Source organism: Lepidochelys kempii, chromosome 24, assembly GCF_965140285.1.
Source record: "Lepidochelys kempii isolate rLepKem1 chromosome 24, rLepKem1.hap1, whole genome shotgun sequence".
Classification (NCBI taxonomy): domain Eukaryota; kingdom Metazoa; phylum Chordata; order Testudines; family Cheloniidae; genus Lepidochelys; species Lepidochelys kempii.
In genome coordinates, this window is record NC_136403.1 from 6,785,286 (window position 1) to 6,906,834 (window position 121,549).

General features: G+C 45.6%; 8 protein-coding genes, 1 long non-coding RNA gene and 1 pseudogene across 9 annotated transcripts; all 10 read left to right on the forward strand.

Moving 5' to 3' along the window:
• The first annotated feature begins 22,279 nt into the window (after nucleotides 1–22,279).
• Nucleotides 22,280–26,035, forward strand: LOC140902612 (immunoglobulin alpha-2 heavy chain-like). Its single transcript, XM_073322872.1, has 6 exons — nucleotides 22,280–22,316; nucleotides 22,566–22,898; nucleotides 23,440–23,751; nucleotides 24,723–24,833; nucleotides 25,246–25,292; nucleotides 25,970–26,035. Exons 1-6 carry the CDS (start codon nucleotides 22,280–22,282, stop codon nucleotides 26,033–26,035), a joined length of 906 nt encoding a protein of 301 aa, XP_073178973.1.
• Nucleotides 26,036–30,289: 4,254 nt separating this feature from the next.
• LOC140902611 (uncharacterized) lies at nucleotides 30,290–35,594 on the forward strand. The gene is made up of 6 exons (XM_073322871.2): nucleotides 30,290–30,326; nucleotides 30,584–30,910; nucleotides 31,716–32,027; nucleotides 32,844–32,966; nucleotides 33,380–33,426; nucleotides 35,499–35,594. The coding sequence occupies exons 1-6, from the start codon at nucleotides 30,290–30,292 to the stop codon at nucleotides 35,592–35,594; spliced, it is 942 nt and encodes a 313-aa protein (XP_073178972.2).
• A 3,823-nt stretch (nucleotides 35,595–39,417) lies between these two features.
• On the forward strand, nucleotides 39,418–41,683 carry LOC140902903 (immunoglobulin kappa light chain-like). The gene is made up of 3 exons (XM_073323494.2): nucleotides 39,418–39,460; nucleotides 39,733–40,062; nucleotides 41,364–41,683. The coding sequence occupies exons 1-3, from the start codon at nucleotides 39,418–39,420 to the stop codon at nucleotides 41,681–41,683; spliced, it is 693 nt and encodes a 230-aa protein (XP_073179595.2).
• A 274-nt stretch (nucleotides 41,684–41,957) lies between these two features.
• Nucleotides 41,958–42,961, forward strand: LOC140902774 (uncharacterized). Its single transcript, XR_013634987.1, has 2 exons — nucleotides 41,958–42,170; nucleotides 42,446–42,961. It is a non-coding gene; the product is annotated as an uncharacterized LOC140902774 (long non-coding RNA).
• An 11,539-nt stretch (nucleotides 42,962–54,500) lies between these two features.
• LOC140902745 (uncharacterized) lies at nucleotides 54,501–58,635 on the forward strand. The gene is made up of 6 exons (XM_073323123.2): nucleotides 54,501–54,537; nucleotides 54,770–55,099; nucleotides 55,654–55,965; nucleotides 56,612–56,722; nucleotides 57,131–57,177; nucleotides 58,040–58,635. Exons 1-6 carry the CDS (start codon nucleotides 54,501–54,503, stop codon nucleotides 58,133–58,135), a joined length of 933 nt encoding a protein of 310 aa, XP_073179224.1. The 3' UTR covers nucleotides 58,136–58,635.
• Nucleotides 58,636–61,959: 3,324 nt separating this feature from the next.
• On the forward strand, nucleotides 61,960–66,106 carry LOC140902744 (immunoglobulin kappa light chain). Its single transcript, XM_078850511.1, has 6 exons — nucleotides 61,960–62,047; nucleotides 62,287–62,619; nucleotides 63,357–63,668; nucleotides 64,266–64,388; nucleotides 64,800–64,846; nucleotides 65,722–66,106. Exons 1-6 carry the CDS (start codon nucleotides 62,005–62,007, stop codon nucleotides 65,815–65,817), a joined length of 954 nt encoding a protein of 317 aa, XP_078706637.1. The 5' UTR covers nucleotides 61,960–62,004; the 3' UTR covers nucleotides 65,818–66,106.
• Nucleotides 66,107–76,574: 10,468 nt separating this feature from the next.
• LOC140902538 (immunoglobulin kappa light chain-like) lies at nucleotides 76,575–80,243 on the forward strand (annotated as a pseudogene).
• A 13,140-nt stretch (nucleotides 80,244–93,383) lies between these two features.
• Nucleotides 93,384–98,590, forward strand: LOC140902685 (immunoglobulin kappa light chain). Its single transcript, XM_073323023.2, has 6 exons — nucleotides 93,384–94,177; nucleotides 94,454–94,783; nucleotides 95,365–95,676; nucleotides 96,284–96,394; nucleotides 96,792–96,838; nucleotides 97,551–98,590. Exons 1-6 carry the CDS (start codon nucleotides 94,135–94,137, stop codon nucleotides 97,644–97,646), a joined length of 939 nt encoding a protein of 312 aa, XP_073179124.1. The 5' UTR covers nucleotides 93,384–94,134; the 3' UTR covers nucleotides 97,647–98,590.
• A 2,533-nt stretch (nucleotides 98,591–101,123) lies between these two features.
• LOC140902907 (immunoglobulin kappa light chain) lies at nucleotides 101,124–106,426 on the forward strand. The gene is made up of 6 exons (XM_073323495.2): nucleotides 101,124–101,189; nucleotides 101,466–101,795; nucleotides 102,605–102,916; nucleotides 105,051–105,161; nucleotides 105,575–105,621; nucleotides 106,331–106,426. Exons 1-6 carry the CDS (start codon nucleotides 101,147–101,149, stop codon nucleotides 106,424–106,426), a joined length of 939 nt encoding a protein of 312 aa, XP_073179596.1. The 5' UTR covers nucleotides 101,124–101,146.
• Nucleotides 106,427–110,899: 4,473 nt separating this feature from the next.
• Nucleotides 110,900–115,275, forward strand: LOC140902908 (immunoglobulin kappa light chain). Its single transcript, XM_073323496.1, has 7 exons — nucleotides 110,900–110,934; nucleotides 111,301–111,362; nucleotides 111,635–111,964; nucleotides 112,782–113,093; nucleotides 113,883–113,993; nucleotides 114,384–114,430; nucleotides 115,180–115,275. The coding sequence occupies exons 1-7, from the start codon at nucleotides 110,900–110,902 to the stop codon at nucleotides 115,273–115,275; spliced, it is 993 nt and encodes a 330-aa protein (XP_073179597.1).
• The last annotated feature ends 6,274 nt before the right edge of the window (nucleotides 115,276–121,549 follow it).

Here is a 121,549-nt window from a genome sequence, read left to right on the forward strand (position 1 = left end):
GGGGGAACTATTTCCCCATGTTTATTCGCCCCCTCCATCCCCCATTGTTCCTCAGACGTTCTTGTCAACTGCTTTGCATAATGACAGGTTTCAGAGTAACAGCCAAGTTAGTCTGTATTTGCAAAAAGAAAAGGAGTACTTGTGGGACCTTAGAGACTAACCAATTTATTTGAGCATGAGCTTTCGTGAGCTACAGCTCACTTCATCAGATGCATTCAGTGGAAAGAGTAGAAGATCTTTTTATATACACTCAGGCATTGGCACCCTGACAGCAGGATTGTCTGGCTATGTAGACTCCTTCCTCAGGCCCTATGCTACCAGCTCTCCCAGCTACCTTCGAGACACCACTGACTTCCTGAGGAAACTACAATCCATCGGTGATGTTCCTGATAACACCATCCTGGCCGCTAAGGATGTAGAAGCCCTCTACACCAACATTCCACACAAAGATGGACTACAAGCCGTCAAGAACACTATCCCCGATAATGTCACGGCTAACCTGGTGGCTGAACTTTGTGACTTTGTCCTTACCCATAACTATTTTACATTTGGGGACAATGTATACCTTCAAATCAGCGGCACTGCTATGGGTACCCGCATGGCCCCACAGTATGCCAACATTTTTATGGCTGATTTAGAACAACGCTTCTTCAGCTCTCGTCCCCTAACGCCCCTACTCAACTTGCGCTATATTGATGACCTCTTCATCATCTGGATCCATGGAAAAGAAGCCCTTGAGGAATTCCACCATGATTTCAACAATTTCCATCCCACCATCAACCTCAGCCTGGTCCAGTCCACACAAGAGATCCACTTCCTAGACACTACAGTGCTAATAAACGATGGTCACATAAACACCACCCTATACCGGAAACCTACTGACCGCTATTCCTACTTACATGCTTCCAGCTTTCACCCTGATCACACCACACGATCCATTCTCTACAGCCAGGCTCTGCGATACAAGCGCATTTGCTCCAACCCCTCAGACAGAGACAAACACCTACAAGATCTCTGTCAAGCATTCTTACAACTACAATACCCGCCTGCGGAAGTGAAGAAACAGATTGACAGAGCCAGAAGAGTTCCCAGAAGTCACCTACGACAGGACAGGCCCAACAAAGAAAATAACGGAACGCCACTAGCCATCACCTTCAGCCCCCAACTAAAACCCCTCCAATGCATAATCAAGGATCTACAACCTGTCCTGAAGAATGACCCAACACTCTCACAAATCTTGGGAGACAGGCCAGTCCTTGCCTACAGACAGCCCCCCAACCTGAAGCAAATACTCACCAGCAACCACATACCACACAACAGAACCACTAACCCAGGAACCTATCCTTGCAACAAAGCCCGTTGCCAACTGTGCCCACATATCTATTCAGGGGACACCATCACAGGGCCTAATCACATCAGCCACACGATCAGAGGCTCGTTCACCTGCACATCCACCAATGTGATATATGCCATCATGTGCCAGCAATGCCCCTCTGCCATGTACATTGATCAAAGTGGACAGTCTCTACGTAAAAGAATAAATGGACACAAATCAGATGTCAAGAATTATAACATTCATAAACCAGTCGGAGAACACTCAATCTCTCTGGTCACATGATTACAGACATGAAAGTTGCTATATTACAACAAAAAAACTTCAAATCCAGACTCCAGCGAGAAACTGTTGAATTGGAATTCATTTGCAAATTGGATACAATTAACTTAGGCTTGAATAGAGACTGGGAGTGGCTAAGTCATTAAGCAAGGTAACCTATTTCCCCTTGTTTTTTCCTACCCCCCCCCCCCAGACGTTCTTGTTAAACCCTGGATTTGTGCTGGAAATGGCCCACCTTGATTATCATACACATTGTAAGGAGAGTGATCACTTTAGATAAGCTATTACCAGCAGGAGAGTGGGGTGGGAGGAGGTATTTTTTCATGCTTTGTGTGTATATAAAAAGATCTTCTACACTTTCCACACTGAGCATCCGATGAAGTGAGCTGTAGCTCACGAAAGCTCATGCTCAAATAAATGGGTTAGTCTCTAAGGTGCCGCAAGTCCTCCTGTTCTTTTTGCGAACACAGACTAACACGGCTGCTCCTCTGAAACCATTGAATGATGTGCAGTTCATACTGTGCTGCTTGAGACATTGAATGGTCCCCTGTATGAACACAGGAATGGAGTCATTTAATGAAGGTTGGTGGATGCCTGGAAAAGAACTTGAGTAATATTAAAGTCGTATAAGGTTAGCAGGACAGGTGAAACATACCCCACACCCTAGACTCAGGCAGTTGCAGTAGGAAACATCAGAAAGTGTGACTAGCTAATCTGATTCCTAATGTAACATCCCAACTAGAAGGCAGGGAAATAATAACACCTAGCACAGACACGGTGCTTTTCATGCATCGATCTCAAAGTGCTTTCACACAGGACGGTCATTATCCCCATTATAGAGATGAGGAATATGAGATGCACAGAAATTAAAGGCCAGATTTTCCAAACTATTCCAAATTTTCAAAAGCTGATTTTTGGTTGGAGCATTTTAAAAATGCGGCCATTTATTTATGCACCTAAATGGGAGCTGTTGGCTCCTGGGGCCTTCTGAAAATTTTACCCTAAGTGCCCAGTGATTCAGTAACAGAGCCCAGCTCTCCTAATTTCCTACCCCATGTCCCCTAATTCCCTACCGCATGTCCTGGGTTACTGCCTGAACTGTGCTGCCTTTTTCCACAATACACAAGTCTTAACACTGAAATGGTGATCAGTTACAACCTTGCAAAAAAAAAGGATGAGTTTTTCACAGCACCTGCTATCATTGCGATATCATTATTTTGACCCATTGGAAACTCACCTGTGACAATTAGTCTGGTCCCATTCCCAAAGTTGGGCTGTACATACACAGAAGCAGAGAGGCCGCAGTAATAAACCCCCGAGTCATTTCTTTGTACATTATTGATATTAAGAGAGAACTTATTTGCCGTCATGTCCACTTTACTCGAGTATTTTCCATTTGAAGTTGCAAACTGAGAACTCTGGTAAATCCATTGTAAACTTCCACTCTGCTGTTCTTTGTACCACATAACGCTCCATTCTTTTTTTGAAGGGTTACAGTCCAGCTGTGCAGTCTGTCCAGGGGTCAGCCTCTCCTGTGCTGGGCTTTGCAGAATTTGTATCTCTTCTTCTGAGGCAGTCACTATACAGGGGAAGAAAGGAGTGTGTTAATACAGTGAGCACTGGAAAAGGTTCGGCTTTTGCAACACACTATACAGAGCAGGTGATCGAAGAATAACAAAATGTACTTTGTTAAAGATTCGTTATAATTTTTCTCTATTTCTAGACAATTTTTTTGTTAGGATTCATGTAGCCTGTGCGGGAGTTAATGTAATGTAAGAACAACATCAGAGTTTAGAACCAAGAGGTACAGACTTCTAGTTCCCTGTCCTAATTACCAGGCTACACATTCCCACTCGAGTTTACCCAAATCAATGGTAGCAAACTTTTTACTAAATTGTACATGGGAGAGTCTTTTATTAACTTACCTGTTATTGCTCAATCTCGGGTTGAAAAGCGGCTGAACGCCACTTGTCCCTCTAAGAAGTTAGCAACTTGTATGTCAAATTCTTTTTGATCTACAGAAAAATACATCAGCCCCTACGTAATGCATCAGCATGAAGGAAAAGTAGATTTTGAACCTTAATTCAGAATACTAACCAGAAACTATTTTCAAGGTGTTTGTCTCTGGCATTCAGGTTGTTTTAATATAAAATATTTCATCACCTCTCTTAAGATTTCAATTGATGGACAAAAAGAGGTGAATTTTTCTCTCACCAGGTTGATATTAGCACCTTTTGGAATTGCAGAAGGTCCTTCTACAGAAAGTTAATTGTTTTTAACATGTTGGAAAATAAGAACGAAATTAATCAAGCTAAAATACTTACTATGCAGACAGACTAGAATCACCCCAACTATCTGGTGGGACATCTTGTGCCTTTCTTCAGTAATGAATAGATGATGCAGTGTGAGAGACAGACGCCTGTCAGCTAATGGATCTCTTGATAAAAGACTTTATCACGTGGGGAGGAAAATGTTCTGTTTCCTCTTAAAGATCGTGGGGGAACATGCATGACAAAAGAAGAGGGCCAAAAGATATCGATAACCCTACTCAAAACCTTACTCTTAGTGCCAGCAGAGCAAAGCTGAGGGGAAAAAATTCCTTTGCCTCTAAAAGGCTCAGACTGGGTAATAGCATGTTGTGTCTCACAGATGGAATATTTGTGTTATAATTGGATGCCCATAACAAGACATTCTTTTGACTGCAATTCAGGTGGAACATTTTCTACACTTCAGAGATTTATAAGGTCAGATGGTATTAGCATTAATAAAATGGCAATAAACTCTCATTGTGGTTTATGAAAACTGTGTTAAAATTGTGATTTATCACTTTAATTTTCAGGGTTTTTTCCTGGTCCTGCTTGCTGTCCTTAGGGAAGCGTTCAATCTGGGCCTAGCAGCAGTCAGTCTGGAAAGAGCCAGCCTAGAACAAGGTGGGGTGAGTTGTGTGTCGCTCTATTAAGGAGCAGCCTGCTTTGTCTCTCTCTGGTTTTTGTTACTTTTTGTTATCGTTCATGGTTCTAAGAATACAAGTTGTGTTAGGTTCCAACCTTGCAGCAAGAGTATCTAAGTTTTTTGCTTAACTTCTCTATTTGTATGCTGTGACCGTAACAGTCCCCAAGAGGTATATCACACGATTTAAGCAAAGGATGGAGGTTCATTGGGCACCATGGAAGTCATGAAATTAGCAAATATACAACTTAGCTTCTATAAAAATGTGGGGAAAAACCTACTTTTACAATACATATTTCAGATATGTGCTTAATGCATGTTCCTCAGTGTAATGTACAAAAAGTTTACAGAGAGAACATGCCCACTAAGATTCTAAATCCATCCCTTCTAAACAGTTGTCACTCACGCAGTCTGGAATACGGTCATCTCTGAGGATGGTCTTTGCTTGAACATCAAGGCTGAGATTTGCAAAGTTCCGTCAGGGATTTGGCTGCCCAGATCAACTGGCATCCAAATTGTCCTTTCACAACCTTAGCCTGGAGGCTGCTCTAATCTGCATCAGCTGGTTATGATGCCCAAGGATCAGTTTGCCATCTGGGGATACCCCAAGTGCAGCATGCTTCAGCCACATCACATGACAAGGGCTGTTGGCTGCAAGGGCTGGATCTGCTGCCTTTACACCCACTGGCATGTGCAGCCAGTCCCTGCTCCCTTTGTGTCAAGAGGGCAGCAAAAGGAACCAGAGTGGAGGCCAGGGTCTAACCCTTCTCTCATAGATACCTAGCTGCAGGGAAAGTTGAATGTGGTACAAACACCTCAAATGACCTAATTAGTCCACTGGGAATTAAGCACATACTTAAAGAGAGGAAGGACGGTGCGGTTGTCAAGGTGCTAGCTAGACAGTCGGGGTCCTCCATTCAAACCCCTGCTCTGCCACAGGCTCCATGTGTGACCTAGGGCTGGTCAGTTACATCCCAATGACTTTCAAGCCTTAGTCCCCGTTGAAAGTGAGACTTTGCCTCTCAAGACACTTAAGACGCTTTTGAACTTGTCACCCCAAGTCTCTCTGGGCCTCCATTCCCCAGCTGAAAAATGGGGCAAATTCCTCCCTACTTTGCAGCGGGGTAGTGAGCATATATAAATACAGAGCTAGATTAACAGAGCTTTGGGTCAGATCGCAATGCCCTGAGCCAGGCTCAGCCTCGCAGCACTGCAGGATAGTCTCGATCTCCAACCCCCACCTCCGACCCCGCATACCCTGCTCCCTCCCTTTCTTATGGTGATTGTCCTGTACCTCTGCCTAAAATTTATTAACAATTGCCATGATAAAATTGTAGTCCTAGCTATAACAGATATGTAGCCACATTGGGGCACAAGTACCTAAATTATTTAGGAGTCTAAGCCTCATTTTCAAAAGTGATTGAGGTATGGACAGGTGTAGACAGTGCTTTGTCAGGGGGAGACGCTCTCCCGCCCACAAAGCTACACTGCCTCGTTTGGGGGGGTCATATTTTGTCGGCAGGAGAGTAGACTGTAAGGTGTGCAGTAAGGGCACTGACTTTCAATGGTATCTAGGCTCAGAAGAACTAGATTTCAAGGTATTTAGTTGCTTAAAGATGCAGCTAGGTGCCTAGGGATCTTCTGAAAATCAATGGGAGTTAGGCACCTAAGTCACTTGGGCATATATGAAAGACTGTTTCCCCCCGTCACACTTAAGTGATACAGATTCTTTTTACCCTTCCTCTTCCCCTGTAAACGTCTATTAAAAGCCAAGACAAAGACAAAGTTACTGTGATAGTTTTGATTGATTTCATTTCTACATTATGTTTTATGAAAACAAATTGAAACCGGTCTTAAAAAACAACAGGCTGCAGGACAAAGAGCCGTGTTTGCTGCAAAGGGCCAGTCGTTTTAAAATAGATCAGAACTGGCTCCTCGGAAAGTTGCACTTGCTGCTGTGGTCAGTTTCAGCCCACTTATTTTGACACTTTTGTTTTGTTTGTTCAGCTAGCACAGTGCTTGGGCTGTTTGCTTTTTCAGTTCTCTCGTCCTGCTTTTGGTTACTAAGGAAGTGTAAATTGCTCCCCGCGATTCATCTGTAGCCAGTGGCTGCTTAGAGTAAAACTGAAGCAGAAGAATCCATGAAATAACTGCAGAAACTGGAATTTACTGTTCAGCAATGTGAAACAAACTAAACGTTGTGGCACAAACCAGAGACATTGAGAAATTGTATCAGTTACTAAATATCCATTATGCAGCGTGGCTTAGTAGATAGAGCACTGGTTGGTGACTTGGGTTCTAGTCTCAGCTCAGCTGCTGGGTAATCTTGGGTAATTCATTGTGCCTCTCCGTGCCTCAGTTTCCCCATCTGTAAAATGGGGATAGCATTACTCACCTCCTTTGTAAAGCACATGGGGATCTTCTCATGATGAGTTTAGAATTATTATTAGGAATAAGGAGCTAAACAACATGCACAGGTATCAAAGCCACACCAATCAGGGGATTAATCATGGTATATTGTGCTGCATGAAGTATTTGCAGTACCCCCAGGATGGCCCTTACTGCCCCTCAAACTCTGGGCTAACAAGACCAGATCCTGTGTTCCTTGTGCATCCAGCACTATTCCACTTGAATCAATGGGAAGTTGGGGTGTGCTAGAATGCTGGATCAGAAACAGTACAGTTTGGAGGCAGGTGACAAAGGTTGAGCCATTCTGGACTCTGGAAATCCAGCCACAGGGATTTCCTGGTCTCATTTCTCAAGTGAGTCATACTGTGAGCATTCAGGATTCCTTTAAAGACCTCTGAGGGCCAGATTCTCAAGTAGCGTAAATCAGCGTCAGTTCATTGGCTTCAGTGGAGCTGAGAATCTGGTCCCAAATTACTGCTCACTATCATGTTGTCAACAAGTAAGGTGCAGTGGTGGATAAATTACTGAGGCAACAGGGAGATAAATTACCCCCTAAAAGCCATTTCTCAAGTGTTCATCACCCCTGGTTTGGGCCACACTTTCAGAAGAGCCCAGCTCCCATTTAAGGCATTTCTACATTGCAACGGGGAGAGTAGCTGACCAAGCTAGCGCACTGAAAGACAGCAGTGTGGCCACAGTAGCTACCCTCCTGAATGCAATTATAGGACTCCTCGTTGGTTTTGCTGACCTCCTGGACACGTTCTTGCACAGCTGGCCTGAGCCACCAAGCTTGCTGCTGTGGCCACTCTGCTATTTTCACCACACTAGTTCGAGCAGAGCTAGCGCATGCCTGTCTACCCGGGCTGGGAACTACCCTTAACCGCCTAAATAAGGGCCAGGTGTTTACAAGTTCTTGGAGCATTAGATGCTCATTGGATGCTGATCTCCTGTGAATCCATCTGGGTGCTGAGCCCTGTTGAAAATTGTGCCATTAGTTAGATGTCTAAGTAGGAGCTGGGCTCTTTAAAAATCTGGCCCCAGTTGTGGGGGCTGATCCCTTGAGAAAATCATTTGCAATAGGCAGCAGGTACAATGCTATAAATTGCCCCTTTAACCCGAGTTGCATGCAGTAGTCTCAAAACTAGGTTGACTGGGCAACAAAATGGCAGATGAAATTCAATGTTGATAAATGCAAAATAATGCACATTGGAAAACATAATCCCAAATGAACATATAAAATGATGGGATCTAAATTAGCTGTTAGCACTCCAGAAAGAGATCTTGGAATCATTGTAGATAACTCTCTGAAAAATATCCACTCCAGATGCAGCAGCAGTCAAAAAGCCAACAGAATGTTGGACATCATTAAGAAAGGGATAGATAAGACAGAAAATATCATATTGCCTCGATATAAATCCCATGATATGCGCACATCTTGAATACTGTGTGCAGATGTGGTCACCCCCTCTCAGAAAAGATATATATGAATTGGAAAAGGTTCAGAAAAAGGCAACAAAAATTATTAGGGGTATGGAATGGCTTCTGTATGAGAAGAGATTAATAAGACTGGGACTTTTCAGCTTGAAAAAATGGTGACTAAGTGGGGGGGATATGATTGAGGTCTATAAAATCATGACTGGTTCAGAGAAAGTAAACAAGGAAGTGTTATTTACTCCTTCTCACAACACAAGAACTAGGGGGTACCAAATGAAATTAAGAGACAGTAGGTTTAAAACAAACAAAAGGAAGTATTTCTTCACACAACGCACAGTCAACCTGTGGAACCCCTTGCCAGAGGATGTTGTGAAGGCCAAGACTATAACAGGGTTCAAAAAAGAACTAGATAAGTTCACGGAGGATAGGTCCATCAATGGCTATTAGTCAGGATGGGCAGGGATGGTGTCCCTAACCTGTTTGCCAGAAGCTGGGAATGGGCGACAGGGAAATGATCACTTGATGATTACCTATTCTGTTCATTCCCTCTGGGGTACCTGGCATTGGTCACTGTCAGAAGACAGGATACTGGGCTAGATGGACCTTTGGTCTGACGAAGTATGGCTGTTCTTATGTTCTTACTTCAGAAAGTCCAGCTACCTGCTGTCTCTTCACTAGGCGTTGTTCTGTGTTGAACTATCTCTTTCATATTCTACATTGTGCTACGTCCTGGTGGTTTTTTTGTTATTCTGAATCGTTACACTATATCCTAGCAGCAGCCCTATTAATAGTTGGGCTCATTTCTCACAAAATCACAAAAACTGAAAACAGCTCTACCAGTTCCTTCTCTCTGTCCCTATTGAACATTTATTCCTTCCCACATAACGCAGCAGCTCTTCCATAGAGAAGAGTGCTGTATTCAGCCAGGCTCAGTGCTTGGAACTGCTGTTGCCTCTGATGGCTGAACACACTATCTCTATCACTCATCATTTGCGTTATCGCACAGGGCAAACTTCTGCCTCAAATAAGCAGATGAAACTCCCCTGGGAATCTCTGGGCAAATTCCGCTGGGATGTAACCAGTGATGTAAATGACACGGCAGAGGCCTGGGTAGCCCATCAGTTGTAAACGCACAACTCTCATTGAAGTGGTAGGATAATCTGGCTCTGGGTATAAATAAATTGGTGAGAAAACGGCTGTAAGTGGTGACAAAAAACTTTAATTTAATTCTCTGGGTCTTCAAAACCAGTGACTTTAGGATGCAGGCAGTTCCGATGCCCCTGTAGTTCTGCCAAGGCTGGATTTGCCCTTTTCTGTCTGTTCTGGAAATTGAGTAAAAGAGTAAAAGCAGCTGACTCAGAGGAGTCAGTGGGTGCATTTAAAAACTGTCTGAGTTCTAAGCTCATTTTTTCAGCAAGGTCCTGAACTTTTAAAGCAAGATTCCCAATTTGGTGTCTGTGCTAATGATGTGCGCTGTTTGCACAGAGGGACTGTAAATAAAGCTTAACTATCTGTTTGAAAATGAACCTGACAGTTCTGTCCAGCTCTATCAAAGTCTGGCTATTTGACCTGGCATGGAAGCATCTGATGTTACTCAATTTTGTCTAACCATTTGTGCCCTACCTGCCTTGTTCTAAAATCCCTTTAGATTGCCACCTTCACATCGGGTCAGTGTTTGGATGGGAAACTTCCTCTAGTACAGGATGTAGTGTCATCTGCTATGTCCTATCACCCTGCATCAGCCCCAAATGCCCATCCTGGTGAGGATATGGGGCGTTCACAACTTCTAGGCTAGTGGGGGGAATGAGGTTGAGAAGGGGCCAGTTAAGAGGATAGGCCACAGCTGAGGGGAATTAGGTGGCCTAAGTAACCTGAGAAGGATGCTGGAGCCCAGCTGAGCAGGAGCACACGGGGCTGGTATAAAGCCAGGAAGCTAGCAGCAGAGAAGCAGTGTAGTGAGGAAGGCTGTAGTCATTCTCTGGGTATTAGAGGGGGAAAGGAGGAAACCCAGTGGCAGAGAAGCCCTGGGCATCCAAACCCTGAAGCAAGGGTCCACCAAGGAGGGTGGTGCAGCAACAGAGACAAAGATGGAAAAGGCTAAGGGAAGACCCTAACAAATTTGGAGGTTGCAGGTTTTGCCTGCTGATTTGAGGGTCCCTGAGTTGGAACCAGGAGTAGAGGACTGGCCCGGGTTCCCCTACCGGCCACAGGGGAAGTGTCACAGTCAGGGCAGTGGGCTTGGAGACTCCCTGAGACAATTTGTCCTGTGGGACTTTGATACCCTGGCAGGGGGAAAACACCCAGTGACCTGGCCAAGGCCTGAAGAGGGAGCAGCCAAGCCAAGAAGAGGAAAGGGGCAGAGTCCCAGAGAGCGAGTGGGGCTGTGGCAAGAATGAGATGACAGAAGGGGGCATCGGAGCCGGAAGTAGGTTATCCCACGAGCAGCCAGGAGGAGGAACCCTAGGGGTGAGTGAACCCTGTGACAAGGTGGGGGAAGTGACATGTTTGAGATGAGATGTAAACCCAGTGCCCCACGAACCTGCAGGCACATCGCTAATGACCCCATGTGGCTTTTTTGCAAGAATGGAGATGTCAGCCCAGAATATGGGCTCAGAGAAGTGAGCATGGAAATGGTTGTATTTCAAGGAAACTCACATCACATCATAGCACATTACAGACATGAGACTTTCTGTATTTCTCTGTTTCTCTTTTCATTCTTTTCTCTTGTTTTACAAAATATAAACCACTTTTGTGAGACTACATCAGTCACCGAGCAGCGTTTCTGTTGTTGTACGGCAGAGTCGCATATTCCGTCTGAAATAGAACAAGGAAAAAGCCAATATAATTAGTAATTCTTTGCATTAGAGCAGCACTTAGAAGCCCCAGTGGAGACTGAGGACCTGTTGTGCTGGGCTTTCTGCACACATGCAAAGAGATAATCCCTACCCTGAAGGGTTTATTGTCAAGATACACAAGGACACAAAGTGGGGGAGGGGAGACAGAAGCACCATGAGCTAAAGTGACTTGGCGACGGTTGCCCAGCAGGTCAGTGGCTGGACCAGGAAAAAAAAATCCTGACTCCCAGTCCAGTATCCTCTGCTAGCCCACACTGCCGCCCATACGGTAATATGCCTAATGAGAATCTACCATCTCATGCATTTAATTAACTGTCCTTCCAGAATGCCATAGCCAGACAAGATGGGTGAGTTGTTCCTTTCCAATAATAAGAAAGGAACAATAAATAAAGAGAAAGAAAGAAATAATAAGTTGTTCCTTTCCAGCAGTTGTTCCTTTCCAATAAACCTACACAACACTTCCACTAGCAGGGTAGAGAGGAATAAATTCAAATAAGACTTCAGGAGGCAATGTGTAGATACTGGGGTAGGAAATTGGCCAGGGCGCTGTCTCTAGCCACCTGTTGTTAATACTGTACCTTTCTGATGTGCCAAAAGCTAAAAAAAGCTGTGTACCTGTGGGATCTGCCTCATAGGTGTTGGATTCCCTCTTTGCACAGCTCTCCCTGGTGGATGAAACAGACAAAGGGACAGTTATAAGGATGTGTGATGAGTGGTTGCTTTTCTGCAGACAGAATTATGACTGAGTTACCTCTGATGGAGCATTTTCTCCGGAGCAGGATCAACAGCTGGATCAGGAGAAGGATGAAAATACAGGGCAGCCCAGTGTAGAACACAATCCTACAGTCTCCAGTGTCTTGTCTCTCTGCAAAGTATAGAAAACTCCCATCAAAACAAATGGGCCCTGATCTGTACCTCCCACATAACATCATGGGCAAAGGGAGGTCCTTTCCCCAAAGCTCCACACACATTACTCTGTGCTCTGTAGCATTTTGCCCTTCTGTATGTGCAAAGGACAGGGTAAAGAGGCTGTGCAAAATTATGTGCCATGGGTATTCTGTTTCTCCTCTCTCCCTTCCTCCCTCAATAATTCCTCTAATGGGTGGCTCTTTGAGCTTCCTGGTCAGATTCCAGGTGGTTCCTTTTTTCCCCAGCACAGGTTTGTGGCACATACCGAGGCAATTAGGAAATTAAATGGCCATTCAGCAGGCTGGGCACACCCGTCTGTGTCACCTGGAATTTGTTTGGTGGTTGAAGGGCTCGACTACACTTAAAAACTTTGCCACTGGAACATTTCTGGCATAACTCCTCCTGGCTCAGGAACAGAAATAAGCTGTGCTGGTGTAAGGCACCTTTATCTCGGTATAACTGCGTCCACACTAAGGCTTTTACTGGCATAGCCGTGTTGGCATGGGTGCCCTCTAGCTCCCCCTTGGCCGCTCCAGGATAGTTCCCTACGTTCTATTCACTAGTGCTTTGTCCAGTCCTATTTATGGGGGCTTCCTCCCCTGCCTCTGGGCATCTGTTCCATTACTGGTTAGATTTCGCTGTCAGGAAGCTATTCCTGACATTCATCCTGCTGTTCCCTTTGTTGATTTCCTTCCTGCTGCTCCTAATTATTCTCCTTTGGCTCACCCCAAGTGACCCTTCTGTATCCTTGCTGTGATCACATGGAGCGGGAGGTTCAAGCTGCTTCACCAGAGGGATGTTGATTAATCACAGTTTACTCACACGATTAACTCAAAACAATTGTGATTAAAAAAATTAATCGCAATTAATTGCAGTTTTAATTGCACTGTTAAACAATAGAATACCAATGGAAATTTATTAAATATTTTATATATTTTTCTACATTTTCAAATATACTGATTTCAATTACAACACAATACAAGGTGTGCAGTACTCACTCATATAATTTTTATTATAAATAGTTGCACTGTAAAAATGATGAGACACTATTTTTCAATTAATGTCATACAAGTACTGTAGTGTAATCTCTTTATTGTGAAAGTGCAACTTACAAATATAGGGTTTTTTTTGTTACATAACTGCACTCAAAACCAAAACAATGTAAAACTTTAGAGCCTACAAGTCCACTCAGTCCTACTTCTTGTTTAGCTAATCGCTAAGACAAACAAGTTATTTTACATTTACAGGAGATACTGCTGCCCGCTTCTTATTTACAACATCACCTGAAAGTGAGAACGCATTCGCATGGCACTGTTGTAGCCAGCATTGCAAGGTATTTATGTGCCAGATATGCTAAAGAGTCGTATGCCCCTTCATGCTTCAGACACTATTCCAGAGGACATGCTTTCATGCTGATGATGCTCGTTAAAAAAATAATGCATTAATTAAATTTGTGTCTCATATCCTTGTCGGGGGAGGGAGAATTGTATGTCTCCTGCTCTGTTTTACCCGCATTCTGCCATATATTTCCTGTAGTAGCAGTCTCGGATGATGACCCAGCACACATTGTTCATTTTAAGAACACTTTCACTGCAGATTTGAGAAAACAAAAGAAGGTACCAATGTGAGATTTCTAAAGATAGCTACAGCACTCGACCCAAGGTTTAAGAATCTGAAGTGCCTTCCAACATCTGAGAGGGATGAGGTGTAGAGCATCCTTTCAGAAGTCTTAAAAAAAGTAACACTCTGATGTGGAAACTACAGAACCCGAACTACCAAAAAAGAAAGTCAACCTTGTGCTGGTGGCATCTGACTCAGATGATGAAAATGAACATGTGTTGGTCCACACTGCTTTGGATTGTTATCGAGTAGAACCCATCATCAGCATGGACGCATGTCCTCTGGAATGGTGGTTGAAGCATGAAGGGACATCTGAATCTCTAGTGGATTTGGGACATAAATATCTGCAACAGCAGCTACAGCAGCGCCATGCGAACGCCTGTTCTCACTTTCAGGTGACATTGTAAACAAAAAACAGGAAGCATTATCTCCTGTAAATGTAAACAAACTTGTTTGTCTGGACGATTGACTGAACAAGAAGTAGGGCTGAGTGGGCTTGTAGGCTCTAAAGTTTTACATTGTTTGGTTGTTGAATGCAGTTATTTTTGTACATAATTCTACCGTTGTAAGTTCAACTTTCATGATAAAGAGATTGCACTAGAGTACTTGTATGAGGGGAATTGAAAAATACTATTTCTTTTGGGGTTTTTACAGTGCAAATATTTGTAATAAAAAATAAATATGAAGTGAGCACTGTACACTTTGCATTCTGTGCTGCAACTGAAATCAATATATTTGAAAATGTAGAAAACATCCACAAATATTTAAATAATTGGTGTTCTATTATTGTTTAGCAACACGATTATTTGTGATTAATTTTTTTAATCGCTTGACAGCTAAACCAGAAACCCATTTCTTACCACCGAGCATCAAAAAAAAAAAAGGCTTTCAGAAGGGCTGGGGGTGGGAAAGGTGGGTGATGGGGGAAGTGACTGTAACTGCCCCACAACTCAAGCACCCTCTCAATGCTTACCAAAACCTCTCCTCACTCCCATTAGATATCATTCACCTGAGCCACCCCATCTGATTCTCTCTATTCCTCCAGCCTGCAGTCGATGTCACTGACCCACGGTGAGGGATGTAGCATAAATGCCCAGGTAGGTAGGTTAGAGTGGATGATACAATACTGGACCTGTTTCCATGGAGACTGTAGCATTGATGCTTCTCCCCGTGCTGCTCTCCTTGGCTGTACAAGTGCAGATCGTCTCCTGGTTCCACGTCTCAGAAGGGATTCTCATTAGGCTCCAAACACTAAAGACCCCATTCCTGTCTATGGCTCCAGCATCCATCTGACCTTCAGACACCTCCTCACCCATGCCCCAGAGAACTGCACTCCAGGGAGGAGTGAAATCAGAGAGCAGGCAAAGCAGAGGAATGACAGGGGGGAGCTCAGCATCCTCCGGGGCTGAGGGCACCAGAATGGAAAGTCTTGGCTCGGAGGCATCTAAAAGAGAGTTGAGTCACCGAAAATAGAGATTTGGAAAGATCTGTTAGTGGTAGCTCAGCTAGTCCATACCCAGCTCCTGCTCCTGCCCCTACCCCAGTCAGTGCAGATGTTTTAAATATCTAATGCTTTGTCTATTCCACTTTTCAATGTCTTATACTCCAGGGCATCCACCTTGAGAGACTCCACTGATCTATCGCTGCTCAGAAGTTTGTCCTAATATGATCTTTGTGGATTATTTACCGAGTGCCGACAGCATGTTCGGTTCAGTATGAAATTCAAAGGAAGAGCTGGTCAGTCTGGTGGTGAGGACACCAGACTGGGAGTCAGGAGGCCTGAGATCCATTCCCAGCTCCGTCTCTGACTTGCTGTGTGACCTCAGAGATGAGTTCACTTCCCGACTCAATGCCTCAGTTTCCCCAACTGTAAACTTAGTGAAATGATACATAGTCACCTTTGCAAGCTGTTTTGAGATCTAGCTGTGAAAATCCTGATAGAGGAACCATTCTTACTTACACTTAATTGTCAGGCTAAATTTTCCTATTACGTTCATCCTATTAGTGTAAGTTACAGCCTCTATTAGTGCCTGTAATAATTCCTTGCCTTCCTTTTTATTTTGCACTCTTTGGTCTATTTGCACATAGTGTGGATCAAAACTATATAGATATTATTCGTTATAATTGAATTATTCTGTGCAATTCATGCTGAGCTGCTGGAGACAATGAATAGTTCCCTGTATGAACAGGTGGGCGCAATCATTTAATAAAGCTTGGTGGATGCCTGGAAAAGACCTTGAGTAAAATTAAAGTCGTATAAGGTTAGGGGGGCAGCTGAAACATACCCCGTGTTCTAGGCTCAGGCAGTTTCTGCAGGAATCATCACAAGTATGAATATCAAATCTGAATACTAATGTAACATCCCACCCCAGAAGGCAGGGAAATAACACCTTGCACTGATATGGTGCTTTTTATCCATAGATCTCAAAGTGCTTTTACACAGGAGAGTCATTATCCCCATTACACAGATGAGGAATCTGAGATGCAGAGAAATTAAAGGACATTTTCCAAAATGTCCCTGATTTTCAAAAGCTAGGTTTTAACTGGAGCATTTTAAAAATCTGGTAATTTCTTTGGTCACTGAAACGGGAACTGTTGGGTGCTGACTTCTTTTGAAAATCTTGCCTCGGTGCCCAGTGATTAAGGAACAGAGCCCAGGTCTCCTGATTTCCACCCCAATGCCCTGGCTTACTGCCTGGACCATATTGCCTCTTTGCACAAATACCAATAGCTTAGAGCTGAAATAGGGAAGATTGGTCACAATCTTGCTAAAAAAGAGGATGATTTTTTCACATCTCCTAGCATTGGGATATCATTGTTCTGGGCCATTAGAAACTCACCTGTGACAATTAGTCTGGTCCCATTCCCGAAGTTGGGCTGTAGATACATAAAGGAAACGAGGCCACAGTAATAAACCCCTGAGTCATCTCTTTGTACATTACGGATAATTAGAGAAAACGTGTTTGCCGCAGTGTTCACTTCACTTGAGTATTTTCCATCTGACGATGCAAACTCAGAACTCCGGTAAATCCACTGGAAACTTCCACTCTGTTCCTTGTACCACATTACACTCACTTCATCTTCTAATGTTTTACAGTGCAGCTGTGCAGCGTCCCCAGATTTCAGCCAAACCTGGGCTGGGCTTTGCAGGATTTGTATCTCTTTTTCCGAGACAGTCACTATACAGGGGAAGAAAGACATGTGTTAATACAGTGAGCACTGGACAAGCCTGGGCTTTTGCAATATGCTATATAGAGCAGAGGGTCCAAGAATAACAAAAAGCACATATTTGTTAAAGATTTATTTAAATTTTTCTCTATTTCTAGCCATGTATTTTGTTAGGATTCATGTAGCCTGTGTGGGAATTAATGCAACGTAACAACAGAAATCAACCTCAGAGTTCAGACTTCCAGTGCCCTGCCCTAAACCCCAGACTACAAATGCCCACTCATGCTTACCCAAATCAATGATAAAAGACCTTCCTTTGACTAAATTTTACATGGGAGAGTCATTTATTAACTTAGCCATTTGTGTTTCAAATTCTATTTTTGATCATTCTGCAGAAAAATACGTCAGCCTGTGTGTAATACATCAGCATAGGAAAAAAAAATAGATCCAGGACATTATCCAGAACCAGAAACTATTTTCAAGGGGTTTGTGCCTGGTATTCTGATTGTTTTAAAACAGAATATTTCCTCACCTCTCAAGATTCCAGTTGATGAACTGAAAGATGTGAATATCTCTCTCCCAAGTTGATGTTAGCATCTCTTGGAATTGCAGAAGATCCTTGTGCAGAAAGTTAATTGTTTTTAATGTGGTAGAAAACAAGCGTGAAATAAATCAGGCTAAAATACTTACTTTGCAGGTAGATTAGAATCATCCCAACTGTCTGGTGGGACATCTTGTGCCTTTCTTCAGTAATGAATAGGTGATGCTGTGAGACAGACAGATGCCTGCTAGATAATGGATCTCTTGATGAAAGACTCTGTCACGTGGAGAGGAAAATGTTCTATTTCCTTTTGTAGATCTGTGGGGCAACATGCATGACAGAAAAGGAGCGCCAGGACGTACTGAGAACCCCGTTCAAAATCTTACTCTGAGAGCCAGCAGAGCAAACCGGGGGAAGAATGTTCCTTTGCTTCCAAAATCTACTAAAGAAGAAATTCAAGTTTAGACTGGGTAACAGCATGGTATGTGTGTCTAGTGGGCAATCTGCTGTGTTCTGATTGGATGTCCATAACAAGACTCTCTTCTGACTGCAATTCTGTGTTTCACGGGTGATTAAGGTCAGATGGGATTAGCATCAATATCACAATGGTGTATGAAAATTGTGATTTATCCCTTTAAATTTCAGGGGGTTTCCTGGTCCTGCTCCCTATCTGTAGGGAAGCACGCAATTGGGGCCTAGCAACTCTCAGTCTGGAAAGAACCAGCCTAGAAAAAGATGAGGTGAGTTTTGCTTCTCTGCCTAACAGAGCAGCCTGCTTTGTCTCTCTCTGGTTTTGGTTACTGTATGTTATCGTTCAGGCTTCTAAGAATAAAAGTCATGTTAAGCTGCAACCCTCTAGCAAGAGTATTTCATGTTTATTTAACATCTCTGTTTGTTATGTCCACATCATACAATCGCCAAGAGGCATATCACATGGAGGTCAAAGTTTCCCAAAGATTTTAGCAAAGGATGGAAGAAACCAGCAAACAGGCTCATTGGGCACCATGGAAGTGGGAAAATTAGCAAAAACTTTGTATGGGAGTTTAGTTATAACTATAGATAAAGGAAAGGGCTGGGAATGGGGCCCATTGGGAAAGCAATGGATGGAGCTAGAATATGGAAGTGTGGTGAAGTGACACCATGTAGGACAATTCGGGGCAAAAAGTGTTTTAGGACACTTATATCTGAGATACACAGAATGCATGTTCCTTAGCGTAATGTGCAAAATTGTTTACCAAGGGAGAAAAGTGAAATGCTCACTAGGAAATTCCAAATCCATCCCCTCTAAACAGTTTTCACCAACCAACGAACCAAATTTGGTGGTGAATCCTGGTCTCGTGCCACCTGAGGCACATTGCACATGTGCTAAGAAAACCCCACGCAGGCTGGAATATGACCATCTCTGCGGATCGGCTGCACTTGGACATTAAGGCTGAGATCTGCAAAGCCCCATCAAGGGATTTGATTGCCAAATTCACATTAACTGAACGTCCAAATTGCCCTTTCAAACCTCAGCCTCAATAAAACCCTACTGCAAATCAGGGCCAGATCCTCAGCTAAAACCACTCTCCTGTTATCCCAGGTTGATCTTCCAGCCATATATAAGCTGGCCCAGCCTGGAGGCTGCTCTAAACTACACCAGGCAGTAATGACTCCCAAGGATCCATTTACCAGCTGCGGGTTCTACAAGTGCAGCATGCTCCGGCCACACCCCACATACCAAGGGCTGTTGGGCTGCAAGGGCTGGCTCTGCTGTCTTTACACCCCCGGCACATGCAGCCAGTTCCTGCTCCCTTCGTGTCACGGGACCACCACAAAGGGACCAAAGTGGGGGTCAGAATCTGACCTGTGTCTCATTGAGACCTAGGTCCAGGGGAAGTTGAATGTGGTCCAAACACCTCTCCTGGCCTAACTATTTCACTGGGACTTCAGCACATGCTTGAAGAGAGGAAGGACGGTACAGTTGTCAAAGTGCTAACTAGGCATTCAGGGGTCCTCCGTTTAAATCCCTGCCCTGCCACAGGCTCTGTGTGTGATCTAGGGCTGGTCACTTACATCCCAGTGACTTTCAAAGGATTTAAGAGCTTTAGTCCCTGTTGAAAGTGGGGCTTTGCCTCCCAAGTCACTTGAGGCTTTTGAACATGTTACCCCAAGTCTCTTTGGGCCTCCACTCCCCAGCTGTAAAATGGGGACAATTCCTCCCTTCTCTGCAGCAGGGTGGTGAGGATAAATAAGCACAAAGCTAGATTAAAAGAGCTTTGCTGAACTGGGGGGGGCCTAGTGCCATAGATGTGCATGGTGCAGGTACATTGTCGTTATGCCCTGTGTAAAGGTCCTGTATATCAGGGCAATCAACTCAGCTAGAATTCAGGCTATGATTTCGGCATGGTATTCATGGGATCCACAAATCTGAGGAAACTCCATGACCCCGTGCAGTGGCGGCTCCTGGCCAGCAAGACTGGGCCAGGCTCCTACCAATGGACATTGTGACCTGGCTGGCCCACATGGTCTCAGCCTCACTCAGCTTTGGCATATCTGCCCCTCGGTTTTCTTCTAAAAAGCAGGGGACGCACCAAACCTGAGTGGCACTGTGAGCATATGGGCCAGGTCGCAATGCTCGGAGCTGGACCCAGCCCCCCGGGACAGGAGGTGCCCCTGCAGGGTGAGTGTAGGGTGGTCTCGCTCTCCAACCCCCGCATCTTTCCCCTGCTCCCTCTCTTTCTTATGGCTGTTTTCCTGTATTTATGACAAATTTTCACGATAAAACCATAGCCTTAACTGTAATTGTTAAAGAAATTTAGCCAAATTGTGATGGAAGCACCTAAATCACTTAGGAGCCTAAGTCTTATTTTCAAAAGTGGTTTAGGTACTTGGAAGACTAAGTACCATTGATTTATTTTTCAGCGGTATCTAGGGCTCTCAGAACTACATTTTCAAAGGTATTTAGGTGCTTAAAGATCCAGGTAGGCGACTAGCAGGGTTTTCAGAATCAGTGGGAGTTAGATGCCTAAGTCATTTAGGCATGTTTGAAAATTTATCCTAAAGACTATTGCCCCCAGTCACACACAATGGATATACATTCATTTTGCATTTAATCTTCTCCAGTGCAAGTCTATTAAAATCCAAGACAAAGAAAAAGCTGTCTAATTGTTTTGATTGATATTTATTTCTACATTGTTTTAGAAGAAAGCAAATTGAAACTGGTCTTAAAAAAACCACAGACTACAGGACAAAGAGCCGTGTTTGCTGCAAAGGAGCAATGGTTTAAAAAAAGATCAAAACCTGTTTGCGCAGATAATTAAACTTGCTTTTGTGGTCAGTTTCTACCCACTTATTTTGACGCTTTTGTTTTGTTTGTTCACTGAGCAAAGAGCTGGGGCGGATTTCTTCTTTTCAGTTCTATCCCCCTGCTTTTGGTTACCAAGGAAGTGTAAACTGCTCCCCCCCACCCCAATTCCTCTGTAGCCAGTGGATGGTTAGAGCAAAAGTGAAGCAGAGCAGTCGAACTAACCACAAAAACTGAAATTTACCTTTCAGCAGTGTGAAACAAATGAAATGTCATGGCACAAACCAGAGACGTTGAGAAAATATGTCAGTCAATAATTATCAACAAGACAATGTTAATAATTAGCTCTATCCAGTAGGCAGTTTTGGACTGAGACTCGGGAGAGTTGTCTCTGCTGTGGGTGATTCTGGGCAAGTCAATGGCCCTCTCTGTTTCCCCATCTGTACAATGGGGATGATGATATTAACCTCCTTTGTAAAGCAAGTTGGATCTACTCATGATAAGATCGGAATTATTATGATTATAAATGAGGAGTGGAACAACTTGCTGCATGAAGCGTTTGCAGTGCACCCATAATGCCCCTTAGAGCCCCACAGACTCTGGGCTGACAAGGCCAGATCCCGCGTTCCTGGTGCACCCAGCACTATCTCACCCAAATCAATGGGAGTTTGGGGTGGGCAAAAATGCAGGATCTGAACTGCACAGTTTGGAGGAAGGTGACAAAGCTTGAGTTGTTCTGGAGTCTGGAAATCCAGCCACAGGGATTTCCTGGTCTCGTTTCTCGAGTGATCCACATTGTGAGCGTTCAGGATTCACTTCAAGTCCTCCAAGGGCCAGATCCCCAACTAGTGTAAATCAGCATCAGTTCATTAGCTTCAGTGGAGCGATGCTGATTTACACCAGCTGAGAATCTGGTCCCAAATTACCGTTCAGTATCACGTTGTCAAGCAATAAGGCACAGCGATGGGTAAAATACTGAGGCAGCAGGGAGAAGCCCGTTTCTCAGCTGTTCATCACCCACGGCTGGGGCCACACTTCCCAGCTCCCATTTAGGGGACATCTACACTGCAGCTGGGAGGGTAGCGGCTCAATGTAGTGCACTGAAAGGTTGCGGTTTGGCCACAGCGGCCCAGGTGGCAACTAGGGTTACCCTCTCAAATGCAATCGTGCCCGACCTTCTGGACACACATGGCTAGCCTGAGCCAGCACCCATGCCGCTGTAACCACACTGCTATTATTTCTTGCATATTCTACATTGTGCCACGTCCTGGTGGTTATTTCTTTATTCTGAATCATTATAATATATCCATGTTTGATTCAAATGCAGCAACGGCCGACAAGAAGCCCCTGTGAAAAGCATCTGTCACCACAGCACTTCCCCCGGGAGGCGTTCCTCAGCAGAACGGACCAGGATGTTGGAGCCTTTGCACTTGAGCAGCGTACCAGACGGGTGCTTTGAAATTTCATCTTTCAGAATATTGTTTGTAACAATCATGCTGTTCTCCAAATATCTGCTTTTGTCTTTCCTGGGTAAAGCTATTGCATTAGTCATACCGTTAAGCTTGAAATTGAGAAAGGAGTCTTTTCAATTGGACATTGGCTTTCATGATATCTGGTAGCTTAGGACAGTTCTGCTGCAGTTTAGATGCTCTTCCATTTACTTTTGCACAATGTAATCTCATTGCATTTGGTTTAATTCTGAATTATCCTGATTATTTAAGGCAGACCGTGACCTGCTGAAAATTGACTCTAATAACACATCCTCTTTTATTCCTACAGTGATACGAGTGCAGTTATTTTTGCACCAACTTCAGCAGTTCCTGTTTGTGAACATTAATGATACAGCGAAGATCCAGTGCTCTTCCAAAGAAAAATTTGTAGCAGGAGGTATAACAGCTGAGTGGTACAGGAGACGGGAAGGTGAGGCCCCCATGTTAATTAAGAGATGCTCAGATATTAAAAATGCAAGTAAAGTTGCTTGCATATCGGAAGGACACAACTTGACCCTGGTAATCTACAATGCCCAAAGGAATGACTCTGGGGTTTATTACTGTACCGATTCATACATGAGCTTCTTGACATTCGGCAACGGATCCACACTGATTGTAGGAGGTAAGGAAACAATTGGATGATTAGGAAAGAAATGGAATGACAATGCTGACATATTTCATGTGCATGTTAAAATATAAAAAGATGGTTTGACTGCTTATCAAAGATTCCATTGTTAAAAGACAGACTGTTTGGAACCAAAAAAGAGCAAGTAAACAGTAATTGCTGAAAGAAGAGAAAAAAAATATATTTTGCGCAATTAAAACTAGAAAAATAGTGAAAATGATCTCTTGAAAATGTTCTGACATTCCTGGTCAGGGCACACGCTAGGAATATTTGTAATCTAAGAGTCATGTTTAAATGAAAGAACGTCTTGAAATTAGGAAATGTTCTTAGACTGCATCAGTTTTTAGATAGCACAGAATTTCTAAGTGCAAATATCTGTTTAGTTTGGGCGCGATTTGATTTTTCAGATTCTTCGTATTTTCTTATTTATACAACGTATTTTTCCTTTGAGCTACTTTCATCTTGTACGTTTAACCCCCTGAATCAAACGGCAGCTCAGCTGAACCTCACATTGAACTCTGTGCTTTCTCCTGCTCAGACAGTTACACCAGCAGCAGTTGGGTGCTGACTCTGGCTCCATCTCCCCATGGCCTCCTCTCCCCCGGGACGGCTGATCTGGCTTGCGTGGTCCATGGAGTTTCCAACCCAGTCCAAATTTCCTGGAGTTTTTCTGGGGATCTGCAGGAACATGGGCTGATGCATTCACTGAAAGCAAAGGATGGCTCCTTCGTGTTCATAAATCACATTAGCGTCCCGGTGGACACCTGGACCAGTGGGAAGATTTTCACCTGTGATGTTAAATTCAACTCTTCTGGAAAGAGTGTTAAGAAAATTGCCAGATATATTGAAGGTGAGTCATTTTATATTCGCTTCTGGGGTAGAGGGGAGTCAGATCAATAGCTCAGTGAGGGCCTGGTCCATGACTGGGACTCCAAGGCGCTATGATGATTAGGATGGTAATTAGACATGCAAAGTGTCCATGGTCAGAGCTACTTTAATGCAATTTGCAATTAGAGAAAGTTGTGAAATGCTGGATAATGTGTAGGAGCAGGCAGATCTGCAGAGAACTTTGGGAAAGGAGGAAAGGGGAATTGCACTGCTCGCAGACAGTGATTTTCAATAGAAACTGTCATGCCAACTGTACCTGCAAAGCACCCTAAATGAGGACCAGTGTCAGAGGGAGAAGGGAACAGAGGCACTTGAGGGTGGAGAGAGCTGTTTCCTGATGAGATGTGGAGAGGTGATGAGGTGAGGAGAGACCTACAGGGAGGATTTTGTAGATGGCAGAAGGTGCAGAGAAGATTCTGATTCCTGGAGAAATCATCAGCCTAATGAAATGGGCACAACAGAGGGTGAAAGGTGCTGAAGGCTCCTGTATCCTCACTTCTCAGGGGTTAAGGCCCGTGGTGAAATGGGGATCAGGAGAGAAGAGCTGGATGTGGTGGCATCAGAACCAGAGGCGGATTAAGATTTCATGGGGCCCTGGACCAGAGCAAGTGGGGGGGCCCCTCCCCATCTCTTCTGCCTGCAGTCGTGCCCCATCTGCCTGTGACCCCGGCCACAGCCCCACCCCCCATTCTTCCTCTTCCACTGCAGCCCACCCAATTCCACCCACAGTCTGTCCCACCCAGCCTGGTGCTACTGATTGGGAGGAGGGTTGGGGCATGGGGACTTGCCCCACCCCACCCACCTGCCCAGCGCTCCCACCAGGGCATGGGGAGCCCATTTTTCTGGGAGCCCCCAATTGGCCCCCACTGGGCAACTTGACCCTTTTTACATGAGTCAGCTACTTATGTCTGGTTTTTTTTGCTTCCTCCACAGCCCCTGCCAGCAAGTGCTCACATTACATTGTGCCCCTTGCGGCTGGAGCTGGTCTGCTGCTGCTGGTGGTGTCTCTGAGCCTTGTCCGGACCCTCTGCCCTTCCACACTAGGTAATAAACACAGCCCAGCCCAGACGCTCTCCCACGGAGAGAAATCCTGCTCCCCTGCTTGCTACTGGGGTCTGCAACTGTCCCGTCCAACACACGAACACGCTGCAAATGTCACAACTGCCGGCACTGATCTCCGAAAGTTTGTTTTCCGAAACTTGAATGTCCTGTGTTGGGAGAACGGCTTTGTTCTCCATGACAAAGGGAGCGATGTAGAAAGGCTTCTACTGCCCCTGGCCCAGGCACCTTGTCTATAGTTCACAAAGAGCACTAGCCTTTCTGTTGAGCCTCTATCCATGTGCCATCATGGAGGTGCCCTGCGCACCCGCAGCTCAGATGCACCATTAGTCAATGAACTGCAGCTGGGGGGTGACCGTGGAAGAGGAACTTTGACTGTTGTTTTTGTTTGTTCCAGGACTCAAGCCCAGGATCTCAGCACCCCCAGCTTCCGAGGAGCCCCAGGTACGGCTCTTTGCAAACTGTCTCTGTGTAAATCAATGTGTCTGCCTTCAACTTCATGTATTCATATATTTGGCACTTAAACTGATCATTCTGGAAGGAGAAGGTGAAAGTGAGGTTTAGCTCTTGGAGTAGCAGAAGAGGACCAAAGAGTCTTATTGTTAGCTTTGCTGCTAATTAACTATGGGATAGTAGGTAAAGCACTTACTGCTCTGTGACTGTTTCCCCGTATGTAAAAAGTGGATAACAAAACTTACTGTACAAGGATGATGGGAAGTTTGATGTTTCATTGGTTCTGACCTTGCCTGTTACAGGGTTTCTGTGTAGCTGGGAACATTTTTGCCACTTAAAAGATAAAGAGCTATGAAAAATTATATTTGTAAAGCACATGAAGATTTTCCTGTGAAAGGTGTTAGGGACCTGATCCAAAGCTCACTGATTGTCCGTTTATATGGGGTTTGGATCTGACAAAATATTGTCAGTAGCTGAGTTCTTAAATTCAAAATCCAGCGCGGGTTTCCATTCTGATAACACGCACAGTTAATAGGACAAGCAGGAGAATAAGAGATGAGAGGGAATATTTCATCAGGCTAAACTCACTTGGATGTTCAGTGCTGTCTCAGCTTGTATCTCTTCATTTCAAAAGGAGGGGGCTAATTTTACTAATTGTCACCAAACAGGGTGGAATCTTATACACTCATCTGGATTTTGATTTGCGGAGTCGTGACAGGAGCACGATGCAGTGATCGGCCAGAGGGAAAAGCATAAAACCCTGAATTGTCTAGTCCAGGGGAATCTGCAAGCGGTAACTGATGTCTGCTTCTCTGCTGATCTGACGTAGCAGCTGGAAGAAGGCTCTGTCTGTCTCAGTCACCTTTTTTACTTATTTTCTCTCCTTCTCTGTTTAGAAATAAAAAGTCAGAAGACCCCCACAGAGTCCAGCCTCATCAGGTGGGAAATCTCCTTTTGGGATATAAAGACATCGTGGTGTAGATGACTTTACACGTCACTTGTGTATTAGATTGGAAGCTCTTTGGGGCAGGGACTCTCTCTTTGTTCTGAGTTTGTGCAGCGCCTAGCACAACGAGGCCTGGTCCATAACTGGGGCTCCTGCGTGTTATGGTAACACAATAATTGTCATCATCATCCTCCCCCATGTGCAGAGGGACCCGGACACAGCTGAACGGCTCCAGCTTACCTGCATAGAGTGAGACCGGAGGGCAGGAGCCTGCAGAGGGGATGTGCAGTCCCAGCATACATCAGAGCTCCCAGCTTCCCTAATCTCCTTCCCCAGCGGGCACATGGTCCCTTTGCAGTAACACTACATGGACGTGCCGTGGGATTGGGAAGGGGAAGGATGGATGCGGGAGGAGCTGGGATGGAAGAGAATCTCTCCCCAGGCCAGGGCTGGAGCTGCTACCCCAGTGCTGCCTTTGCAGGCTGCTGCTTCCCCCTGGGAGCAAGTTCCACAGCCCCTCTGCGCCACCTAACAATAACAACACGTTATCGGAGACTGGAGCTCTCCTGGTGCCTGAACCTGCACGCGCTGCCTGTTTGCATCACAAGATGCTGTTCAAGCTGTCGTTCGAACTGTCTCTCATTAAAAAGAGACGGCAACCCCATTGGTGATGTTTACGTTGCCTTTTTTACCTGTTCAATGCATCAAGTTCAGCTCATTGTGTAATAAGAAAAGGTGACCTCTTAAATCTTTTGGGCCAGATTCTGCTCTGTTTTCCAGTAGTGTAAATCTGGAGGAACTCTGTTGCAGTCAGTGGAGTTACTCCAGTTTTACACCAGTATCTCTGAGAGCAGAATCTGGCCCTTTCTAGCCCATTTCGTATCTGTTTCTTTTGAAGGATGATACAACCAATGTGTTACACACCCCTTGTTACACACAAAGCCCTTCACATATGGTAAGGGCTGTTTCAAAGAGGATGGTGATCAATTGTTCTCCATGTCTGCTAAAGGCAGGTCAAGAAGTTATGGGCTTAATCTGTAGCAAGGGAGATTTAGGTTAAATGTTAGGAAAATCTTTCCAACTCTAAGGGGAGTTCAGCTCTGGAACAGGCTTCCAAGGGAGGCTGTGAAATCCCCGTCACTGGAGGTTTTTAAGAACAGGCTGGATAAACACCTGTTGGGGATGATCTAGGTTTACTTAGTCCCGCCTCAGCACTGGGGGCTGGACTTGATGACTTTTCGAGGTCCCTTCTAGCCTGACGTTTCTGTGAATGCAAATAAAAATGAATGAATAAGGGCCTGAATCTGGTCCCATGCATACCCGGAGTAACCTGACCTCTCTGAAGTCAATGGGGCTGCAAAGGGGTCCGTATTTCAGTTGAAACTTAAACCTGAGGGCTGGACTGAATGGTGACTTGAACTCCCTGGCAATCCCATGAATCTTTCTGAAAGATGAGAGCAGCTGGCTCTAGTGACCTGGCCACCTTCCCATTTGGGTAATTTCAAGGGTTGGTTGGCTAGAAAATGATTTTTGGTTCAATAAAATGTTTGAGATTTTGACTTTTCGTCCCAGTTTGACACAGGAAAATTTTTCAATATCTTGAAAATTTGTGTGGAAAATCCATTTTCTGCCCCAGCCCTGGTAATTACATGAGTGTAAAATTGCATCTGTAGCTGCAGTTGGCTACATGGCTCCTTTTCACTTCCTGCCCCAAGCCACTGCGCAGGGCTGTGGGGCTGTCAAAACACCACAGTGGATGAAGAGATTTCCATACACAGCATAAGGGCCCAATCCTGCATGGTGCTGACTCTGCTGAGGCACTTCCTGTGACATGCCGGGCACCCGCAACACTGAGCAAAGTCCAGAGGAGTGGTGGGTGCTCAGCTGCTTTTAGGATCAGCTCCTGCCTTCAGTTCCTTAAAGCACTGCACATTATGAAGGTCGCTATCTTAAAACAAAAAAACTTCAAATCCAGACTCCAGCGAGAAACTGCTGAATTGGAATTCATTTGCAAATTGGATACTATTAATTTAGGCTTAAATAGAGACTGGGAGTGGCTAAGTCATTATGCAAGGTAGCCTATTTCCCCTTGTTTTTTCCTAAACCCCACCCCCCCCGGACGTTCTGGTTAAACTTGGATTTAAACTTGGAGAGTGGTCAGTTTGGATGAGCTATTGCCAGCAGGAGAGTGAGTTTGTGTGTGTATGGGGGTGGGGGGGTGAGAAAACCTGGATTTGTGCTGGAAATGGCCCACCTTGATTATCATGCACATTGTAGGGAGAGTGGTCACTTTGGATGAGCTTTTACCAGCAGGAGAGTGAGTTTGTGTGTGTGTTTTTTGGAGGGGGGTGAGGGGGTGAGAGAACCTGGATTTGTGCAGGAAATGGCCCACCTTGATTATCATGCACATTGTGTAGAGAGTTGTCACTTTGGATGGGCTATCACCAGCAGGAGAGTGAGTTTGTGTGTGGGGGGGTGGAGGGTGAGAAAACCTGGATTTGTGCTGGAAATGGCCCAACTTGATGATCACTTTAGATAAGCTATTACCAGCAGGACAGTGGGGTGGGAGGAGGTATTGTTTCATGATCTCTGTGTGTATATAAAGTCTGCTGCAGTTTCCACGGTATGCATCCGATGAAGTGAGCTGTAGCTCACGAAAGCTCGTGCTCAAATAAATTGGTTAGTCTCTAAGGTGCCACAAGTACTCCTTTTCTTATTATGACACATTGTCACTGGGATCCTTATGGCAGTAAATAGGGCTTTGTGCCATTGTCAATCAGTGTTATTCGGAGGGTTGTACTTACAAGAACCGGGCTGGGGAGACATTGTGCTTGAATAGCGTTATGGTTTCTATTGGTTTTATCTGTACTACCTCTGACAACATTCAGCACCTTAACAGTGAGCCTGGGGACCTGATTCTCATAGGCACTAAGCCCCTTTCCACCATGGTAACACACAGGGGCCTGGAAGTGGGTGTGAGTGTAATTTCTGCTCCTCTAAACTCCTCCTTACATTGGTGCAAAGGGGAAGCTGTGTAACTGTGAGTAATGCCCTTTGGCTAGAAATCAGGCAGAATTTTGGCCAGTCCAGTCATCCTTCGTCAAGCCAAATTCCTGCTTCCACTTAACATTGCCTCAGACAGGGACTGCAGGATTTAGTCCGGGTCACTCCCCAACCATGTGGGGGAGGAAGGCAGGGGAGGGTAGAAGGGAAGGAAGGAAGGACGATGGTCCCCAGCTTTAGAGAGCTGCCTGGAAGGAGTTTGTGACAGATGGATCCAGGGGAGCTGCAGCCATTCAGTACAGCCTCAGAAGTGGGGTGTGGTCTAAGGAGATGTGGCCAAGTCACCTAGAGAATCTGTTCTTTTTTGAGCCAGTCACTCTGATCACTACCCCAGGTTGCCCTCTATTATCAGCTGTTTCACAAGGGACACTGACAGATGCACTTTACTTCTTTCTCCCCTCTTTGTGCAGCCAGACGCAGCTTTCTAACCAGCCCCATTCAGTTCATTTTTAGCCAGTTCATTGCTAGCTCCAAGATGAGGCCCTTCACTTCAGTAGGATTGAGGCTCCTAACCCTGTTAGCCGTGTTTGAAAATCCCAGTAGGTGCCTCTCTGCATCTATAAGCACCCAAATACTTCTGAAAATCTGGCCCTAAGTCTCTTGAAAAAGGGACTTGGGCACTTTTGAAAATTGTATCCTTCATTGTCTCATTTCTCACACATGCCAGAGCTTCAGTTTGATGATTTAAAATGCAATTAAAGTCTTCCAAGACAAGACTCCAAATGATTGTTTCAGGCCAGCATTGTACCACCAAGAAATATGGGATAATTATGGACTAATCTTGAATGCAGAGAAATTCTGTACCTTCTGTAGATTCTTTAACCCACCCCTCTAGTATCTATCACCACAGCACATCTGCTCAGAGGCATTCCTCACCGGAAATGACCAAGACACTGTACCCAGTCACTGCAGCAGTGCGCTAGAGATCAGCCTTTGGGCTAGCGAGTCGGGATTTTCTTTTCCTTTTTTTTTTACAAAAATGATCTTTGCCAAGTACCTGGTTTTATCTTCTTTAGGTAAAACATCCGCATTAAGCTTTGGAATTGGGAAAACAGCCTCTTCAGTGGGACATCAGTGTTGAATATCTGATATGTTTGGAAACTTCTGCTGGATATAAATTGCATTTCCATTTAGTTGTACATAGTTATAGCAAGTTTATTTAGCAGAGCATAAATATTATCAGACTAAGTATATGCTGTTCCTGAACTAGCCAGTTTATCTATGGCAGTTGGAGACTTGATGGAAACTGACTAAAAATATTTTATTTCTCCAGTGCTAGGAGTGCAGTTATTTCTGTACCAGACTCAGCAGATCCAGTTTGTTGAAGTTAATGGCAGTGCAGAGATCCACTGTTCTTCCAAAGAAAAAATGGAAGGAGACGACATGTTTTGGTATTTGAGAAGAGAAGGAGAGAAACCCATATGCATTAAGTACTGTTTGGATAATCTAAATGTAAGTAAATTTGCTTGCAAACATGAGAGACACAGCTCGACACTGGAAATCAACAACATCCAAAAGAATGAGACTGGCGTTTACTACTGTGCATTTATATACACTAGCTACCTGATTTTTGGAAATGGATCCACACTGATTGTTGGAGGTAAGATACCATAGCTTGTTTAAGGAGACTAATGATTGCTTGACAAAACATATTTCATGTTCCTATTAAAATGTAACAAGATACCATAGCTACTGAGGAACAGTTAAAAGAAAAGCTGACTTTAGACCATAAAGATCAGCTGAACATTAAATGCTATGGACAGAGAAGGAGCATATTAGGCGTATATTTCATAACTAGAAAACTTCACATTTGAAAAAGTTGAAAATAAACCTTCGCAGTTTCTCTGTGACTATTCAAGGCACTTAGGTTGGCAATATTTCTAGCCTAAGAGCCATGACTGCATGAAACAATATTTGGAGTTAATGAAATGGTCTTAAGAGTGCATCTCTTTATAAAATTGCACATAATTTTCTTTTAGCAGGTGTGGATATTTATTGCGCTATTTCCTAGTTGGTGTTGGCATGGTGATTTAATACTTCCTTCTTCAACAGATTTTTTTAAAATTAATGTCTTAGTGAAAGATTTATCCACTCATCTTGTAGCTGTGTTGGTCCTAAGATATATAATAGAGACAAGGTGGGTGAGATAAAATATTTTATTGGACAAGCTTTTGAACTTACACAGAGCTCTCCTGTAGATCTGGGAAATTACACTGTGAATGTATTTCCCAGACCTGAAGAAGAGCTCTGTGGAAGCTTGAAAGCTTGTCTCTCTCACCAACAGAAGTTGGTCCCATGAAAGATTTTACATCACGCACCTTGTGTCTGAGTGAAAGGTTAACATCTTTAATCAGACTGCAGTTCATCTGACTATCACACTGAATTCGCCACCTTCTTTTGCTCAGACAGTTATACAAACAGCAGCTGGGTGATGCTTCTGGTCCCATTTCCACATGGTAGTCAAGTCACTGGGACAGCAAATCTGGCCTGTGTGATCCATGGAGTGTCCAACCCAGTCCATGTTTCCTGGAGTGTTTCTGGGGAGCTGCAGGAACAGGGGCTGATGCGCTCATTGAAAGCAAAGGATGGATTGTTAACACTCATAAATCACATCAGTGTCCCCATGGACACCTGGACCAGTGGGAAGATTTTCATGTGTGAAGTCAAATTCAACTCTTCTGGCAAGAGTGTGAAGAAAAGCACCAGGTATCCTGCAGGTGAGTGATATTATATTTGAGGCAAAGGGAGACTCAGATGTGAAATAGGTGTCAAGTGGCCATACTCAGAGCAACTTCTACATGACTTTCCATTACAGAAAGCTGGAATAGTCTATGTCCTATTAGTTAGAATTTCTCTAGAGAATTTGGGGAAAGGAAACGAGACATTACAGGGATCACAAGACAATTTAGTTGTGACCTTTAGGGCAGCTTTCACCCAGATTGTAGTTATGAATCCCTGTAAAGAGTTAAATAATAAATGAAGGGGAATTAAGAGACATTTGAGAAGACATGCTCTCCAATGAGATATGCAAAGTGATGGAGAGGAAATGAGATGAGGAGAGACCTATAGAGAGGATTTTGTAGACATGCAGAGAATTTTGGGAAAGGAGATGAGGAATTGCATTGTTCAGAAGACAGTAACTTCCTATGGAAACTTTCACACCAACAGTACCTGTAAAGCACCCTACCGAGTTAAACAATGACCAATATCAGAGGGAGAAGGGTACAGAGGTACTTGAGGGTGCAGAGAGCTGTTTTCTGGTGGGATGTGGAGAGGCGATGAGGTGAGGCGAGATCTACAGGGAGGATTTTGTAGATGGCAGAAGGTGCAGAGAAGATTCTGATTACAGGAGAAATCATCGGCCTAATGAAAAGGGCACAACAGACAGAGGCTGAAAGGTGCTGAAGGCTCCTGTATCCTCACTCCTTGGGGGTTAAGGTCTATGGTGAAATGGGGATCAGGAGAGAAGAGCTGGATGTGGGGGCATCACGGACCCTCTTTGCTGAAGTCATACACGTGTGTCTCTTTTTTAGCTTCCTCCACAACCCCTGCCAGGGAGTGCTCACATTACATTGCGCCCCTTGCGGCTGGAGCTGGTCTGCTGCTGCTGGTGGTGTCTCTGAGCCTCATCTGGACCCTCTGCCCTTCCACGCTAGGTAATAAACACAGCCCAGCCCAGACACTCTCCCACGGAGAGAAATCCTGCTCCCCTGCTTGCTACTGGGGACTGCAACTGTCCCGTCCAACACACGAACACGCTGCAAATGTCACAACTGCCAGCACTGATCTCCGAATGTTTGTTTTCTGCATCTTGAATGTCCTGTGTCGGGAGAACGGCTTTGTTCTCCGTGACAAAGGGAGCGATGTGGAAAGGCTTCTACTGCCCCTGGCCCTGGCAGCTTGTTTATAGCTCACAAAGAGCACTAGCCTTTCTGACGAGCCTCGCTCCATTTGCCATGCATGGAGGTGCCCTGCGCACCCACAGCTCGGATGCACCACTCATCAGTGAACTGCAGCTGGGGGGTGACCGTGGAAGAGGAACTTTGACTGTTGTCTTTGTTTGTTCCAGGATTCCAGCCCAGGGTCTCAGCACCCCCAGCTTCCGAGGAGCCCCAGGTAAGGCTCTTTACAGACTGTCTCTGTCTAAATCAACGTGTCTGTCTCAGGCATTTCTAGTGCATATATTTGGCACTTAAATTGATTGTTCTGGAAGGAGAAGATGAAAGTGAGATCTAGCTATCGAAAAAAGAACAGGAGGACTTGTGGCACCTCAGAGACTAACCAATTTATTTGAGCATAAGCTTTCGTGAGCTACAGCTCACTTCATCGGATGCATACTGTGGAAAGTGTAGAAGATCTTTTTATATACACACAAAGCATGAAAAAATACCTCCTCCCACCCCACTCTCCTGCTGGTAATAGCTTATCTAAAGTGATCACTCTCCTCACAATGTGTATGATAATCAAGATGGGCCATTTCCAGCACAAATCCAGGTTTTCTTATCCCCCCCCGCCCACACACACACAAACCCACTCTCCTGCTGGTAATAGCTTATCTAAAGTGACCACTCTTCTTACAATGTGTATGATAATCAAGGTGGGCCATTTCCAGCACAAATCCAGGGTTTAACAAGAACGTTTGAGGACGGTGGTGGGGGGGAGGTAGGCAAAAACAAGGAGAAATAGGTTACCTTGCTTAATGACTTAGCCACTCCCAGTCTCTATTCAAGCCTAAGTTAATTGTATCCAATTTGCAAATGAATTCCAATTCAACAGTTTCTCGCTGGAGTCTGGATTTGAAGTTTTTTTGTTGTAATATAGCAACTTTCATGTCTGTAATCGCGTGACCAGAGAGATTGAAGTGTTCTCCAACTGGTTTATGAATGTTATAATTCTTGACATCTGATTTGTGTCCATTTATTCTTTTACGTAGAGACTGTCCACTTTGACCAATGTACATGGCAGAGGGGCATTGCTGGCACATGATGGCATGTATCACATTGGTGGATGTGCAGGTGAACGAGCCTCTGGTAGTGTGGCTGATGTGATTAGGCCCTGTGATGGTGTCCCCTGAACAGATATGTGGGCACAGTTGGCAACGGGCTTTGTTGCAAGGATAGGTTCCTGGGTAAGTGGTTCTGTTGTGTGAGAAACTGTCGAATTGGAATTCATTTGCAAATTGGATACAATTAACTTAGGCTTGAATAGAGACTGGGAGTGGCTAAGTCATTAAGCAAGGTAACCTATTTCCCCTTGTTTTTTCCTCCCCCCCCCCCCCCCGATGTTCTTGTTAAACCCTGGATTTGTGCTGGAAATGGCCCAACTTGATTATCATGCACATTGTGAGGAGAGTGATCACTTTAGATAAGCTATTACCAGCAGGAAAGTGGGGTAGGGGGAGGTATTTTTTCATGCTTTGTGTGTATAAAAAGATCTTCTACACTTTCCACAGTATGCATCCGATGAAGTGAGCTGTAGCTCACGAAAGCTTATGCTCAAATAAATTGGTTAGTTTCTAAGGTGCCACAAGTACTCCTCTTCTTTTTGCGAATACAGACTAACATGGCTGTTACTCTGAAACCTAGCTATTGAAGTAGCTGAAGGAGAGCACGGAGTCTTACAGTATGTTAGTAGCAAAGTTATCTGTGGGAAAGTGGGCAAGTCACTTAGTGCTCTGTGACTCAGTTTCCCCCTACATAAATAGTGGATAACAAGACTTATGATATCAGAGTGGTAGCCATGTTAGTCTGAATCTGTAAAGGCAGCAGAGTCCTGTGGCACCTAAAAGACTAACAGATGTATTGGAGGGTTTTTGTGTGTAGCTGGGAACATTTTTGGCACTTGGAATTTCTTACATCACTTTATCTTATATTTGTAAGGCACATGAAGATTTTCCAGTGACAGGTGCTGTGGGCCTGATCCAAAGCTCAGTGACCTCAATAGGACACTGTCCATTGACATGGGGTTTGGATCTGGCAGAATGTTGTCAGTAGCTCAGTTCTTAAAGTCAGAATCCAACGCTGGTTTCCATTCTGATAACATGCACCATTTACAGGACAAGCAGGAGAATCAGAGATGAGAGGGAATTTTTCATCAGGCTAAACTCACATGGATGTCTGGTTCTGTCTCAGCTTGTGTCCCTTCATTTTACAAGGTGGGGGCTAATTTTACTAACTGTCACCAAACAGGGTGGAATCTTATACGCTCATCTGGATTTCGATTCACGGAATCGCGACGGGCGCAGGATGCAGCCATCAGCCAGAGGAAAAGGTGTAAAACCCTGAACTGTCTCGTGCAGGGGAATCTGCACGTGGGAACTGATGGCTGGTTCTCTGCTGATTGGACGTAGACAGAGCCTTCTTCCAGCTGGCTATCTCAGTCTATTTTCTTTTTTATTTTCTCCACTTATGTTTCAAATATAAAGGTCAGAAGATCCCCAAAGAGAATCTCCTTTTGGGATATAAAGGCACATGGTGTAGATGATTTTACACGTCACTTATGTATTAGATTGGAAGCTCTTTGGGGCAAGGACTGTCTTTTTGTTCTGTGTTTGTGCAGCGCCGAGCACCAGGGGGCCTGATCCATAACTGGGGCTCCTGGGTGGTATGATAATACAATCATTATCATCATCATCATCCTCCTCCCCTCATCTGCAGAGAGACCCGGACACAGCTGAACGGCTGCAGCTTCCTGGCACAAAGAGTGAGGCTGGACGGCAGGAGGCTGCAGAGGGGACATGCAGCCCCTGTATACGCCGCAGCTCCCAGCTGATCCTCAGCAGGCTCGTGCTCACGTTACCTGGACATGCAATGGGATTCTGAAGGGGAATGATGGATGCGGGAGAAGCTCTGAGTGATGGGAATCTCTCCCCAGGCCAGTGCTGGAGCTGCTAACACAGTGTCCCTTCTAGAGACTGCTGCTTTTCCCCATGGGCGAGATCCACAGGCCCCCATGTGCCAGCCCTTCTGCACCATCTAACAAAGACAACACCTTTGCAATGACTAGAGCTCTCCTGGTGCCTGAACCTGCACATCACAGCTTCTTGTTCTTCAAGCTGTCGTTCTGTCACTCATTGAAAAGGGCCGGCAACCCCACTTGTGATGTTTGTGTTGCCTCTTTTACCTGTTCAATGCATCAATCTCAGCATATTGTGTAATAAGGAAGGTGATCTCTTAAATCCTTTGGGCCCAATTCTGCTCTGGTTTGCAGCAGTGTAAATCTGGAGGAGACCCGTTGCAGTCAGTGAGTTACTCTGGATTTACACCTGTACCTTTGAGAGCAGAATCCAGCACTTTCTATCCCACTTAGCATCTGTGTTTCTTTTAAAGGATGATACAACCAATGTGCTACACACCACTTGTTACACACACTTCACATATGCTAAGGGCTGTTTCAAAGAGGACGGTGATCAATAGTTCTCCATGCCCATCAGAGGAAGGACAAAAAGCAATGGGCTTAATCTGCAGCAAGGGAAATTTAGGTGAGATACTAGGAAAATCTTTCTAACTCCAAGGTTAGTTCAGCTAGGGATCAGGTGTCCAAGGGAGGTCGTGGAATCCCTGTCATTGGAGGTTTTTAAGAACAGGTTTGACAAACACCTGTCAAGGGTGGTCCAGGTTTACTTGGCCCTGCCTTAGCATAGGGGGCTGGACTTGAAGGTTTTTTGAGGTCCCTTCCAACCTGACATTTCTATGATTCTATGAGTGCCAATAAAAAATGAATGACTCACGGTCTGAATCTGGTCCTATATTACCCTGAGTACTGAACCCACCGGGGCTGCAGGAGGGCCCAGATTTCCATTGAAACTTAAACCTGAGGGCTGGACTGAATGGTGACTTGAACTCCCTGGCAATCCCATAATGCTTTCTGCAAGACGAGAGCAACTGGCTCTGGTGCCTTGGTTCCCTTCCCAGGTAGGTAATTACTAGGCCTGCTTGGCAGTTTTTAGAAGAAACATTTCTATAGCAGAAAATTCTAATTCAATGAAATGGGAAATTTTTGTGGGAAAAGGGTTGGTTTTGATAAAGATATTTTACTTGGAAAAAAGGTTTTTCAAAATTGTTGAAATGTTTCATTTTGATATTTTACAGAATGAAAAATTCCAGTTTTCCCAGTTCCCAATGACTTCTTGCTTCGAAATTTAAGCTAATTATAGTTGAAATTTTATAAATCATTTCATATACTCAAATATGAAAGGATTCATTTCATAACTGTGAAAAGAAAATGCCCCCATTCATCCAAACCAAAAATTATTTTTGGATATTTGGTTCAAGAAAATTGAGATTTTGACTTTTCATCCCAATTTGAGATGGGAACATTTTTCGGTATCTTAAAATTTGTGTGGGGTGGGAAATCCATTTTCTGCCCAGCCCTGGTAATTACAAGAGTGTAAAATTGCTCCTGTCGCTGCAGTTGGCTACATTGCGCCTTTCCACTTCCTGCCCTAAGCCACTGCGCAGGGCTGCTGTGGGGCTGTCAAACAGCTGCCCCGCTTCACCCCCACCGTGCATGAAGAGATTTCTATACACAGCATAAGGGCCCAATCCTGCTGAGGCACCTACTGTGACGTGCTGGGCACCTGCCACACTCTGCAGAGTCAAGGGGAGAGGTGGGTGCTCAGCTGCTTTTATGCTCAGCACCTACGTTCAGCTCCTTAAAGCACTGTACGTTGTAAAGCATTGCACTGGGATCCCTAGAGCAGTAAATAGGGCTTTGTACCGTTGTCAGTCAGTGTTACTGGGAGGGTGATAACAGGCCCTTACAGGACCTGGGCTGGGCAGACATTGTGCTCGAATAGCGTTATGATTTCCATGGTCTTATCTGTATGACCACTGACAACATGCAGACTATTAACAGCGACCCTGGGGACCGGATTCTCATTTGCACTAAGCCCCTTTCCACCATGATAACGCACAGGGGCCTGGAAGTGGGTGTGAGTGTAATTTCTGCTCCCCTAAACTCTTCCTTACGTTGGTGCAAAGGGGAACCTGTGTAATTGTGAATAATGCCCTTGGGCTAGAAATCAGGCAGAATCTTGGCCAGTCCAGCCATCCTTTGTCAGCCAAACTCCTGCTTCCACTTCACACTGCCTCAGTCAGGGACTGCAGGATTTAGCCCAGGTCGCTCCCCAGCCATGGGCGGGAGGAAGGCAGGGGAGGGTAGAAGGCAAGGAAGGAAGGACGATGGTCCCCAGCTTTAGAGAGCTGCCTGGAAGGAGTTTGTGACAGATGGATCCAGGGGAGCTGCAGCCATTCAGTGCAGCCTCAGAAGTGGGGTGTGGTCTAAGGAGATGCTATCAAAGCACCTAGGGAAATCTGGTCTTTTCTGAACAAATGGCTCTATTCGCTAGCCCATGTTGCCCTCTATTGCCCACTGTTTCAGAAGGGTCACTGACAGATACGCTTTAATTCTTTCTGCATACTCTGTAAAGCCAGATGCAGCTCTCTAACCAGCCTCGTTCTGTTCATTTTTAGCCAATCCATTGCTAGATCCAAAGGGAGGCATGTGAGGTGTTTAGCTTCCATTGACTTCTGAAGCAGTGAGGCCCCTGACCCGCTTAGCTATGTTTGTAAATCCCACTAGGTGCCTCTCTGTTTCTCAAACATGTCGGAGCTTTTAGTTTGATGATTAAAGGTGTAATTTAAGTCCGCCAAGATGAGACTCCAAAAGTTCATTACAGGTCAGTGTTGTAGCACCAAGAAATATGATACAATAATGGACCAAACGTGGAAGGCTGGGGAGAGACTTAGGTTGGGGCTGTCAAAAGAACTAAGTGATTGAGGAGCATTCTCCTTTGAAAGTCAATGGGACTTGTGCTCCAAAATCATGTGGGTTTGTTTACATAGATCATCCATGTTCTGGATGTTAAAATTATTCTAAATCATTATAGTACACCTCTGTGCCATTGGAATGCACAGAAATTCTACAAGAAATGTTGTACTCTCTATAGATTCTTTAACCCACCCCTCTAGTATCTATCAGCACAGCACATCCTCCTTGGAGGCGTTCCTCACTGGAAATGACCAAGACACTGTACCCAGTCACCGCAGCAGTGCACTAGGCATCAGCCTTTGGGCCTATGAGTCAGGATTTTATTTTAATTTTTTTATGAAAATGATCTTTGCCGAATATCTTGTTTTATCTTCCCTAGGTAAAATGTTTGTATTAAAATTTGGAATTGAGAAAACAGCCTTCTTTAATAGGACATCAGTGTTGAATATATATGATAGTTTGGAGACTTTTGCTGGATTTTAATTGTATTTCCATTCACTTGTACAAAGTTATACCTGGGTTTTTTAGCATTTAGGCTGCAGAGCATAGATATTATCAGATTTAGTAAATTCTATTGCTGAGCTATCCATTCCATCTGTGGCAGTTGGAGACCTGATGGAAACTGACTATGACGATATTTTATTTCTCCAGTGCTAGGAGTGCAGTTATTTCTGCACCAGACTCAGCGGATCCAGTTTGTTGAAGTTAGTGACACCGCAAAGATCCACTGTTCTTCCACAGAAAACTTGGAAGGAGGAAGTAGCATATTATGGTATTTGAGAAGAGAAGGCGAGACACCCACCTGCATTAAGAGCTGTTTGGATGATCAAAATGTAAGTAAATTTGCTTGCAAACATGAGACACACAGCTCGACACTGGAAATCAGCAACGTCCAAAAGACTGAGTCTGGCATTTACTACTGTGCATATAGATACAGCAGCTACCTGATTTTTGGGAATGGATCCACGCTGATTGTTGGAGGTAAGGAACCATAGCTTGTTTAAGGAAATTAATAACTGATTGACAAAGCATATTTCATGTTCCCAGAGCTGGATTTAGGGGGCAGGTGATCCAAGTGATCCCTTGAGATGCTGGGCTCGGAGGGCGTATGGCTCAGGGTGCTGTTTTTGCAGTTTGCGAGGGCAAAGGCGAGAAAAGTGACCTTTTGCACAGAAGGACGAGGGTTAACATTCTTAGGCTGTCACCTACTGTGACACTAATTAATAGTGGTCACCCAGTGTTGGTGCACAGTTCAATTTCTTGATGTAAGTACATTTGTTATTTTTAAAATTAAAAAGATTCTAGAAGCTCAGAGGAAACGTATTTTTTTTATTTGCTTATATAGGGCATGAATCAATACAGATTTACGGATCCTAGCATGCAAATTTATCGGCTTATATGACAGGGATAAATCATGCATGCAAAGTTGTGAAATGGGCTACAAATGCAATAAAAAAATAAGGTATTCAAAAGTTTAAAAAATGGAGAGGTGGGGCACTCCTCGCCTCGGGGGCCCATTGGTCTAGGGCTAGCCTTGCATGTTTTCAGTAAAATGTAATTATATACCATAGCTATTGATGAAGGGCTAAAGGGAAAGCATACTTTAAAACAAAAAGATCAGCTAAACATTAAATGCTATGAGTACAGAAGGAATATCATACACATATATTTTATATCCAAAAGGTAAAAACTTGAAAGTGCCGGAAAAAAACTATTGAAGTTACTCTGTGACTGTTCAGGGCACCTAGGAGGGGAATATTTCCAACCTAAGAGCCATGACTGCATGAAATTATATTTCAATTTAATGAAAAGTTCTCAAGAGTGCATTTCTTGATAAAAGAGCACACAATTTCCATTCTGGCTAATGTAAGTATATATTATGCTATATTCCAGTTTAATCTTGGCATGGTGATTTCATATTTCCTTCTTCTTCAAGAGATTTTTTTCTTTGAATTAATGTCTTAGTGAAAGATTAACATCTTTAGTCAGACTGCAGCTTCTTTGATTATCATACTGAATTCTCCTGTTGGTATGAGAGACAAGCTTTTGAACTTACACAGAGCTCTCCTGCAGATCTGGGAAATTACACTCTGAATTTATTTCCCAGACCTGAAGAAGAGCTCTGTGGAAGCTTGAAAGCTTGTCTCTCTCACCAACAGAAGTTGGTCCAATGAAAGATTTTACCTCACGCACCTTGTGTCTGAGTGAAAGGTTAACATTTTTAATCAGACTGCAGCTCATCTGACTATCACACTGAATTTGCCACACCTCCTTTTGCTCAGACAGTTATACAAACAGCAGCTGGGTGATGCTTCTGGTCCCATTTCCACATGGCAGTCAAGTCACTGGGACAGCGAATCTGGCCTGTGTGATCCATGGAGTGTCCAGCCCGGTCCATGTTTCCTGGAGTGTTTCTGGGGAGCTGCGGGAACAGGGGCTGACACGCTCATTGAGAGCAAAGGATGGATCTTTAACCCTCATAAATCACATCAGCGTCCCCATGGACACCTGGACCAGTGGGAAGAATTTCACCTGTGAAGTCAAATTCAACTCTTCTGGCAGTAGTGTGAAGAAAAGTACCAAATATTCTGCAGCTGAGTGATATGATATTTGAGGCAAAGGGAGACTCTGATGTTAAATCGGTGTCAAGTGGGCACAATCTGAGTTGCTTCTACGTAACTTTCCATCCCAGAAAGCTGGAATATTTTATGTCAGAATTAAAAGTAAGCAGATGTGCAGATTATTTGGGGAAAGCTAAACTGAGACATTAAAAAGACCCCAAGACATTATAGCTCAGATTTCTAGAGCAGCTTTCACACAGATTGTACCTATAGAGCACTGTAAAGAATTAAGTAAGAACTACTGGGGAGAGGTGAATACAGAGCCGGGATTGGAAGTTAAAACCAGAGGGTTTAATGAAAAAGTTCAAAAAAGATTCTCACCTCCTGACCGTCCACTGGTGTCAGCTTCCTCCACAGCCCATCCCAGCGGGTGTGCGTCACAGACGGTGCGCTATGCCGTGGCCATGTTCCTGGGGGTGTTGCTGGTGTCCCTGAGCCTGGCCTGGAGTCACTGCTGTTCTAATCCAGGTAATCAGCACACTACAGTCCGTCCCAGGTGTGGAGACGTAGCAGCAGCCCTATTAATAGTGGGGCTGATTTCCCACAAAATAATTGAAAACAGTTCTCTCAGCTCCTTCTGTTTGTCCCCATTGAGCATTTATTCCTTCCTACATTAATGTAATGCAGCAACGCTTCTGTAGCGACGAGTGCTGTATTCAGCCAGGCGCGGTGCTTGGAACCGCCTGTGCATCTGATGCCTGAATATTCTATTTCTATCACTCATCATTTGCTTTATCACACAGGGCAAACTTCTGCCTGAAATAAGCAGGTTTAACTCCCATGGCTGGGCAAATTCTGTTTGGATGGAACCAGTGACGTAAATTACACAGCAGAGGCCTGGTTAGCCCATCAGTTATAAATGGACAACTCCCATTGAAGTGGCAGGATAATCTGGGCCTGGGTTTAAATTGATCAGAAAACAGCTGTAAGGGGTGAAGAAAAATTTTAATTTCCTCTAATGAGCCATTGACTGGGTCTTCAAAACGAATGAATTTAGGATGCAGATGGTTCCAATGCCCTAGTAATTCTGCTAAACCTGGATTTGGCCTTTTCTGACTCATATGGAAATTCAGCAAAAGAACGAAAGCCACAGACTCAGAGGATGAATTGGGTACATGAAAAACCGTCTCAATCCTAAACTCCTTTTTCAACCAACTGCTGGACTTTTAAAGGAAGATTCCCACGATCGTTTCAGTGCTAATGATGTGCACTGTTTGAAAAGTGGAATTTTAAATAAAGCTTAACAATCTGTTTTTAAATGTAACTGATTGTTATGTCCAACTGCATCAAAGTTTGGCTAATTAACCTTGCGTGGAGGTGTCTAATGTTGCTAAATGTTGTCAAACCAGGGTCAACCGCTTATGCCCAACTGGAGTTTGATTCAAGGAATCACAACCAAAGCACGGAGCAGTGACCAGTGAAAGGGAAAAGGGGGAAATCGTAGCCCAGATGGGGATCCAAGCTGGACACTCACAGCTGTTTCACTGCTCATCTCAATGACAGGACCGTCCTGTAAGGTGTTGATTTTCTGTAAAAGCTGTTAGTTTGTTTTTACTGCTTCTTACTGCTCTTCACTGCTGCTGCATGTGGCTCCGTTCCACACTATATCTGAAGATTAACTCACTTGCCCACCTGGCCTATACGGAGCAGGAAGTCACAAAAAGAACCAGACCCTTGAAGGTGGGAGATTTCCTAGTGTGATATGAAGGACATTGTCCTGCAGATATCATGGCAACATTTTGGTGTGTTTCTGGACAAATTCCACCCCTCTGTGGGTGCAGAGGGTCCCAGACCGCAGGAGCAGTGCGGTGTCACTTCATAAAGGGGGGCGGGATTGCAGGAGCCTGCGTGTAACTTACGCGCTCCCTGTACGCCCCAGAGATTGGCTCTCTGCTCAGTGTGGCCCACGGGAGAGGGATGGGGTTAGCAGGGAGTGAATCCACCACTACACCAACCCTCTAGACAACAGCCCCTGTGGAGCTGGGGCACAAGGGCCACAGAGTCCCTGCTCCAGCCCTGCTGTTGGGGTAGCAGCCGTGGAGTGGCTCCACCACCGTTCTGGGACCTGTGAAGGAGACGATTCTTCCCCTCTTCCGCCCTAGAGATCCCAAACTCAGTTCCACAGGCTGGGCACTGGTAAGAGGAGGTGGGGCTCAGGGCCTGCCTTACTCACACAGGCAGTCGCCGTGAACTCAGCTACTCTCATGTCTAAGCCGAGCCCTTGGTGATTTTGAAAGGGGAGGTGGGAGGTTGATACCCACGAGAAATTGAATCTCCCCCCGACTGGGCTTGGGACTCAGGTGTGTTACCGGTCACAAAAGCTGGACCAGAAAAACCCAGATGCAGAACCAGCCTTGGCCCCCTGGCATGCACAGCAGGTGGAAGGGGCAGAACCAGACAGAAGTGACACTTTCCAGCTGGGTGGAGGCTGCTTTTGGATAAAAGCGCTAAATAAAAAAAACCTTAATAATAATTAACGTTTTTTGTTCTACAAATAAAAGCACACAACTCATATTTTAATATCAGTAGTCTTACCTTTCTAATGTGATGGATGTGCCCTCTCTCCCTCGATCCACCAGCCCCCGAGCTGGGACTGGGAAGGGGGGGGGTCTCTCCCCGGCAGCTGCAGCCCTGGAGCTGGGGAAAGTCACCTCTTTCTCTGGCCGCTGCAGCCCTGCACGTCCCAAATTCCCCCACCCCCTCTTCTCACCCCACTGCCCCCTCCCATCTACCCCCTAATCCCCCCAAGGCCACCACCTCACCTTACATGTGCGTCTTCTCCAGGGTCCAGGCACCTAATTAGTGGAGCCTCGCCTGCGCGGCTGCACTAATTAGGTGGGTGGCCCTTCATTTTTGTGTGCGGCTGCCCAGGCCTGCACCTTGGAAGGAACTATCCGCGGACCACCTGAATGGAGCTCGCGGTCCACTGATGGTCTGCGAACCACAGTTTGAGAACCTCTGCTCTACTCCATACTCATTCTTACAGTCTTTGGGCCAGATTCTGCTCTCCCTGACCCTGGTGTACACCCAGGAGAACACTGCTGAAGGCAGTGGAGTTACTCTGGGTTTACAGGGGGTCACTGAGAGTAGTACGTGGCCCTTTGTATTTCATTTGGGGCCAGGCAATGAACCTCTCACTCCCCCTGGGGAGCCGTTATTCACAGCAGGGGTCCCACTGAAGTTCCAGGGACTGCTCACATCTGTAACTTCTCACCCGTGTGGGCACAGGTGTTACAGTCTGACCCTTACTATCTATATTCTGTTATTGGAGGTCTAACCAGCCCTGTGGCTCACCACGAGGGACAGTAAAAATGTGAAAACACTGGCCTGATTGTGATCTAAGTACTGACCCCAAAGCCGCAGCAAAGCCGCCGAGGGTCAGTGCTTGGATGGGAAACCTCCTCCAGTGCAGGACGTGGCTTAACAAACTGAGCAGGTGACTCTGTCGCCCTCAATCAGCAGCAAATGCCCATCCTGCGGAAAGGGAGCGTGAGGGGGTGTTCACCCCCACTAGACCAGAAGGAGTTAATGAGGCTGAGAAGGGGCCACTTAAAGGGATAGGCTCCAGCTGAGGGGAACTAGGTGGCCTAAATGAGCCCTGAATGATGATGAGCAGGAGCAGGCAGGGCTGGTATAAAGCCAGGAACCTGGCAGCAGAGAAGGGCTGCAGTGAGGAAGGCTACAGTCACTCTCTGGGCATGAGAGAGGGAAAGGAGGAAGCCCAGGGCAGAGGAGAAACCCTGGGGACCCAGGCCCCGAAGGAAGGATTTACCTCGGAGGGTGGTGGAGCAAAAGCCTGAGAGAGGCGGAGTAGGAAAGGAATCGGGGAAGCCCCAGCAAGGCGGGACGTTGCAGACCTTAGCTGCTGACTCAAGAGTCCCTGAACTGGAACCAGGAGCAGAGGACAGGCCGAGGTTCTCCTCCCAGCCACTGGGGAAGTGGAACTGTCAGGGCAGTGGGTTTGGTGATTCCCTGGGACAGTTTGTCCTGTGGCCCTTTGATCCCCTGGCAGGGGGGAAACACCCAGTGACTTGGCCAGAGGGCCAAGGCCTGAAGAGGGAGCAGTCAAGCCAGAAAGAGGAAAGTGCAGAGTCCAGAAGAGCGAGTAGGGCTGCGGCAAGAATGAGATGACAGAAGAGGTATTGGAGCCAGAAGGAGCTAATCCCATGAGCAGCCAGGAGGAGGCGCCCTTCCTGGAATACCTAAGGAAACTGCTTTTCTGACTTCTTGTTAGCTAGTGTGGTGAAACAGAAGTTTTGTTGCTTGTTTGGTATATCTTATGGGAGAATAGCCACCAGTTTTGGGGGGTGTATCTGCCCTATTTCTCAGTAGTTTGTCCTGTATTTGGTATTCTCAGTTGTGGCCCATTGAGGCACGGTTACATATACATTGCAATATTACACCATCCCTAACCTGCAGCCACCTCTGGTGTAGAACCCAGCAGTTCTTTTTTATATCAACAACCCTACGCAACACTTCCGCTAGAAGAGCAGAGAAGAATAAATTTACATGAAACCTCAGAAAATTCAGGAGGCAAAGTGTAGGGTTGGACATTGGCCAGGACACTGGCTCTAGTCCCCTGTTGTTAATACAATTTACCTGTGGGATCTGCCTGATAGGTATTTGATTCCCTCTTTGCACAGCTCTCCCTGTTGGATGAAACAAAGGGATAGTTATAGGGCTGTGTGATGAGTGGCTGTGTTCATAGCAGTCAGAGTTATGACTGAATTACGTCTGATGGGGCACTTTCTCCAGAGCAAAATCAACAGCTGGATGAGGAGAAGGATGAAAATACAGGGCAGCTCAGCATGGAACACAATCCTACAATCTCCTGCAGAGAGAAGAGATGCTGAGTATAGAAAACACCTATCAAAACATGGGCTTCTGATCTCTGCATCCCATGCAACTGCATTGGCAAAGGGAGATGTTCCCTGACGCTCCGCACCTGTTGTTCCATGCTCTGTGGAGGTGGTTCTCAACCAGGGGTACGCAAACCTCTGGGGGTACGCAGAGGTCTTCCGGGGGTACATCAACTCCTCTAGATATTTGCCTAGTTTTACAACAGACTACATAAAAAGCACTACCGAAGTCTAACAATCTAACAAGCACTACAAACTAAAATTTCAGACAGACCATGACTTGTTCATACTGCTTTCTATACAATACACTGAAATATAAGTACAATATTTATAATTTATCATTCTATGGTAAAAGTGAGCAAGTCAGCAATTGTTCAGTAATAGTGAGCTGTGACACTTTTCTATATTTGTCTGATTGTGTAAGCAAGTAGCTTTTAAGTGAGGTGCAACTTGGGGGGAACACGAGACAAATCAGGTTCCTGAGAGGGGTACAGTGGTCTGGAAAGGTTGAGAGCTGCTGCCCTGCTGTATATGGAGGGAGAGGGAAGTGCGAAGACAGGGAAGAGGGATGATTTAGTTGGGGTTGGTCCCACTTTGAGCAGGGGGGGACTAGATGACCTCCTGAGGTCTCTTCCAACCCTAATCTTCTATGATTCTATGACCTTGCAAAATGATCTCTCATTGTTATTCTATCTCTCTCCTTTCCCTCCCCCCCCCCCAATAACTCCACTAATGAGTGGATCATTGAGTTTCGTGGTCAGATTCTAGCTGGTTCCCTTTTTCCCAGAACAGGTTTGCTGCAAATGTCCAGGCAATTTAAGAAATTAAAAGGCCTTTCGGAAGGCTGGACACACCCGTCTGTGCCACCTGGAATTCGCTTTGTTCTTAAAGGGTTTGTCTATACAAAATTTTGGCCCTGTAATATTTCCGGCACAGCTTCTCCTGATTCATGAACTGAAATAACCGGTGCTGGTGTAAGGCCCCTTTACACAGTATAACTACATCCACGCGGAGGCTTTTACTGGCATAGCCATGTTAGCAACAATTCACACCACGGCTCAACAGAGTTACCTGATAAGAGTGTAGACCAGCCCTAATCCTTCCGGCCTGCACTGGACATTGTTGCATGGAGCCATTTCAGCCTGAGACCTCCTGCTCCCGTGATGGCTGCAATAGAATCAGGTTATTTAAAGGGGGTGGCACAGAATCCTAGAAATCAGAGATGGAGACGACCCTGTTACACTGGGTGCCCCCTAGCTCCCCCCGGCCCCTGCAGGATTGTTCCCTATGTTATAATCACGAGTACTTTGTCCAGACCCCTTGATAGGGGCTTCTAACCCTGCCCCTCAGCATCTCTTCCACTATTTGTTAGATCTCGCTGTCAGGAAGCTATTCCTGCCATTCATCCTGCTGTTCCCTCTGTTGATTTCCTTCCCGATGCTCCTAGTTCTTCCCCTTTGGCTCACCCCAAGTGACCCTTTTGTATCCTTGCTGTGCTCGCATGGAGGGGAAGGTTCAGGCTGCTTGACCAGAAAGCCATTTCTCACCACTGGGAGGGTTGAAAAATGAAGGTTTTCAGGAGGGCTGGGGGTGGGAAAGGTGGGTGACGGGGGAGTGACTGTATTTGTCTGCCCCACAACTCAAGCACCCTCTCAATGGTTTCCAAAACCTCTCCTCACTCCCATTGGTTATCATTCATGTGAGCCATCCCGTCTGATTCTGTCTATTCCTCCAGCCTGCAGTAGATGTCACTGACCCACGGTGAGGGATGTAGCATAAATACCCAGGAAGGCAGGTTAGATTGGATGATACGTTAATGGACCTGTTTCCCTGGAGACTGTAGCACTGATGTTTCTCCCCGTTCTGCTCTCCTTGACCCTACAAGTGCAGATCATCTTCTGGTTCCACATCTCAGAAGGGATTGTCATTAGGCTCCAAACACTAAAGACCCCATTCTCATCTATGGCTCCAGCACCCATCTGACCTTCAGACGCCTCCTCACCCATGTCCCAGAGAACTGCACTCCAGGGAGGAGTGAAATCAGAGAGCAGGCAGAGCAGAGGAATGACGGGGGGAAGCTCAGCATCCTCCGGGGCTGAGGGCACCAGGTTGGAAAGTCTCGGCTCAAAGGCATCTAAAAGAGAGTTGAGTCACAGGAGAGTTCGGAAAGAGAGTTTACCGGTAGCTGAGCTAGTCCATACCCAGCTCCTACCTCTACCCCAGCCAGTGCAGCATGTTTTAAATGTCTACGACAGCTGGAACAGGCAAAGCCTATGTCTTACACGCTGGCGCATCCACTTTCAGAGACTCCCCCGATCCATCGCTGCTCGGAAGTTTGTCCTGATATGATCTTTGTGGATTATTTACTGAGTGTCGACAGCGTGTTTGGTACAGTACGAAATGCAATGGAAGAACTGCTCAGTCTGGTGGTGAGGACACCAGACTGGGAGTCAGGAGCCCTGAGATCTATGCCCAGCCCAGCTCTGCCTTGTTACATGACCTTGGAGACAAGTTCACTTCCCCCTGTCTGTGCCTCAGTTTCTCCAACTGTAAAATTAGGGAAATGATACTTACCTCCATATGATATTTAGTCCCCTTTGCAAGGCGCTTTGAGATCTACCTAGAAAAAGCCTGATAGAGGAACCATTCTTACTTAGATATAACAGTCAGGCTAAATTTTCCTATTACATACATCTCATTAGTCCGAGTTACAGCCTCTAATAGTGCCTGAAATAATTCCTTGCCTTCCCTTTGATGTTCACACTCTGGAATAATTGCGACCAATGTGGCTCAAATAGATCTAGATCTCACTCGTCGTACACTGAATTATTATATGCAACTCAGACTGTGCTGCTTGAGGCAATGAATATTCCCCTGTATGAACACGTGGGTGGAATCATTTCATGCCGCTTGGTGAATTCCTGGAAAAGAACCTGATTAATATTAAAGTCTTAATAGGATAGCAGGGCAGCTGAAACATACCCCATGTCCTAGGCTCAGACAGTTTCAGTAGGAAACATCAGAAAGTGTGACTAGCTAATCTCATTCCTAATGTAACATCCCAACTAGACAGCAAGGAAATCATAACACCTAGCACTGACATGGTGCTTTTCAGACAGACTAGCATCATCTCAACTATCTGGTGAGACATCTTGAGCCTTTCTTCAGTAAAGAATAGGTGATGTCTGTCTGCCTCATAGCACCTGCTAGCTAATGGATTTCTTGATGAAAGACTTTGTCACATGGAGAGGAAAATGTTCTCTTTCCTCTTAAAGATCTGTGGGGCAACATGCATGACAAAACAAGAGAGCCAAGAGCCATTCAAAATCTTACTCTTAGTGCCAGCAGAGCAAACCAGGGTTGGGGGTTGGGTGGGGGGATAACCCTTTGCCTCTAAAATCTTTTAGAGAAGAAATTCAAGCTTAGATTGGATACCAGCATGGTGTGTGTCTCAAGTGGAATATTTGTGTGAGTCTTGTTATGAGCATCCTATTATTTCTTCTGACTGCAATTCAGGCGGAATATTTTCTGTGCTTCAGGGATTTATAAGGTCAGACGGTATTAGCATCAATAAAATGGTAATAAGCTCTCTCACTGTGGTGTATGAAAACTGTGTTAAAATTGTGATTTGTAACTTTAAATTTCAGGGGGCTTTTCTGGTCCTGCTTGCTGTCTGTGCGGAAGTGTGCAATCTGAGCCTAGCAGCAGTCTGTCTGGAAAGAGACAGCCTAGATCAAGGTGGGGTGAGTTGTGCATCTCTCTTTGGTTTGGGTTACTTTTTCTTATCATTCTGGATTTGAAGAATAAAAGTCATGTTAGGTTGCAACCTTCCAGCATGAGTATTTGGTGTTTCTATTTGTATGCTGTGAACATAACAGTCACCAAGAGGTATATCACATGATTTAAGCAAAGGATGGCATAAACCAACAAACAGGTTCATGGGGCACCGTGGAAGTGGGGAAATTAGCAAACATAAAACTTTTGCTTTTGTGTTTAGTTATTACTGTAGATTAAGGAAAGGACTGGGGGTGGAACCCTCTGGCGAAGGAATTGATGGGGCTAGAAATTTGGTTCCTCAGGTACATTGAGCATCCAAATTGCCCTTTTAAACCTCAGCCCCAATAAAATCCTAGTGCAAATCAGGGCCAGATCCTCTGCTGAGTCCACTCTCCTGTTATCCCAAGCTGATCTTCAGGCCATACATACGGCTGTCAAGGTGCTAGCTAGGCACTCGGGGTCAAATCCCTGCTCTGCCACAGGCTGCATGTGTGACCTAGGGCTGGTCACTTACATCCCTATGACTTTCAAGCCTTAGTTCCTGTTGAAAGTGGTCCTCTGCTTCCCAAATCACTTAGGGGCTTCTGAACACGTTACCCCAAGTCTCTCTGGGCCTCCATTCCCCAGCTGTAAAATGGGGATAATTCCTCCCTACTCTGCAGCAGGGTGGTGAGGATAAAAAAGTAGACAGTTAGATTAACAGAAGTTTGCTGACCTGGGGGGGCCTAGTGCCATAGATATCCTTTGTACAGGTGTATAGGCATCATCCCATGCAAAGGTCCTATGGGCCAGGCAAATCAGCTTAGCTAGAATGCAGGCTATGATTTTGGCGTGGTGTTCACAGTGACCATGAATCGGAGGAAAGTCCATGACCCCTGCAGTGGCTGCTCCTGGCAGGTGAGGCTGGGCCTGGCTCCTAGGCACGGGCCTTGCAACTTGACCGATGTGATCAGAGCCCTACTCAGGTTTGGCACATCTGTCCCTCCGTTTCCATCTATAGAGCAGCAGAGGAGCCAAACCTGAGCGGCACTGTGGTCACGTGGACTAGATGCCAATGCCGGGAGCTGGACCCAGCCCCACGGGGCAGGAAGTGCCTCTGCAGTGTGAGTACAGGGTGGTCTTGCTGTCCAACCCTCCACGTGCTCCCTGCGCCCTCCTTTTTTTATGGTGGTTTTCCGGTACCTCTGCCTGAAGTTTATTGTCAATTGCCAGGATAAAATTGTAGGCCTAACTGTAGCAGAAATCCTGATTAATTTAGGAGCCAGGTGTCATTTTCAAAAGTGATCGAGGTTTCCAAGTGGTAATCTAAGTCCTGCTGACTTTCAGTGGTATCTAAGCTCACGAGAACCAGATTTCAAGATATTTAGGTGCTTAAAGGTGTAGCTGGGTGCCTAGGTGCAAAATCAATGGGAGTTAGACAGCGAAGTCATTGGACACATTTTCAAACACGTCCTAAGATTATTGCCCCCAGTCACACTTAACTCGTACAAATTCCTTTTACACTTGATCTTCTTCTGTACAAGTCTATTAAAAGCCAAGACAAAGTGACTGTAATAGTTTTGATTTTATTTCTACATGATGTTTTATAAAAACAAATTGAAACCGATCTTAGAAACCCACAGGCGACAGGACAAAGAGCCGTGTTTGCTACAAAGGGCCAATCGTTTAAAAATAGATCAGAACTGGCTGCTCGGAAAGCTGCACTTGCCGCTGTGGTCAGTTTCAGCCCACTTATTTTGCCACTTTTCTTTTGTTTGTTCCGCTACCAAAGCGCTTGGGCGGTTTGTTTTTTTAGGTCTCACTCCCTGTGTTCGGTGACCAAGGAAGTGTAAACTGCTCCCCCCAATTCCTCTGCAGCCAGGGGATGGTTAGAGCAAAGCTAAAGCAGAACAGTCCATGAAATAACTGCAAAAACTGGAATTTACCTTTCAGCAGTGTGAAAGAAAGTAAATGTTACAGCACAAACCAAAGACATTGAGAAAATAGACCAGTCACTAATAATCCACTGTGCAGCGTTGCCTAGTGGATAGAGCACTGGGTTCTATTCCCAGCTCTTCTGCTGGGTTATCTTGGGTAAGTCACTTCCCCGCTCTGTGCCTCAGTTTCCCCATCTGTAAAATGGGGATAACGTTACTGACCTCCTTTGTAAAGTGCTTTGGGATCTACTCATGATGTGCCTGGAATTATTATCATAAAGAGGAGCCAAAGAATAGGCACAAGTATGAAAGCCACCCCAATTCTGGCTTCAAGACTAAGCTTGATAAGTTTATGGAGGGGATGGTATGATGGGATAGCCTAATTTTGGCAATTAATTGATCTTTGACTATTAGCGGTAAATATGCCCAATGGCTTGTGATGGGATGTTAGATAGGGTGGGATCTGAGTTACTACAGAGAATTCTTTCCTGGGTGTCTGACTATTGAGTCTTGTGCACATGCTCAGGGTTTAGCTGATTGCCATATTTGGGGTCGGGAAGGAATTTTTCTCCAGGGCAGACTGGCAGAGGCCCTGGGGGTTTTTTGCCTTCCTCTGCAGCGTGGGGCAGGGGTCACTTGCTGGAGGATTCTCTGCACCTTGAAGTCTTTAAACCACGATTTGAGGACTTCAGTAGCTCAGACATAGGTCAGGTGTTTGTTACAGGAGTGGGTGGGTGAGATTCTGTGGCTTGCAATGTGCAGGGGGTCAGACTAGACGATCATAATGGTCCCTTCGGACTTTAAAGTCTATGTTTAATCATGGTGTATTGTGCTGCATGAAGTGTTTGCAATACACCCACGATGCACTTTACAGCCCCACAAACTCTGGGCTGACAAGGCCAGACCCTGCGTTCCTTGTGCATCCAGCACTATTCCACTTAAATCAATAAGAGTTTGGGGTGTGCAAAAATGCAGGAGCAGGAATTGCACAGTTCGGAGGCAGGTGAGAAAGCTTGAGCTGTTGTGGAGTCTGGAAATCCAGCCACAAGGATTTCCTGGTCTCATTTCTCAAGCAAGCCACTGTGAGCATTCAGGATTCACTTAGAACTCCAAGGGCCAGATTCTCAACTTGTGTAAATCAGCATCAGTTCATTGCCTTCGATGGATCGATGCTGATTTACACCAGCTGAGAATCTGGTCCTAAATTACCATTCAGTATCATGTTGTCAAGCAATAAGGTCTCAGCGGGGGTAAAATACTGAGGCAGCAGGGAGAAGCCCGTTTCTCAGCTGTTCATCACCCGCGGCTGGGGCCACACTTCCAGAAGAGCCCAGCTCCCATTTAGGGGACGTCTACACTGCAGCTGGGGGAGTAGCGGCTCAATGTAGTGCATTGAAAGATAGCGGTGTGGCCACGGCGGCCCAGGTGGCAGCTCGGGCTGACGTCCCAAGTTCAATTCTGCCCGACCTCCTGGGCACGAACTCGTAGAGTTGGCCCAAGCCACGGCCCACGCCGCTGTGGCCACTCTGCTATTTTCACCACACTAGCTAGACCAGAGCTAGCGCTTGTCTGTCTACCCGGGCTGGGAACTACCCTGCCAGCTGCAGTGCGGACGCACCCTTCGGTACCTCAATAAGGACCAGATTTGTACAAGTGCTCGGCTCGTTAGACGCCCATTGGAGGCTCATCTCTTGGGAATCCAGCCACAAGTATGCCAGTGGGGGCTGCTGGGGGATGAGCACAGTTGAAAATTGTGCCGTTTGTTAAGTGTCTATATGGGAGCTGGGCTCTTTAGAAATCTGGCCGCAATGGGGGATGCTGATCCCTTGGGAAAATCATTTGCACTAGGCAGCAGGGTACAATATGGTCTACAGAATCGCACCTTTAGCCAGTGTCATATACAGCAGTCTGACCCCTCAGAAAGCCCTGGTACCTGCTGTCTCCGCACTAGACATGGTTCTGTGTTGAACTATCTCATGCATATTCTACATTGTGCCACATCCTAATGGTTATTTCGTTCTTCTGAATTGTTCTAATATAACCATATTTGAATCAAATGCAGCAACAGCTGACAAGAAATAGATTGTCCCCAAAGGGTTCTTTAAGAAGCCTCAGTGAAAAGCATCTATCACCACAGCACAACCCCCTCAGCAGTTCCGACCAGGATGTTGGACCCTTTGCACTTGAGCAGCTTACCAGACAGAAACTCTTAGATTTCATCGTTCAGGATATTGTTTGTAACAATCATGCTGTTCACCAAATATCTGCTTTTGTCTTTGCTGGGTAAAGCTTTTGCTTTAGTCATACCATTAAGCTTTAGAATTGAAAAAGGAACCTTTTCAATAAGGCTTTCATGATGTCTGATAGCTTAGGATGCTCTTCCATTTACTTTTGCACAATGTAATCTTGTTGCATTTGTGCTTTTGTTTTAATTCTGAACAATTCAGTTTATTTTGTGCAGATCGTGACCGGCTGAAAATTGACTCTAACAACACACCCTCTTTTATTCCTGCAGTGGTAGAAGTGCAGTTATTTTTGCACCAACTTGAGTCATTCCTGTTTGTGAACATTAATGATACAGCGAAGATCCAGTGCTCTTCCAAAGAACAATTTTTAGCAGGAGGTATAACAGCTCAGTGGTACAGGAGACGGGAAGGTGAGGCCCCCATGTTAATTAAGAGATGCTCAGATAATCAAAATGTAAATAAAGTTGCTTGCATATCGGAAGGACACAACTTGACACTGGAAATCTACAATGCCCAACGGAATGACTCGGGGGTTTATTACTGTACCAATTCCTACATCATCTTGACTTTTGGCTATGGATCCACCCTGATTGTTGGAGGTAAGGAAATAGAACTGAATGGTTAGAAATGAAATATAATGACAATGCAGACATAGTTCATGTGCATGTTAAAATGTTAAAAGCTGGTGTGATAGTTTATCAAAGATTGAATTGTTAGAAGACAGACTGTCTGAATCCAAAAGAAGCGAGTAAACTTTGGTTGCTGAAAGAACAGAAAAATATATTTTGCACAAATAAAATATGCAAATAGTGAAAATGAACTCTTGAAGATTTTCTGTCTTCTTCCTGTTCAGGGCACAAGCTGGGAATATTTTAAACCTTAGAGCCATGTTCAAATGACACAATACTTTGCAATTAGGAAATGTTCTTAGGACTGCATCAGTTCCTAAAATAGCACAGAGTTTCCCTTCTGCTAAGTGGAAATATGTGTTTAGTTTGGGCTGGATATCATTTGTTTTGTCAGATTCTTCATATTTTCCTATTGTACAACACATTTATCCTTTGAGCTACTTTCATCTTGTACGATTAACCCCCTAAATCAAACTGCTGCTCAGCTGAGCATCACACTGAGCTCTGTGCTTTCTCCTGCTCAGACAGTTACACCACCAGCAGTTGGGTGCTGACTCTGGCTCCATCTCCCTACGGCCTCCTCTCCCCCGGGACGGCTGATCTGGCTTGCGTGGTCCACGGAGTTTCCAACCCAGTCCAAATTTCTTGGAGTTTTTCTGGGGATCTGCAGGAACAGGGTCTGATGCATTCGCTGAAAGCAAAGGATGGCTCCTTTGTGTTCATAAATCACATCAGTGTCCCCATGGACACCTGGACCAGTGGGAAGAATTTCACCTGTGATGTTAAATTCAACTCTTCTGGCAAGAGCGTTAAGAAAATTGCCCGGTATATTGAAGGTGAGTGATTTTAAATTAGCTTCTGGGAGTAGAGGGGAGTCAGATAGATAGTCCAGTGAGGTCCTGGTCCATGACTGGGATTCCGAGGCGCTATGATGATTATGACGGTAATTAGACGTTCAAAGTACCTATGGTCCGAGCTTCTTTAATGTAATTTGCAATTAGAGAAAGTTGTGAAGTGTTTGCTAATATGTAGGAGCAGGCAGATCTGCAGAGAATTTTGGGAAAGGAGGAAAGGGGAATTGCAGTGCTCACAGACAGTGATTTTCAATAGAAATTGTCACGCCAACCATAGCTATAAGCACCCTACCAAGTTAAATAATGACTAGTATCAGAGGGAGAAGGGAACAGAGGCACTTAGGTGCAGAGAGCTGTTTCGTGGAGAGGGGTGAAGACAGCTACAGGGAGGATTTTGTAGATGGCAGAAGGTGCAGAGAAGATTCTGATTACAGGGGAAATCATTGGCCTAATGAATAGGGCACAACAGAGGGAGAAAAGTGCTGAAGGCTCCTGTCGTCTCACTCCTCAGGGGTTAAGGCCCATGGTGAAATGGGGTCAGAAGGGAAGAGATGGATGTGGTGGCATCACGATCCTCTTGGCTCGAGTCAGCCACTTACTTGTGTCTGGTTTTTAGCTTCCTCCACAGCCCCTGCCAGGGAGTGCTCACATTACATTGTGCCCCTTGCGGCTGGAGCTGGTCTGCTGCTGCTGGTGGTGTCTCTGAGCCTCGTCTGGACCCTCTGCCCTTCTGCACTAGGTAATAAACACAGCCCAGCCCAGACACTCTCCCGCAGAGAGAAATCCTGCTCCCCTGCTTGCTACTGGGGACTGCAACTGTCCTGTCCAACATATGAACACGCTGCAAATGTCACAACTGCCAGCACTGATCTCCGAATGTTTGTTTTCTGAAACTTGAATGTCCTGTGTTGGGAAAACGGCTTTGTTCTCCGTGACAAAGGGAGCGATGTGGCAAGGCTTCTCCTGCCCATGGCCCGTTGTGTATAGCTCACAAAGAGCACTAGCCTTTCTGACGAGCCCCTCTCATGGTGCCATGCATGGAGATGCCCTGAGCACCCACAGTTCGGATGCACCACTCATCAGTGAACTGCAGCTGGGGGAATGACCGTGGAAGAGGAACTTTGACTGTTGTCTTTGTTTGTTCCAGGATTCCAGCCCAGGGTCTCAGCACCCCCAGCTTCCGAGGAGAACCAGGTACCTCAAGTTACAAGCGATCTCTGTCTATATCAATGTGTGCGGTGTTTGTTGTAGCCGTGTTGGTCCCATATTAGAGAGACAAGGTGGGTGAGGTAATATCTTTTATTAGACCAGCTACTCTTGGGGAGGAAGACACATGTTAGCGTTTACACAGAGCTCCTCTTCAGGTCTGGAACACATACTCAGACTGTCAGTCAATGTGTCTCTCCGCCATTTCCAGTCCCTCAGTCCAACTTCATAGATTTCACACTTAAACTGATTGATCTTGAAGCAAAGGTGAAAGTCAGGTCTAGCTGTTGGAGTAGCAGAAGGGGAAGAAGGAGCTTTAGTGCTACCTCTGGTACCAATTTACTGTGGGATAGTGGGCAAGTCACTTCCTGCTCTGTGACTCAGTTTCCCCATATATAAAAACTAGACTTACTGCGCAAGAATGAGGAGAACTTTAATGTTCTATTGTTACTGACCATACCCTTTACGGGGTTTTTGTGTGCAGCTGGGAACATTTTTGGAATTTAAAAGATAAAGAGCTATAAGAAATTATATTTGTAAAGCACATGAAGATTTTCCAGTGAAAGGTGTTAAGGACCTGATCCAAAGCTTATTGACCTCAGTAGGAGACTGTCCATTTATATGGGGTTTGGATCTGGCAAGTTATTGTCAGTAGTTGAGTTCTGAAAATCAGAATCCAGCGCTGGTTTCAATTCTGATAACACGCACAATTTGTAGGAGAAGTAGGAGAATCAGAGATGAGAGGGAATATTTCATCAGACTAAAATCACTTGGATGTTCAGTTCTGTCTCACTCTACATCCCTTCATTTTACAAGGAGGAGGCTAATTTTACTAACTGTCGCCAAACAGGATGGAATCTTATACTCTCATCTGGATTTTGATTCACGGAATCGCAACAGGCGCACGATGCAGCCATTGGCCAGAGGGAAACGTGTAAAAGCCTGAACTGTCTCATGCAGGGGAATCCGCACGTGGGAACTGATGGCTGGTTCTCTGCTGATCGGACGTAGCAGCCGGAAGAAAGCTCTGTCTGTCGCCTTTTGTACTTATTTTCTCCACTTCTCTGTTTAGAATAAAATACTCAGAAGATCCCCACAGGGTCCAGCCTCATCAGGTGGGAAATCTCCTTTTGGGATATAAAGGCATCATGGTGTAGATGACTTTACACGTCACTTGTATATTAGTTTGGAAGCTCTTTGGGGCAGGGACTGTCTCTTTGTTCTGTGTTTGTTCTGCGCCTAGCACCATGGGGCCCTGGTCCATATCTGGAGCTCCTGGAAGGAAAGGTAATACAATCATCATCCTCCCTGCATCTGTTTAGGGACCCGGACACAGATAAATGGCTGCAGCTCCCCTGCACACAGTGAGGCCAGATGGCAGGAGCCGGCAGAAGGGACGTGCAGCCCCTGTATACTCCATAGCTCCCAGCTCCCCTGATCATCAGCAGGCGCATGCTCCCTTTGCAGTAAGGTTACATGGACGTGCCGTGGGATTGGGAAGGGGAAGGATGGATGCAGGAGGAGCTGGGAGGGATGAGAATCTCTTCCCAGGCCACTGCGGGAGCTGCTACTCCAGTGCTTCTTCTGCAGGCTGCTGCTTTCCCCCATGGGCGAGATTCACAGATCCCCATGCGCCAGCCCCTCTGCGCCATCTAACGAGAACAACACGTTACCGATGACTGGAGCTCTCCTGGTGCCTGAGCCTGCTCGCGCTGCCTGTTTGCATCACAACTTGCTGTTGTTCAAACTGTCATTCGAACTGTCACTCATTAAAAAGGGACGACAATCCTATTAGTGAGGTTTGTGTTGTCTTTATTACCTGTTCAATGCATGAAGCTCAGCTTATTGTGTAATAAGAAAGATGACCTCTTAAATCCCTTGGGCCAGATTCTGCTCTGGTTTGCAGCAGTATAAATCTGGAGGAGCTCTGTTGCAGTCAGTGGAGTTACTCCGGATTTACACCGGTGTCTCTGACAGCAGAATCCGGTCCTTTCTATCCCACTGAGCATCTGTGTTTCTTTTGATGGATGATACAACAAATGTGTTACACAGAACTTGTTGCACGCAGACACCTTCAAACATGACAGATGGTGATCAATTGTTCTTCATTTCCACTAAAGGCAGGACAAGTTATGGGCTTAACCTGCAGCACGGCAGATTTAGGTTAAATGGTAGGAAAAACTTTCTAACTCTCAGGAGAGTTCAGCTCTGGAACTGGCTTCCAAGGGAGGCTGTGGAATCCCCGTCATTGGCAGGTTGAACAAACACCTGTGAGGATGGCCTAGCTTTACTTGTCCAGACCCCCGTGCTGAGGCAGGACCGTGAGGACTTTTCAACTTCTCCTACAGCCTGACATTTCTATGATGCTCTGAATGCCAATAAAAATGAATAACTAAGGGCCTGAATCTGATCTCAGGTTACCCTGAGTACTGAACCCAACTGGGCTGCAGGAGGGCCCAGATTTCTATTATGACTTCAAACTGAGGTCTTGAATGAATGGTGACTTGAAGTCACTGAGGATGCTTTCAGCAAGACAAGAGCAGCTGGCTCTGGTTCCTTGACCAACTTCCCATGTGGGTAATTATGAGAGCTGGTCAGGTCTTTAGAAGGAACATTTCTTTGTCAGAAAATGCCCACTTGTTGAAATGTAGTGGGTTTTTTTTCCATAGGAAAAGGGTGAGCTTTGAATTTTTTGACTTTACAAAAAGTTTCAAAATTGACAAATGAAACCTTCCAGTTCTCCAATTCAAAATGACGCCTTGCTTAGAAGTTTAAGCTAGTTATTGCTGAAATAAAATTTAACATAGTCCAAATTTTATATGGTCATAATTTAAAGGAAACATTTCAAAATTATTAAAACAAAACGCTTCCTTTCATCCAAACCCAGAATGATTTTTTTTCCAGGAAAATATTTGAGATTTTGATTATTTCATCCTAGTTCATGACAGGAAAAGTTTTCAATATCTTGAAAATTTGTGTGGGATGGGAAATCCATTTTCTGCCCAGCCCTGGTAATTACATTAGTGTAAAATGTAGCTGTAGTTGGCTATATTGCTCCTTTTCCCTTCCTACCCTAAGCCACTGTGCAGGGCTACTGTGGGGCTGTCAAACAGCTGCCCCGCTCCACCCCCACAGTGCATGAAGATATTTCTATACACAGAATAAGGGCCCAATCCTGCATGGTGCTGAGGCACCTCCTGTGATGTGCTGGGCAGACACAACACTCTGCAAAGTCAAGGGGAATGGTGGGTGCTCAGCTGCTTTTAGGATCAGCGCCTAAGTCCAGTTCCTTAAAGCAATTTACATTGTAAAGCATTGTGTTTGGATCTCTTGAGCAGTAAATAAAGCATTGTGCTGTTGTCAGTCAGTGTTCCTTGGAGGTTTATAACAGGCGCTTTCTTTTATATGGGACTTTGCTGGGCAGAATTTGTGCTTGAATAGCGTTATGATTTCTATGGTCTCATCTGTACTGCCACTGACAACATTCAGCCCCTTAACAGCGAGCCTGGGGACCTGATTCTCATCTGCATTAAGCCCTTTTCCACCATGGTAAAGCACAGGGGCCTGGAAGTGGCTGTCAGTGTAATTTCTGCTCCTCTAAACTTCTCGTTCCATTGGGGCAAAGGAAAAGCTGTGTAATTGTGAGTAATGCCCTTGGGCTAGAAATCAGGCAGAATCTTGGCCGGTCCAGTCGTCCTTCGTCAGGCCAATCTCCTGCTTCCACGTAACACTGCGTCAGTCAGGGACTGCAGGATTTAGCCCGGGTCATGCCCCAACCATGGGAGGGAGGGAGTGAAAGGGAAGGCAGGAAGAAGGTAGATGGTCCCCAGCATTAGAGCGTTGCTGGGAAGGGGGTTGTAACCGATCGATCCCCCCTTTGCCAGTGGAGCTGCAGCCAGTCAGTCCAGTCTCAGAAAATGGAGTAGGGTCTAAGGAGACGTGGACAAGTAACCGAGGGAATCTGGCCTTTTCTGAGCCAATGGCTCTATTCGCTAGCCCATGTTGCCCTCTATTGTCAGCTGTTTCAGAAGGGTCACTGATAGATGCACTTTCCTTTTTGTGCAGCCAGACGCAGCTTTTTAACCAGACCCGTTCAGTTTGTTTTTAGCCAGTTTATTGATAGATCCAAGCGGAGGCCCTTAACTTCCATTGACTTCAGTAGGAGTGAGGCTCCTAACCCACCTAGCCATGTTTGAAAATCCCACGAGGCACCTCTCTGCTTTATAGGCACCAAAATACTTTTGACCATCTGGCCCTAAGTCACTGCTGAGAATGGGACTTGTACTCTTGAAAATTGCATTCCACGTTGTCTTCTTTCTCAAATGTCAGAGCTTTCAGTGTGATTATTTAAGGTACAATTAAAGTCCTCCAAGACAAGATGCCGAACAATCATTACATATCTGTGTTGTACCACCCAGAAAGATGATACCTTAAACCAAACATGGAAGACTGGGCAGAGACTTACGTTGGGAGTCTCAGAAGACCTTAGTGATTTAGGAGCATTCTCCTTTGAAAGTCAAAGGGACTTGTGCTCTGAAGTCATGGGGATTTGTTTCTATAGATCATCCATATTCTGGATGTTTAAATTTATTCTCAATTATCATAGTACACCCCTGAGCCACTGCAATGCAGAGAAATTCTACAAGATATGCTGTAGCCTCTTTAACCCACCCCTCTAGTATCTATCACCACAGCACACCCTCCTTGGAGGCGTTCCTCACTGGACATAATCAAGACACTGTACCCAGTCACTGCAGCAGTGCACTGGGCATCAGCCTTTGGGCCAGTGTGTCAGGATTTTGTTCTACTTGTTTAATGAAAATGATCTTTGCCGAGTATCTGGTTTTATCTTCCTTAGGTAAAACTTCTGCATTAAGCTTTGGAATTGAGAGAACAGCCTCTTCAGTAGGACACCAGTGTTGACTATGATATGTTTTCAAGCTTTAGCTGCATTTTAATAGCAGGTTATTTTAGCATTTAGGCTGCAGAGCACAGATGTTATCAGATTAAATAAATTCTAGTGCTGAGCTATCCATTCCATCTGTGGCAGTTGGAGACCTGATGGAAACTGACTATAACAATATTTTATTTCTCCAGTGCTGGGAGTGCAGTTATTTCTGCACCAGACTCAGCGGATCCAGTTTGTTGAAGTTAATGACACCGCCAAGATCCACTGTTCTTCCACAGAAGACTTGAAAGGAGGAGGATGGAAGGTGTTTTGGTATTTGAGAAGAGAAGGTGAGAAACCCACCTGCATTAAGCACTGTTTTGATGACCAAAATGTAAGTAAATTTGCTTGCAAACATGAAAGACACAGCTCTACACTGGAAATCAGCACTATCCAAAAGACGGAGTCTGGTATTTACTACTGTGCATATAAATACAGCAGCTACCTGATCTTCGGGAATGGATCCTCGCTGATTGTTGGAGGTAAGGAACCACATAACTTGTTTAAGGAGACTAATAATTGATTAACAACCCATATTTCATGTTCCTATTAACATGAAACAAGATACCATAGCTATTGATGAATGGTTCAAAGGAAAGCATGCTTTAATGCAAACAGTTCAGCTAAACATGAAATACTATGGGTACAGAGGGGATATAATACACATACATTTTATAAGTAAAAATGTTAAAACTTGAAAGTGCCAAAAATAAACTATTGACGTTTCTCTGACTGTTCAGGGCACCCAGGTAGGGAATATTTCTAACCTAAGAGCCTCGACTACATGAAACTATATGTTGAGTTAATGAAATGTTTATAAAAAGTTTAAAATTTGCACACAATTTTCCTCCTGGCTAGTGCAGATACGTATTGCTCTACAATCTAGTTAGAGGTAGTGTGGTGATTTACTATTTCCTTCTTTAATAGATGTGTTTCTTGGAATTAATGTCTCAGTGATTGTTGTAGCTACGTTGGTTTCAGGGTATTAGAGACACAAGGTGGGTGAGGTAATAGCTTTTATGGGACCAGCTTCTGTTGGTGAGAGAGACGAGCTTTCGAGCTGGCAAGGAGCTCTGAGTAAATTCCCAGACCTGAAGAAGAGCTCTGTGTAAGCTCAAAAGCTTATCTCTCTCACCAAGAAGTGAGAGAAGTCCTAGTGAAAGACTAACATCTTTAATCAGACTGCAGCTCACTAAATTCTCCACCTTCTTCTGCTCAGACAGTTATACCAAGAACAGCTGGGTGATGCTTCTGGTCCCATTTCCACATGGCAGTCAAGTCACTGGGGCAGCGAATCTGGCCTGTGTGATCCATGGAGTGTCCAGCCCGGTCCATGTTTCCTGGAGCGTTTCTGGGGAGCTGCAGGAACAGGGGCTGACACGCTCACTGAAAGCAAAGGATGGATCTTTAACCCTCATAAATCACATCAGCGTCCCCATGGACACCTGGACCAGTGGGAAGAATTTCACCTGTGAAGTCAAATTCAACTCTTCCGGCAACAGTGTGAAGAAAAGTACCAGATATTCTGCAGGTGAGTGATACTATATTTGAGACCAAGGGAGACTCAGATGTGAAATAGGGGTGAAGTGGCCACAGTCAGAGCTCCTTCTACGTAACTTTCCATCACAGAAAGCTGGAATATTCTATGTCTTAGTTAGAATTTCTCTAGAGAATTTGGGGAAAAGTCACGTGAGACATTACAGGGATCACAGGACAATGTAGCTCTGATCTCTAAGGGGGCTTTCACCCAGACTGTCCATATAAAGCACTGTAAACAGTTAAGTAATAATAAATACCAGGAGTAAAGGGGAATTCAGAGGCATTTGAGAAGAGAGATGTGTTCCAGTGAGATATGCAAAGTGATGGGGAGGCGATGAGGTGAGGAGAGACCTAGAGTGAGGATTTTGTAGATGGCAAAAGGTCCAGAGAAGATTCTGATTACAGGGGAAAGAATTTGCCTAAGGGAAAGGGGCAACACAGAGGGTGAAAGGTGCTGAAGGCTCCTGTCGCCTCTCTCCTTAGGGGTTAAGGCCTGTGGTGAAATGCGGATCAGGAGGGGAGAGCTGGATGTGGTGGCATCACGACCCTCTTGGCTCAAGTCAGCCACTTACTTGTGTCTGGTTTTTAGCTTCCTCCACAGCCCCTGCCAGGGAGTGCTCACTTTACATTGTGCCCCTTGCGGCTGGAGCTGGTCTGCTGCTGCTGGTGGTGTCTCTGAGCCTCGTCTGGACCCTCTGCCCTTCCACGCTAGGTAATAAACACAGCTCAGCCCAGACACTCCCCCACTGAGAGAAATCCTGCTCCCCTGCTTGCTACTGGGGACTGCAACTCTCCCGTCCAACACACGAACACGCTGCAAATGTCACAACTGCCGGCACTGATCTCCGAATGTTTGTTTTCCGAAACTTGAATGTCCTGTGTCGGGAGAACGGCTTTGTTCTCCGTGACAAAGGGAGCGATGTAGAAAGGCTTCTACTGCCCCTGGCCCAGGCACCTTGTCTATAGCTCACAAAGAGCACTAGCCTTTCTGACGAGCCCCTCTCCATTTGCCATCATGGAGGTGCCCTGCGCACCCACAGCTCGGACGCACCATTAGTCAGTAACTACAGCTGGGGAGTGACCGTGGAAGAGGAACTTTGACTGTTGTCTTTGTTTGTTCCAGGATTCCAGCCCAGGGTCTCAGCACCCCCAGCTTCCGAGGAGCCCCAGGTACGGCTCTTTACAGACTGTTTCTATCTAAATCAACGTGTGCAGTGTTTGTTGTAGCCGTGTTGGTCCCATATTAGAGAGACAAGGTGGGTGAAGTAATAACTTTTATTGGACCAACTACTCTTTGGTGAGGAAGACACGCTTTCGAGCTTACACAGAGCCCCTCTTCAGGTCAAGAACATGTACTCAGAGTGTCAGTTTCTCTCAGCCAATTCTAGTCCCTCAGTCCAACTTCATAGATTTCATACTTAAACAGATTGATCTTGAAGCGAAGGTGAATGTGAGATCTAGCTGTTGGAGTAGCAGAAGGGGAGCAAGGAGCTTTAATACTACCTCTGGTACCAGTTTACTGTGGGATAGTGGGCAAGTCACTTACTGCTCTGTGACTCAGTTTCCCCATGTGCAAAAAATGGATAAGAAGATTAACTGCGCAAGAATGATGAGAACTTTAATGTTCTATTGTTACTGACCATACTCTTTACAGGGTTTTTGTGTGCAGCTGGGAACATTTTTGACATTTTAAAGATAAAGAGCGATAAGAAATTATATTTGTTAGGTGCATGAAGATTTTCCAGTGCAAGGTGCTGTGGGCCTGATCCAAAGCTCCCTGACTTCAATAGGAGACTGTCCATTTATATGGGGTTTGGATCTGGCAAAATATGATCAGCAGGTGAGTTCTTAAAGACAGAATCCAGTGATGGTTTTGTACACACACAATTTAGAGGACAAGCAGGAGAATCCAAGATAAGAGGGAATTTTCCACAAGGCTAAACTCGCTTGTATGTTCAGTTATGTCAAGCTTGATCTCAGCTCTGTCTGATCACCTCCTTCATTTTGCAAGGCGGTGGCTAATTTTTCTAACTGTTGCCAAACAGGGTGGAATCTTATACGCTCATCTGGATTTTGATTCACGGAATCGCAACGGGCGCACGATGCAGCGACCGGCCAGAGGGAAACGTGTAAAACCCTGAACTGTCAAGCGCAGGGAAATCCACACGTGGGAACCGATGGCTGGTTCTCTGCTGATTGGACATAGCAGCTGGAAGAAGCCTCTGTTTGTCTCCGTCTCCTTTCTTTTTGTATTTTTTCTACTTCTCTGTTTAGAATAAAAAGCTCAGAAGATCCCCACAGGGTCCAGCCTCATCAGGTGGGAAATCTCCTTTTGCGGTATAAAGGCATCATGGTGTAGATGACTTTACACATCACTTGTGTATTAGATTGGAAGCTCTTTGGGGCAGGGAGTGTCTCTTTGTCTTATGTTTTGTGCAACGTCTAGCACAGAGAGGCTCTGGTCCATAACTGGGGCTCCTGGGTGCTATGGTAATACAATCATCATCCTCCTCATCATCATCCTCCCTCTCTCTGCAGAGGGACATGGACACAGCTGAACGGCTGCAGCTTCCCTGCACAAAGAGTGAGGCCAGATGGCAGAAGCCGGCAGAGGGGACGTGCAGCCCCTGTCTACGCCACAGCTCCCAACTCCCCTGATCCTCAGCAGGCGCATGCTCCCTTTGCAGTAAGGTTACATGGACGTGCCATGGGATTGGGAAGGGGAAGGATGGATGCGGGAGCAGCTGGGAGGGATGAGAATCTCTTCCCAGGCCACTGCGGGAGCTGCTACTCCAGTGCTTCCTCTGCAGGCTGCTGCTTTCCCCCATGGGCGAGATTCACAGAGCCCCATGGGCCAGCCCCTCTGCGCCATCTAATGAGAACAACACGTTATCGGTGACTGGAGCTCTCCTAGGCCCTGAGCCTGCACGCGCTGCCTGTTTACATCACAACTTGTTGTTCAAGCTGTCATTCGAACTGTCACTCATTAAAAACAGACGGCAACCCCACTAGTGATGTTTGTTTTGCCTCTTTTACCTGTTCAATGCATCAATCTCACTTTATTGTGTAATAAGAATGGTGACCTCTTAAATTCTTTGGGCCCAATTCTGCTCTGGTTTACAGCAGTGTAAATCTGTAGGAGCTCTGTTGCAGTCACTGGAGTTACTCCAAATTCATTCCGGTGTCTCTGAGAGCAGAATCTGGCCCTTTCTATCTAACTTAGCATCTGCGTTTCTTTTGGTGGATGCTACAGCCAATGTGTTACACAGAACCGATGCAGTGAGCTGTAGCTCATGAAAGCTTATGCCTAAATAAACTGGTTAGTCTCTAATGTGACACAAGTCCTCCTGTTCTTTTGGCGAATACAGACTAACACGGCTGCTCCTCTGAAACGGAACGTCTTGCACGCACACCTTCAAAATATGGTGGATGGTGATCATTTCCACTAAAGGCAGGACAAGTTGTGGGCTTAATCTGCCGCAAGGGAGATTTAGGTTAAATGGTAGGAAAAACTTTCTAACTCTCAGGGGAGTTCAGCTCTGGAACTGGCTTCCAAGGGAGGTTGTGGAATCCCCGTCACTGGCGGTTTTAAAGAACAGGTTGAACAAACACCTGTCAGGCATGGCCTAGCTTTACTTGTCCAGGCCCCTGTGCTGAGGCAGGACCTTGATGACTTGTCAACTTCCCCTACAGCCTGACATGTCTATGATTCTCTGAGTGCCGATAAAAAATGAATGGCTAAGGGCCTGAATCTGATTTCCGGTTACTCTGAGGACTGAACCTAACAGGGCTGCAGGAGGGCCCTGATTCCCAATGAGCCTTCATATTGAGGACTTGAATGAATGGTGACTTGAAGTCACTGAGGATGCTTTCAGCAAGATGAGAGCAGCTGGCTCTGGTTCCTTGGCCAACTTCCCATTTGGGTTATTACGAGAGATGGTCAAGTCTTTAGAGGGACCATTTCTTTGTCAGAAAACTCCTATTTGTTGAAATGGAGATTTTTTTTCCCATGGGAAAAGGGTCAGCTTTGATGAATGTTTTGACTTCACAAAAAGTTTCAGAATTGAAAAATGAACCATTCTGGTTCTCCAGTTCAAAATGACGCCATGCTTAGAAGTTTAAGCTAGTTATTGATTCAATAAAATGTAACCTGGTCAAAATTTCATATGGTGAAAATTGAAAGGAAACATTTCAAAATTCTTAAAACAAAATGCTTCCTTTCATCCAAACCGATGATGATTTTTGGTTCCAGGAAAATTTTTGAGATTTTGATTATTCTATCCTAGTTAGTGAGAGGAAAAGTTTTCAGTATCTTGAAAATTTGTGTGGGGTGGGAAATCCATTTTCTGCCTAGCCCTGGTAATTACATTCATGTAAAATTGCTCGTGTCGCTGCAGTTGGCTACATTGCACCTTTCCACTTCCTGCCCTAAGGCACTGCGCAGGGCTGCTGTGGGTCTGTCAAACAGCTGCCCCGCTCCACCCTCACCGTGCATGAAGAGATTTTTATACACAGTGTAAAAGCCCAATCCTGCAAGGTGCTGATGCATTGACTGTGATGTGCTGGGCAGACACAACACTCTGCAAAGTCAAGGGGAATGGTGGGTGCTCGGCTGCTTTTAGGTTCAGTGCCTAAGTCCAGTTTCTTAAAGCAATTTACATTGTAAAGCATTGTGTTGGGATCCCTCGAGCAGTAAGTAAAGCATTGTGCTGTTGTCAATCAGTGTTCCTGGGAGGTTTATAACAGGCGCTTTCTTTTATAAGGGATTTTGCTGGGCAGCCACTGTGCTTGAATAACGTTATGATTTCTATGGTCTCATCTGTACTGCCACTGACAACATTCAGCCCCTTAACAGTGAGCCTGGGGACCTGATTCTCGTCTGCATTAAGCCCTTTTCCACCATGGTAACGTACAGGAGCTTGGAAGTGGGTGTCATTGTAATTTCTGCTCCTCTAAACTCCTCGTTCCATTGGGGCAAAGGAGAAGCTGTGTAATTGTGAGTAATGCCCTTGGGCTAGAAATCAGGCAGAATCTTGGCCAGTCCAGTCGTCCTTCGTCAGGCCAAACTCCTGCTTCCACGTAACACTGTGTCAGTCAGGGACTGCAGGATTTAGCCCGGGTCACGCCCCAACCATGGGAGGGAGGGAGTGAAAGGGAAGGCAGGAAGAAGGTAGATGGTCCCCAGCATTAGAGTGTTGCCTGGAAGGAGGTTGTAACAGATCGATCCCCACTTTGCCAGGGGAGCTGCAGCCAGTCAGTCCAGTCTCAGAACATGGAGTAGGGTCTAAGGAGACGTGGACAAGTAACCGAGGGAATCTGGTCTTTTCTGAGCCAATGGCTCTGTTCGCTAGCCCATGTTGCCCTCTATTGTCAGCTGTTTCAGAAGGGTCACTGATAGATGCACTTTCCTTTTTGTGCAGCCAGACGCAGCTTTTTAACCAGCCCCGTTCAGTTTGGTTTTAGCCAGTTTATTGCTAGATCCAAGCGGAGGCCCTTAACTTCCATTGACTTCAGTAGGAGTGAGGCTCCTAACCCACCTAGCCATGTTTGAAAATCCCGCGAGGCACCTCTCTGCTTTATAGGCACTGAAATACTTTTGACCATCTGGCCCTAAGTCACTGTTGAGAATGGGACTTGTACTCTTGAAAATTGCATTCCACGTTGTCTTCTTTCTCAAATGTCAGAGCTTTCAGTGTGATTATTTAAGGTACAATTAAAGTCCTCCAAGACAAGATGCCGAACAATCATTACATATCTGTGTTGTACCACCCAGAAAGATGATACCTTAAACCAAACATGGAAGACTGGGCAGAGACTTACATTGGGAGTCTCAGAAGACCTTAGTTGATTTAGCAGCATTCTCCTTTGAAAGTCAAAGGGACTTGTGCTCTGAAGTCATGGGGATTTGTTTCTATAGATCATCCATATTCTGGATGTTTAAATTTATTCTCAATTATCATAGTACACCCCTGAGCCACTGCAATGCAGAGAAATTCTACAAGATATGCTGTAGCCTCTTTAACCCACCCCTCTAGTATCTATCACCACAGCACACCCTCCTTGGAGGCGTTCCTCACTGGACATAATCAAGACACTGTACCCAGTCACTGCAGCAGTGCACTGGGCATCAGCCTTTGGGCCAGTGTGTCAGGATTTTGTTCTACTTGTTTAATGAAAATGATCTTTGCCGAGTATCTGGTTTTATCTTCCTTAGGTAAAACTTCTGCATTAAGCTTTGGAATTGAGAGAACAGCCTCTTCAGTAGGACACCAGTGTTGACTATGATATGTTTTCAAGCTTTAGCTGCATTTTAATAGCAGGTTATTTTAGCATTTAGGCTGCAGAGCACAGATGTTATCAGATTAAATAAATTCTAGTGCTGAGCTATCCATTCCATCTGTGGCAGTTGGAGACCTGATGGAAACTGACTATAACAATATTTTATTTCTCCAGTGCTGGGAGTGCAGTTATTTCTGCACCAGACTCAGCGGATCCAGTTTGTTGAAGTTAATGACACCGCCAAGATCCACTGTTCTTCCACAGAAGACTTGAAAGGAGGAGGATGGAAGGTGTTTTGGTATTTGAGAAGAGAAGGTGAGAAACCCACCTGCATTAAGCACTGTTTTGATGACCAAAATGTAAGTAAATTTGCTTGCAAACATGAAAGACACAGCTCTACACTGGAAATCAGCACTATCCAAAAGACGGAGTCTGGTATTTACTACTGTGCATATAAATACAGCAGCTACCTGATCTTCGGGAATGGATCCTCGCTGATTGTTGGAGGTAAGGAACCACATAACTTGTTTAAGGAGACTAATAATTGATTAACAACCCATATTTCATGTTCCTATTAACATGAAACAAGATACCATAGCTATTGATGAATGGTTCAAAGGAAAGCATGCTTTAATGCAAACAGTTCAGCTAAACATGAAATACTATGGGTACAGAGGGGATATAATACACATACATTTTATAAGTAAAAATGTTAAAACTTGAAAGTGCCAAAAATAAACTATTGACGTTTCTCTGACTGTTCAGGGCACCCAGGTAGGGAATATTTCTAACCTAAGAGCCTCGACTACATGAAACTATATGTTGAGTTAATGAAATGTTTATAAAAAATTTAAAATTTGCACACAATTTTCCTCCTGGCTAGTGCAGATACGTATTGCTCTACAATCTAGTTAGCGGTAGTGTGGTGATTTACTATTTCCTTCTTTAATAGATGTGTTTCTTTGAATTAATGTCTTAGTTAGAATTTCTCTAGAGAATTTGGAGAAAGGTGAATTGAGACATTACAGGGACCACAAGACAAAGTAGCTCTGATCTCTAGGGCAGCTTTCACCCAGATTGTACATATGAATCCCTGTAGAGAGCTAAATAATAATAAATACCAGGAGTAAAGGGGAATTGAGAGGTATTTGAGAAGAGAGATGTTTTCCAAAGACAGATTTCATAGTGGAAGCTGAGTTAGTCTGTATCAGCAAAAGCAACGAGGAGTCCTTGTGGCACCTTAGAGACTAACAAATGTATTTGGGCATAAGCTTTCATGGGCTAGAACCCACTTCATCAGATGCATGGAGTGGAAAATACAGGAGCAGGTATAAATACATGAAAAGATGGGAGTTGCCTTACCAAGTGTGAGGTCAGTCTAACGAGACAATTCACTTAGCAGCAGGACACCAAGGGAGGAAAAATAACTTTTGAAGCGGTAGTGACAGTGGCCCATTTCAGACTATTTCCCCAATACTAATTTCCCCCTACTCTTACTCACACCTTCTTGTCAACTGTCTGTTTATTTGGTTTTTCCACAGCCCCTGCCAGCAAGTGCTCACATTACATTGTGCCCCTTGCGGCTGGAGCTGGTCTGCTGCTGCTGGTGGTGTCTCTGAGCCTCGTCTGGACCCTCTGCCCTTCCACGCTAGGTAATAAACACAGCCCAGCCCAGACACTCCCCCACTGAGAGAAATCCTGCTCCCCTGCTTGCTACTGGGGACTGCAACTGTCCCGTCCAACACATGAACACGCTGCAAATGTCACAACTGCCAGCACTGATCTCCGAATGTTTGTTTTCTGAAACTTGAATTTCCTGTGTCAGGAGAACGGCTTTTTCTCCGTGTCCAAGGGAGCAATGTAGCTTCTACTGCCCATGGCCGAGGCGCCTTGTCTGTAGTTCACAAAGAGCACTAGCCTTTCCGATGAGCCCCTCTCATTGTGCCGTGCATGGTGGTGCACTGCGCACCCACCGCTCGGACGCACCATTAGCCAGTAAGTACAGCTGGGGGAGTGACCGTGGAAGAGGAACTTTGACTGTTGTCTTTGTTTGTTCCAGGATTCCAGCCCAGGGTCTCAGCACCCCCAGCTTCCGAGGAGCCCCAGGTACGGCTCTTTGCAAACTATCTGTGTCTAAATCAATGTGTCTGTCTTAGACATTTCTAATCCATCAGCTTCATATATTTGGCACTTAAACTGATTGATCTGGAAGGAGGAGGTGAAAGTGAGATCTAGCTGTTGGAGTAGCAGGAAGGGAGGTCCGAGTCTTACTGTGAGCTTTAATACTAGCTACTGATAATGGGCAAGTCACTTACTACTCTGACTCAGTTTCCCCATGTGTAAAAAGTGGATAACTAGACTTACTGTACAAGGATGATGGGAAGTTGGATGTTTTATTGGTTCTGACTGTACCCTTTACAGGGTTTTTGTGCAGCTGGGAACATTTTTGGCACTTAAAAGATAAAGAGCTATAACAAATTATATTTGTAAGGCACATGAAGATTTTCCAGTGACAGGTGCCGTGGGCCTGATTCAAAGCTCAGTGACCTCATAGGAGACATGGGGTTTGGATCTGGCAAAATAGTATCAACAGGTGAGTTCTTAAAGTCAGAATCCAGGGCTGGTTTCCATTCTGAGAACACGCACCGTTTATAGGACAAGCAGGAGAATCAGAGATGAGAGGGAATTTTTAATCAGGCTAAACTCACTTAGATGTTCAGTTCTGTCTCAGCTTGTGTCCCTTCATTTTACAAGAAGGGGGCTAATTTTACTAAATGTCGCCAAACAGGGTGAAATCTTACACGCTCATCTGGATTGCGATTCACGGAATCGCAACGGGCGCACAATGCAGCGATCGGTCAGAGGGAAACGTGTAAAACCCTGAACTCTCTGGTGCAGGGGAATCCACACGTGGGAACTGATGGCTGGTTCTCTGCTGATTGGAAGTAGCAGCTGGAAGAAGGCTCTGTCTGTCTCAGTCTCCTTTCTTTTTGTATTTTCTCCCCTTCTCTGTTTCGAAATAAAAGGTCAGAAGACCCCCACAGAGTCCAGCCTCATCAGGTGGGAAATCTCCTTTTTCGGATATAAAGGCATCATGGTGTAGATGATTTTACACGTCACTTGTGTATTAGATTGGAAGCTCTTTGGGGCAGGGACTGTCTCTTTGTTCTGTGTTTTGTGCAGTGCCTAGCACAACTGGGGCTCCTGGATGCTATGGTAACACAATAATTGTCATCATCATCATGATCCCCCACGTGCAGAGGGACCCAGGCACAGCTGAACGGCTGCAGCTTCCCTGCAGAGAGTGAGGCCAGATGGCAGGAGCCTGCAGAGGGGACGTGCAGCCCCTGTATACGCCACAGCTCCCAGCTTCCCTGATCCTTAGCAGGCACATGGTCCCTTTGCAGTAACGTTACATGGGCGTGCAATGGGATTGTGAAGGGGAAGGATGGATGCGGGAGGAGCTGAGAGGGATGAGAATTTCTCCCCAGGCCAGTGCGGGAGCTGCTATTCCAGGGCTGCCTCTGCAGGCTGCTGCTTCCCCATCATGAGCAAGATTCACAGGCCCCCATGCACCAGCCCCTCTGCACCATCTAACGATAAGAACACGTTATCGATGACTGGAGCTCTCCTAGGCCCTGAGCCTGCACGCTCTGCCTGTTTACATCACAACTTGTTGTTTTTCAAGCTGTCATTCTGTCTCTCATTAAAAAGGGATGGCAACCCCACTAGTGATTTGTGTGTGTTGCCTTTTTTACCTGCTCAATGCATCAAGCTCAGCTTATTGTGTAATAAGAACGGTGACCTCTTAAATTCCTTGGGCCAGAGTCTGCTCTGGTTTGCAGCAGTGTAAACCTGGAGGAGCTCTGTTATAGTCAGTGGAGTTACTCTGGATTTACACCAGTGTCTCTGGAAGCAGCATCTGGCCCTTTTTAATCCCACTTAGCCTCTGTGTTTCTTTTGATGGATGATACAACAAATGTGTTACACACCACTTGTTCCACACACATCTTGGAATAGGGTAAGGGCTGTTTTGAAGAGGATGGTGATCAATTGTTCTCCATGCCCAAGGGAAGATGGACAAGAAGTTATGGGCTTAATCTGAATCAAGGTGATTTAGGTTAGATATTAGGGAAAACTTTCTAACTTTAAGGGGAGTTCAGCTCTGAAACAGGCGTCCAAGGAAGGTTGTGGAATCCCCATCATTGGAGGTTGAAAGAATACATTGGACCTGTCAGGGATGGTCTAAGTTAACTTATCCAGACCTCTGTGCTAAGGCAGCACCTTGATGACTTTTCAAGGTCCCTTAAAGCCTGAAATTTCTGTGATTCATTTTTTCATGGACATTCATAGAATGACGAAGGGCCTGAATCTGATCTTGTATTACCCTGAGTAGTGAACCCAATGGGGCTGCAAGAGGGTCCAGATTTCCAATGAGTCTTCAAACTGAGGTCTTGAATGAATGTTAACTTGCAGTCCCTGAGGGTGCTTTCCTCAATTTATCTTAAAGTTTCATAACTGAAAAATGAATAATTCCGGTTCTCCAGTTCAAAATGCTTAGCAGTTTAAACTAATTATAGTTGTAAAAAAATAACACGGTCAAAATTTGACATGGTCAAAATTGAAAGGAAAAATTTCAAAATTGTTAAACCAAAATGCTTCCTTTCCCCCAAACCAGAAATGATCTTTGGATTTTTGGTTCAAGAAAAATGTTTGAGATTTTGATTTTCATCCTAGCTCAAGACAGGAAAATTTTTCGATCTTTTAACAATTTTTGTGGGATGGAAAAACCATCTTCTGCCCAGCCTCTGTAATCACATGAGTGTAAAATGTAGCTACATGGCTCCTGCCCTAAGCCACTGTGCAGGGCTGCTGTGGGGCTGTCAAACAGCTGTCCCACCCCACCCCTGCAGTGGATGGATGAAGATATGTCTAGACACAGCATAAGGGCCCAATCCTGCATGGTGCTGAGGCACCTGCTGGGATGTGCTAGACACCTACAACTCTCAGCAAAGTCCCGGGGAGTGGTGGGCGCTCAGCTGCTTTTAGGATCAGAACCTACTTTCAGTTCCTTAAAGCACTGCACGTATTCTGCTGGGATCCCGGGAGCAATAAAGCATCGTGCCATTGTTAAGCGGTATTACTTGGAGGTTTAGAACAGGCACTTTCTCTTATAAGGGACTTTGCTGGGGAAACATTGTGCTTGACTAGCATTAAGATTTCTATATTCTTGTCTGTGGTACCACTGACAACATTCAGTGTCTTAACAGCGAGTCTGGGGACATGAGAACATAGTGCAAAGGACAATCAGGTCTCTTGATGATTAAGCCCCTTTCCACCATGGTAACACACAGGGGCCTGGAAGTGGGTGTCAGTGTAATTTCTGCTCCTCTAAACTCCCCGTTCCATTGGTGCAAAGGGGAAGCTGTGTAATTGTGAGTAATGCCCTTGGGCTAGAAATCAGGCAGAATCTTGCCCAGTCCAGTCGTCGTCCATCAGCCAAACTCCTGCTTCCACGTAACACTGCCTCAGTCAGGGACTGCAGGAGTCTGGCCAGGTCGCTCCCCAGCAGTGGGAGGGTGGGAGTGAAGCAGGGGAAGGAAGGAGATAGATGGTCCCCAGCACTAGAGAGCTGCCGGGAAGGCGTTTGTGACAGATCAATCCCCATTTTGCCAGGGGAGATGCAGCCAGGCAGTGCAGCCTCAGAAAACGGGGTACAGTCTAAGGAGACGTGGCCAAGGCACCCAGGGAATCTGTGCTTTTCTGAATCAATGCCTCTTTTTGCTCACCCATATTGCCCTCTATTGTCAGCTGTTTCAGAAGAGACACTGAGATGCACTTTTCTTCTCTATCGCTTCTTTGTGCAGCCAGACGCAGCTTTGCATCAGCCCTGTTCAGTTCATTTTCAGCCAGTTTATTGCTAGATCCCAAGAGAGGCAGGGGAGGCGCTTAACTTCCATTGACTTCAGTAGAAGTGAGGTCCCTGACCCTCTTAGCCATGTTTGAAAATCCCGCTAGGCACTCTCTGCATTTATAGGCCCATAAACACCTTTGAAAATCTGGCCCAAGTCACTTTTGAAAATGGGACTTGGGTGCTTTTGAAAATCATATTCTTCATTTTCTTATTTCTCACACAAGTTGAAACTCCAAATGCTCGCTCCTGGTCAGCATCGTACCACCAAGAAACACAGTACAAAGATGGACCAAACATGGAGTGTTGGGGAGAGACTTAGGTTGGAATTGTCAAAAGCAACTAAGTGGTGTAGGAGCATTTTCCTTTGAAAGTCAATGGGGTGAAGTCAGATGGGCACATTTATTCAATTTATACATAGGAAACATTGTGCCAGGTACTGGATGTTGTTTAAAATTGTTATTAATCATTATAGCACACCCTTGTGCCAGTGGAATGCAGAGAAATTCTACAAGAAATACCGTATCCTCTGTAGATTCGTTAAACCACCCACACACCCCCCAGTATCTACCATGACAGCACATGCTCCTCGGAGGCGTCCCTCACTGGAAATGACCAACATACTGTACCCCGTCTCTGCAGCAGTGCACTAGGCGTCAGCTTTTGGGCTAGTTTGTCAGGACTTTCTTTCACTTTTTTTTTCCTAAAATGATCTTTGCTGAGTATCTGGTTTTATCTTCCTTAGGTAAAACATCTGCATTAAGCTTTGGAATTGAGAAAACAGCCTCTTCAATAGGACATCCTTGTTGAATATATAGGATATATTTTGAAATTTTCCTGGATTTTAATTGCATTTCCATTTACTTGAACAAAGTTATTGCAGGTTTTTTAGCATTTAAGCTGCAGAGCATAAATATTATCAGGTGAAGTATATGCCATTGCTGAACTATCCACACCTGATGGAAACTGACTATAACAATGTTTTATTTCTCCAGTGCTAGGAGTGCAGTTATTGCTGTACCAGACTCAGCGGATCCAGTTTGTTGAAGTTAGTGACACTGCAAAGATCCACTGTTCTTCCACAGAAAACTTGGAAGGAGGAGGGGAAGTGTTTTGGTATTTGAGAAGAGAAGGCGAGACACCCACACACATTAAGAAGTGTTTCAATGATCAAAATGTAAGTAAATTTGTTTGCAAACGCGAGACTCAACGCTGGAAATCAGCAATATCCTAAAGACTGAGTCTGGCATTTACTACTGTGCAGTTACAATGACCAGCTACCCAGTCTTTGGGAATGGAACCGCACTGATTGTTGGAGGTAGGGAATCATAGCTTGTTTAAGGAGGCTATTAACTGATTGACAAAGCACATTTCATGTTCCCATTAAAATGTAACCAGATACTAGAGCTATTGATGAACGGTTAAAGGGAAAGAGTACTTCAGGCCAAAAAGATCAGTTAAACATTAAATTCTATGTATACAGAAAGACTATAATGTGTATTTTTAATAAATAAGAGAACAAAATTTGAAAAGGCTCAAAAAAAGCCTTAGAAGTTTCTCTGTCTGTTCAAGGCACCCAGGTTGGGAATATTTCTAACCTAAGAGCCATGATTGCGTGAAATAATGTTTTGAGTTAATGAAAGGTTCCTTAGAGGGCATCAATTTATAAAATTGCACACGACTTTCCTTCTGGCTAATGCAGATATGTATTGTGCTATTTCTCCTCTTTAGATTTAATATGTCTTCCTTTTTCAATAGCTTCTTTGTCTTTGAATTAGAGCCTTAGCATAAGATAGTATGTAGTTTTGCTGGACCTGTCTTGGTCCCAGGATCTGAGAGAGACAAGGTGGGGGAGGTAATAGCTTTTATTGCATCAACTTTTGTTGGTGAGAGAGACGAGCTTTCAACTTTACACAGAGCTCCTTCAGGTCTGGGAAATGACACACTCAATAGATTTCCCAGGCCTGAAGGAAGAGCTCTGTGTAAGTTTGCCTCTTTCACCAACAGAAGTTGATCCAATAACAGATATTACCTCACCCACATTGTTTCTCTTAGTGAAAGATTAATCAGACTGCAGCTCATCTGATTATCGCACTGAATTTGCCACCTCTTTCCGCTCAGACAGTTATGCCAACAGCAGCTGGGTGATGCTTCTGGTCCCATTTCCACATGGCAGTCAAGTCACTGGGACAGCGAATCTGGCTTGTGTGATCCATGGAGTCTCCAGCCCAGTCCATGTTTCCTGGAGTGTTTCTGGGGAGCTGCAGGAACAGGGTCTGACAAGCTCACTGAAAGCAAAGGATGGATCTTTAACACTCATAAATCATATCAGCGTCCCCAGGGACACCTGGACCAGTGGGAAGAATTTCACCTGTGAAATCAAATTCAACTCTTCCGGCAGTAGTGTGAAGAAAAGTACCAAATATCCTGCAGCTGAGTGATATGATATTTGAGACCAAGGGAGACTCAGATGTAAAAGAAGGGTAAAGTGGCCACAATCAGAGCTACTTCTACATAACTTTCCTTCACAGAAAGCTGGAATTTCTATGTCTTACATAGAAGTTTTCTAGAGAATTTGGGGAAAGGTGAATTGAGACATTACAGGGACCACAAAACAATGTAGCTCTGATTTTACACCCCAATTGTACATATAAAGCACAGTAAAGAGTTAAAAAATAATATATCTCATGAGTAAAAGGGCATTTGAGAAGAGAGATGTTTTCCCGATGAGATATGCAAAGTGATGGAGAGGTGATGAGGTGAGGAAAGACCTAGAGGGAGGATTTTGTAGATGGCAGACGGTGCAGAGAAGATACTGATGACAGGGGAAAGAATTCACCTGAGAGAGAGGGGGCACAGAGGGTAAAAAATGCTGAAGGCTTCTGTATCCTCACGCCTCGGGGGTTAAGGCCGGTGGTGAAATGTGCTCAGGAGGGAAAAGCTGGATGTGGTGGCATTAAGGCCCACTTTGCTCAAGTCAGGCACTTTTGTCTGTTTTTTTGCTTCCTCCACAGCCCCTGCCAGGGAGTGCTCACATTACATTGTGCCCCTTGCGGCTGGAGCTGGTCTGCTGCTCCTGGTGGTGTCTCTGAGCCTCGTCTGGACCCTCTGCCCTTCCACGCTAGGTAATAAACACAGCCCAGCCCAGACACTCCCCCACTGAGAGAAATCCTGCTCCCCTGCTTGCTACTGGGGACTGCAACTGTCCCATCCAACACATGAACACGCTGCAAATGTCACAACTGCCAGCACTGATCTCCGAATGTTTGTTTTCTGCATCTTGAATGTCCTGTGTCGGGAGAACGGCTTTGTTCTCCGTGACAAAGGGAGCGATGTAGAAAGGCTTCTACTTCCGATGGCTCAGGCACCTGGTGTATAGCTCACAAAGAGCACTAGCCTTTCTGATGTGCCTCTCTCCATTTGCCATGCTTGGTGGAGCCCTGCACAATTACAGCTCGGATGCACCATTAGTCAATGAACCAGTTGGGGGAGTGACCATTGGAAGAGGAACTTTGACTGTTGTCTTTGTTTGTTCCAGGATTCCAGCCCAGGGTCTCAGCACCCCCAGCTTCCGAGGAGCAACAGGTACGGCCCTTTGCAAACTGTCTCTGTCTAAATCAATATGTCTGTTTCAGGCATTTCTAATCCATCAACTTCATATATTTGGCACTTAAACCAATTTGTTTTGAAAGGTGAAAGAGAGATCTAGCTGTTGGAGTAGCAGAAGGGGAGCAAAGAGCCTTACTGCTAACAATGGTACCAATTTACTGTGGGATAGTGGGCAAGCCACTTAGTACTCTGTGACTCAGTTTCCCCATGTGTAAAAAGTGAATAACAAGGTTTACTGCGCAAGGATGTTGGGAAGTTTGATATTTTATTGGTTCTGACTGTACCCTTTACAGGGTTTTTGTGCAGCTGCGAACATTTTTGGCACTTATAAGATAAAGAGCCAGAAGAAATTATATTGGTAAAGCACATGAAGATTTTGCAGTGACAGGTGCTGTGGGCCTGAGTCCAAGCTCACTGACCTCAATAGGAGACTATCCATTTATATCAGGTTTGGGTCTAGCAAAATATAATGAGCAGGTGAGTTCTTAAAGTCAGAATCTGACACTGGTTTCCATTCTGATAACACGCACAGTTTACAGGACAATAAGGAGAATCAGAGATGAGAGGGAATTTTTAATCAGGCTAAACTCACTTGAGTGTTTGGTGTTCTCACACCCTGTATCCCTTCATTTTACAAGGAGCTGGCTAAATTTACTAATTGTCACCAAACAGGATGGAATCTTATACACTCAACTGGGTTTCAATTTGCGGAATCACAACGGGCGCACAATGCAGCGATCAGCCAGAGGGAAATGTGTAAAACCCTGAACTGTCTCGTGCAGGGGAATGCACACGTGGGAACTGATGGCTGGTTCTCTGCTGATTGGAAGTAGCCGCTGGAAGAACGCTCTGTCTGTCTCAGTCGCCTTTTTTACTTATTTTCTCCCCTTCTCTGTTTAGAAATAAAAAGTCAGAAGACCCCCACAGAGTCCAGTCTCATCAGGTGGGAAATCTCCTCTTGGGATGTAAAGACATTGTGGTGTAGATGACTTTACACGTCACTTGTGTATTAGATTGGAAGCTCTTTGGGGCAGGGACTGTCTCTTTGTTCTGAGTTTGTGCAGCGCCTAGCACAACGAGGCCTGGTCCATAACCGGGGCTGCTGAGTGCTATGGTAACACAACAATTGTCCTCATCATCCTCCCCCACGTGCAGGGGGACCCGGACACAGCTGAAAGGCTGTGGCTTCCCTGGACAGATGGCAGGAGCCTGCAGAGGGGACGTGCAGCCCCTGTATATGCCACAGCTCCCCTGATCCTCAGCAGGCACATGATGCCTTTGCAGTAACATTACATGGACGTACAATGGGATTGGGAAGGGGAAGGACGGATGCGGGAGGAGATGGGAGGGATGGGAATCTCTCCCCAGGCCAGGGCTGGAGCTGCTAGTCCAGTGTTTCCTCTGGAGCAGTGTTTCTCAATGACCAGTCCGTGGACCAGTGCCGGTCCCTGAGATCTCCCTGACACAGTTTAGGAAGGCAGCCAGCCGGTCCCTGGTATCAGAAAGGTTGAGAAATGCTGGTGTAGAAGCTGCTTCTTTCCCCAAAGGCGAAATCCACAGGGCCCCAGGTGCCAGCCTCCGTGCACCATCTAACAATAACAACACGTTATCAATGACTTGAGCTCTCCTGGTGCCTGAGCCTGCACGCGCTGCCCGTTTACATCACAACTTGTTGATCAAGCTGTCATTCTAAATATCACTCATTAAAAACAGACGGCATCCCCACTAGTGATTTGTGTGTGTTGCCTTTTTTACCTGTTCAATGCATCAAGCTCAGCTTATTGTGTAATAAGAAAGGTGAGCTCTTAAATTCTCTGGGTCAGATTCTGCTCTGGTTTACTACACTGTAAATCTGAAGGAGCTGTGTTGCAGTCAGTGGAGTTATTCTGGATTTACTCCAGTGACTCTGAGAGCAGAATCCGGCCCTTTTCATCCCACTTAGTGTCTGTGTTTCTTTGATGGATGATACAACAAATGTGTTACACACCACTTGTTAGACACACATCTCCACATATGATAAGGACTGTTTTAAAGAGGATTTTTTGTTCTCCATGTCCACTAAAGGCAGGACAAGAAGTAATGGGTTTAATCTGCAGCAGGGAATGTTTGGGGTAGATATTTGGAAAAAGTTTCTAACTCTCAGGGGAGTTCAGCTCTGGAACTAGCTTCCAAGGGAGGTTGTGGAATCCCCGTCACTGGAGGTTTTGAAGAGCTGGTTGAACAAACACCTGTAAGAGATGATCCAGCTTTACTTGTCCAGACCCCTGTGCTGAGGCAGGACCTGGATGACTTTTCAAGGTTCCTTCCAGTCTGACATTTCTATGATTCTCTGAGTGCCAATAAAAATTGAATGACTAAGGGCCTGAATCTGATCTCAGGTTACTGAACCCAACGGGGCTGCAGGAGGGCCCAGATTTCCATTGAGCTTTCAAACTGAGGTCATGAGTGGATGGTGACTTGACATCCCTGAGGATGCTTTCAGCAGGATGAGAGCAGCTGGCTCTGGTTCCTTGGCCAACGTCCCATGTGAGTAAATTACTAGAGCTGGTCAAGTCTTTAGAAGAAACATTTCTTTGTTGGAAAATGCACACTTGTTGAAATGGAGAATTTTTTTTTCCCCCAGGGGAAAAGGGTAAGCTTTGATGAATTTTTTGACATGTATTAAAAGTTTCAAAATTGAAAAACTCCAGTTCAAAATGATGAATTGCTAAGAAGTTTAAACTATTTATATTTGAAATCATTTTAAGTTTAACATGGTCAAAATTTTATATAGTCAAAATTGAAAGGAAACATTTTCAAAAATACTAAAACCAAAACACTTCCTTTCACACAATCCAAAAATGATTTTTGGTTCTCGGAAACATTTTGAGATTTTAACTTTTCATCTCAGTTTGAGACGAGAAAATTTTTTGATATCTTGAAAATTTTTTGTGCAATGGGAAATTTTCTGGCCCAGCCTGGTAATCACATGAGTGTAAAAGTGCTCGTGTAGCTGCAGTTGGCTACATGGCTCCTTTCCACTTCCTGCCCTAAGCCACCGCGCAGGGCTGCTGTGGGGCTGTCAAACAGCTGCCCCGCTCCACCCCCACAGTGCATGAAGATATTTCTGTATATACTGTAAGGGTCCAATTCTGCATGGTGCTGAGGCACTTGCTGTGATGTGCTGGGCACCCACTGAACTAAGCTAAGTCCAGAGGAGTGGTGCGTGCTCAGCTGCTTTTAGTTTCAGCACCTACCTTCAGTTCCTTAAAGCACTGTACGTTGTAAAGCATTTTCACTGGGAACCTTAGAACAGTAAGTAGGGCTTTGTACCATTGTCAGTCCGTGTTACTGGGAGGTTTATAACATGCCCTTACAGGAACTGGGCTGGGGAGACATTGTGCTCGAATAGCGTTATGATTTCTGTGGTCTTATCTGTACTACCACTGACAACATTCAGCCCCTTATAAGTGAACCTGGGGACCGGATTCTCATTTGCACTAAGCCCCTTTCCACCATGGTAATGCACAAGGGCCTGGAAGTGGGTGTGAGTGTAATTTATGCTCCTTTAAACTCCTCTTTACCTTGGTGCAAAGGAGAAGCTGTGTAATTGTGAGTAATGCCCTTGGGCTAGAAATCAGACAGAATCGTGACCAGTCCAGCCTTCCTTTAAACTCTTGCTTCCATTTAATATTGATTGAGGCAGGGACTGCAGGATTTAGCCCAGGTAGCTCCACACCCATGAGAGAGAGCGAGAGAGGGAGGGGAAGGAAGGAAGATGGTCCCCAGCATTAGAGTGTTGCTGGGAAGGGGTTTGTAACAGATCGATCCCCACTTTGCCAGGGGAGCTGCAGCCAGTCAGTGCAGCCTCACAAGTGGGCTTGAGGCTAAGGACACCTGGCCAAGGCACCGAGGGAATCTGGTCTTTTCTGAGCCAATGACTCTAATCGCTAGCCCACATTGCCCTCTGTTGTCAGCTGTTTCAGAAGGGTCACTGACAGATGCACTTTTCTTCTCGCTCCCTGCTTTGTGCAGCCAGACGCAGCTTTCGAACCTGCCGTGTTCCGTTCATTTTTAGCCAGATTATTGGTAGATCGAAAGGGAGGCAGGGGAGGCATTTAACTTCCACTGGCTTCAGTAGGAGCGAGTCAGCTAACCCTCTTAGCCATGTTTGAAAATCTCACGAGGCACCTCTCTGCATTTAGAGGCACCGAAATACTTTTGAAAATCTGGCCCGCAGGCAGTTTTTAAAATGGGACTTGGTCTCTTTTGAAAATTGTATCCCTTGTTGTCTTATTTCTCACACAAGTCAGAGCTTTCAGCGGGATGATTTAAAGTGCTATTAAAGTCCTCCAAGATGAGACTCCAAATGATTGTTACAGGCAAATTTTATAGCACCAAGAAATATGGTACAACAATGGACCAAACATGGAAACCTGGGAAGAGATTTAGCTTGGGCTTGTCAAAAGAACTAAGTGATTTAGGAGTATTTTCCTTTGAAAGTCAATGGGATTTGTGCTCCGAAGTCTTGTGGGTTTGTTTATATACATCATCCATGTTCTGGAGGTTTAAAATTATTCTAAATCATTAGAGTACACCCCTATGCCATTGAAACGCAGAGAAATTCTACAAGAAATGGTGTACCCTCTGTAGAGGCTTTAACCCACCCCTCTAGTATCTATCAGCACAGCACATCCTCCTCGGAGGCGTTCCTCACTGGGAATGACCAAGACACTGTACCCAGTCACTGCAGCAGTGCACTGGGCATCAGCCTTTGGACTAGTGTGTCAGGATTTTGTTCTCCTTTTTTATGAAAATGATCTTTGCCGAGTATCTGATTTTATCTTCTTTAGGTAAAACTTCTGCATTAAACTCTGGAATTGGGAAAACAGCCTCTTCAGTAGGACACCAGTGTTGAATATCTATGATATGTTTTGAAACTTTTGCTGGATATTAATTGCATTTCCATTCACTTGTACAAAGTTAGTACTTTAGCATTTTGGATGCAGAGAATAACTAACAGATTAAGTAATTTCTAGTGCTGAGCTATCCATTCCATCTGTGGCAGTTGGAGACCTGGTGGACACTGACTATTAACGATATTTTATTTCTCCAGTGCTAGGAGTGCAGTTATTTCTGCACCAGACTCAGCGGATCCAGTTTGTTGAAGTTAGTGACAACGCAAAGATCCACTGTTCTTCCACAGAAAACTTGGAAGAAAGTAGAATGTTTTGGTATTTGAGAAGAGAAGGAGAGAAACCCACCTGCATTAAGCGCTGTTTGGATGATCAAAATGTAAGTAAGTTTGCTTGCAAACACAAGACGCACAGCTCGACACTGGAAATCCGCAATATCCAAAAGGCTGAGTCTGGCATTTACTACTGTGCATATATAGACAGCAGCAACCTGCTTTTCGGGAATGGATCCACGCTGATTGTTGGAGGTAAGGAACCATAGCTTGTTTAAGGAGACTAATAACTGATTGACAAAGCATATTTCATGTTCCCAATAAAATGTGACAAGATACCATAGCTATTGATGAATGGTTCAAAGGAAAGCATGCTTTAAACCAAGCAGATGAGCTAAACATTAAATGCTCTGGGTATAGAAGGAATATAACAACATATAATGTTATAAAATATATGTGTAAAACCTGAAAGTGCCAAAAATAAACTATTGAAGTTTCTCTGTGACTGTTCAGGGCACCCTGGTAGGGAATATTGCTAACCTAAGAGTTATGTTTGCACGAAGTAATATTTTGAGTTAATGAAAAGTTTATAAAATTTATAAAATTGTTCGCAATTTTCCTTCTAGGTAGTGCAGCTATATCCTAGTCAGTGTTGGTGTGGTAATTTAATATTTCCTTCTTCAGTACATTTGTTCCTTTGAAATAATGTCTTAGTGAATGATAGTATGCAGTGTTGCTGTAGCCGTGTTGGTCCCAGGATATTAGAGAGACAAGGTGGGTGAGGTAATAGCTTTCATTAGGCCAACTTCTGTTGGTGAGAGAGACAAGCTTTCTTGCTGACACAGAGCTCTCCTTCTGGTCTGGGAAATGACACTCTGAATATATTTCCCAGACCTGAAGGAGAGCTCTGTGTCAGCTTGAAAATTTGTGTCTTTCTCCAACAGAAGTTGGTCCAATGAAGGATTTTACCTCACCCACCTTGTCTCTCTGGGTGAAAGATTAATACCTTTAATCAGACTGCAGCTCATTTGATCATCACACTGAAATATCACACCACCTTCTGCTCAGACAGTTATACCAAGAACAGCTGGGTGATGCTTCTGGTCCCATTTCCACATGACATTCAAGTCACTGGGACAGCGAATCTGGCCTGTGTGATCCATGGAGTGACCAGTCCAGTCCATGTTTCCTGGAGTGTTTCTGGGGAGCTGAGGGAACAGGGGCTGACACGCTCATTGAAAGCAAAGGATGGATCTTTAACCCTCATAAATCACATCAGCATCCCCAGGGACACCTGGACCAGTGGGAAGAATTTCACCTGTGAAGTCAAATTCAACTCTTCCGGCAGCAGTGTGAAGAAAAGTACCAGGTATCCTGAAGGTGAGTGATGATATATTTGAGACCAAGGGAGACTCAGATGTGAAATAAAGGTGAAGGGGCCACAATCAGAGCTGCTTCTACGTAACTTTCCATCACAGAAAGCTGGAATATTCTATGTCTTAGTTAAAATTTATCTAGAGAATTTGGGGAAAGGTAATGTGAGACATTACAGGGATCATAAGACAATGGAGCTCAGATCTCTACTGCAGCTTTCACCCAGATTGTACATATAAAGCACTGTAAAGACTTAAAATATAATATATCTCTTGAGTAAAGGGGAATTGAGAGGCATTTGAGAAGAGAGATGTGTTCCAGTGAGATATGCAAAGTGATGGAGAGGCAGTGAGGTGAGGTGAGACCTGGAAGGAGGATTTCGTGGATGGCAGAAGGTCCAGAGAAGATTCTGATTATAGGGGAAAGAATTTGCCTAAGGCAAAGGGGGCAACACAGAGGGTGAAAGGTGCTGAAGGCTCCTGTTGTCTCACTCCTCGGGGGTTAAGGCCTATGGTGAAATGGGGATCAGCAGGGAAGAGCTGGATGTGGTGGCATCACGACCCTCTTGGCTCAAGTCAGCCACTTACTTTTGTCTGTTTGTTCGCTTCCTCCACAGCCCCTGCCAGCGAGTGCTCACATTACATTGTGCCCCTTGCGGCTGGAGCTGGTCTGCTGCTGCTGGTGTCTCTGAGCCTCGTCTGGACCCTCTGCCCTTCCACGCTAGGTAATAAACACAGCCCAGCCCAGCCCAGCCCAGCTCAGACCATCTCCCTTAGGGAGAAATCCTGCTCCCCTGCTTGCTACTGGGGACTGCAACTGTCCCATCCAACACACGAACACGCTGCAAATGTCACAACTGCCAGCACTGATCTCCGAATGTTTGTTTTCTGCATCTTGAATGTCCTGTGTCCGGAGAACGGCTTTGTTCTCCGTGACAAAGGGAGCGATGTAGAAAGGCTTCTACTGCCCCTGGCCCTGGCACCTGGTATGTAGTTCACAAAGAGCACTAGCCTGTCTGAGGAGCCCCTCTCCATTTACCATGCTTCGTGGTGCACTGCGCACCCACAGCTCGGATGCACCATTAGTCAGTGAACTGCAGCTGGGGAGTGACCGTGGAAGAGGAACTTTGACTGTTGTCTTTGTTTGTTCCAGGATTCCAGCCCAGGGTCTCAGCACCCCCAGCTTCCGAGGAGCCCCAGGTACGGCTCTTTGCAAACTGTCTCTGTCTAAATCAATGTGTCTCTCTCAGGCATTTCTAATCCATCAACTTCATATATTTAGTAATTAAAGGTTTCAGAGTAGCAGCCGTGTTAGTCTGTATTCGCAAAAAGAAAAGGAGGACTTGTGGCACCTTAGAGACTAACCAATTTATTTGAGCATAAGCTTTCGTGAGCTACAGCTCACTTATCCGATGAAGTGAGCTGTAGCTCACGAAAGCTTATGCTCAAATAAATTGGTTCGTCTCTAAGGTGCCACAAGTCCTCCTGTTCTTTTTAGTAATTAAACTGGTTATTCTGGAAGGAGGAGGTGAAAGTGAGATCTAGCTGTTGGAGTAGTTGAAAGGGAGCAAAGAGTCTTACTGCTAACTCTGGTACCAATTTACTGTGGGATAGTGGGGAAGTCACTTAGTGCTCTGTGACTGTTTCCCCATGTGTAAAAAATGGATAACTAGACTTACTGCTCAAGGGTGATGGGAAGTTTGATGTTTTATTGTTGCTAACTGTGCCCTTTACAGGGTTTTTGTGTGGAGCTGGGAACATTTTTGGCACTTATAAGATAAAGAGCTTTGAGAAATTATATTTGCAAAGCACATGAAGATTTTCCAGTGACAGGTGCTGTGGCCCTGATCCAAACCTCAGTGACTTCAATAGGAGACTGTCCATTGACATGGGGTTTAGATCTGGCAAAATATTGTCAGTAGCTGAGTTCTTAAATTCACAATCCAGTGCTTGTTTCCATTCTGATAACACGCCCAGCTAACAGGACAAGCAGGAGAATCAGAGATGAGATGGGATTTTTCATCAGACTAAACTCACTTGGATGTTTGGTTCTGTCTCAGCTTGTGTCCCTTCATTTTACAAGGAGGTGGCTCATGTTACTAATTGTGGCCAAACAGGTGGAATCTTATACGCTCATCTGGATTTTGATTCGCGGAATCGCAACGGGCGCATGATGCAGCGATCGGCCAGAGGGAAACATGTAAAAGCCTGAACTGTCTAGTGCAGGGGAATCCACACGTGGGAACTGATGTCTGGTTCTCTGCTGATCGGACATAGCAGCCAGAAGAAGGCTCTGCCTGTCTCCGTCTCCTTTCTTTTTTATTTTCTCCACTTCTCTGTTTAGAATAAAAAGCTCAGAAGATCCCCACAGGGTCCAACCTCATCAGGGGGGAAATCTCCTTTTAGGATATAATTATAAAGGCATCAGGGTGTAGATGACTTTACACGTCACGTGTGTATTAGATTGGAACCTCTTTGGGGCAGGGACTGTCTCTGTTCTGTGTGCAGCGCCTAGCACAACGGGGCCTGGCCCATAACTGGGACTCCTGGGTGCTATGGTAACACAATCATTATCATCATCCTCCTCCCCCTCCTCCTCCTCTCATCTGCACAGGGATCCAGACACAGATGAATGGCTTCAGCTGCCCTGCACAGAGTGAGGCCGGGTGGCAGGAGCGTGAAGAGGGGATGTGCTGCCCCAGTGTATGCCACGGCTCCCCTGGCCCCCAGCAGGCACATGCTCCCTTTGTAGAAATGCTACATGGACGTGCAATGGGATTGGGAAGGGGAAGGATGGATGCGGGAGCTGGGAGGGGTGAGAATCTCTCCCCAGGCCAGGGCTGGAGCTGCTAGTCCAGTGCTTCCTCTGGAGCAGTGTTTCTCAACGACCCGTCTGTGGACCAGTGCCGGTCCCTGAGATCTCCCTGACACAGTTTAGGAAGGCAGCCAGGCGGGCCCTGGTACCCAAAAGGCAGAGAAATGCTGCTCTAGAGTCTGCTGGTTTTCCCCCAAAGGCGAGATCCACAGAGCCCTATGTCCCAGCCCCTCTGCGCCATCTAATAACAACACGTTACCAATGACTGGAGCTCTCCTGGTGCCTGAGCCTGCACGCGCTGCCTGTTTACATCACAGCTTGTGGTTGGTCAAGCTGTCGTTCAAACTGTCACTCATTAAAAAGACCCAGAATTGATGTTCGTGTGTCTTGCCTTTTTTATCTGTTCAATGCATCAAGCTCAGCTTATTGTGTAATAAATAAGGTGATCTCTTAAATTCTTTGGGCCAGATTCTGCTCTGGTTTACAGCAGTGTAAATCTGGAGGAGCTCTGTTGCAGTCAGTGGAGTTACTCTGGATTTACTCCGGAGTCTCTGAGAGCAGAAGCTGGCCCTGTCTATCCCACTTAGCATCTGTGTTTCTCTTGGTGGATGATACAACAAATGCGTTACACAGAACTTGTTACACACACATCTTCAACTATGGTAAGAGCTGTCCACTAAAGTCTGGAGAAGAAGTAATGGGCTTAATCTGCAGTAAGGGAGATTTAGGGTAGGTGTTAGGTAAAACTTTGTAACTCTAAGGAAAGTTTGGCTCTGGAACAGGCGTCCAAGGGAGGTTGTGGAATCCCCGTCACAATAGAGGATTTTAAGAACAGGTTAGACAAACGTGTCCAGGATGGTCCAGGTTTACTTGTCCAGACCCCTGTGCTGAGGCAGGACCTGGATGACTTTTCAAGGTTCCTTCCAGTCTGACATTTCTGTGATTCTCCGAGTGCCAATCACAAATGAATGAATAAGGGCCTGAATCTGATCTCATGTTACCCTGAGTACTGAGGCCAACGGGGCTGCAGGAAGGCCCAGATTTCCATTGTGACTTCAAACTGAGGTCAAGAAGTGGAAGGTTGGACATATGACCAGGGAAGAGTATAAAAATATTGCTCGGGCATGTAGGAATGATATCAGGAGGGCCAAATCGCACCTGGAGCTGCAGCTAGCCAGAGATGTCAAGAGTAACAAGAAGGGTTTCTTCAGATATGTTGGCAACAAGAAGAAAGCCAAGGAAAGTGTGGGCCCCTTACTGAATGAGGGAGGCAACCTAGTGACAGAGGATGTGGAAAAAGCTAATGTACTCAATGCTTTTTTTGCCTCTGTTTTCACTAACAAGGTCAGCTCCCAGACTCCTGCGCTGGGCATCACAAAATGGGGAAGAGATGGCCAGCCCTCTGTGGAGATAGAGGCGGTTAGGGACTATTTAGAAAAGCTGGACGTGCACAAGTCCATGGGGCCGGACGAGTTGCATCCGAGAGTGCTGAAGGAATTGGCGGCTGTGATTGCAGAGCCATTGGCCATTATCTTTGAAAACTCGTGGCGAACCGGGGAAGTCCCGGATGACTGGAAAAAGGTTAATGTAGTGCCAATCTTCAAAAAAGGGAAGAAGGAGGATCCTGGGAACTACAGGCCAGTCAGCCTCACCTCAGTCCCTGGAAAAATCATGGAGCAGGTCCTCAAAGAATCAATCCTGAAGCACTTGCATGAGAGGAAAGTGATCAGGAACAGCCAGCATGGATTCACCAAGGGAAGGTCATGCCTGACTAATCTAATTGCCTTTTATGATGAGATTACTGGTTCTGTGGATGAAGGGAAAGCAGTGGATGTATTGTATCTTGACTTTAGCAAAGCTTTTGACACGGTCTCCCACAGTATTCTTGTCAGCAAGTTAAGGAAGTACGGGCTGGATGAATGCACTATAAGGTGGGTAGAAAGCTGGCTAGATTGTCGGGCTCAACAGGTAGTGATCAATGGCTCCATGTCTAGTTGGCAGCCGGTATCAAGTGGAGTGCCCCAAGGGTCGGTCCTGGGGCCGGTTTTGTTCAATATCTTCATAAATGATCTGGAGGATGGTGTGGATTGCACTCTCAGCAAATTTGCGGATGATACTAAACTGGGAGGAGTGGTAGATACGCTGGAGGGGAGGGATAGGATACAGAAGGACCTAGACAAATTGGAGGATTGGGCCAAAAGAAATCTGATGAGGTTCAATAAGGATAAGTGCAGGGTCCTGCACTTAGGACGGAAGAACCCAATGCACAGCTACAGACTAGGGACCGAATGGCTAGGCAGCAGTTCTGCGGAAAAGGACCTAGGGGTGACAGTGGACGAGAAGCTGGATATGAGTCAGCAGTGTGCCCTTGTTGCCAAGAAGGCCAATGGCATTTTGGGATGTAAAAGTAGGGGCATAGCGAGCAGATCGAGGGACGTGATCGTTCCCCTCTATTCGACATTGGTGAGGCCTCATCTGGAGTACTGTGTCCAGTTTTGGGCCCCACACTTCAAGAAGGATGTGGATAAATTGGAGAGAGTCCAGCGAAGGGCAACAAAAATGATTAGGGGACTGGAACACATGACTTATGAGGAGAGGCTGAGGGAGCTGGGATTGTTTAGCCTGCAGAAGAGAAGAATGAGGGGGGATTTGATAGCTGCTTTCAACTACCTGAAAGGGGGTTCCAAAGAGGATGGCTCTAAACTGTTCTCAATGGTAGCAGATGACAGAACGAGGAATAATGGTCTCAAGTTGCAGTGGGGGAGGTTTAGATTGGATATTAGGAAAAACTTTTTCACTAAGAGGGTGGTGAAACACTGGAATGCGTTACCTAGGGAGGTGGTAGAATCTCCTTCCTTAGAGGTTTTTAAGGTCAGGCTTGACAAAGCCCTGGCTGGGATGATTTAACTGGGAATTGGTCCTGCTTCGAGCAGGGGGTTGGACTAGATGACCTTCTGGGGTCCCTTCCAACCCTGATATTCTATGATTCTATGATTCTATGATTCTTGAATGAATGGTGACTTGAAGTCACTGAGGATGCTTTCAGCAAGACAAAAGTATCTGGCTCTGGTTCCTTGGCCAACTTCCCCTGTGGGTAATTACAAGAGCTGGTCAGGAGTCTTTAGAAGAAACATTTCTTTATCAAAAAATACCCATTTGTTGAACTGAAGATTTGTTTTCCATAGGAAAATCGTCTGTTTTGATTTATTTTTTTACTTGATAAAAAGGTTTCAGAATTTCAGAATGAAACATTCTGGTTGTCCAGTTCAAAAAGACATCTTGCTTAGAAATATACACTAATTATAGTGGAAAAAAATTAGTTTTTCTTGGTCAAAAATGTATATGTTCAAAATTGGAAGGAAACATTTCAAAATTCTTAAAACAAAACGCTGCCTTTCACCCAAACCGAAAATGATTTTTGGTTGAAGAAATTATTTGAGATTTAGACTTTTTGTACCGACAGGGGAAAATGTTTCAGTCTCTTGAAACGAAATCCATTTTCTGCCCAGGCCTGGTAATTACAAGAGTGTAAAATTGCTCCTGTCGCTGCCGTTGGCTACATTGCGCCTTTCCACTTCCTGCCCTAAGGCACTGCGCAGGGCTGCTGTGGGGCTGTCAAACGGCTGCCCCACTCCACCCCCACCGTATATGAAGAGATTTCTATTTACACTGTAAAGGCCCAATCCTGCATGGTGCTGAGGCACTTCCTGTGACTTGCTGGGCAACCGCAACACTGAGTAAAGTCAAGGGGAGTGGTGGGTGTTCAGCTGCTGTTAGGCTCAGCTCCTACCTTCCATTCCCTAAAGCACTGTACATTGTAAAGCATGTTCGCTGGGAACCCTAGAGCAGTAAATAGGGCTTTGTACCATTGTCAGTCCGTGTTACTAGGAGGGTGACAACAGGCCCTTACAGGAACTGAGCTGGGGAGACATTGTGCTTGAATAGCGTTATGATTTCTATGGTCTTATCTGTACCACCGCTGACAACCCCTTAACAGCGACCCTGGGGACCGGATTCTCATTTGTACTAAGCCCCATTCCACCACGGTAACGTACAGGGGCCTGGAAGTGGGTGTGAGTGTAATTTATGCTCCTCTAAACTCCTCTTTACATTGGTGCAAAGGGGAAGCTGTGTAATTGTGAATAATGCCCTTTGCTACAAATCAGGCAGAATCTTGGCCAGTCCAGTCATCCTTTAAACACCTGCTTCGACTTAACATTGCCTCAGTCAGGGACTGTGGGATTTAGCCCAGGTCGCTCCCCAACCATGGGAGGGAGGAAGGCAGGGGAGGGAAATGGAAGGAAAAAGCAAAATAGTCCCCAGCATTAGAGAGCTGCCTGGAAGGGGTTTGTGACAGATCGATCCAGGGGAGCTGCAGCCAGCCAGAGCAGCCTCACAAGTGGAGTGCGGGCTACGGAGACATGGCCAAGGCACCCAGGGATTCTATTCTTTTTTGAGCCAATTGCTCTAATCACTAGCCCACATTGCCCTCTGTTGTCAGGTGTTTCAGAAGGGACATTGACAGATGCACTTTACTTCTTTCTCCCTGCTTTGTGCAGCCAGACGCAGCTTTCTAAGCAGCCCTGTTCAGTTAATTTTAACCAGTTTATTGCTAGACTCAAGGGGTGGCGCTTAACTGCCATTGATTTCAGTAGGAGTGAGGCACCTAACCCTCTTAGCCAGGTTTGAAAATCCCACTAGGCACATGTCTGCATTTATAGGCACCTACATACCTTTGAAAATCTGGCCCAAAGTCACTTTGGGAAATGGGACTTAGACTATTTTGAAAATCGTGTCTTATGTTGTCTTTTTTTCTCACACATGCCAGAGCTTTCATGATCTGCAGTGCGGTTAACAGTCCTCCAAGACAAGACAAGACAACAACCGTTACATGTCTTCGTTGTGCCACCAAGAACTGTGCTACAATAAACCAAACATGGAAGGCTGGGGAGGATTTACATTGGGATTGTCAGAGGCCCTAAGTGGTTTAGGAGCATTTTCCTTTGAAAGTCAATGGGGCTTGTGCTCCGAACTCATGTGGGTTTGTTTATTTACATCATCCATATTCTGGACATTTAATTATTCTGAATTATTATTTACACCCCTGTGCCACTAGAACGCAGAGAAAATGTACAAGAAATGCTGTAGCCTCTGAAGAGTCTTTAGCCCACCCATCACCACAGCACATCCTCCTCGGAGGCGTCCCTCACTGGAAATGACCAAGACACTGTACCCAGTCACTGCAGCAGTGCAGTCGGCGTCAGCCTTTGGGCCACTGTGTCAGGATTTTGTCCTACTATTTTTATGAACATGATCTTTGCCGAGTATCTGCTTTTATCTTCTTTAGGTAAAACTTCTGCATTAAGCTCTGGAATTGGGTAAACAGCCTTGACAGTAGGACACTAGAATTGAATACTCTATCTATGATATGTTTTGAAACTTTTGCTGGATATTAATTGCATTTCCATTCACTTGTATAAAGTTACAGCAGCTTTTTAAGCATTTGGGATGCAGAGAATAACCATTATCAGATTAAGTAATTTCTTTTGCTCAGCTATCCATTCCATCTGTGGCAGTTGGAGACCTGGCGGACACTGACTAGAACAATATTTTATTTCTCCAGTACTGGGAGTGAAGTTATTTCTGTACCAGACTCAGCGGATCCAGTTTGTTGAAGTTAGTGACAACGCAAAGATCCAGTGTTCTTCCACAGAAAACTTGGAGGGAGGAAGTAACATATTATGGTATTTGAGAAGAGAAGGTGAGAAACCCACCTGCATTAAGCGCTGTTTGGATGATCAAAATGTAAGTAAATTTGCTTGCAAACATGAGACACACAGCTCGACACTGGAAATCAACAACGTCCAAAAGACTGAGTCTGGCATTTACTACTGTGCATATAGATACAGCAGCTACCTGATTTTCGGGAATGGATCCACGCTGATTGTTGGAGGTAAGGAACCATAGCTTGTTTAAGGAGACTAACAACTGATAGATAAAGCCTATTTCATGTTCCCATTAAAATGTGACAAGATACCATAGTTATTGCTGAATGGTTCAAAGGAAAGCATGCTTTAAGCCAAGCAGATCAGCTAAACGTTAAATGCTTTGGGTATAGAAGGAATATAACAACATTTATTGTTATAAAATATATGTGTAAAACTTGAAAGTGCCAAAACTAAACTATTGAAGTTTCTCTGTGACTGTTCAGGGCACCCAGGTAGGGAACATAAGACAGACAAGGTGGGTGAGATAATATCTTTTATTGGGCCATCTTTGGTTGGTGAGAGAGACGAGCTTCCTTGCTGACACAGAGCTCTTCTTCAGATCTGGAAAATGACACTCTGAATATGTTTCCCAGACCTGAAGGAGAGCTCTGAAGCAGCTTGAAAGTTTGTCCCTCACCAACAGAAGTTGGTCCAATGAATGGTTTTACCTCACCCACCTTGTCTCTCTGAGTGAAAGATTAATACCTTTAATCAGACTGCAGCTCATTTGATCATTGCACTGAATTCACCACCTCCGTTTGCTCAGACAGTTATACCAAGAGCAGCTGGGTGATGCTTCTGGTCCCATTTCCACATGGCAGTCAAGTCACTGGGACAGCGAATCTGGCTTGTGTGATCCATGGAGTGTCCAGCCCGGTCCATGTTTCCTGGAGTGTTTCTGGGGAGCTGCAGGAACAGGGGCTGACGCGCTCACTGAAAGCAAAGGATGGATCTTTAACCCTCATAAATCACATCAGCGTCCCCATGGACACCTGGACCAGTGGGAAGAATTTCACCTGTGAAGTCAAATTCAACTCTTCCGGCAACAGTGTGAAGAAAAGTACCAGGTATCCTGCAGGTGAGTGATACGATATTTAAAGATAATGGAAACTCAGATGCAAAATATGCATGTGACCAAGATGAGAGCTGCTTCTATGTGATTTTCCTTTACAGAAATTTGGAATATTCTATGGCTTCATTAGAATTTCTCCAGAGAATTTGGGGAAAAGTAAATTGAGGTGTTACAGGGACCACAAGACAACATACCTCTGATTTCTAGGACAGCTTTCTCCCAGACTGTCCATATAAAGCACTGTAAAGAGTTAAATAATAATAAATCCCAGGAGTAAAGGGGAATTCAGAGGCATTTGAGAAGAGAGATGTTTTCCAGTGAGATATGCAAAGTGATGGAGAGGCAGTGAGGTGAGGAGAGACCTAGAGGGAGGATTTTGTAGATGGCAGAAGGTCCAGAGAAGATTCTGATTACAGGGGAAAGAATTTGCCTAAGGGAAAGGGGGCAACACAGAGGGTGAAAGGTGCTGAAGGCTCCTGTCGCCTCTCTCCTCAGGGGTTAAGGCCTATGGTGAAATTGGGATCAGGAGGGAAGAGCTGGATGTGGTGGCATCACGACCCTCTTGGCTCAAGTCAGCCACTTACTTGTGTCTGTTTGTTTGCTTCCTCCACAGCCCCTGCCAGCAAGTGCTCACATTACATTGTGCCCCTTGCGGCTGGAGCTGGTCTGCTGCTGCTGGTGGTGTCTCTGAGCCTCGTCTGGACCCTCTGCCCTTCCACACTAGGTAATAAACACAGCTCAGCCCAGCCCAGCCCAGCTCAGACCATCTCCCTTAGGGAGAAATCCTACTCCCCTGCTTGCTACTGCGGACTGCAACTGTCCCGTCCAACACATAAACATGCTCCAAATGTCACAACTGCCAGCACTGATCTCCGAATGTTTGTTTTCTGAAACTTGAATTTCCTGTGTCGGGAGAACGGCTTTGTTCTTAGTGACAAAGGGAGCGATGTAGAAAGGCTTCTACTGCCCCTGGCCCTGGCACCTGGTATGTAGTTCACAAAGAGCACTAGCCTGTCTGATGAGCCTCTCTCTATTTACCATGCTTCGTGGTGCACCGGGCACCCAGTTGGGGGAGTGACCATTGGAAGAGGAACTTTTACTGTTGTCTTTGTTTGTCCCAGGACTCAAGCCCAGGACCTCAGCACCCCCAGCTTCAGAGGAGCACCAGGTATGCCTCTTTGCAAACTGTCTCTGTCTAAATCAATGTGTCTGTCTCAAGAATTTCTAATCCGTCAACTTCTTATGTTTAGTAATTAAACTGGTTGCTCTGGAAGGAGAAGATGAAAGTGAGATCTAGTGGTTGGAGTAGCTGAAAGGGAGCAAAGAGCCTTAATACTAACTCTGGTATCAATTTACTGTGGGATAGTGGGCAAGTCACTTACTGCTCCGTGACTCAGTTTCCCCATGTCTAAAAAGTGGATAACTAGACTTATTGCTCAAGGATGATGGGAAGTTTGATATTTTGTTGTTCCTGACTGTGCCCTTTACAGGGTTTATATGTGGAGCTGGGAACATTTTTGGCACTTATAAGGTAAAGAGCTTTGAGAAATTATATTTGCAAAGCACATGAAGATTTTCCAGTGACAGGTGCTATGGGCCTGATCCAAAGCTCTGTGGCCTCAATAGGAAACTGTCCATCGACATGGAGTTTGGATCTGGCCAAATGTTGTCAGTAGCTGAGTTCTTAAAGTCTAGGAACCCAGAATCCAGCGCTGGATTCCATTCTGATAACACGTACCGTTTATAGGACAAGCAGAAGAATCAGAGATGAGATGGGATTTTTCATCAGACTAAACTCACTTGGATATGCACATCTGTTTCACCTTGTGTCCCTTCATTTTACAAGGGGGTGGCTCATGTTACTAATTGTCGCCAAACAGGGTGGAATCTTATACGCTCATCTGGATTTTGACTCGCGGAATCACAAGGGGCGCACGATGCAGCGATCGGCCAGAGAGAAACGTGTAAAAGCCTGAACTGTCTAGTGCAGGGGAATCCACAAATGGGAACTGATGGCTGGTTCTCTGCTGATCGGACGTAGCCGCTGGAAGAAGGCTCTGTCTGTCTCCGTCTCCTTTCTTTTTGTATTTTCTCCACTTCTCTGTTTAGAATAAAAAGGTCAGAAGATCCCCACAGGGTCCAGCCTCATCAGGTGGGAAATCTCCTTTTGGGGTATAAAGGCATCATGGTGTAGATGATTTTACATGTCACTTGTGTATTAGATTGGAAGCTCTTTGGGGCAGGGAGTGTCTCTTTGTTCTGAGTTTGTGCAGCCCCTAGCACAATGGGTGCTATGCTAACACAATAATTGTCATCATCATCCTCTCATCTGCAGAGGGACCCAGACATAGCTGAATGGCTGCAGCTTCCCTGCAGAGAGTGAGGTCAGATGGCAGGAGCCTCCAGAGTGGATGTGCAGCCTCTGTATACACCGCAGCTCCCAACTCCCCTGATCATCAGCAGGCGCATGCTCGCCTTGCAGTAACGTAACATAGACGTGCAATGGGATTGGGAAGGGGAAGGATGGATGCAGGAGCTGGGAGGGGTGAGAATCTCTCCCCAGGCCAGGGCTGGAGCTGCTAGTCCAGTGCTTCCTCTGGAGCAGTGTTTCTCAATGACCCGTCTGTGGACCACTGCCAGTCCCTGAGATCTCCCTGACACAGTTTAGGAAGGCAGCCAGGCGGGCCCTGGTACCCAAAAGGCTGAGAAACGCTGCTCTAGAGTCTGCTGGTTTTCCCCAAAGGCGAGATCCACAGAGCCCTATGTCCCAGCCCCTCTGCGCCATCTAATAACAACACGTTACCAATGACTGGAGCTCTCCTAGGCCCTGAGCCTGCTCGCGCTGCCTGTTTACATCACAACTTGTTGTTGGTCAAGCTGTCGTTCAAACTGTCACTCATTAAAAAGACCCAGTATTGATGTTCGTGTGTCTTGCCTTTTTTATCTGTTCAACGCATCAAGCTCAGCTTATTGTGTAATAAATAAGGTGATCTCTTAAATTCTTTGGGCCAGATTCTGCTCTGGTTTACAGCAGTGTAAATTTGGAGGAGCTCTGTTGCAGTCAGTGGAGTTACTCTGGATTTACTCCGGAGTCTCTGAGAGCAGAAGCTGGCCCTGTCTATCCCACTTAGCATCTGTGTTTCTCTTGGTGGATGATACAACAAATGCGTTACACAGAACTTGTTACACACACATCTTCAACTATGGTAAGGGCTGTCCACTAAAGTCTGGAGAAGAAGTAATGGGCTTAATCTGCAACAAGGGAGATTTAGGGTAGGTGTTAGGAAAAGATGTGTAACTCTAAGGAGAGTTCGGCTCTGGAACAGGCGTCCAAGGGAGGTTGTGGAATCCCCGTCACAATGGAGGATTTTAAGAACAAGTTAGACAAACGGGTCCAGGATGGTCCAGGTTTACTTGTCCAGACCCCTGTGCTGAGGCAGGACCTGGATGACTTTTCAAGGTTCCTTCCAGTCTGACATTTCTATGATTCTCCGAGTGCCAATCACAAATGAATGAATAAGGGCCTGAATCTGATCTCATGTTACCCTGAGTACTGAGACTAACAGGGCTGCAGGAGGGCCCAGATTTCCATTGTGACTTCAAACTGAGGTCTTGAATGAATGGTGACTTGAAGTCACTGAGGATGCTTTCAGCAAGACAAAAGTATCTGGCTCTGGTTCCTTGGCCAACTTCCCCTGTGGGTAATTACAAGAGCTGGTCAGGAGTCTTTAGAAGAAACATTTCTTTCTCAGAAAATGCCCATTTGTTGAACTGAAGATTTGTTTTCCATAGGCAAAGCGTCTGTTTTGATTAATTTTTTTACTTGATAAAAAGGTTTCAGAATTTCAGAATGAAACATTCTGGTTGTCCAGTTCAAAAAGACATCTTGCTTAGAAATATACACTAATTATAGTGGAATTTTTTTAAAAAATATTTTGTGGTCAAAAATGTATATGTTCAAAATTGGAAGGAAACATTTCAAAATCCTTAAAACAAAACACTGCCTTTCACCCAAACCGAAAATGATTTTTGGTTGTAGAAAATTTTTGAGATTTTGACTTTTCATCCCAGTTCAACACAGGAAAATGTTTCAGTGTTTTCTGAAAATTTGTGTGGGGTCGGAAATCCATTTGCTGCCCAGCCCTGGTAACTACAGGAGTGTAAAATTGCTCCTGTAGTTACAGTTGGCTACATTGCTCTTTTTCACTTCCTGTCCTAAGCCACTGCAAAGTGCTGCTGTGGGGCTGTCAAACAGCTGCCCCGCTCCACCCCCACAGTGTGTAAAGAGATTTCTATATAAACTAAGGGCCCAATCCTGCTTGGTGCTGAGGCACTTCCTGTGATGTGCTGGGCACCTCCCATATTCAGCAAAGTCAAGGGGAGTGGTGGGTGCTCATCTGCTGTTAGGATCAGCTCCTACCTTCCGTTCCCTAAAGCACTGTACATTGTAAAGCAATGGAAGGAAGAAGGAAGATAGTCCCCAGCATTAGAGAGCTGCCTGGAAGGGGTTTGTGACAGATCGATCCAGGGGAGCTGCAGCCAGCCAAAGCAGCCTCACAAGTGGGGTGCGGGCTACAGAGACATGGCCAAGGCACGCAGGGATTCTATTCTTTTTTGAGCCAATTGCTCTAATCACTAGCCCACATTGCCCTCTGTTGTCAGGTGTTTCAGAAGGGACATTGACAGATGCACTTTACTTCTTTCTCCCTGTTTTGTGCAGCCAGACTGCAGCTTTCTAAGCAGCCCCGTTCAGTTAATTTTAACCAGTTTATTGCTAGACTCAAGGGGTGGCGCTTAACTGCCATTGATTTCAGTAGGAGTGAGGCACCTAACCCTCTTAGCCAGGTTTGAAAATCCCACTAGGCACCTGTCTGCATTTATAGGCACCTAAATACCTTTGAAAATCTGGCCCAAAGTCACTTTTGGAAATGTGACTAAGACTATTTTGAAAATCGTGTCTTATGTTGTCTTTTTTTCTCACACGTCAGAGCTTTCAGTTTGATGATCTACAGTGCGGTTAACAGTCCTCCAAGACAAGACAACAACCGTTACATGTCTGCATTGTGCCACCAAGAACTGTGCTACAATAAACCAAACATGGAAGGCTGGGGAGGATTTACATTGGGATTGTCAGAGGCCCTAAGTGGTTTAGGAGCATTTTCCTTTGAAAGTCAATGGGGCTTGTGCTCCGAACTCATGTGGGTTTGTTTATTTACATCATCCATATTCTGGATGTTTAATTATTCTGAATTATTATTTACACCCCTGAGCCACTGGAACGCACAGAAAATCTACAAGAAATGCTGTACCCTCTGCAGAGACTTTAACCCACCCCTCTAGTATCTATCACCACAGCACATCCTCCTCAGAGGCGTCCCTCATTGGAAATGACCAAAACACTGTACCCAGTCACTGCAGCAGTGCACTGGGCGTCAGCCCTTGGGCTAGTGAGTCAGGAGTTTGTCCTACCATTTTTATGAACATGATCTTTGCCGAGTATCTGCTTTTATCTTCTTTAGGTAAAACTTCTGCTTTAAGCTCTGGAATTGGGAAAACAGCCTCGTCAGTAGGACACTAGAGTTGACTACTGTATCTATGATATGTTGTGAAACTTTTGCTGGATATTAATTGCATTTCCATTCACTTGTATAAAGTTACAGCAGCTTTTCAAGTATTTGGGATGCAGAGAATAAATATTATCAGATTAAGTAATTTCTTTTGCTGAGCTATCCATTCCATCTGTGGCAGTTGGAGACCTGGCGGACACTGACTATAACGATATTTTATTTCTCCAGTGCTAGGAGTGCAGTTATTTCTGCACCAGACTCAGCGGATCCAGTTTGTTGAAGTTAGTGACACCGCAAAGATCCACTGTTCTTCCACAGAAAACTTGGAAGGAGGAAGTAGCATGTTTTGGTATTTGAGAAGAGAAGGTGAGAAACCCACCTGCATTAAGCGCTGTTTGGATGACCAAAATGTAAGTAAATTTGCTTGCAAACACGAGACACACAGCTCGACACTGGAAATCCGTAATATCCAAAAGACTGAGTCTGGCATTTACTACTGTGCATTTGAATACAGCAGCTACCTGATTTTTGGAAATGGAACCACACTGATCATTGGAGGTAAGGAACCATAGCTTGTTTAAGGAGACTAATAACTGATTGACAAAGCATATTTCGTATTCCCATTAAAATGTGACAAGATACCATAGCTATTGATGAATGGTTCAAATTAAAGCATGCTTTCAGCCAGAAATATCAGCTAAACATTGAATGCTCTGGGTATAGAAGGAATATAACAACATTTATAGTTGTAAAATATATGTGTGAAACCTGAAAGTGCCAAAATTGAAGTTTCTCTGTGACTGTTCAGGGCACCCAGGTTGGGACTATTGCTAACCAAAGAGTTATGTTTGCATGAAACAATATTTTGATTTAATGAAAAGTTTATAAAATTTATAAAATTGTTCGCAATTTTCCTTCTAGTTAGTGCAGCTATGTATTGCGCTCTATCCTAGTTAGGGGTTGTGTGGTGATTTAATATTTCCTTCTTCAATAGATTTGTTCTTTTGAATTCATGTCTTAGTGACAGATACGCAATGTTGTTGTAGCTGTGTTGGTCCCAGGATATGAGAGAGACAAGGTGGGTGAGGTAATAGTTTTTATTGGACCAACTTTGGTTGGTGAGAGAGACGAGCTTCCTTGCTGACACAGAGCTCTTCTTCAGATCTGGAAAATGACACTGAATACGTTTCCCAGACCTGAAGGAGAGCTCTGTGGCAGCTTGAAAGTTTGTCTTTCACCAACAGAAGTTGGTCCAATGAATGGTTTTACCTCACCCACCTTGTCTCTCTGAGTGAAAGATTAATACCTTTAATCAGACTGCAGCTCATTTGATCATCACACTGAATTCGCCATCTCCTTCTGCTCAGACAGTTATACCAAGAGCAGCTGGGTGATGCTTCTGGTCCCATTTCCACATGGCAGTCAAGTCACTGGGACAGCAAATCTGGCTTGTGTGATCCATGGAGTGTCCAGCCCAGTCCATGTTTCCTGGAGTGTTTCAGGGGAGCTGCAGGAACAGGGACTGACGCGCTCATTGAAAGCCAAGGATGGATCTTTAACACTCATAAATCACATCAGCGTCCCCATGGACACCTGGACCAGTGGGAAGAATTTCACCTGTGAAGTCAAATTCAACTCTTCTGGCAACAGTGTGAAGACAAGTACAAGATATTCTGCAGGTGAGCGATATTATATTTGAGGCTAATTGAGACTCTGATGTAAAATAGGTGTAACGTTGCCCCAGTCAGAGAGGCTGAAACATAATTTTCCATGACAGAAAGCTGGAATATTCTATATCTTAATTAAAACTTCTCAAGGGAGTTTTGGGAAAGGAAACTTGAGACATTACACGGACCACAAGACAAAGTAGCTCTGATCTCTAGGGCAGCTTTCACCCAGATTGTACATATAAAGCACTGTAAAGAGTTAAATAATAATAAATACCAGGAGTAAAGGGGAATTCAGAGGCATTTGAGAAGAGAGATGTTTTCCAATGAGATATGCAAAGTGATGGAAAGGTGATGAGGTGAGGCGAGACGAAAGAAAACAAATAAGAAGAAAACAAAGAAAGACGAAGTGGGACCGCTAAACACTGAGGTTGGAGTGGAGGTTAAGGATAATCTAGGCATGGCCCAATATCTAAACAAATACTTTGCCTCAGTCTTTAATAAGGCTAATGAGGATCTTAGGGATAATGGTAGCATGACAAATGGGAATGAGGATATGGAGGTAGATATTACCATATCTGAGGTAGAAGCGAAACTCAAACAGCTTAATGGGACTAAATTGGGGGGCCCAGATAATCTCCATCCAAGAATATTAAAGGAATTGGCACATGAAATTGCAAGCCCGTTAGCAAGAATTTTTAATGAATCTGTAAACTCAGGGGTTGTACCGTATGACTGGAGAATTGTTAACGTAGGTCCTATTTTTAAGAAAGGGAAAAAAAGGTGATCCGGGAAACTACAGGCCTGTTAGCTTGACATCTGTAGTATGCAAGGTCTTGGAAAAAATTTTGAAGGAGAAAGTAGTTAAGGACATTGAAGTCAATGGTAACTGGGATAAAATACAACATGGTTTTACAAAAGGTAGATCGTGCCAAATCAACCTGATCTCCTTTTTTGAGAAAGTAACAGATTTTTTAGACAAAGGAAACGCAGTGGATCTAATTTACCTAGATTTCAGTAAGGTGTTTGATATGGTGCCACATGGGGAATTATTAGTTAAATTGGAAAAAATGGGGATCAATATGAAAATTGAAAGGTGGATAAGGAATTGGTTAAAAGGGAGACTACAGCGGGTCCTACTGAAAGGTGAACTGTCAGGCTGGAGGGAGGTTACCAGTGGAGTTCCTCAGGGATCGGTTTTGGGACCAATCTTATTTAATCTTTTTATTACTGACCTCAGCACAAAAAGTGGGAGTGTGCTAATAAAGTTTGAGGATGATACGAAGCTGGGAGGTATTGCCAATTTAGAGAGTGATCAGATCTGGTTGACCTTGTAAACTGGAGTAATAGTAATAGGAAGAAATTTAATAGTGAGAAGTGTAAGGTCATGCATTTAGGGATTAATAACAAGAATATTAGTTATAAACTGAGGCCACATCAATTAGAAGTAACGGAGGAGGAGAGGGACCTCAGAGTATTGGTTGACCACAGGATGACTATGAGCCGCCAATGTGATGTGGCCGTGAAAAAAGCTCATGCGGTCTTGGGATGCATCAGGCGAGGTATTTCCAGTAAAGATAAGGAGGTGTTAGTACCATTATACAAGGCACTGGTGAGACCTCTTCTGGAATACTGTGTGCAGTTCTGGTCTCCCATGTTTAAGAAGGATGAATTCAAACTGGAACAGGTACAGAGAAGGGCTACTAGGATGATCCGAGGAATGGAAAACCTGTCTTATGAAAGGAGACTCAAGGAGGACTTAAATAGCTCAGACATAGGTGAGAGGTTTATTGTAGGAGTGGCTGGGTGAGATTCTGTGGCTGCATTGTGCAGGAGGTCAGACTAGAAGATCATAATGGTCCCTTCTGACCTTAATATCTATGAGTCTATGAGACCTAACAGGGAGGATTCTGTAGATGGAAGAAGGTGCAAAGAAGATTCTGATTACAAGGAAAATAGAATTCACCTGTGGGAAAGGGGGCAACACAGAGGGTGAAAGGTGCTGAAGGCTCCTGTAGCTTCACTCCTCGGGGGTTAAGGCCCGTGGTGAAATGGGGATCAGGAGGGGAGAGCTGGATGTGGTGGCATCACGACCCTCTTGGCTCAAGTCAGGCACTTGTGTCTGGTTTTTTTGCTTCCTCCACAGCCCCTGCCAGCGAGTGCTCACATTACATTGTGCCCCTTGCGGCTGGAGCTGGTCTGCTGCTGCTGGTGGTGTCTCTGAGCCTCATCTGGACCCTCTGCCCTTCCACGCTAGGTAATAAACACAGCCCAGCCCAGACACTCCCCCACTGAGAGAAATCCTGCTCCCCGCTTGCTACTGGGGACTGCAACTGTCCCGTCCAACACACGAACACGCTGCAAATGTCACAACTGCCAGCACTGATCTCCGAATGTTTGTTTTCCGAAACTTGAATGTCCTGTGTCGGGAGAACGGCTTTGTTCTCCGTGACAAAGGGAGCGATGTGGAAAGGCTTCTACTGCCCCTGGCCCAGGCACCTTGTCTATAGTTCACAAAGAGCACTAGCCTTTCTGATGAGCCTCTATCCACGTGCCATGCATGGAGGTGCCCTGCGCACCCACAGCTCAGATGCACCATTAGTCAATGAACTGCAGTTGGGGGAGTGACCGTGGAAGAGGAACTTTGACTGTTGTCTTTGTTTGTTCCAGGATTCCAGCCCAGGGTCTCAGCACCCCCAGCTTCCGTGGAGCCCCAGGTACGGCTCTTTACAGACTGTCTCTGTCTAAATCAATGTGTCTGACTCAGGCATTTCTAATCCATCAACTTCATGTGTTTGGCACCAAAGCTGATTGATCTGGAAGGAGGAGGTGAAAGTGAGGTCTAGCTGTTGGAGTAGCAGGGAGGAAGGACGGAGTCCTACTGTGAGCTTTGCTACTAACTTACTGTGGGATAGTGGACAAGTCACTTACTGATCTGTGCCTCTGTTTCCCCATGTGTAAGGAGTGGATAACAAGACTTACTGCATAAGGATGATGGGAAGTTTGATGTTTTATTGGTTCTGACTGTACCCTTTACAGGGTTTTTGTGTGCAGTTTGGAATATTTTTGGCACTTATAAGATAAAGAGCTATAAGAAATTATATTTGTAAAGCACATGAAGATTTTCCAGTGAAAGGTGCTCTGGGCCTGATCCAAAGCTTACTGACCTTAATAGGAGACTGTCCATTTCTACTGGGTTTGGATCTGGCCAAATATTTTCAGCAGGTGAGTTCTTATGGTAAGTCAGAATCCAGTGATGGTTTCCATTTTAAAAACACGCAGTTTATAGGACAAGCAGGAGAATCAGAGATGAGAGGGAATTTTTAATCAGGCTAAACTCACTTGGCTGTTCAGTTCTGTATCCTGTACCCTGTATCCCTTCATTTTACAAGGAGGTGGCTCATGTTACTAATTGTCGCCAAACAGGGTGGAATCTTATACGCCCATCTGGATTTTGATTCGCGGAATCGCGACGGGTGCACAATGCAGCGATCAGCCAGAGGGAAGCATGTAAAAGCCTGAACTGTCTAGTGCAGGGGAATCCACACGTGGGAACTGATGGCTGGTTCTCTGCTGATCGGACGTGGCAGCCGGAAGAAGGCTCTGTTTGTCTCCATCTCCTTTCTTTTTGTATTTTCTCCACTTCTCTGTTTGGAATAAAAAGGTCAGAAGATCCCCACAGGGTCCAGCCTCATCAGGTGGGAAATCTCCTTTCGGGATATAAAGGCATCATGGTGTAGATTGTGTATGAGATTGGAAGCTCTTTGGGGCAGGTCTGGTCTCTTTGATCTGTGTTTGTGCCGCGCCGAGCACAATGGTGCTATGGTAACACAATAATTGTCATCATCACCCTCCCCTCATCTGCACAGAGACCCAGACACAGCTGAATGGCTGCAGCTTCCCTGCACAAAAAGTGAGGCCGGATGGCAGGAGCCTGCAGAGGGGATGTGCAGCCCCTGTATACGCCACAGCTCCCAGCTCCCCTGATTCTCAGCTGTAACGTTACATGGTCATGCAATGGGATTGGGAAGGGGAAGGATGGATGCAGGAGCTGGGAAGGGTGAGACTCTCTCCCCAGGCCAGGGCTGGAGCTGCTAGTCCAGTGCTTCCTCTGGAGCAGTGTTTCTCAACGACCGGTCCATGGGCTGGTGCCGGTCCCTGAGATCTCCCTGACACAGTTTAGGAAGGCAGCCAGGCGGGCCCTGGTATCCAAAAGGTTGAGAAACGCTGCTCTAGAGTCTGCTGGTTTTCCCCAAAGGCGAGATCCACAGAGCCCTATGTCCCAGCCCCTCTGCGCCATCTAATAACAACACGTTACCAATGACTGGAGCTCTCCTGGTGCCTGAGCCTGCTCGCGCTGCCTGTTTGCATCACAACTTGTTGTTCTTCAAGCTGTCGTTCAAACTGTCACTCATTAAAAAGTGATAGAAATGCAATTAGTGATATTTGTGTTGCCTCTTTTACCTGGTCAATGCATCAAGCTCAGCTTATTGTGTAATAAGAAAGGTGCCCTCTTAAATCCTTTAGGCCAGATTCTGCTCTGGTTTGCAGCAGTGTAAACCTGGAGGAGCTCAGTGGAGTTACCCTGGGTTTACACCAGTGTCTCTGAGAGCAGAATCCGGTCCTTTCTATTCCTCTTAGCATCTGTGTTTCTTTTGAAGGATGACCCAACAAATGTGTGTCATGCGACTTGTTACACACACATAGGGTAAGGGCTGTTTTACAGAGGACGGTGATCGATTGTTCTCCATGCCCACTGGAAGAAGGACAAAAAGTTATGGGCTTAATCTGCAGCAAGGGAGATTTAGGTGAGATATTAGGAAAATCTTGCTAACTCCAAGGTTAGTTCAGCTCTGGAACAGGTGTCCAAGGGAGGTTGTGGAATCCCCGTCACTGGAGGTTTTTAAGAACAGGCTGGACAAACACCTGTCAGGCATGGCCTAGGTTTACTTGGTCTGGGACTTGGTGACTTGTTGAGGTCCCTTCTAGCCTGACATTTCTGTGAATCAGAGTGCTAATAAAAAATGAATGACTAAGGCCAGAATATGATCTCATGTTTCTCTACGTACTGAACCGAACAGGGCTGCAGGAAGGCCCAGATTTCCACTGAGCCTTCAAATTGAAGTCTTGAATGAACAGTGACTTGCAGTCCCTGACGGTGCTTTCAGCAAGACAAGAGTAACTGGCTCTAGTTCCTTGGCCAACGTCCCATTTGAGTTATTACTCGAGCTGGTCAAGAGTCTTCGGAGGAAACATTTCTTTGTCAGAAAATGCCTGCTTGTTGAAAGGGAGATTTTTATCCTCCCCTCAAGGGAAAAGGGTCAGTTTGACGTTTTTTACAAGAAGAAAAGTTTCAGAATTGCAAAATGAAAAATTCCGGTTCTCGAGTTCAGGACGACATCTTGCTTAGAAGTTGAAGCAATTATAGTTGAACAAAATTGTACAGTTGATCATAATTGTATATGGTCAAAACAGAAAGGAAACATCCCAAAATGTGTCCTTTCACCCAAACCAAAAATGATTTTTGATTCAAGAAAATTTTCACTTTTCATCTCAGTTCGAGTCAGGACCATTTTTCGATCTCTTGAACATTTGTGTGGGGTGGGAAATCCATTTTCTGCTCCAGTCTGGTCATTAAAAGTGTAAAATTGCTCCTGCAGCTGCAGTTGGCTACATTGCGCCGTTTCACTTCCTGCCCTACGCCACTGTGCTGTGTTGCTGTGGGGCTGTCAAACAGCTGCCCCGCCCCACCCGCACAGTGCAAGGACAAGGCCTGCCCCAGAAACGCCCCAGGGCCCTGCCCATCCATGCCAGGTGCACCTGGTGTGGGCAGGCAGGCTCAGCATGGCAGGATCCAAGTGTGGAGGGGCTTAGGGTGCAGGGATCCAGGTGAGGGTTCAGAGGCTGTGTGGGGCATTCTGGGTGCGGGCGGCTCAGTGGGGGCTCCGAGTGCAGTGGGGGGATCTGGATACATAGGGGCTCGTTGGGGGGGTTCTGGGTGCAACAGTAATAGGACTCTGCAGGGGGGTCCAGGTGAAGGTGGTTGGGGCTCATGAGGGGGGGTCTGGGTTGTGAGGGGATATAGCTCATCAGGGGGGTCTGGGTGTGGGGACTCAGTGGGGGGTCCAGATGCTGGGGGAATGGGGCTCAGTGAGGTGGGGAAGGGCATCCAGGTGCAGCTCGTTGAGGCTCAGTGGACTGGGGATGGGGTGCAGGTGGCTTGTCAGGGTGGTCCAGGTGCAGGGGACGTGGGACTTGGTGAGGGGGCAGTTCTGAGTGTGGGGTATGAGGCTTGGTGGGAGGGTCTGAGTATGAGGGGGTCTGGATGCACAGGGATTGGGTGGATGGGGGAGCAGCTCCCTATACAGGGATCCCTCCCCCTGCAGCTGAGGAGCAAATGGTGCAGGAAGCGAGGGGTGGGGGTGGGGGGACTTTTCAGAACTTCCTGCAGCTGGGGGATAAATCTGGGGGTGGGTCTGATGCCATGCAGGGGAAGAGGAAGTCCCATCCTCCCGAGCATAGCTGGGACTAGTAGCTGAGCCCAATACAGGCTAGGAATCACCAGCCGGGTCTTTCCCAGTCCTGCCTCCTGCCCCACAGTGATTCACCTCTCTGCTGGCTGCTCTGGCCCCCCCAAAATATACTGCTGGGAAGGGTCGCATGACTGCTTTTGTGGCTTCCCTTTGCCTCCCTGTCAGAAAGTCATTTTTCTGCTGGGAAGCAAAGAAATCTGCGGGGGACATAAATTCTGCGCCCTGCAGTGGTGCAGAATTCCCCCGGGAGTAACACAGCATAAGGGCCTAATCCTACATGGTGCTGAGGCACTTGCTCTGACATGCTGGGCAGCTGCCACACTCAGCAAAGTCAAGGGGAGTGGTGGGTGCTCAGCTGCTGTTAGGCTCAGCATCTACCTTCAGTTCCTTAAAGCACTGTACATTGCAAATAGGGCTTTGTACCCTTGTCAATCAGTGTTACTGGGAGAGTTATAACAGGCCCTTACAGGAACTGAGCTGGGGAGACATTGTGCTTGAATAGCATTATGATTTCCATGGTCTTATTTGTACAACCACTGACAACATTCAGCCCCTTAACAGCGACCCTGGGGACCGGATTCTCATTTGCATTAAGCCCCTTTCTACCACGGTAACGCACAGGGGCCTGGAAGTGGGTGTGAGTGTAATTTCTGCTCCTCTAAACTCCTCCTTACATTGGTGCAAAGGGGAAGCTGTGTAATTGTGAGTAATGCCCTTGGGCTAGAAATCAGGCAGAATCTTGGCCAGTCCAGTCATCCTTCGTCAGCCAAACTCCTGCTTCCACTTAACACTGCCTCAGTCAGGGACTGCAGGATTTAGCCCAGGTCGCTCCCCAGCCATGTGGGGGAGGAAGGCAGGGGAGGGTAGAAGGGAAGGAAGGAAGGAGAGGGTAGAAGGGAAGGAAGGAAGGACGATGGTCCCCAGCTTTAGAGAGCTGCCTGGAAGGAGTTTGTGACAGATCGATCCAGGGGAGCTGCAGCCAGCCAGAGCAGCCTCAGGAGTGGGGTGTGGTCTAAGGAGATGTGGTCAAGTCACCTAGGGAATCTGTTCTTTTTTGAGCCAGTCGCTCTAATCACTAGCCCATGTTGCCCTCTATTATCCGCTGTTTCAGAAGGGACATTGACAGATGCACTTTACTTCTCTTTTCCTGCTTTGTGCAGCCAGACGCAGCTTTCGAACCAGCCCCATTCAGCCCATTTTTATCCAGTTTATTGCTAGATCCAGGGGGAGGCACTTAACTTCCATTGACTTCAGTAGGAGTGAGGCACCTAACCCTCTTAGCCATGTTTGAAAATCCCACTGGGCACCTGTCTGCAGTTATAGGCACCTAAATACCTTTGAAAATCTGGCCCTAAGTCACTTTTGAACATTGTATCCTTCATTGTCTTATGTCTCAAACATGTCAGAGCTTTCGGTTTGATGATTTAAAGCGCAATTTAAGTCCGCCACGACAAGATGCCAAATGGTCATTACGTGCCTGCATTGCAGCACCAAGAAGTATGGTGCAACAGCGGCCCGCACATGGAAAGCTGGGGAGAGACTTAGGTCAAAAGAACTAAGTGATGTCGGAGCATTTTCCTTTGAAAATCAATGAGGCTTGTGCTCTGAAGTCATGTGGGTTTGTTTCTATAGAACATCCATGTGCTGGATATTTAAAATTATTCCAAATCATCTAGTGCACCTCTGCACCGCTGGAATCCAGACAAATTCTACAAGAAATGCTGTAGCCTCTGTAGATTCTTAAACCCACACATCCTGTGTTTGTCACAACAGCACATCCTCCTCGGAGGCGTTCCTCACTGGACACTGTACCCCATCACTGCAGCAGTGCACTGGGCATCAGCCTTGGGGCTAGTGAGTCAGGATTTTGTCCGACTCTTTTATTAAAATGATCTTGACGAAATACCTCATTTTATCTTCCTTAGGTAAAACTTCTGCATTAAATTTTGGAATTGAGAAAACAGCCTCTTCAGTGAGACATCAGTGTTGAATATCTATGATATGTTTGGAAACTTTTGCTGGATTTTAATTGCATTTCCATTCACTTGTACAAATGTTAGAGCAGCTTTTTTAGCCTTTAGGCTGCAGAGCATAAATATAATCAGATTAAGTAAATTCTAGTGCTGAGCTATCCATTCCATCTGTGGCAGTTGGAGACCTGGCGGACACTGACTATGATGATATTTTATTTCTCCAGTGCTAGGAGTACAGTTATTTCTGTACCAGACTCAGCGGATCCAGTCTGTTGAAGTTAGTGACACCGCAAAGATCCACTGTTCTTCCACAGAAAACTTGGAAGGAGGAAGTAGCATATTATGGTATTTGAGAAGAGAAGGCGAGACACCCACCTGCATTAAGAGCTGTTTGGATGATCAAAATGTAAGTAAATTTGCTTGCAAACACGAGACACACAGCTCGACACTGGAAATCAGCAATGTCCAAAAGACTGAGTCTGGCATTTACTACTGTGCATATAGATACAGCAGCTACCTGCTTTTCGGGAATGGAACCACACTGATTGTTGGAGGTAAGGAACCATAGCTTGTTTAAGGAGACTAACAACTGATAGATAAAGCCTACTTCATGTTCCCATTAAAATGTGACAAGATACCATAGTTATTGCTGAATGACTAAAGAGAAAGCATACTTCAAGCCAAACAGATCAGCTAAACATTAAATGTTCTGGGTGCAGAACGAATAAGTTTTAACCAAAAATGTTAAAACTTGAAAGTGCTGAAAATAAACTACTGACGTTTCTCTCTGACTGTTCAAGGCACCCAGGTTGGGAATATTTCTAACCTAAGAGCCATGATGGCATGAAACAATATTTTCAGTAAAAAAAAAAAAAGTCAATTAAATTCATAAAATTGCACAAAATGTTTCCTACTAGGTAGTGCAGCTACGTATTGCTCTATATCCTAATTAGTGCTGGCGTGGTGATTTCCCATTTTCTTCTTCAAAATAGATTTGTTGCTTCAAATTAATGTCATAGGGAATGATAGCATGTCGTGGTGTTGTAGCTGTCTTGGACCCAGGATATTAGAGAGACAAGGTGGGTGAGGTAATATCTTTTCTGGGACCAACTTCTGTTGCTGAGAGAGACGAGCTTTCGAGCTTCCACGGAGCTCTTCTTCATGTCTGGGAAATGACACTCTGAATATATTTCCCTGATCTGAAGAAGAGCTCTGTGGAAGCTCGAATGCTTGTCTCTCTCACCAACAGAAAGTTGGTCCCATACAAGATTTTACCTCACCCACCTTGTCTCTTAGTGAAAGATTAACATCTTTAATCAGACTGCAGCTCATCTGATCATCACACTGAATTCGTCATCTCCTTCTGCTCAGACAGTTATACCAAGAGCAGCTGGGTGATGCTTCTGGTCCCATTTCCACATGGCAGTCAAGTCACTGGGACAGCAAATCTGGCCTGTGTGATCCATGGAGTGTCCAGCCCGGTCCATGTTTCCTGGAGTGTTTCTGGGGAGCTGCGGAAACAGGGGCTGACACGCTCATTGAGAGCAAAGGATGGATCTTTAACCCTCATAAATCACATCAGCGTCCCCATGGACACCTGGACCAGTGGGAAGAATTTCACCTGTGAAATCAAATTCAACTCTTCTGGCAACAGTGTGAAGAAAAGTACCAGGTATCCTGCAGGTGAGTGATACGATATTTAAAGGTAATGGAAACTCAGATGTAAAATATGCATGTGACCAAGATGAGAGCTGCTTCTATGTGATTTTCCATTACAGAAATTTGGAATATTCTATGGCTTCATTAGAATTTCTCCAGAGAATTTGGGGAAAAGTAAATTGAGGTGTTACAGGGACCACAAGACAACATACCTCTGATTTCTAGGGCAGCTTTCTCCCAGACTGTCCATATAAAGCACTGTAAAGAGTTAAATAATAATAAATCCCAGGAGTAAAGGGGAATTCAGAGGCATTTGAGAAGAGAGATGTTTTCCAGTGAGATATGCAAAGTGATGGAGAGACATACAGGGAGGATTTTATAGACGGCAGGAGGTGCAGAGAAGATTCTGATTACAGGAAAAATCATTGGCCTAACAAAAAGGGAACAACGGAGAGGGTGAAAGGTGCTGAAGGCTCCTGTAGCCTCACTCTTTAGAGAGTAAAACAGGTGGTGAAATGGGGAACAGGATCACAGAACACGTCTAATTCTGACCTAGTGCACCAGCCGATCTCAAAGCACTTTACAAAGGAGGTCAGTATCACTAGCCTCATTTTATAGATTGGGAAACTGAGGCACAGAGAGTAGCTGTGATGTGTCCATGCTCACCCAGCAGGCCAATGGCAGAGCTGGGAGCAGACCCCAGGTTTCCTGAGTCCCTGTCCTCTATCCATTAGGCCACACTGCCTCTTGGAAGGGTGTAGGCAGGACTGCTGAAGGAAGCCTTTTGTGTCTTTCTTTTAGCCACCTCCACAGCCCACGCCAGTAGTTGCCTACCTTCCATTGTGTCCCTGGCGGTGCTGAGCGCCCTGATGCTGTTGCTGGTGTCTCTGAGTCTCATCTGGACCCTCTGCCCTTCCAGGCTAGGTAACAAGCATTGCCCATCCCCAACATTCTCCTGCAGAGAGCGATCCCACTCCATCCCTCCTCCTGGGGATTACAAGTGTTACCCCATGTGCTACACGGACACACGGTAAATCTCATGAGCACCAAGTCTGAGCTCAGAATGTGACTTTCCTGTGTCGGAAGAACGGCTTTGTTCTCCATGACAAAGGGAGCGATGCCCACGGCCCAGGCTGCTTGTCTATAGTTCACAAAGAGCACTAGCCTTTCAAAGGAGCCCCTCTCCATGTGCCATGCATGGTGGTGCACTGGGCACCCACAGCTCGGATGCACCATTAGTCAGTGAACCTTACAGCTTGGGGGAGTGACCGCGGAAGAGGAACTTTTACCGTTGTCTCTGTCTGTCTGTTCCAGGATTCCAGCCCAGGAGCTCAGCTCCTCCAGCTTCGCAGGAGAACCAGGTACGTCACGTTACAAATGATCTCAGTCTAATTGTGTTTGTCTCAGGTATTTCTAATGGGTAAATCGCCTTAGCGCATTAGAGGCCTACAAGTGTTGTTTCCAGCCCAGCTTCTACCAGACTTGGCCATTCGGCAAATCACTTACCTGCTCCATGCCTCGGTTTCCCCAAGTATACAAAAAGAGATAACAAGACCTAATTCACATGGATACTAGGACATTTAATTTATTAGTGTTTCAGACTGTACACTCTTTCAGAGCAGTTCGTCTTCGCTTTGGCCCAGATTGTCAAAGGTATTTAGGTGCCTCCCTCCCATAGTTGGGCATATACATACTTTGAAGATCTGAGCCTTTGTGTCTTATACAGAGCAGGGCATAGTGCTGGCACTTAACAAACAAATAATAATAATTGATAGTACTGGAAAAGAACATTAAGATTCTCAACAATGAAAAGTGCTTGAGACCTGATCCAAAGCTAACTGAAATGAACCGGAGAGTTTTCATTATTTCCGTGACCTGCACATCAGGCCTGAGCAGAGCCAAATGTTATCACTGAGTTCTTAAAGTCACATGGCACTGTCCATTTTCATAACACACACCATTTATAGGAAAAGTGGGAGAATAAGAGACAGGAGGGAATTTTTAGTAAGGTCAATGGATGCTAAACTCACTTGCCTGTTCCAGTCTGTCTCTGCTTGTATCATTTCATTTTACAAGGAGGTGGCTAATTTTATTAAATGTCACCAAACAGGGTGGAATCTTATACGCTCATCTGGATTTCGATTCACGGAATCGCGACGGGCGCACGATGCAGCCATCAGCCAGAGGGAAACATGTAAAACCTTAAACTGTCTAATGCAGGGGAATCCACACATAGGAACTCACTGTTCTCTGCTGATCTCAGTGGGGTTAGCCAACCTATAATAAAGCTCTTTCTGGCTGTATCCTTTTTTCTCTCCTCTTCTCTGTTTAGAATATAAATGTCAGAAAATCCCCCAAAGAATTATCCCCGAGAGGTGGGAAATCTCATTGTTTAAGCTAAGAGCATCATTATATAGGTGACTTTTCGGTTGATTTGCATATTTTGAAGAACTGGTTGGAAAATGGCTTTTTCTCCCTCATGGAAAATTTTGATAAAAGCAAAAAAGTTTAATTTTTCCTAAAATTTTCAGCAGCAAATGTTAACTTTTTGTTGAAGGATTTTTTTCACCCATAACACATCTTCAGCTACAAACCAAACGGTGATTTTATTTCCGGCTTTTCAATCTTCAGACCAAAAAAAATCAAAGATTTGGGTTTTGTCGAAAACCCAATTTTCCCTTGGGCGGGAAAAATAGTTTAGATGGAAAGTTTTCAACCAGGGCTCATATTTAGGAACAAATCCCTGCAGAGGGACTTCCTCAGATTCACAGTCTGATAAATGTGAAGGTCAGAAGGAACCATCGTGACCATCTTGTCTGACTTCCTGAGTCATAGACCAGAGAACCTCAAGCCCGTAACTTCTGGTTGCGCTGTGGTGTAGCTTTTAGAGAGACACCCAATCTGAACATAAAGCCTGCAGAATCACATCCGTGGGCAAGAGGACCTGCTGCCGTTTTGCAGTGACAGGCGATGCACCATGCATGTCAGCTGAGATTATTAATGGCAAAGAGGGATCTAGAAAGAGCTGGTAGGTCAGGCTCTCTGTCTGAGGAGTGGTGCTGCTATTGTACTGATTCCTGCTTTTCTTGAAGGGCCAGATCCTTAGAAGACCGCAGGCCATGCCATCTAATAAGAACAGGTAATCAACAAAAGGGGCTCTCCCTAGCCATTGAGGCTGCACTGTTGGGATCCCAGCCAGCTCTTTTCAAGCTCTCCTAATGCTCCTTACTAAAACGGTACATCAGTCTCGTCACTGAAGCGTCCGTTGCCTTTTTCAGCAGGTGAGATGCTGCAGCTCAGCTTATTGTGTCTGAGGGGGAGACTTTGCAAATCCCTCAGGCCAGGTTCTGCTCTCACTTGTGCCCGCGTAGACGTGCGGCAGTCCCTGGAGTTGTGCCAGCTTCACCACCGTGTCCCAGGCAGCAGAATCCGGCCCTGGACATTTCATTTAATACCTGGACTCAACTTGCTGCACACCACAAGGGCCAATAAAAAGATGAATGAAGAAGGGCCTCAACCTGAGCTCATTTCACCCACGAGGCAGCAGGAGAAGGTCCTCTGTCCGATGGGACTTCACACTGGGGTCTGGAACAGGGGCAGATGGTCCCCAGTACGCTTTCAGCAAGCGGAGAAGAGCTTGGCCAGCTTCCCGAGTGGGTACACGTCAGCCTACTCAGGTGGTTGTTGCAACCGGGTACACGATGCATCTTCACTTCCTGTCCTGAGCTGCAGTGCAGGGTTGCTGGGGGGCCCTTAGCCAGCTCCAACCTTCCAAGCCGTTTTGCTGGTGGCCGACAGAATTCCTATAGACCGTTAAAAGGCCTTGTCCTATAGGCTGTTGAGGCCCCCGCTGTGATGTGCTGAGGTCAAAAGTAGGGGAGGATGCTCACCAGCTTGCAGGACCACAGCCCAAGTCCAGAGGGCTTTGGAATCCTGAAAGCACTGTACAGTTGGAAGTTATGACAGGTCCTTTCTGTAGGCAGGGGCCATGCTGGGGAGACACTGACCCACATCCTCAAAGGTATTTAAGCTCCTAACTTCCATTGAAATCAATGGGTGTTAGGTGCCTACATACCTTTGAGGATCTGGGCCATTATGCTTGCATAGCTTTAGGATTTCTATGGTCTTATCTGCATTACAACGTGAGCCTCTTCCAATGAGTCTGGGGGTCCTGATTCTCATTTGCACTAAGCCCCTTTACCAGGGCTTAATTTGGGCCAAGGCTGAGCCCTGTTTCCTCTAGGCCTGGCAGTGCATCGCCCCGGCATCTCTGAGCTTGCTGCATCAGTTATGAAAGTAAAAAAATTACTTGAGTCCCGGCACCTAATTGCTTGATCCCCAGCACCTCTTTCATTACAAATTAAGCGCTGCCCTGGTAGGGTCAAGGGGCCCGTAAGGGAGCATGACTAATTCACTGCCTGAACTGTGTAATGTAAAGGGACCCAAATGTAATGGAGAATAATCATATGAAATATAGACCCCGCCTGCTGTCAGGCGTGATCGGAAGCACAACCAGCCAAGGAATGACCCTAAAGGAACTGCGGGTTTAATATCAGAAGCAGAATACAGGATCACAGCGATGTTATCATTATCACCGGCAGCAGCAGCTGTAGCAACCCTTGCGGCTTTAAGCCAGCGGCAGGCTGGGTGTGTGTACAGAGGCTGTACAGCCCCGGGGGGGTCCTGCGGGGCCAGGCTGGGCTGCAAGAGCCAGCGCTGAAAGGTCACGTAGGCCGGGACGTCTGTGACACAGAGTGTGCAGCGCCAGCCTTTCGACGTGTTCTGCTTTGTTCAAAGAGCCAGTTTCATTTCATGGGAAATGCGCTGTTGCTCTTACAGTGGGGTGAAGTAGGAAACCGCACAGACACAGGCCATGAGCTCAGTTAACGTGCTTACAGCTTTGAAAAACAAAATATGTACAACTCCTATCTAAAAATATAAATGAGATACACTAACACCCCAGCCATACCGCCAGCCTATGCAATAGGCCTCCTTGTTGCCACTAAGTCCCTCTCTGCCGCTCTGGTGGTGTAAAGGAGCCTGAAATGAGCATATATATTATTAACCTGCATTTTAAGGCCCCTTTACACAGTCTGAGTGATGCAAAACCCTTGATGTAAATGACGATCAACCCCTACGAGTTTAACAGTGGCCCAGCATGGATTTCTCGCATGGGGAGGGGCAAACCCCCATCTACCCGCACTCACCCGTGTTTTAGAGCAAGCAGGAATTAATTCAGGGAGGTCTTATGGCCAGATGATCTCAGTGGTCCCTCCTGGCCTCATGATCTATGAATCCATGTTCTAACTTGGTTCCTTAAGCCCATTGTGGAGCGCTCAGCACAGTCATAACCGTGCAATGAGAATATTTTCTCCACTTATAACCAAATGACCAGCTATGGTGACAGGCATAAGCTACGCTTTTCACGTGTGGATTGACCACGCACTGAGCCAGATCTCCAGCGGCTGTCAACGTGTGGAGTTATGCCAGGATCTGACCCTCCGTCATCAATCAGAATGTCTGTTGTGAAAAGCGATATCTGGTAAAGAAGTGGCTTGTCCTGTCCACGTCGGTGACTCAACGTGCGTGAGCAGAGAGAGGCTCCTCCAAGTGCCGTATGGCTGGGCTTGTCATTTGGCTCGGCCCTGCCTAGGGAGAGTTACAGGGGGGGTTACCAGTGTTGGAGGTGAGGAAGGCTGCAGGTAAAATGGACCAGGCTGTGACTATGAGCAGCAAGGTCACGGGGTGACTTCCTGAAGGGGCCGACTGATTAGAGAAACAGCAGCTGAGTTATCCAGGACAATTCCTGCCCTGTGTGAGCAGCCTGAGCCACTCTCCGATGCAGGAGGTCCGCTCAGTAGTGGGGCTAGACGTGAAAACCGGGCAGAGGCTCTGCTGCTGCTGATGCAACGTTCTGAGTGGTGAGTGTGGAAACGCTGGCCGCCCGGTGCCAGGCGTCCAAGCCCACTGCACTGCAGACCCCAGCTGCAGGAGGTCCAGCTGCAGACCCCCCATCGGCACTGACCGCGTCAGAACAGCTACTCCTGTTTCCAGAGTCCAGACCCGCATGGTGCCTGCTGCATCGTCATTCTGCATGACCATGATACAGTAAGTCCTGTCGGACAGCCGCTCCCCTCCCCCCCGGTGCATCCGTGCTGAGCAGGAGACAGGCAGACCCCGGAGCAGAATTCAGTGTGTAGAGGCGCTCCAGCTATGGATGTTGCCTGCGTGTGGGATGCCCAGACTGATGCGGGACAAGGGCCGGGCGATCTGCCAACTAATTGAAAGGAAAATGGAGCTAAGGGGCCAGGCCCCCAGCTGGAGTAAATTCTCATTGCTCCATCGACTTCCATAAAGCTACGCTGATTTATGCCAGCTGGGGATCTAGCCCATCGGCTTCATTGGAGCTGCACCAATTTATACCAGATGGGAATGTGGCCCATCAACTTCAATGGAGCAATGCTGATTTACACCAGCTGGGGATCTGGCCCCTCGACTCCAATGGAACGATGGCAATTTGCACCAGCTGGGAATTTGGTCCCTTGACTACAGTGGAGCAGCACCGATTTTCACCAACTGGGGATCTAGCCCCGTTGATTTCAGTGGAGCAATGCTGATTTATACCAGCTGGGGCTCTGGCCCGTTGACTCCAAAGGAGCTCTGGCTGATTTTCACCAGCTAAGGATCCGTTCCAGTCTTTATTCTTGACCAAGTACATTAGTGAAAAACTGCAGCAAACCAAAGGTATTTTGCTAGTTGGAAAATCTACACTCAGAAGCTGTGAGCCTGTGGGTTAAACAAACCACAAATACGTTACAGCCAAAGTCTCAGTAAACAACAAACTTCTGGCTGCGTTGACCTTTCTGACCACTACTGCTTTCTCATGCTTTGCAGAGAGAGCTCTGCAGCGTGGTTTAGTCTTTTGATCACTCATCTGAGAATTTAAATCTTGGGGCGGGGAGGGGGTTCCGCCATCTATTTTCACAAACGCTGTAGCCCCCTGAAGAGCACAAATCATATTTGCACCTTTTATTTTACATAATGTGAAACGTACAATTCCCCAGCCGACACAAAGACCAAATCCTAAGTCAACAGTTTTCCCAAAGACACCATCCGACCCTGCTCTTTCTGGCTGGATCAGCCGGGACCAACAGCCCCAACTTCTAGTCTCAAGAAAATGTTCTCATAAACCTGTCAAGAGAAAATGGAGTTAAAAATTAACTTGAATTTAGTGTTGGGCCTGAACTAAAACCTTAGAGCTGAATCTTTGTGAGCAGTTTATTGAGGAAGTTCTGATTTAGATCCTGGCTTGTGTGATGCTGCCCCCACCCGAGTGGGTTGTCGGCAGCAAGAATCAAACCTCGGGACCTCTGGCGCTAAAAGCATGAGCATCTACCATAGGAGCTAACAGATAGTTTTATTACCTAAAGGTGGAGTAGGGCTGTCAACCTGAATATGTGGCCCAATCACCACTAGAGGGCGGAAGAGTACACTTATAGTCGGACCCATTTCTACATAAAGTATTGTATTGTCCAGTACGTTCCCCTAAATTAGGATGTCCTTTAATTGGACCAGTGTAGCATCATGATAGCGAACGCAACACCAGGTGCTGACATGGGACCATTTTATCAGCACTTCTGCTTACTGGGCATGCAGTTAGCTAGAGAGGCCAGTTCTAAATGCCAGTGAAGTTACACAGACAAAGATATAAAGAATAAGAAGAAAGACTAAGTGCCGGGAATAGCATTTTTGTTCAATCTGGTGTTTCATTTCGTGTCAAGACTTTCCAGAATGTTTCTCTCCCCCAACAGCTTCTTCTCCTGGGGCCTGTTTCACCATCATCCTGCAGCTTGTGCCATCAGAGGGCGTGAAAACGCTTTGATCGCGCTCACTTTGCACTGGGGTAACGGATTGCACAAGGGGCAGGGCAACCTTACCAGGGAAAGCTGGTCAATTGGTGCAAGAGACCTGCCCTCCAGCTGTCTGAGTTGAGAAGCCTGGGCTGTATTATTTTCTCCTCTACTCCAGAGGTGAGTCCAGGCTGGGTTTAAATATTCCCACTTCCCGCGACAACCCATAAAATGGATTAGCGTTCAATAGGAGTTCAGTGTTCCCGCAGTGTAAGTGGGGCCCATATGAACTGATAGGTGACTTCCAGTCAGGGAACAGGTAGATGGCAAGGACAGGCAGCCAAAGGGGAATTGTGGGAAGACACTGGAGGACGAGGAGCCCTCAGGAGTTGAGTCACAGCCCTAGCCTGTATCCACGCTACAGAATGGTCATGTTAGCAGATGACAAAGTTGTGCTCAGTAGGGCATTAGCCTGTACCCCCAGCTGGGCCAGCCAGCGCATGTCACTAGCACCTCCACACATGAGAAAGGGTTCTTTGTGTGTGGACGGGGGTTGAGTTAACAATCACGTTCTAACACAAGTGAACTTTGCAGTGAAGACAGGCATGGCAGGGTTCACTACCCATTGAA

Bases quoted from the DNA above. Each gene is read 5' to 3' on its own strand.
- LOC140902612 (XM_073322872.1), top strand. From the start codon at position 22,280: ATGCTGTTCTCCAAATATCTGCTTTTGTCTTTCCTGG. The intron at 22,899-23,439 runs GTAAGGAAACAA...TCTCCTGCTCAG, and splicing joins ATCCACACTGATTGTAGGAG to ACAGTTACACCAGCAGCAGT. The intron at 25,293-25,969 runs GTACGGCTCTTT...GTCACCAAACAG, and splicing joins CAGCTTCCGAGGAGCCCCAG to GGTGGAATCTTATACACTCA.
- LOC140902745 (XM_073323123.2), top strand. From the start codon at position 54,501: ATGCTGTTCACCAAATATCTGCTTTTGTCTTTGCTGG. The intron at 56,723-57,130 runs GTAATAAACACA...TGTTTGTTCCAG, and splicing joins CCTCTGCCCTTCTGCACTAG to GATTCCAGCCCAGGGTCTCA. The intron at 57,178-58,039 runs GTACCTCAAGTT...GTCGCCAAACAG, and splicing joins CAGCTTCCGAGGAGAACCAG to GATGGAATCTTATACTCTCA.
- LOC140902744 (XM_078850511.1), top strand. From the start codon at position 62,005: ATGAAAATGATCTTTGCCGAGTATCTGGTTTTATCTTCCTTAG. The intron at 62,048-62,286 runs GTAAAACTTCTG...TTATTTCTCCAG, and splicing joins TCTGGTTTTATCTTCCTTAG to TGCTGGGAGTGCAGTTATTT. The intron at 63,669-64,265 runs GTGAGTGATACT...TCTGGTTTTTAG, and splicing joins AAGTACCAGATATTCTGCAG to CTTCCTCCACAGCCCCTGCC.
- LOC140902907 (XM_073323495.2), top strand. From the start codon at position 101,147: ATGAACATGATCTTTGCCGAGTATCTGCTTTTATCTTCTTTAG. The intron at 101,796-102,604 runs GTAAGGAACCAT...CCTTCTGCTCAG, and splicing joins AACCACACTGATCATTGGAG to ACAGTTATACCAAGAGCAGC. The intron at 102,917-105,050 runs GTGAGCGATATT...CTTCCTCCACAG, and splicing joins AAGTACAAGATATTCTGCAG to CCCCTGCCAGCGAGTGCTCA.
- LOC140902908 (XM_073323496.1), top strand. From the start codon at position 110,900: ATGGTCATTACGTGCCTGCATTGCAGCACCAAGAA. The intron at 113,094-113,882 runs GTGAGTGATACG...CCACCTCCACAG, and splicing joins AAGTACCAGGTATCCTGCAG to CCCACGCCAGTAGTTGCCTA. The intron at 114,431-115,179 runs GTACGTCACGTT...GTCACCAAACAG, and splicing joins CAGCTTCGCAGGAGAACCAG to GGTGGAATCTTATACGCTCA.
- LOC140902611 (XM_073322871.2), top strand. From the start codon at position 30,290: ATGATCTTTGCCAAGTACCTGGTTTTATCTTCTTTAG. The intron at 30,911-31,715 runs GTAAGATACCAT...TCTTTTGCTCAG, and splicing joins ATCCACACTGATTGTTGGAG to ACAGTTATACAAACAGCAGC. The intron at 32,967-33,379 runs GTAATAAACACA...TGTTTGTTCCAG, and splicing joins CCTCTGCCCTTCCACGCTAG to GATTCCAGCCCAGGGTCTCA.
- LOC140902903 (XM_073323494.2), top strand. From the start codon at position 39,418: ATGAAAATGATCTTTGCCGAATATCTTGTTTTATCTTCCCTAG. The intron at 39,461-39,732 runs GTAAAATGTTTG...TTATTTCTCCAG, and splicing joins TCTTGTTTTATCTTCCCTAG to TGCTAGGAGTGCAGTTATTT. The intron at 40,063-41,363 runs GTAAGGAACCAT...CCTTTTGCTCAG, and splicing joins ATCCACGCTGATTGTTGGAG to ACAGTTATACAAACAGCAGC.
- LOC140902685 (XM_073323023.2), top strand. From the start codon at position 94,135: ATGAACATGATCTTTGCCGAGTATCTGCTTTTATCTTCTTTAG. The intron at 94,784-95,364 runs GTAAGGAACCAT...CCGTTTGCTCAG, and splicing joins ATCCACGCTGATTGTTGGAG to ACAGTTATACCAAGAGCAGC. The intron at 96,839-97,550 runs GTATGCCTCTTT...GTCGCCAAACAG, and splicing joins CAGCTTCAGAGGAGCACCAG to GGTGGAATCTTATACGCTCA.